This window comes from Melospiza melodia, chromosome 30 (genome assembly GCF_035770615.1).
Source record: "Melospiza melodia melodia isolate bMelMel2 chromosome 30, bMelMel2.pri, whole genome shotgun sequence".
NCBI lineage: Eukaryota > Metazoa > Chordata > Aves > Passeriformes > Passerellidae > Melospiza > Melospiza melodia.
The window spans coordinates 987200-1109095 of record NC_086223.1 but is presented as its reverse complement, the minus strand read 5'-3'; the positions used below and the strand labels follow the sequence as shown (position 1 = coordinate 1109095).

At 64.3% G+C, this 121896-nt stretch overlaps 8 protein-coding genes across 9 annotated transcripts; 4 read left to right on the top strand and 4 right to left on the bottom strand.

Annotated features, from left to right (window-relative positions):
- The first annotated feature begins 6641 nt into the window (after positions 1-6641).
- COL1A1 (collagen type I alpha 1 chain) lies at positions 6642-27179 on the top strand. The gene is made up of 47 exons (XM_063179053.1): positions 6642-6892; positions 8573-8767; positions 8890-8924; positions 9027-9062; positions 9879-9986; positions 10058-10126; positions 11246-11290; positions 11527-11580; positions 11753-11806; positions 11925-11978; positions 12086-12139; positions 12244-12297; positions 12398-12442; positions 12701-12754; positions 12860-12904; positions 13051-13104; positions 13311-13409; positions 13498-13542; positions 13625-13723; positions 13917-13970; positions 14062-14169; positions 14811-14864; positions 15051-15149; positions 15310-15363; positions 15455-15553; positions 15657-15710; positions 16519-16572; positions 16676-16729; positions 16836-16889; positions 17220-17264; positions 17355-17453; positions 17567-17674; positions 18713-18820; positions 18910-18963; positions 19092-19145; positions 19252-19359; positions 19457-19510; positions 19841-19894; positions 20598-20759; positions 20876-20983; positions 21079-21186; positions 21466-21519; positions 21620-21688; positions 23778-24060; positions 24749-24939; positions 25020-25262; positions 25333-27179. Exons 1-47 carry the CDS (start codon positions 6811-6813, stop codon positions 25477-25479), a joined length of 4014 nt encoding a protein of 1337 aa, XP_063035123.1. The 5' UTR covers positions 6642-6810; the 3' UTR covers positions 25480-27179.
- Positions 27180-29165: 1986 nt separating this feature from the next.
- Positions 29166-35604, bottom strand: SGCA (sarcoglycan alpha). Of its 2 annotated transcripts, none has more exons than XM_063179032.1 (9): positions 35537-35604; positions 34541-34690; positions 34322-34461; positions 33948-34020; positions 33626-33824; positions 32760-32922; positions 30938-31143; positions 30783-30809; positions 29166-29521 (listed from the first exon to the last, which is right to left on the bottom strand). In XM_063179032.1, the coding sequence occupies exons 1-9, from the start codon at positions 35574-35576 to the stop codon at positions 29338-29340; spliced, it is 1182 nt and encodes a 393-aa protein (XP_063035102.1). In that variant the 5' UTR covers positions 35577-35604; the 3' UTR covers positions 29166-29337. The 2 variants fall into 2 exon arrangements, with proteins under 2 accessions (XP_063035102.1, XP_063035103.1); XM_063179033.1 differs by having other exon boundaries at positions 30938-31137.
- A 1371-nt stretch (positions 35605-36975) lies between these two features.
- PPP1R9B (protein phosphatase 1 regulatory subunit 9B) lies at positions 36976-46941 on the top strand. Its single transcript, XM_063178995.1, has 10 exons — positions 36976-38247; positions 40814-40946; positions 41026-41146; positions 41228-41332; positions 42083-42218; positions 42308-42460; positions 42552-42605; positions 43339-43568; positions 44617-44713; positions 46813-46941. Exons 1-10 carry the CDS (start codon positions 36976-36978, stop codon positions 46864-46866), a joined length of 2355 nt encoding a protein of 784 aa, XP_063035065.1. The 3' UTR covers positions 46867-46941.
- A 2434-nt stretch (positions 46942-49375) lies between these two features.
- On the top strand, positions 49376-55731 carry SAMD14 (sterile alpha motif domain containing 14). Its single transcript, XM_063179030.1, has 10 exons — positions 49376-49458; positions 50215-50266; positions 51623-51780; positions 52341-52599; positions 52671-52758; positions 53464-53538; positions 53623-53773; positions 54249-54356; positions 54448-54603; positions 55328-55731. Exons 2-10 carry the CDS (start codon positions 50227-50229, stop codon positions 55484-55486), a joined length of 1194 nt encoding a protein of 397 aa, XP_063035100.1. The 5' UTR covers positions 49376-49458; positions 50215-50226; the 3' UTR covers positions 55487-55731.
- A 232-nt stretch (positions 55732-55963) lies between these two features.
- Positions 55964-62376, bottom strand: PDK2 (pyruvate dehydrogenase kinase 2). Its single transcript, XM_063179029.1, has 11 exons — positions 62219-62376; positions 61074-61215; positions 60205-60276; positions 59807-59991; positions 58837-58926; positions 58504-58581; positions 57852-57928; positions 57676-57774; positions 57481-57588; positions 56667-56780; positions 55964-56596 (listed from the first exon to the last, which is right to left on the bottom strand). Exons 1-11 carry the CDS (start codon positions 62334-62336, stop codon positions 56456-56458), a joined length of 1224 nt encoding a protein of 407 aa, XP_063035099.1. The 5' UTR covers positions 62337-62376; the 3' UTR covers positions 55964-56455.
- An 842-nt stretch (positions 62377-63218) lies between these two features.
- On the bottom strand, positions 63219-80564 carry ITGA3 (integrin subunit alpha 3). The gene is made up of 25 exons (XM_063178667.1): positions 80398-80564; positions 74557-74678; positions 74388-74470; positions 72723-72972; positions 72447-72533; positions 71382-71589; positions 70194-70387; positions 69868-69956; positions 69440-69576; positions 69259-69345; positions 69120-69187; positions 68904-69040; positions 68112-68258; positions 67934-68031; positions 67663-67828; positions 67517-67585; positions 67308-67387; positions 67140-67217; positions 66649-66751; positions 66297-66467; positions 66088-66201; positions 65861-65974; positions 65173-65271; positions 64955-65080; positions 63219-64064 (listed from the first exon to the last, which is right to left on the bottom strand). The coding sequence occupies exons 1-25, from the start codon at positions 80562-80564 to the stop codon at positions 63903-63905; spliced, it is 3156 nt and encodes a 1051-aa protein (XP_063034737.1). The 3' UTR covers positions 63219-63902.
- Positions 80565-83766: 3202 nt separating this feature from the next.
- Positions 83767-89274, top strand: DLX3 (distal-less homeobox 3). The gene is given in 4 exon segments (XM_063179042.1): positions 83767-83952; positions 83955-84122; positions 85126-85316; positions 88051-89274. Coding segments are annotated over 4 exon segments (831 nt in total). The 5' UTR covers positions 83767-83804; the 3' UTR covers positions 88375-89274.
- A 4259-nt stretch (positions 89275-93533) lies between these two features.
- Positions 93534-96497, bottom strand: DLX4 (distal-less homeobox 4). Its single transcript, XM_063179045.1, has 3 exons — positions 96236-96497; positions 94835-95028; positions 93534-93788 (listed from the first exon to the last, which is right to left on the bottom strand). Exons 1-3 carry the CDS (start codon positions 96495-96497, stop codon positions 93534-93536), a joined length of 711 nt encoding a protein of 236 aa, XP_063035115.1.
- Positions 96498-121896: the final 25399 nt, after the last annotated feature.

The following is a 121896-nucleotide window of genomic DNA, read 5'->3' as shown; positions in this document are numbered from 1 at the left end:
AGGTGGGGGGGGGGGGGGTGGGAGCAGCGAATTCTTCAATGAAACTGAAGAGGAGAAGGGGAAAAAAAAAAAAAAAGTAAAAAAAAAAAAATTAAAAAAAAAGGAATAGAAAGGGAAAAAAAAAAAAAAAAAAAAGGAGTCGGGAACGGAAAATGTTCGGCGTGGAGCTCTCGTCCCTCAGAGTTTCCATCCCGGAGCCCAGACTGGGGCCTGGCCCGGGCGGCTGCTCCCGGCCTGGGAACCCCCCGAGCCCCTGCACCCCCAAAAACTGCCCCGGACACCCCCAGCTCTGCAGTGAGGGGGTGCAGATGGGGAAGGAGCCCCCCAGGAGGGCCCAGCCCTGAATGAGGGGGTGCAGATGGGGAAGGAGGGCCCAGCCCTGAATGAGGGGGTGCAGAAGTGGGGGGACCCCAGGAAAGAGCCTGGCCTGAATGTGGGGTGGATGAGGGGGTGCAGATGGGGAAGGAGCCCCCCAAGAGGGCCCAGCCCGGGGCTGTGGCAGTTCAGGGGTTCAGAATGGGGGGGATCAGCTCCCCAAAAGGGAACCAGGTCTGGATGTGGGGGATGAGCCCCCCGTGGGGGTCCCAGCCCTGAATGAATGTGGGGGTTCAGGGGGGATGAGCCCCTCAGGAGGGGCCAGCCCTGAATATGGGGGTGCAGATGGGGGGAATGAGCCCCCCAAGGGGGTCCCAGCCCTGAGTGAGGGGTGCAGATGGGGGTGACCCCCAGCCCTGACTATGGGGGGAATGTGGTGGTGCAGAGTGGGAAATGAGACCCCCGGGGGGGGGGGGTCCAGGCCTGGATGAGGGGGTTCAGGGGGGATGAGCCCCCCAGGAAGATCCAGCCCTGAATGAGGGGTGCAGATGGGGGTGACCCCCAGCCCTGACTATGGGGGTGCAGAGTGGGCAATGAGCCCCTCAGAGGGGGTCCCAGCCCCTGCTCGGGGTCGCACCCCATCTCCCCACCCCATTGCACCCACCCTGGGTGGAGGCACCCCCGAGCACGACTGGGGGTCCCCGTTGGTGCCACAGCCCCCCCCCCCCCCCCCCACCGAGGGCGGCGTTGGCATCCCGGCGGCCAATTTAAGCAATTTGCCCTGGAAATAGCCGGGGAGTCGCGGCCGTGATTACGGGGTTCGGCCCTGCCGCCGCAATTGAGGGCGCCGAGGGCCGGAGGCCACCAGGAATAGCCGGGGCGGTGCCGCGCTGCGGCCGCCGCGGGGGAAACTGAGGCACGGCGCCGCCCACCGCGTCCCCACGGCACGGGGACAACGGGGGGGGGGGGGCGGCGGTGAACTGGGGGGGTCTCTTGGGGTTCTCGGTGCTGGGGACATGGCCGGGGTGGGGTCGGGCACCTGCGGGTCACACCTGGCGGGATATCACCGTCATCATCATCATCATCGCCACTAAGGGGGGGACGCACCGAGGGGTTTGGGGGGTCCTGTGGGTGCGGGATGGGGAACCCGGGCTCGGCAGCGGCTCCCGGGGCTGCCGAGGGAAGGGAGTGGGGGAGAGAGAAGGGAATTAATCCGATCCATGTGTCCGGGCTGCCGGGGGGAGCTAACCGGCTCCAGATGCCGCTGTCTGCTCCAGCTCCTCGGCAAACAAACCCCCGCCCTGCCCCGGACCCCCCGCACCCCCTTTTTGGGGGCTTCCCTCCCAAAACGAGTGGGGGGCTGCACCTCTTCATCCTCGCCCCTCACCCTCGGGGCACCCCGGACGTGGCCGCGGGATTTTTGGGGCAGCCAGAGACTTTTTGGGGCGCCCATAAACTTTTGGGGCACTCCCTGCATTTTTGGGCATCCCGCAACTTTTTGGCACGACTAAAATTTTTTTTTTTTTGGGGGGGGTGGATCCCCCAATTTTTGGGGTGGCCCCCAAGTTTTTGGGGTGACCCTTTTCTTTTTAGGGTGACTCTTTTCTTTTTGGGGTGACCCTTTTCTTTTTAGGGTGGTCTCCATGTTTTTGGGGCGCCGCTTTTCTTTTTGGGGTGGCCGCCTCCATTCTGTGGCCCTGTGGCCACACGCCCAGTTTGCACCAGTACAAACCAGTCTGGAACACACAGGAAAGGCTCTGGGGCTCCCCCAAAAGCTGAGGGGGGGATGAGTGTGACACCCCCATCCCCAAACACCCCAAAGAAGCTGGGGGGTCCCGGGTGGGAGCACCCAAACCCTGCAGGATCCCAGGCCTGAGCTCGGCATCTCCCATTCTGCTTCCGAGGATCCTAATGACTTTTCCAGCCTTTTTTTAATTTTTATTTTTTTTTTCATCTTCTCCTTCTTTATTATTTTTTTTTTCCCTTATTCAAAGTGGGAATTCTTCCCTTTTCCCAGCCCCCAACCCCTTGTCCTGCATTCCTGGGGCGGGCGGCCGGGGGTTGATGAGGTGGCATCATCCCGTCCTTCCCCCCCTTTTTTTTAATTCCCCTCCCTCTCCATATATACATAAAAAAAAAAAAAAAGGAAAGAAAAAAAAAACACCCAAGCCGATGACATTCTTTTCTTTTCTGTCATGCTGCAAAAATTAAAGACACATCTTCAACCTGGAGCCCGGCCAGGGCTTTTCGAGTCGCCGGGGCAGGATTGGAGGAGGCTTCGCTTGCAACGTGTCTTGGATGCTTGGAAACAGGGCTGGAGAAGGGATCTGGGGAATGGAGGAGGGATCTGGGGCTGGAAAAGGGATATGGGGCTGGTTATGGGGCTGGAGAATGGATATGGGGAATGGAGAAGGGATATGGGGCTGGAGAAGGGATATGGGGAATGGAGAATGGATATGAGGCTGGTTATGGGGCTGGAGAATGGATATGGGGAATGGAGAAGGGATATGGGGAATGGAGAAGGGATCTGGGGCTGGAAAAGGGATATGGGGCTGGTTATGGGGCTGGAGAATGGAAACAGAGGTGGAGAAGGGATCTGGGGCTGGAAAAGGGATATGGGGCTGCAGAATGGATATGAGGCTGGTTATGGGGCTGGATCTGGGGCTGGAGAATGGATATGGGGAATGGAGAATGGATCTGGGGCTGGAAAAGGTGTCTGGGGCTGGATATGGGGCTGCAGAATGGATCTGGAGAATGGAGAAGGGATCTTGGGCTGGAGAATGGATTTGAGGCTGGTTATGGGGCTGGAGAATGGATTTGAGGCTGATTATGGGGCTGGAGAATGGATATGGGGAATGGAGAAGGGATTTGGGGCTGGATCTGGGGCTGGAGAATGGATATGGGGAATGGAGAATGGACCTGGGGCTGGAAAAGGTGTCTGGGGCTGGATATGGGGCTGCAGAATGGATCTGGAGAATGGAGAAGGGATCTTGGGCTGGAGAAAGGATTTGGGGAATGGAGAATGGATATGGGGCTGGAGAATGATCTAGAGCTGGTTATGGGGCTGGAGAATGGATTTGGGGAATGGAGAAGGGATCTGGGGCTGGAGAATGGAAATGGGGCTGGTTATGGGGCTGGAGAAGGGATCTGGAGTTTGGGAATGGATCTGGGGCTGGGTTTGGGGACAGGGCTGTGACGCTGTAGTGGCCCCACAGACACGCGTGGGCACACGAGTGACCCCCACCCCGCCCCTCCCCCAGTGTGTTTTATTTAATATTGAAATTTAATGGCAGGGAAAAATAATGTCCAAATGGACGCAGGAGGGGAGGGGGGTGACGTGTCGTGTGTGCCCCCCTCCCCGTTATTTCATTGTTAAATTGAGCGGATTTGGGGCTTTTCTGAAGGAAAATCCAAGAATGTTCTGGCGGGAGATCCTGCTCTGATGAGGGGTCACTCTGCAGTGCTCCCAGTGCTCCCAGTATTCCCAGTATTCCATCGAGCCTCTGAATGGGCAGCACAGTGACAGGAGGGACTAGCAGAGTGTTCCCAGTATTCCCATTGTTCCCAGTACTCCCAGTATTCCCAGTGCTCCCAGTACTCCAATTATTCCCAGTGCTCCCAGTATTCCCAGTGTTCCCAGTATTCCCAGTGCTCCCAGTGCTCTCAGTATTCTCAGTGCTCCAGTATTCCAGTTATTCCCACTACTCCCATTACTCCCAGCATTCCCAGTGCTCCCAATACTCTATTCCCAGTATTCCCAGTACCCCCAGTGCTCTCAGTGTTCCCAGTACCCCCAGTGTTCCCAGTATTCCCAGTGCTCCCAGTGCTCTCAGTATTCCCAGTGCTCCAGTATTCCCGTTATTCCCATTACTCCCATTACTCCCAGTACTCCCAGTGTTCCCAGTGCTCCCAGTATTCCCAGTGCAGGCTGTGAGGGCTGAGCCCAGCTCTCCCAGCATTCCTGGAATTCCAATCCCGCTGCAAACCCTCGGGACAAACTCCCAGTGCTCCCAGTATTCCCAGTACCCCCATGAGCCTCCAGTCTCAGGGACAGAGTGGACAGAGGTTAAACACTCCCCAGTTTTCCCAGTTCTCCCAGTAACCAGTGGAACTCCAAGCTTTCCATGCCCTGGAGGGAGGGACAAGGGGAGGTGAGAAGGCCAAGCCCAGTGCTCCCAGTATCCCCAGTATTCTGAGATTTCAAACCTTCAGCATAGTGGGAGGAAGGGGACAAATGGAGTGTTCCGAGTGTTCCCAGTATTCCCAGTGTTCCCAGTGCTCCACTGAGCCCTCAAGCTCTCGGCACAGTGACAGTGGGGACAGAGCACTCCCAGCGCTCCCAACGCTCCCAGTGCTCCCAGTATCCCCAGTATTCTGACATTTCAAACCTTCAGCATGGTGGGAGGAAGGGGACAAATGGAATGAGCCCAGTGTTCCCAATGTTCCCAGTATTCCCAGTACTCCATTGAGCCCTCCCAGTATTCCCAGTGTTCCACCGATCCCTCAAGCCCTCAGCACAGTGACAGTGGGGACAAACGGAGCCCTCCCAGTGCTCCCAGTGTTCCCAGCATTCCAGGATTTCAAACCTTCAGCAGAGTGGGAGGAAGGGGACAAATGGAATGAGCCCAGTGTTCCCAGTATTCCCAGTATGCCCAGTGAGCCCCCAAGCTCTCGGCGCAGCGACAGTGGGGAGAGACAGAGCGCTCCCAGTGCTCCCAGTATCCCAACGAGCTTTCAAACCTCCAGCATAGTGGGAGGAGGGGGACAAATGGAATGGACCCAGTGTTCCCAGTATTCCCAGTGTCCCCAGTAACCCACTGAGCCCTCAAGCTCTCGGCGCAGTGACAGCGGAGACAAACAGAGCAATCCCAGTGCTCCCAGTATTCCCAGCATCCCAACGAGCTTCCAAACCTTTAGCATAGTGGGAGGAGGGGTACAAATGGAATGAGCCCTCCCAGTGCTCCCAGTACTCCATTGAGCCCTCCCAGTGCTCCCAGTGCTCCACTGAACCCTCAGGCTCTCAGTGCAGTGACAGTGGGGACAAACAGAGCGCTCCCAGCGCTCCCAGTATACTCCATTGAGCCCTCCCAGTGCTCCACTGAACCCTCAGGCTCTCAGTGCAGTGACAGTGGGGACAAACAGAGCGCTCCCAGCGCTCCCAGCGCTCCCAGTGCTTCCAGTATCCACAATCCCCCAGCCCCCCAGCACAGCACGGGGGTCTCCAGGGCCGCACCCCCCCTTTTCCCTGCCCCGTCCCCGTTTCCCAGCGCGTTCCCCAAACCCTCCCCGAGCCGAGCGGAGCGGAGCGGGAGCTCCCCCTCCCCCGGTGCCACATTGGCCGCGTCCCTCCCGCTCCTCTCCCTGCCGAGCTCCCGGCCCCGGCACAGGCGGGGATTTTTTTGGCGTGTAATTACACCCTCCCCAAATTGCACGGTAGGTTGTGGATCATTGTCCAGGAGCTTTTGCTTTTTCCAACCAACGTGGCTCCTTCAAATGTGGAAACGGCCGTGGAGCCGTGCCAGGGGGGGAGAGCAAGGGGAGCGAGCGCGGCGAGGGGAAGGAAGGGAAAAGAGGGAAAGAAAGGGCTGAAAACACAGAGTCGGTGGGTTTGGGGGTGGGGTTTGGGGTGTCCGTGCTTCTTGGAGGGGTTTCGGGGTTGGGGTCCCTCGGGGGATGGTCTTGGGGATCGTCCAAGGGATGCTCTGGGGACTGGTGGCCTTGGCCTTGCTCCGTGCTTGGTCCCACTGGAGAAGGGTCCCCAATGGGGCCCTGGATGGGTTTTGGGGTGCCCCAGCTCTGGGAGTGGCTGTTGGGGGGTCCCCGATGGGAGCCCTGGGTGTGTTTTGGGGTGCCCCAGCTCTGGGGGTGGGTGGCAGGGCCCTGGGTGTGTTTTGGGGTGCCCCAGCTCTGGGAGTGGCTGTTGGGGGGTCCCCGATGGGAGCCCTGGGTGTGTTTTGGGGTGCCCCAGCTGTGGGGATGGCAGGGCCCTGCTGACACTCCCAGCATCGCGTGGCACCGGGGTCCCCAAAGTGCCACGTGCCACATCGCCCGTCCCCACCCCGCCATGCCCGCAGACACCTCCGAGCGTGCAGAACCCCCCCAAAATCACAACCCCCCCGCACCCCAAACCCCCCCTAACCCCGACCCCGGCCGTGTGTGCGTGTGCCCGCCCGCGTGTGCGTGTGCCCGCCCGTGTTTGCGTGTGCGCGGCCACACGGCCCCAAGGGTGGGGTGGGGGGGTCAGGGGGTGCCCCCCGACTCGCTGGGTGCCTCTGATTGGCCGAGGGGCCCGTCCAGGAGCCGCTGCTCGCTCCGGGTCCCTCCTCCCCGCCGCCGCGCACCGTATAAAAGGGCCGGCGCACAAGTGGGCAAAGGGCAGTAGGAACTTTCTGCTGGGGTCTGGATTTGGAGCTCCAGGGTTGCGTCGGCCCCGTATGACCCCAAGCTAAGAACAAAAAAGAGACCCCAAAGAGTCTACATGTCTAATATTTAGACATGTTCAGCTTTGTGGATTCTCGGTCGCTGCTGTTGATAGCAGCGACTGTCCTACTCGCCCGCGGGCAAGGAGAGGAAGACAGTGAGTAGCGGGCGCTGGGTGATGCCCTCACCCCTCGGGACGCGGCTCTGGGGCTGGCACCGCCTCCGGGGGCACCCGGCCCGGCTGCCCTGGGCTGGGCGAGGAGCAGCTCGGGGTGGGCGTGCGGAGCGGAGAGAGGAATTGGGGGCGAAATAAGGAAAAGAGGGGGAAAAATGAGGAAAAAAATAGAGAAGAGGACCGGGGGGATTTGGGGTTGGGGGAAAAGGGGTTTAGGGGGCTCTGGGGGGTGAGGAGTCGGGGCGCCCTGCCAAGAGCGGGGAGGGAAGGAAGGGTGGAGAGGAGCCGGCGGGGAAGGAGGGAGACGGGACGAAGGGGAGGAGGAGGAGGAGGAGGAGGAGGCCGGGAAGGGAAAGGAAAGGGGGGAAAGAGCGCGGGAGAGACAAGAGGGGGGAGAAGAGGAGGGAGAGGGGGGGGCCCAGCCCCGGGATCTGCGAAAGCCATCAGGAAAGAATTAGAAAAGTCTCGGATGATTCATAAGCAAAATGTTTCGGCAGCCGGGGCAGCGGGGGCTGCCAGCGGCGCGGGCCGGGGGCACGGCCGGGGTCACCCCCCCGTGCCACGCCACGGCCGCCGTGCCCGCTGCCACCTGTGCCAGGGGCACTCGGGGGGACCCAGAGCGCCCAGCGCTTTTCGCCCATTTTTTTTTTCCTTTTTTGGTATTTTTTTGCCGTTTTTCTTAAATCCATTTTTAATTATTACTATTGTTTATTATTACTATCATCATTATGCATTCTGCACTGACAATGCCCATCCAGCATTTCCCATTCTCCATTCCCCATTCCCCGTCCTGCATTTCCCATTCTTCATTTTGCCTTCCCCATTCCCATTTCGCCTTTCTCTTTTTTTTTTTTCCTTCCCCAGAAGAATTTTGCAATTTCCATTTGCCTCTTTTTTTTAACATCCTTTTTTTTTTTTTTTACATTTTTTCCCTTTTTTTACATCATTTTCCCCCCCCTTTTTTTACATCCTGTTTTCCCCACGGTTTTTTTTACATCTTTTTTTTCCCTCTTTTTTTTTTTTTTTTACATCCTTTGCCCCCCCCTTTTTTTTTTTACATATTTTTTACGTTTTTTTTTTCTTTGCATTTTTTTGCCCCTTTTTTATTCTTTGCTTTTTTTTTTTTTTAATTTTTTTTAATTTTTTTTTTTAACATGGGGGGTGTTCCATGAGCTGACGCAGCCCCTCCCCACGCCAAGACCCTTCCCCACCGTGGGGCCACCCCCAGGCCTGGCCGCTCGCCCTTCCCTTCCCTCCCCTCCCTCTCCCCGCAGCCCCCGCCCGCCTCCGCTCCCCTTCCCGATCCCATCTGGCCCCATCCAGCCCCGTTCCGCCCGGATCCAATTTCACCCCAAACTCGGGGGCCCGCCCGTCCCGTCCCATCCGCGCCCCCCCAAACCCGCGGCTGCTGCCGGGGACCCCCCCACCCCATCACCCCATCCTCGGCGGGGTGTTTGCCTTGGCCCGGCCGGCCCGAGCGAGCGGCTGCGGGGATTTTTTTGTTTAAATTCCAGCCGATGTGGGAAGAGTTTATTGTGGAGCTTTTCCTGTGTCACCCGGCGCGCTGATGAGAACCAGATGAAGGGAGAAGCGCGGCGAGGGGGTGAGGGGAGCGGGGGGAGCTCCGGGCCGCCCCTCCTGACGCTTCCCGTCCCGTCGCAGTCCAAACCGGGAGCTGCATCCAGGATGGGCTCACGTACAACGACAAGGACGTGTGGAAGCCAGAACCGTGCCAGATCTGCGTCTGCGACAGCGGCAACATCCTGTGCGACGAGGTGATCTGCGAGGACACCTCCGACTGCCCCAACGCCGAGATCCCCTTCGGAGAGTGCTGCCCCATCTGTCCCGACACCGACGGTATCGCGACATCTGCCCCCCCCACCTCGGGGAGCGGCGGGCTCGGGGTCCCCCAGCCCGGGTTGTCTGGGTGTGGGGTGGGTGATGCTGAGCTGCTCTGAACCCCCTTTTTCCCCCCACAGCCTCCCCTGCCTACCCAGAAAATGCTGGAGTAGAGGTAAGGGCACCCCCCCAAAACGCAGCCCCACAAATTTAATCACAATCCCACCCCCGTATTTGGAGCCCCCCTTTTCTAACCTGTTCTGTCTCTGCTCCACAGGGTCCTAAAGGAGACCCCGGCCCCAAAGGAGACAGGGTGGGTGTGCGCCCCCCTCGGAGCCCCCTGCTCTGCAGGGACCCCAGTCCTGCTGGGTGTCCCCCCAATCCCATGGAGCTCACCCCAATCCCATGGAGCTCACCCCAATCCTGCTGGGGTCACCCCAATCCTACTGGGGTCACCCCAATCCTGCTGGGATTCACCTCAATCCCACTGGGCTCACCCTAATTCCCCACTGGGGGTCACCCCAATCCCCCACAGGGGCTCACCCCAGTCCTAATGGAGCTCACCCCAATCCCTCTGGGACTCACCCCGATCCTGCTGGGCTCACCCCGATCCTGCTGGCATCACTCTCATCCCACTGGGACTGCCCCCAATCCCCACTGGGGCTCACCCCAGTCCTGCTGGGGTTCACCCCAATCCCCCACAGAGGCTCATCCCCATCCCACAGGGGATCACCCCCATCCTGTTGGAGGTCACCCCATTTTCCCCCTGATCTCACCCCAATTTCCCCCTGGTCTCACCCCAATATCCCCCCGAGTCTCACCCCAATTTCCCCCTGATCTCACCCCGATTTCCCCCCAGTCTCACCCCAATTTCCCCCTGGGTCTCACCCCAATTTCCCCCCAGTCTCACCCCATTTCCCCCCAGTCTCACCCCAATTTCCCCCTGGGTCTCACCCCATTTTCCCCCCAGTCTCACCCCAATTTCCCCCTGATCTCACCCCATTTTCCCCCCGGGTCTCACCCCAATTTCCCCCCGGGTCTCACCCCAATTTCCCCCCGGGTCTCACCCCATTTTCCCCCCGGGTCTCACCCCAATTTCCCCCGGTCTCACGCTCTCTTCTCTCGGCAGGGACTGCCCGGCCCCCCCGGCAGAGATGGAATCCCCGGCCAGCCCGGCCTGCCCGGCCCCCCCGGCCCTCCCGGCCCCCCCCGGCCTCGGCGGGGTGAGTGTGGGGGGGTCCCTGGTGGCGCAGCCCCCCCTCCCCCGGGGGTCCCTGCCCCGCTCACCCCCCGCTCTCCCTCCCGCAGAACTTCGCTCCCCAGATGTCCTACGGATACGACGAGAAGGCCGGAGGCATGGCCGTGCCCGGGCCCATGGTGAGACATCGGGGACACTGGGGACATCAGGGACACTGGGGACATCGGGGACACTGGGGACATCGGGGACATCAGGGACACTGGGGACATCAGGGACATCAGGGACACCAGGGGCAGCTGGGCGAGGGGACAGGACAGGAGCGCTCCCTGTGCCGGTGATGTCACTGAGCACCTGGACACGGCAGGGATGGGGACAGGGATGGGGACAGGGATGGGTGACAGCAGAGACAGGGATGGGGACAAGGATGGGGACAGGGATGGGTGACAGCAGAGACAGGGATGGGGACAGGGATGGGGACAGTAGAGACAGGGATGGGGACAGGGATGGGGACAGGGATGGGGACAGGGATGGGGTGACAGCAGAGCCAGGGAATGTGTGGGGACAGGGACAGGGATGGGGACAAGGATGGGGTGACCACAGAGCCAGGGAATGTGTGGGGATTGGGACAGGGACAGAGTCAGGGACAGGGATGGGTGACAGCAGAGACAGGGATTGGAACAGGGACAGGGATGGGGACAGAGATGGGGTGACAGCAGAGACAGGGAATGTGTGGGGATTGGGACAGGGACAGAGTCAGGGACAGGTTGGTGATGGGGACAGGGATGGGGTGGCAATGGGGACAAGGAATGAGTGCAGGTGGGAACAGAGATGGACACGACGTTGGGGTGGCAGTGGGGACGGGCAATAGGGACAATGGCAATAGGGACAATGGGAACATGGCAATGGGGACAATGGGAACATGGCAATGGGGACATGGCAATAGGGGCAATGGGGACATGGCAAAAGGGGCAGGGATGGGGTGGCAATGGTGACAGGCCAAGGTCGGTGTTGGGGACAAGGAGCAGAGTGGGATAGGGTGGCAATGGGGACAGGGAGGGGGTGGCAATGGGATGGCTGGTGATGGGGACAGGGGATGGCTGGTGGTGAGGACAGGGGATGGCTGGTGATGGGGACAGGGGATGGCTGGTGGTGGGGACAGGGGATGGTCGGTGATAGGGACAGGGGATGGCTGGTGGTGGGGACAGGGGATGGCTGGTGGTGGGGACGGGGGATGGCTGGTGGTGGGGACAGGGCCAGGGTGACAAGGCACCTCTGCTGACACTTTCTCTTCTCCCCAGGGCCCAGCTGGTCCCCGTGGTCTCCCCGGCCCTCCCGGTGCTCCCGTGAGTGTCACCTCTTCCTTCCATTTGGGTTGGGGGACAAACAGCCCCCAGGGCCCCTCTGGGTGGTGGGGGGACAGGTCAGAGGGTGTCACACCCTTCGTGACAGCCACAGAAGCGCGTGGGGACACAGCCCTGGTGCCACCACACGGGGGGACACCACCGCTGCCACTGGGGGATCCAGGCCCAAACTCCTCACTTTCTGACCCATCTTTTCACCCTTTATTTTTTCTCCACAGGGTCCTCAAGGTTTCCAAGGTCCCCCTGGTGAACCTGGAGAGCCTGGTGCTTCTGTGAGTGCTGTCACCTGCTGATGTCCCCTGGGGATGGGGACACTGCCAGCCCTGGCTGTGGGGACACTGTCCCTGCTCTGGGATCCATGGCAGAGGGGTTGGCAGGGCCTGGCACTGCCTGTGGGTGACGGGGGGCAGCTGTCACCTGACCCCTGCCCTGCCTCTCTCCTAGGGTCCCATGGGCCCCCGAGGTCCCGCTGGCCCCCCTGGCAAGAACGGAGATGACGTAAGTGTCCTGTCCTTGGGGTCCCCCCCACTTTGGTGGCCCTGCCATCCCCCCCCCAAGGTGAGCAGGAGCTGCCTGGCTTGGGGACGTGCCACCACGGCCGTGTCCTTGTCCTCAGGGTGAAGCTGGCAAGCCTGGCCGCCCCGGAGAGCGGGGTCCCCCCGGCCCTCAGGTGAGACACACGGGGACACCCCCAGATGTCCCCCCGTTGGGGACAGGGCACTGTGGTGTGGGGACAGCCCCCCCAGCGCCTCCATCACCACCTCCTGTCTCCCCCAGGGTGCTCGGGGTCTGCCCGGAACCGCCGGCCTGCCAGGCATGAAGGGACACAGAGTGAGTCCCCTCCCCGTGCTGGTGACACTCAGGGGACAAAGGACCCCTGACTCCAAGCAGGGTCCCCTCCTGACCCCCCACCCCTTCTCTGTGCTGCCCTCCAGGGTTTCAGTGGTCTGGATGGTGCCAAGGGTGAGCCTGGACCTGCTGGCCCCAAGGTGAGGAGTGGTGGCAGCGTCACCGCTGTCCTGGCAATGTCACCGTGTCACTTCAGAGCAGCTCCCTCACGGTGTCCTTCCCTCCTTCCTTCCTCCCTAGGGAGAGCCCGGCAGCCCTGGAGAGAACGGAGCTCCTGGGCAGATGGTGAGTGCTGCACCGGGGGGGTCAGGGGGGTTCTGGCCAACAGGGGACAAGGATTGGGGTGACACCTGGTGGGGACACAGCTCCTCCTCAGGGATCCACAGGGAATGGGGTGGGAGGGCTTCAACCCCTTGGAAATGTCACAGCGGGGGCACAGGGATGGGAGGAGGCTCAGAAAGGGAGAAGCGTCCGTGCAGGTGACACAAACGTGTCCTGAACGTGTCCTGAACGTGTCCTGAACGTGTCCTTGTCCCCTCTCAGGGTCCTCGTGGTCTTCCCGGCGAGAGAGGCCGTCCCGGCCCGTCTGGCCCCGCTGTGAGTATCCGGGATGGGCAGGGCTGACACCCCTGCGCGGGCACGGGGCTCTGGAGGTCACCGGTGCCACCCGCGGCTGTCACTGACGCTGTCCCCTCTCCGCAGGGCGCTCGTGGCAATGACGGCGCTCCCGGCGCTGCCGGTCCCCCCGTGAGTACCCCCGACCCCACGGACCCTCCTGGGGAGGGGATCCCGCCCTGCTGCCCCATGGGGACCCTTGGCCGGGAGCCAGGGGGGCTCTGGGGGTCCCCTTGGGCTGGGATCCCCCTCTGAGCCGAGCCCTCTCTCCCCTTTAGGGTCCAACTGGTCCCGCTGGTCCCCCTGGCTTCCCCGGTGCCGCCGGTGCTAAGGTAGGGCCTGCCCGGTTCTGGGGGGCTGGGAGGGGCTGGGGGAGCGCTGGGCAGGGGAGGGGTCCTGGAGCATCCAGGCTGGCACCGCCTGGCACAGTGGCACCCGTGGGGACGTCCCCTGGGCGCCTGTCCCGGCTGTGTCGCCGCGGATGGAATCAGCCCCGGCGCTCACTGCTCTTCCTCCTCCTCCTCCTCTCCCTCCCCAGGGTGAGACCGGTCCCCAAGGAGCTCGTGGCAGCGAAGGTCCCCAGGGTGCTCGCGGTGAGCCCGGTCCCCCCGGCCCTGCTGGCGCCGCCGGTCCCGCCGTGAGTGACCCCCGCGGGCTCCCCTGTCCTTCGGCCTCGCGCGCCGCCAGCCCCGCCGTGACCCTCCTCTTCCTCCTTCTCTCCGCAGGGCAACCCCGGTGCTGACGGCCAACCCGGAGCCAAGGGCGCCACCGTGAGTGTCCCTCTCGCGTCCCCTCCCGCGCGGGGCAGGGAGGGCCGTGCCGCTCCCTCACGGCCCCGTGCGCCTCTTGCAGGGCGCTCCCGGCATCGCTGGCGCTCCCGGCTTCCCCGGTGCCCGCGGTCCCTCCGGCCCGCAGGGTCCCAGCGGCGCCCCCGGCCCCAAGGGTAACACCGTGAGTATCCCCGGGCTCCTCCGGGGGCTCCCCGCGGGCTGCGATCCCTTCCTGGAGCTGCCTCCGAGGTGTCCCCGGTCCGTGCCAGGCCCGGGTGGCACAGGGGGTGGCAGATGCCGCGCCCTTGTCCCCCCGAGGGTCCCTCTGCTCCTCGATCCGCCGTTAACCCTTTCCTCTCCTCTCTCCCCTGCAGGGCGAGCCCGGCGCTCCAGGCAACAAGGGTGACACCGGTGCCAAAGGCGAACCCGTGAGTGACCCCCCGATGTGTCCCTGGGGGCGCGGGCCCTGCTGGCCCCGACCCATCCCGGGGGTCTTCATCCCTCCGCGTCCTTCCCCAGGGTCCCGCTGGTGTCCAAGGTCCCCCCGGCCCCGCTGGAGAAGAAGGAAAGAGAGGAGCCCGTGGTGAGCCCGGCCCCGCTGGGCTGCCCGGCCCTGCTGGCGAGCGTGTGAGTAGCGACGTCCCTGTCCCCACCCTTACCATGTCTCTGTCCCTGTCCCCGTCCCCGCCATGTCCCCGTCCCCGTCCCCGCCATGTCCCTGTCCCCATCCCTGCCATGTCCCTGTCCCCATCCCTACCATGTCCCTGTCCCCACTCCTACCATGTCCCTGTCCCCACCCCTGCCATGTCCCTGTCCCCATCCCTGCCGTGTCCCCATCCCTGTCCCCATCCCTGCCATGTCCCTGTCCCCACCCTTACCATGTCCCTGTCCCCATCCCCGCCATGTCCCTGTCCCCACCCTTACCATGTCTCTGTCCTTGTCCCCATCCCTGCCGTGTTCCTGTCCCCGTCCCCGCCATGTCCCTGTCCCCACCCCTACCATGTCCCTGTCCCCATCCCTGCCATGTTCCCGTCCCCATCCCTGCCATGTCCCCGTCCCCATCCCCACCATGTCTCTGTCCCCACCCCTACCATGTCCCTGTCCCCACCCCCTGTGTCCAACGTGAACCCCCTGCGTGTTTGGGGACCCCGTGGTGCCACCCCCGGCCCCTTCATGCCGCTGCCGCTGGTGGCCATGTCCCTCCTCCCCTGGCCCCCCGATGTCCCCCCGTGTCCCCGCACTGACCCTGCCGTGTCCCCCTCACTCAGGGCGCTCCTGGCAGCCGCGGTTTCCCTGGCGCCGATGGCATCGCCGGTCCCAAGGTGGGTGTCCGCGTCCCTCTGTGGGACAAAGTGGCCTCAGCGTGGCCCTGGGGACTCTGCCCGCTGTCACCCGTGCCCGCACAGTGGCCGCGGCGGCTCCGAGTGGCCGCCACCCGCGGGGACACGGCTCTGTGCCGTCCCCGGGCGCTGTCCCTTCCCTGGGTCACCCCTGTCCCCCCTCCGCAGGGTCCCCCCGGCGAGCGCGGCTCCCCCGGCCCCGTCGGCCCCAAAGGATCTCCCGGTGAAGCTGGACGCCCCGGGGAACCCGGACTGCCCGGTGCCAAGGTGAGGTGGCACGGTGACACGGTGGCACGGTGGCACCGTGACCAGCACGGCCGCACGGCTGTCCCGCTCTCTGTGCCGGAGCCGCTCTCCAGGACGCTCCCGTTGTCCGGAGCATCCCCTGGCGGTGCTGAGCTCCTGACCCCGCTCCCGCTCCCCGCAGGGTCTCACTGGAAGCCCCGGCAGCCCCGGTCCCGACGGCAAGACCGGCCCTCCTGTAAGTTGTCCCCGCCGCTGTCCCCGCCGCTGTCCCCTCCCGCCCCGGCTCTCCAGGGCCCGGCTAAAGCAGCTCTGGCTCCTCCCGACAGGGTCCCGCTGGACAAGACGGGCGGCCCGGCCCCCCCGGCCCCCCCGGAGCCCGAGGCCAGGCCGGCGTGATGGGATTCCCCGGTCCCAAAGGTGCTGCGGTGAGTGCCACCCATCCCCGAGGCCGCCCTGCCCTCCGGGGACACACCTGGGACCTGTCCCCGTGCCCGGTGTCACCACGGGCTCATCCCGCTCTGGTTTTAGGGCGAACCCGGCAAACCCGGCGAGAGAGGAGCTCCCGGTCCCCCCGGAGCTGTGGTGAGTGTGGGGTGTCCGGGAGGGGGGTGACAAGGGAGGGTGAGAGGTGACAGAGAGGGTCACAGTGGGGTGGGGTGGCAGGGAGGGTGACAGGGAAGGTGACAGGGAGCATCACCCCATGATAGTGTGACAGGGAGGGTGACAGAGAGGGTCACAGTGGTGTGGGGTGGAAGGGAGGGTGACAAGGAGAGTGACAAGGAGCGTCACCCCATGACAGGGTGACAGAGAGGGTGACAAGGATCGTCACCCCATGACAGGGTGACAGAGAGGGTGACAAGGAGCATCACCCCATGACAGGGTGACAGAGAGGGTGACAAGGAGCATCACCCCATGACAGGGTGACAGAGAGGGCCGGCCTGGCACGGACCAGCTCGCTGGGGTGAAATGGGGTTGTGGGGTGTGAATGGGGTGGGAATGAGCTGTGAATGCGGGGTGAGGGCTCCGGCAGCCAGGGCAGGCTCCGGGGGGCCCGAGGCCGTGGCGGGATGAGGTGTTCAGGATCCCTGCCCGGTGTTTGGGATCCCTGCCCGGTGTTCGGGATCTCAGCCCGGTGTTTGGGATCCCTGCCCGGTGTTCGGGATCCCGGCCCGGTGTTAGGGATCCCGGCCCGGTGTTTGGGATCCCGGCCCGGTGTTCGGGATCCCGGCCCGGTGTTTGGGGTCCCGGCCCGGTGTTTGGGGTCCTGTCCCGGTGTTCGGGCTCCCGGCCCGGGCAGCTCTCCGCGGTGTCTCCCGGCCTTCGAAGGATCCCGCGGCCCCCGCCCAGGCTCTCGGCTCGCTCTGAGCTCCCTCCTCTCCCTCCTCCCCAGGGCCCCGCTGGCAAAGACGGTGAAACCGGTGCCCAAGGTCCCCCCGGCCCCACCGTGAGTATCCCCCGGCCCGCGGCCACCCCCGGCCACGCCCGGCCCCCGGCCCGGGGCCTCGGGAGCCACCGGCGCCCCTCCATGGCCGTGCTGTGTCCCCCAGGGTCCCGCTGGAGAACGAGGTGAACAAGGTCCCGCTGGTGCTCCCGGCTTCCAGGTGAGGGCTGTCCCCTCCCCGGCAGGGGGACGAAGCACCCAGAGCACGGGTGGCACTGCCATTGTCCCCTCCGTGGTGGCTCACGGCTCCTCTTCTTCCTCCCCAGGGTCTGCCCGGCCCCGCTGGTCCCCCTGGTGAGGCTGGCAAGCCTGGTGAGCAGGTGAGTGTGGGCACTGGGGACCCTCCTGTCCCCTCCCCATCGTCCCTGTCCCATCCCCATCGTCCCTGTCCCATCCCCATCGCCCCTGTCCTCTCCCCATCGCCCCTGTCCCATCCCCATCGTCCCTGTCCCCTCCCCATCGCCCCTGTCCCCATCACACTGGGGCTGCTGCTGCTGCTGGGGTCCCCCCAGGGCACCCCCAGGTGCTCCATGGCAGCAATGGGAGCGCCAGCCCTGCCCAGGGAATGAGGGACTCCTGGGCCACCCCCTCTGCCGGTCCCTGGTGCCACTCGTTCGCCTCTAACTTGTCACCCTGTCCCTCCCTCTCAGGGTGTGCCCGGAGACGCTGGAGCCCCCGGTCCCGCCGGTGCCAGGGTAAGCTGAACCCCCATCTGCCCCCAAGCCTGGGCACCCCAAAATGCCCCGCACAGCCCCTGATGGGCCTGCCCTGTGCCACCTCCCCAGGGTGAGAGAGGATTCCCCGGAGAGCGCGGTGTCCAAGGTCCCCCCGGTCCCCAAGGTCCCCGCGGCGCTAACGGCGCTCCCGGTAACGATGGTGCTAAGGTAGGTGCCAGCCGGGCGTGGCGCTGTGCCCGGCCCGTGGGGCACAGCCGGGGGGCGGCCGGGCTGGGTTTGCTGGGCCCGGATGTCGCTAATCCCCCTCTGCCTCCCCGCAGGGCGATGCTGGAGCTCCCGGAGCCCCCGGGAACCAGGGCCCCCCCGGTCTGCAGGGAATGCCCGGAGAGCGCGGTGCTGCCGGCCTGCCAGGCGCCAAGGGTGACAGAGTGCGTGTCCCCAGAGCCCTCGTGTGCCCAAAGCCTGCTGTGCCCCTCGGTGACCTGCTCCCCACCACCCCTGTGCCCCCTCAGCTTCCCCTTGGGGCTGGGTGTGCCCTGAGCTGAGGCCGGTGGGCAGCAGTGTCCTGGGCAAGGGATGCTCTGTGCCACTTCTGTCCCCATCCACTGGGGCAAGGGATGCTCTGTGCCACCTCTGTCCCCATCCCGTGGGGCAAGGGATGCTCTGTGCCACCTCTGTCCCCATCCACTGGGGCAGGGGATGCTCTGTGCCACCTCTGTCCCCATCCACTGGGGCAGGGGATGCTCTGTGCCACCTCTGTCCCCATATCGTGGGGCAGGGGATGCTCTGTGCCACCTCTGTCCCCATCCACTGGGGCAAGGGATGCTCTGTGCCACCTCTGTCCCCATCCATTGGGGCAGGGGATGCTCTGTGCCACCTCTGTCCCCATCCATTGGGGCAAGGGATGCTCTGTGCCACCTCTGTCCCCATATCGTGGGGCAGGGGATGCTCTGTGCCACCTCTGTCCCCATCCCTTGGAGCAGGGGATGCTCTGTGCCACCTCTGTCCCCATCCATTGGGGCAGGGGATGCTCTGTGCCACCTCTGTCCCCATCCCTTGGGGCAGGGGATGCTCTGTGCCACCTCTGTCCCCATTCCTTAGAGCAGGGGATGCTCTGTGCCACGTCTGTCCCCATCCACTGGGGCAGAAAATGCTCTGTGCCACCTCTGTCCCCATCCCTTGGGGCAGGGGATGCTCTGTGCCACCTCTGTCCCCATCCATTGGAGCAGGAAATGCTCTGTGCCACCTCTGTCCCCATCCCTTGGAGCAGGGGATGCTCTGTGCCACCTCTGTCCCCACCCCATGGGGACAATCCCTCTCTGAGAGCCCAGCTCTTGTGAGGAGGAGGAGGATGAGGATGGTCCCAGCCCATCCCAGGGAGGATGAAGAACCGGGGATGTCTCAGTGCAGAGAGGGGTGACCCCCCCAGGACCTGTCCCCGTAACTCCCCTTTGTCCCTCCCTCAGGGTGACCCCGGTCCCAAAGGTGCTGATGGTGCTCCTGGCAAGGACGGTCTCCGAGGCCTGACCGGTCCCATCGGCCCCCCCGGCCCTGCTGGTGCTCCTGGTGACAAGGTGGGGACATCCCGCAGGGACAGCCGTGTCCAGGCCCTCGCTGCCACCCCCTCTCCACAGCCCTGATCCCTTTCCTCTCTTGTCTCCAGGGTGAAGCCGGTCCCCCCGGCCCTGCTGGTCCCACTGGTGCCCGTGGTGCTCCCGTGAGTGTCCCCCACGCTCGGCGATGGCCCTGCCACTCCTCGGTGGCCCTGGTGGCCCCGGTGGCCCTGGTGGCCCTGGTGGCCGTGTCCCCATCCCGTCTCACGCCGTTCCCTCCCCTCTCCTGCAGGGTGACCGCGGCGAGCCCGGCCCTCCCGGTCCTGCTGGATTTGCTGGCCCCCCTGTAAGTGTGACAGACCACCCCCCCCAGCCCGGGGGTCCATGCTGCCCCCCCCAGGGTGGCTCTGAGCCCCCCGGGCTCACCCTGTCCCCGTGTCCCCCCCCCTCAGGGCGCTGACGGCCAGCCTGGTGCTAAAGGTGAAACTGGGGATGCTGGAGCCAAGGGTGACGCCGGTCCCCCCGGCCCTGCTGGCCCCACTGGTGCTCCTGGACCTGCTGTGAGTGCCCCCCCTGAGCCCCCCAGAGCCCGGGCTGCGGCCCCGCGGCTCAGCTCACCCCTCTCCTCCTCCTCTTCCTCCTCTTCCTCCCGCCCAGGGTGCTGTTGGTGCTCCCGGTCCCAAAGGTGCTCGCGGCAGCGCTGGACCCCCTGTGAGTACCGGTCCTGTGGGGAGTTTGGGGGCGTTGGGGGAGTTTGGGGGCACCCCCGGGGGTGGGAACAGCCCCGAGGGGCTTTAATTCTGCCTCTGCTCCCCCCACACCGTGGGGCACCCCCAGCCCTGCGCCCCCAAAACCTTCTGGGGATGGCACCAGAGTGGGGCGCTGCCTTTACAACACCCCTTTACAATTTGGGGGGTCGCCTTTACACCCCCCCGAATCAGCCCCCCGGGTGGGCTCTGCTCTGCCCACCAGCCCTGGGGTTCCCCTGGACCCCTGGCCCTCGGGGTCCAGCCCCACTGACGCAGCTCTGCTCCCTCCCAGGGTGCTACTGGTTTCCCTGGTGCTGCTGGAAGAGTTGGACCCCCCGGCCCCTCTGTGAGTACCCCTGGGGGGAGATGGGGGGCTGGGGATGGGGACAGGGGAGGGGACGAACTGGGGACAGGAGGTACTGGGGACATGGGGACGGGAGGCACTGGGGACACAGGGTAAGAGGCACTGGGGACATGGGGAGGGGAGGCACTGGGGACATGGTGACAGGAGGTGCTGGGGACAGGAGGGGTGGAGACAGGAGGCTCTGGAGACACAGGACATGAGGTACTGGGGACATGGGGACAGGAGCCACTGGGGACAGGAGCCACTGGGGAAATGGGGACAGGAAGCACTGGGGACATGGGGATAGGAAGCCCTGGGGACATGGGGACAGGAGGCAATGGGGTCAGGGGACAGGAGGCACTGGGGACATGGGGATGGGAAGCACTGGGGACATGGGACGAGAGGCAGTGGGGACAGGAGGCACTGGGGACATGGGGACAGGAGGCACTGGGGACATGGGGATGGGAAGCCCTGGGGACACAGGGTAAGAGGCACTGGGGACATGGGGATGGGAAGCACTGGGGACAGGAGGCACTGGGGACAGGGGACAGGAGGCGCTGGGGACATGGACGGGAGGCGCTGGGCACCGTCCCGGTGCTGCACGTGGCCGCCCTGTCCCACTTGGCCCCGGGACAGCCCTGGCCGCCCTTCAGCTGGCAGCGAGGGGGTCCCGGCCTGACGGCGCCGCCTCCCCCGCCCCGTGCAGGGTAACATCGGCCTGCCCGGCCCGCCCGGCCCCGCCGGCAAGGAGGGCGGCAAAGGACCCCGCGGTGAGACCGGCCCCGCCGGCCGCCCCGGAGAGCCGGGACCCGCCGGGCCCCCCGGTCCCCCCGGCGAGAAAGGAGCCCCCGGTGCTGACGGTCCCATCGTGAGTCCCCCCCTGCCCGGATCTCTGTGCTCGTCGCCGCCTCTCGCTGTCCCCTCCGCGGGGACGGGGAGGTGACACCGGGGCTGTCCCCGCTGAGGCGCCGTTTGTCCCCGCAGGGCGCTCCCGGCACTCCCGGACCCCAAGGTATCGCCGGCCAGCGCGGTGTGGTCGGTCTGCCCGGCCAGAGAGGCGAGCGAGGCTTCCCTGGGCTGCCCGGCCCCTCCGTGAGTATCGGGGGGCTCCGGGGACCCGCAGGCTCTGTCACCCCCCCGGGGTGGCTCTGTGACAGCGTCTGAGCCCCAGCTGTGTCCCCCCGCAGGGTGAACCCGGCAAACAAGGCCCCTCCGGCTCTCCCGGTGAGCGCGGCCCCCCCGGCCCCATGGGCCCCCCTGGCCTGGCTGGACCCCCTGGAGAAGCTGGACGTGAGGTGAGCACCCATGGTCACCGTGGGGCTGGGGGCACGGACCCCGTGCTGATGGGGGGCTGTGAGATCCCCCCCGTGCTGATGGGGGGCTGTGAGACCCCCCGGTGCTGAGGATGTGCTGATGGGGGGCTGTGAGATCCCCCCCGTGCTGAGGATGTGCTGATGGGGGGCTGTGAGACCCCCCGGTGCTGATGGGGGGCTGTGAGACCCCCCGGTGCTGATGGGGGGCGGTTGGACCTCCCGTGAGCCCCCCACCCTAACGAGGGTCTCTGCCCCCCATAGGGTGCCCCCGGTGCTGAAGGTGCCCCCGGCCGTGACGGTGCTGCTGGTCCCAAGGTGAGTGGGCTCTGAGGGGTGTGGGAGGGGTGATGGGGTTGTGCTGGCCCGCACTGACCTCTCCTCTTCCTCCTCTTCCTCCTCCTCCTCCTCCTCGCAGGGTGATCGTGGCGAGACCGGCCCCGCCGGCCCCCCTGGTGCTCCCGGTGCCCCCGGTGCCCCCGGCCCCGTCGGCCCTGCTGGCAAGAACGGAGATCGCGGTGAGACCGTAAGTGATGCTCTGCCCGGAGCCCCCTGGCACCCCCCGGCCCCAGGACACCCAGAAAGGACCCAGCTCTGGGGTCTGGCCCCGGGCTCAGCTCCTGATGCTGCTAGGAGCTTCCCTGGCAGGCAGAGGTGTCACCACCACCCTGCAATGGGTGATCTCAGAGGTGTCACCACCACCCTGCAATGGGTGATCTCAGAGGTGCCACCACCACCCTGCAATGGGTGATCTCAGAGGTGTCACCACCACCCTGCAATGGGTGATCTCAGAGGTGCCACCACCACCCTGCAATGGGTGATCTCAGAGGTGCCACCACCACCCTGCAATGGGTGACTTCAGAGGTGCCACCACCACCCTGCAAAGGGATTTCAGAGGTGCCACCACCACCCTGCAATGGGTGATCTCAGAGGTGCCACCACCACCCTGCAAAGGGATTTCAGAGGTGTCACCACCACCCTGCAATGGGTGATCTCAGAGATGCCACCACCACCCTGCAAAGGGATCTCAGAGGTGCCACCACCACCCTGCAAAGGGATCTCAGAGGTGTCACTGCCCCCTCGGGGTCCCCAAGCCTCTCAGGGTGGTTCTGCCCCAAGGCAGCAGCAGGAGGTGCAGGGTGCTCTAACCTGTCCCCTTCTCTCCTGTGCCAGGGTCCCCAAGGTCCCGCTGGCCCCCCTGGTCCTGCTGGTGCTCGTGGTCCTGCTGTAAGTGATGCTCTGCTCTGCTCCGTCCCCCTCGGTGCCTCTGTGTGCCCACAGGCGTGGGGACAGCGATTGGCCAGCGCTGCACTCAACTCATCTTCCTCCTCCTCTTCCTCCTCCTGCAGGGTCCCCAAGGTCCCCGTGGTGACAAAGGTGAAACCGGTGAACAGGGTGACAGAGGCATGAAGGGTCACAGAGGCTTCTCCGGTCTCCAGGGCCCACCTGGTCCTCCCGTAAGTCCTGCGGGGTGACGGTGACCCTGCCACACGTCCTGGGGACAGCACGGGCTGCTGATGTCACCTCTGATGTCACCTCTGATGTGGCCTCTTCTTCTTCCTCCTCCACTGCCGCAGGGCTCTCCTGGTGAACAAGGTCCTTCTGGTGCTTCTGGTCCCGCCGGTCCCCGAGTGAGTCCTGGGATGAGCTGTGACATCTGGACACGGCTGTGACACCGTGGGGAGGGCAGGGGGGTCCCCATGGGATTCCTGCAGGGTTTGGGGTCGGGGCTGGAGGCTCTGCCAGGTCCCCATGGCCATTGGGATTCCTGCAGGGTTTGGGGTATTGGTTGGAGGCTCTGCTGGGTCCCCATGGCCATTGGGATTCCTGTAGGGTTTGGGATATTGGTTGGAGGCTCTGCCAGGTCCCCATGGCCATTGGGATTCCTGCAGGGTTTGGGGTCGGGGCTGGAGGCTCTGCTGGGTCCCCACAGCCATTGGGATTCCTGCAGGGTTTGGGGTATTGGTTGGAGGCTCTGCTGGGTCCCCATGGCCATTGGGATTCCTGTAGGGTTTGGGATATTGGTTGGAGGCTCTGCCAGGTCCCCATGGCCATTGGGATTCCTGCAGGGTTTGGGGTCGGGGCTGGAGGCTCTGCTGGGTCCCCACAGCCATTGGGATTCCTGCAGGGTTTGGGGTATTGGTTGGAGGTTCTGCTGGGTCTCCACGGCCATTGGGATTCCTGCAGGGATTGGGGTTGGGGCTGGAGGCTCTGCCAGGTCCCCACGGCCATTGGGATTCCTGCAGGGTTTGGGATATTGGTTGGAGGCTCTGCTGGGTCCCCATGGCCATTGGGATTCCTGCAGGGTTTGGGGTCGGGGCTGGAGGCTCTGCCGGCTTTGCACCACCACGCTCACTCTTCTCTCCCACCCCACAGGGTCCCCCTGGCTCCGCTGGTGCTGCCGGCAAGGACGGTCTGAACGGGCTGCCCGGCCCCATCGGTCCCCCCGGCCCCCGCGGCCGCACCGGCGACGTCGGTCCCGTCGTACGTCCCGAACCCAACCGAACCCTCCCGTCGCCGCCCGCCTCCAGCGCCCGCTCTTCCGTCACCATCCTCCTCCTCTCCTCCTCCCGCAGGGTCCCCCCGGCCCCCCCGGGCCCCCCGGTCCTCCCGGCCCTCCCAGCGGCGGCTTCGACTTCAGCTTCCTGCCGCAGCCGCCCCAGGAGAAGGCGCACGACGGCGGCCGCTACTACCGGGCCGACGACGCCAACGTGATGCGCGACCGCGACCTGGAGGTGGACACCACCCTCAAGAGCCTGAGCCAGCAGATCGAGAACATCCGCAGCCCCGAGGGCACCCGCAAGAACCCCGCCCGCACCTGCCGTGACCTCAAGATGTGCCACGGCGACTGGAAGAGCGGTGGGTGTCCCCGCGGTCCCCTCCGGGCTGTCACTGCGTCCCCGTCCCCTCTGCTGCTCCTCAGCTCTGTCCTTCTGTCCTGTCTCTCCTGTGTGCCCTCCCCTCCATCCTCCTCCTGTCCCTCTCCTGTTTCTCCCCCTCTTCTTCCTCTTTTCCTGCTCCACCCCCAGCTCCCTCCTTTGCCTTCCTCACCTCCTTCCTCATCTCCCAGGGCCGCTCCTCATCCTCCTCCTTCCTCCCTTCATCCTCAGCATCCCCCAGCCCCTGTCCTCACCCATCCTTCCATCCTCTGCTCTTCACCTCCATTCTCCATCTCCTGTGGCTGTTCCTCATCCTCATCCTTCAGCCCTCCTGGCTCTTCCTCACCTGTTCTCTCCTGGATTCTCCTCACCTCCATTACCTGGTTGTTCCTCACCTGCTCCATCCCCCCTGGTTGTTCCTCACCTGTTCCATCCCCCCTGGTTGTTCCTCACCTGTTCCATCTCTCTGGCTGCTCCTCAGCTCCATTCTCCATCTCCTGGGGCTGTTCCTCACCTTCATCCTTCATCCCTGCTGGTTGTTCCTCTCCCCCATCTCCCTGGCTGTCCTTCCCCTGTTCCCTCACGGCTGTTCCTCCGTCCCATCCCCTGCCTGTCCCTGTCCCCACCACCCTCCCTGCCCCTCTGCTGACCTGTCTCTGTCCCCTCAGGCGAGTACTGGATCGACCCCAACCAAGGCTGCAACCTGGACGCCATCAAGGTCTTCTGCAACATGGAGACGGGCGAGACGTGCGTGTACCCGACGCAGGCGTCCGTCGCCCGCAAGAACTGGTACCTCAGCAAGAACCCCAAGGAGAAGAAACACGTCTGGTTCGGCGAGGCCATGAGCGACGGCTTCCAGGTGGGCTCGGGGGCCACCAGGGGGTGGAGGGGACGAGGAGCCCGGAAGGGTTCCGTTGTGACCGACGTCCCCTCGCGCAGTTCGAGTACGGCGGCGAGGGCTCCGACCCGGCCGACGTGGCCATCCAGCTGACCTTCCTGCGCCTCATGGCCACCGAGGCCTCGCAGAACGTCACCTACCACTGCAAGAACAGCGTGGCCTACATGGACCAGGCCAGCGGCAACCTGAAGAAGGCCTTGCTGCTGCAGGGCGCCAACGAGATCGAGATCCGCGCCGAGGGCAACAGCCGCTTCACCTACGGCGTCACCGAGGACGGCTGCACGGTGAGTGACGGGGATGGCGGTGGCGTCGGGGACACGCTGGGGACGGGGAGTGACCGCGGTGTCCCCACAGAGTCACACGGGCGCCTGGGGCAAGACAGTCATCGAGTACAAGACGACGAAGACCTCGCGCCTGCCCATCATCGATTTGGCTCCTATGGACGTCGGCGCTCCGGACCAGGAATTCGGCATCGACATCGGCCCCGTCTGCTTCTTGTAACCCCGGACGCCCCACGCGTGACAGGAGAGAGTAATAATAATAATGATAAAAATAATAATAAAAAAAACACCAAAAAAAAAAAAACCTGCCAAAAAAAAAAAAACCCAAAAAAAAAAAAAGGAGAAAATTTCACATGGACTTTTTTTGAATTTGTGTCGGTTTCTATCCAGCGTCTCTAAAACAACTCCGGTTGCGTTGCCGTAAGAGGAAAAACCTCAAAAACCCTCTCAAAAAAAAAAAAAAAAAAAAAAAAAAAAGCATTCAACCCCCCCTAAAAGATACTAAAAAAACCAAATAAATGACTTTTTCAAACAAAATCACCAGGAAGTGGGTTCGCTTGCTTGCCCCCCCTCATTCCTCAGCCCCGGAGATGGCAAAGCTCAGCTCCCCAAAGGGTCCCCGAGCCCCCCGGGACCCCCAGGCCCCCTCCCCGCCAGCCCCTTTGCTTCTTGCATCTCATTAGAATTTTAATTTTTGCTGCGAGGAAGATGTTGAACTCCTGGCTATAATTTGCTTTTTCTCCCTTGTTTTCCCTCTTTCTCTCCCCTCTCCTCTTTATTTTTTATTTGGATAATGCTGATTTTGAGTTCTCTCGATTTCCTTTTGTTCTGGTTATTTTTTATCGTGTTTTTTTTTTTTTCCTGTTTTGTTTTGTTTTGTCCGTTGTTTGTTGTTCATTTTATTTTTATTCAGGCAGCAAAACCAATTCACTCCCAAGCCACGGAGCAGCTCCGGCCCTGCGCTGACGCCCCTGTCCGGATGGCTACCTCACCACTCTCGGGGTGTTTCATTGTCTTTTTGAGTCTGAATTTTGGGGTTCTTTTTGTTTTTATTTAGCTTCGTTTGGAGCTTTTCAGCCGTGCCGGGACTTTCCTGCCAGGTTCAGAGCAAAGGTGCTAATTTCCCCCCATCATATTCCCCCCCTTTTTTCTCTTTGGTTGCTCTGTTGTTCTCTCATTTTGATTTTTCCTTTGGAGGTTTTTTTCCCTCGGGATTTTTATCCTGGTTTTTGGTTCGTTTTTTTTTTTTAATTATTATTTTTAAATATTCTCTTTAATTTTGGCCCCGGAACACCCAACCCCGGGACCGCCTGGTGCTACAACCTCCAAAGAGGTCTCAGCTTGCTCTGTTTTAATTCCCCTCTATTTTATGCTTTATTTCCCTCCTGTTTTTTGCTGCTCAGCTCCACTGGGGAATTTTCCAAAGGTGCTATTCCCTCCCCTCACCTCCACCTCCGACACCCCACCAGCAAATCCCGCAGAACAAGAGGCACCGAATTCCGAGGGAAAAAGGAATAAATCGATTTTCCAGGTCGAGCAGGTGGAACTTCAGCTCTGCTCTCATCTTCCAGCAGCTTTTTTCCATCCATCCATCCATCCATCCTTCCATCCATCATCCATCCATCCTTCCATCCATCATCCATCCATCCCTGCATCCTCCCCGGGCACGGAGGGCCACGAACCCACTCCCTTTGCCAAGCCCAGCTCTGGCATTTCCCCGGGTTTTGTACCTACTTTGTATAATGTATTATAATAATAACTAATTAATTAAGTAATTAATAATTTTAAAGCGGTTTGGGGGTTTTCTTAATTTTCTTTTTTTTTTTTTTTTTTTTTTTTCGAAAATGGATATTATTATTTTTATTTTTTTTTTTCTTTCTCTGACTGCTGAAATAAAGGCATGTGAAATGATCCAACCAACCTCGGGCTGCTCTCTGCTGCTCTCGGGGGGCTCGGGGGGGGTGTCCTGATGGGCGATGTTGGGAACTCCTCCTCCCCGATCCCGCTCTCGTCCCGTCCGATCCCGCTCTGCTCCCGGCGAGTTCTGCGCTCCGCTCCTTGCCCGTCCTCCCTCCTCCTCCTCCTCTTCCTCCTCCTCCTCCTGTCCCAGCCCCCCCAGCCCGGGATGGGGGGGGGGGAGGAAGGAAGGGGAGGGGGTTGGGATGGGCTGGGGGGGGCAGGGACCCTCACTGGGGAGGGGTCTGTGTCCCCAGATAGGGAGGGGAGGAAGGGCTGGGGACATTGAGGGGGCTCAGATCAGAGCGAGCCCTGAAAGGGAGAGCTGGGGAGGGGGTGGGCACAAAGAGACCCCCCCCCAAAATTGGGGCAGAGGGGTGAGGGGCTGGCCCGGTGTGGGGGTGCCCCGCTATGAGCCCATCCCTGCCCCTCAGTGCCCCCCATCCCTGCCCCTCATTGCCCCCCATCCCTGCCCCTCAGTGCCCCCCATCCCTGCCCATCACTGCCCCCCACTCCTGCCCCTCATCGCCCTCCATCTCTGCCCCCCATCCCTGCCCCTCATTGCCCCCCAACTCTGGCCTTCATTGCCCCCCACTCCTGCCCACCACTGCCCCCCATCCCTGCCCCTCATTGCCCCCATCCCTGCCCATCATTGCCCCCCATCCCTGCCCCTCGTTGCCCCCCAACTCTGGCCTTCATTGCCCCCCATCCCTGCCCCTCACTGCCCCCCATCTCTGCCCACCACTGCCCCCCACTCCTGCCCCTCATTGCCCCCCAACTCTGCCCCTCATTGCCCCCCAATCCTGCCCATCACTGCCCCCCATTCCTGCCCCTCAGTGCCCCCCATCCCTGCCCCTCACTGCCCCCCATCCCTGCCCCTCATTGCCCTCCACTCCTGCCCCTCATTGCCCCCCATCCCTGCCCCTCATTGCCCCCCATCCCTGCCCCTCATTGCCCCCCATCCCTGCCCCTCAGTGCCCCCCAATCCTGCCCCTCAGTGCCCCCCAATCCTGCCCCTCATCGCCCCCCATCCCTGCCCATCACTGCCCCCCATCCCTGCCCCTCATTGCCCCCCATCCCTGCCCCTCACTGCCCCCCATCCCTGCCCCTCACTGCCCCCCAATCCTGCCCCTCATCGCCCCCCACTCCTGCCCCTCATTGCCCCAAATCCTGCCCCTCACTGCCCCTCACTGCCCCCCATGCCTGCCCCTCAGTGCCCGGTCTGTGCCCCCTCCCCATGGCGGGGGGCTCGCCGGGACCCCCGGGGCCCGCAGTGCCGGCTCTGTCCCGCTCCATCAATGGCTCCCCTTGTTCCGCGGGGCCCCCGCGCGTTCCTCCCCCCCACCTGGCGCCGCCCCGGCCGGGGGGGCTCTCAAAGAGCCTCTTTCTTCCGCGGGGCTGAGCCGGGGGCACCCCCGGCGGCGGGGAGGGCTCCGAGCGGAGCGAGCGGAGCCTTCGGGGGCTGCGGGGCGACCCAGGCGGGCACGGACACCCAGGTGAGCCGGGGAGGGTTTGGGGGGGCCATGGCGGGGCTCTGGGAGGGTGTCCCCGCTTTGTCCGAGTCCCCGGCCCCATCCCTGTCCCCCCCTTTATCCCAATCCCCTTTTCCCCATCCCTCTCCCCTGTCTCCCCCTTTATCCCAATTCCCTCATTGCCCATCCCTGTCCCCACTTTATCCCAATCCCCTTTTCCCCATCCCGCTCCCCTGTGTCCCCCTTTATCCCAATTCCCGACCCCATTCCACTCCCCTGTACCCCCATTTATCCCAATCCCCGGCCCCATCCCTGTCCCCACCTTTATCCCAATCCCCTTTTCCCCATCCCTGTCCCCTGTCCCCCCATGGGGCCGGGGGGTCACTCAGAGCCACCCCGGCCCTTTCGGGGGTGGTTACGAGTTTCGGTGGCTGAGCACCCCCCAAACCTACCCCGTCAATAAAGCGAAACAGCCTCATTTCCTCACTGAAACTCAATTTATGCACCAAAATTCACCCCAAAGAGGGGACGCCCCAAACCCACAACTCCTCTTCCTCCTTACCGGGGTTTTACCCCCATAAACCCCGCCGGACACGCTGTCCCCATCTCTGTCGGTGTCCCCCGCTCGGTGTCCCCCGCTCGGGGTCCCCTCAGGGCGGCAGCAGCGGCGCTCGGGCGCTGCCCATGGGGTCGGAGCGCTGTCCCGTGCGGATGTTGAACATGGGCAGCGTGGAGAGCGGCCGGGCCACGTCCCGGGGCACGTCCCGCCTGCCGGCCATGAGCCGCAGCTCCCGCGTGTCGCCCGCGATGGAGCTGTGATGGAGCAGCTGCAGGCTGCGGGGACAGCGCGGCGTGGAGCTGGGGCTGCCAGCAAACCCCCCTCGGGAACCGCTTTTTGGGGTGTCTGTCCCGTCATGGGGTGAGCGTGGCGGGTGTGTGGGTGTGCGCCCCAAAATTGGGGTCTTCGCCCCAAAATGAGGGTGTGCACCCCGTCGGTGGGGGCTGCTCCTCGTCACTGGGGGCTGCTCACCCTTCAGTGGGGTCTGAATTATATTATTGGGGTCTGCCCCCCAAAATTAGGGTGTGCTCCCTGTCACGGGGGTCTGCTCACCCTTCAGTGGGGTCTGAATGATATTATTGGGATCTTCACCCCAAAATTAGGGTGTGCACCCCGTCACTGGGGTCTGCTCACCCTTCAGTGGGTCTGAATGATATTATTGGGATCTTCACCCCAAAATTAGGGTGTGCACCCCATCACTGGGGTCTGCTCACCCTTCAGTGGGGTCTGAATGCCGTTATTGGGATCTTCACCCCAAAAATCAGGGTGTGCTCCCTGTCACTGGGGTCAGCTCCCCATTACTGGGGGCTGCTCACCCTTCAGTGGGGTCTGAATGATATTATTGGGATCATCACCCCAAAATTATGGTGTGCTCCCTGTCACTGGGGTCTGCCCCCCATCACTGGGGTCTGCTCACCCTTCAGTGGGTCTGAATGCCGTTATTGGGGTCTGCCCCCCAAAAATTAGGTGTGCTCCCTGTCACTGGGGTCTGCTCACCCTTCAGTGGGGTCTGAATGACTTTATTGGGGTCTTCACCCCAAAATGAGAGTGTGAACCCCGTCACTGGGCGCTGCCCCCCATCACGGGGCTCTGCTCACCCTTCAGTGGGGTCTGAATGCAGTTATTGGTGTCTGCCCCCCAAAAGTGAGGGCTGAACCCCGTCATTGGAGTCTGTGTCGTTTCTGGGGTCTGCCCCTCATCTCTGGGGTCTCCTCCCTGCCCGGGGTCCCTCAGAGGCTGTCACAGAACTGAAGCGGCTCCTTGTGCCCCACCCCAGGCCTGAGAGGGGTTTTGGGGGGCCCGGAGGGGTGGGGAGGGCAGGAGGGGGCTGTAGCGGGTGTGGGGGGGGGACCTTTATGCTCCGTGGCACCCCCAAAAGAGTTGATTGTCCCCCCTTTTCCTGCCCAGCTCTGTCCCCACACTCGGCCATAAGAAACCTCCCACAACAGCCCCCCCAAAACAGCCCCCACAAAACAGCCGCCCCCAAAGCACCCCCAAAGCACCCCCCAGCACCCCCCCAGCTCAACCAGCACTCACTCAGACGTCTGCAAGTCCCGTTTTTCCCTACAAAGCAGAAGAAAAAGAGGAAAACCCCAATAATTATGGCGAGAAAGGCTCTCCCCACCCCCGGCTCATCCCGGGGGTCACAAGGGGCGGGGAGGGGACACCCGGGGGGGGGACCCCCGACTCACACTCCCTCCCGGCGGCAGCACATGAGGTGGCCCAGGAGCAGCGACAGCAGCGCGGCCACGGCCAGCGGCACCAGCATTGTCACCAGGAACGGGGACAGCAGCGCCCGGGCGGGGGCATCGCTGGGGGGCTCAAAGCCGGACCCCCCCTCCAGCACCCCCGGCCCCCAGAGCGGCCCCGGCGGGGAGGGGGTGGGAGACACCTGCAGCTGGGGGAGAGTGGGGGTCTGGGGGGGCTGGGGGGGCTGGGGACAGCGGGGGACATGGGGGACATGGGGGACATGGGGGACATGGGGGGCATGGGGGACATGGGGGAAATGGGGGAAATGGGGGAAATGGGGGACATGGGGGGCATGGGGGGATATGGGGGAAATGGGGGACATGGGGGACATGGGGGGACATGGGGGAAATGGGGGAAATGGGGGACATGGGGGACATGGGGGAAATGGGGGAAATGGGGGAAATGGGGGAAATGGGGGACATGGGGGAAATGGGGGAAATGGGGGAAATGGGGGACATGGGGGGCATGGGGGGATATGGGGGAAATGGGGGACATGGGGGACATGGGGGACATGGGGGAAATGGGAGGACATGGGGGACATGGGGGGACATGGGGGACATGGGGGAAATGGGGGACATGAGGGACATGGGGGATATGGGGGAAATGGGGGAAATGGGGGACATGGGGGAAATGGGGGAAATGGGGGACATGGGGGAAATGGGGGACATGGGGGGACATGGGGGACATGGGGGGATATGGGGGACATGGGGGGATATGGGGGAAATGGGGGGACATGGGGGAAATGGGGGGACATGGGGGGATATGGGGGAAATGGGGGACATGGGGGGACATAGGGGACATGGGGGAAATGGGGGACATGGGGGACATAGGGGACATGGGGGACATGGGGGACATGGGGGACATGGGGGGATATGGGGGGACATGGGGGACATGGGGGGACATGGGGGGATATGGGGGAAATGGGGGACATGGGGGACATGGGGGACATGGGGGGACATGGGGGGACATGGGGGGATATGGGGGAAATGGGGGACATGGGGGGATATGGGGGACATGGGGGGACATGGGGGGACATGGGGGGACATGGGGGGATATGGGGGGATATGGGGGGACATGGGGGACATGGGGGGATATGGGGGGATATGGGGGAAATGGGAGGACATGGGGGGATATGGAGGGACACAGGGAAACAAGGGGGAACATGAAGGGACACGGGACACGGGGGGACATGGGGAAAATGGGGGGACATGGGGGACATGGGGGCACACAGGGGACACCAGGGGACATGGGGGACGTGGGGGGGAAATGGGGGGACACAGGGGACATGGTGGGACATGGGGAGCAAGGGGGGACATGGAGGGACGCATGGGGACACAGGGGACACAGGGGGACATGGAGGAATATGAGGGGACATGGGGGGACATGGGGAGCAAGGGGGGACATGAAGGGACACAGGGGACACAGGGGGACGCAGGGGACATGAGGGAACACGGGGGACATGGAGGAACATGGGGAAACAAGGGGGAACATGGGGGGACACAGGGACACCAGGGGACACAGGGTGACACCAGGGGACATGGGGGGATACGGGGGGACTTGGGGGGATATGGGGGACACGGGGGACAGAGGGGGACACAAAGGGACTTGGGGGGACACAGGGGATACTGGGGAACATGGGGGACATGGGGGACACATGGGGGAACACGAGAGGACGGGGGGACACAGGGGACTTGGGGGAACACGGGTGACACCAAGGGACACAGGGGGACACAGGGGGACCCAGGGGGACCCAGGGGGTCTCACCAGGGTGAGGTTGCACCAGCGGATGGAGAAGTGGGGGGCGAAGGTGTCGTAGCAGGAGGCCAGGGGACGCTGGCCGCGGTGACAGCGGGCACGGCTCTGCGGGGACACGGCCGAGGCCAGGCACGGCGAGAAGGGGCTGTGGGAGCCCACCTGGACGTACACCCTGCGGGGCAGGGCACCCCAAAACCCACCACAGTGAGAAGGGGCTGTGGGAGCCCACCTGGACGTACACCCTGCACAGGAGGGCACCCCAAAACCCACCACGGTGAGAAAAGGGTAACCCCAAACCCCACCATGGTGACAAGGGGCTCTGGGAGCTGTGGGAGCCCACCTGGATGTTCACCCTGCATGACAGGGCACCCCAAACCCACCATGGTGAGAAGACCCCACCCCACAGGTGGGAGATGACCCCAAACCCCCTCATGGGCACCGAGTCCATCCCCATGACCCCCAGCCCTGCCCGTACCCCTCCTTGTGCCCCAAAGTTGACCCCAAACACCCTCAGGGGTGCCAAGTCCATCCCCATGACCCCAGCCCAGCCTGTACCCCTCCTTGCTGCCCAAAGCTGACCCCAAAACCCCGCAGGGATACCGAGTCCATCCCCCTGACCCCCATCCCAGCCCGTACCCCTCCTTGCTGCCCAAAGCTGACCCCAAACCCCTCATAGGCCCTGAGTACATCCCCATGACCCCATCCCTGCCCGTACCCCTCCTTGCGGCCCAAAGCTGACCCCAAACCCCCTCAGGGATGCCAAGTCCATCCCCTGACCCCCGGCCCTGCCCGTACCCTTCCTTGTGGCCCAAAGCTGACCCCAAACCCCTCATAGGCCCTGAGTCCATCCCCCTGACCCCCGGCCCTGCCCGTACCCCTCCTTGCGGCCCTCGATGGGCAGCGGGACGCGGCCGCCGCGGTCCAGGGCGGAGGTGACGTTGACCGCGTGCAGGTCCCCGCGCTCCCAGAGCCCGGCCGCGGCCTGCAGGAACAGCTCCCGCGCCGCCTCGGGCAGCAGCTCCTCCACGTCCCTGTCCCCCACCAGGAACTCGGCCTGGAACGGCGCCTCCCCGCCTGCGGGCACGGTGACACGCGTGGGGACGGTCTGTGGGGTGGCACCCGTGGGGTGGCACCCGTGGGGACGGCCTGCGGTCACCACGGAGCCATCCCGGGGGGTTTGGGGCGCTCGGGCCGTACCTGGAGCGGGGGTGACAACGATGACGAGGCGCTGCGACGCGGTGGCGAAGGTGTGGCGGTTGTAGGCCAGCACCTGAGGGACACAGGGGACACCTGGGGTGGGCCAGCTGCCGTCCTGCTTCAGCCCAGGACCCACGGGGCCTTTCCTGGGTACTGTGGGTGCCCAGCTCACACCTGGGCACTGTGGGGTTGTACCTGGATGCTGTGGGTGCCCAGCTCACACCTGGGCACTGTGGGGCTGTACCTGGATGCTGTGTGTGCCCAGTTCACACCTGGATGCTCTGTGTGCCCATACCTGGACGCTGTGTGTGCCCAGCCCGTACCTGGATGCTGTGTGTGCCCAGCCCGTACCTGGACGCTCTGTGTGCCCATACCTGGATGCTGTGAGTGCCCAGCTCCGGTGCCCCCGGGCAGCCGTACAGGAAGCCGGGTTGCCCGGGGCCCCGCTGGGCCAGGCGCAGCCACCGCGGCAGGTCCGGGTGTCCCCACAGGTGGGCACGGAACGTCACCGGGGCTGTGGGCACACGGGGATGGGTATGGGCACTGCCGGCGCCCCCCCTTTACCATGCCCAGCCCCCCGGCCCGGCCCTCACCATCGTCATCCTCGCTGCCGCTGAAGGCCTCCAGGAAGGGCTCCCGCTCCAGCTCGTGCACGAAGACGGCTCCGGTCTCGGCGGGGACGCGGAGCTCGGGGAGGACGTGGTGGTCGGGGACAGTGGCCAGGGACACCCCCAGGGCCAGGGCTGCGGCCACACGCGGGGCTGGAGCCAGGGCTGGGAGCGTGGCCCCTCCCTGCCTCAGTTTCCCCAGTGCCCACAGACCCTTGGCGCTCTCAGAGGGGCAGGAATGTGTCCCCACAATGCCTGGCGTCCCCTCAGTGCCAGGTGTCCCCACAGTGCCAGGTGTCCCCACAGGGCCAGGTGTCCCCAGGGCAGAGCAAGAGGATGTTTGGGGGCCATGGGGACAGGGATAGAATGAGGTCAGGGCTGGGACAGGGCAGGGAACAAGGACAAGATGGGGACAAGGGCGGGATGGGGACAAGGACGGGGACAAGGGCGGGATAGGGACAAGGACGGGGACAAGGATGGGGACAAGGACGGGGACAAGGATGGGATGGGGACAAGGATGGGATGGGGACAAGGGCGGGGACAAGGACGGGGACAAGGACGGGATTGGGACAAGGATGGGATGGGGACAAGGACGGGGACAAGGACAGGGACAAGGACAGGATAGGGATAAGGACGGGACGGGGACAAGGACGGGATTGGGACAAGGATGGGATTGGGACAAGGACGGGGACAAGGATGGGATGGGGACAAGGGCAGGATGGTGACAAGGACGGGATGGGCCCAGCACTTTCCCCAGCCCTGGCTGTCACACCGAGGTCCCACTCATTGTCCCCGCCATGTCCCACACCCCGCTGGCACAGGGACACGGTGGCTTTTTTTAGCTCTGGCACGTCCCAGCCCCGTCCCCCCCTGTCCTACCCCCTGCACCCGCCGTGTCCCCCCCAGTTTGGGGTGCCCCCATCCCCTCGGCCCCCCCAGGCCCTGCCGCGTCCCCCGGGGGGTGACAGGGCTGTCACTCGCCTGCCAGCGCCCAGAGCCGGAGCAGCTCGGGGCCCTCCATGTTCCGGCACCGGGAGCGGGGCCAGCGCTGATTGACGGGGCCAGCGGGGCCGGGGGGGCCCTCGGGGGGGTCCCACAGGGGACACCCCTCCGGTGCCACCTCTGTCACCGAGGCACGGCGCTCCGGGGCTGTCCCGTGTCCCCCCGAGGTGTCCCCAGGGCGGGCGGGCTGGTCCCGGTGCCACCGCTCGGGGGTGGCGATTTGGGGACACCTGGGGACAGCTGAGACCCCCCCGGCATGGCCACCAGCGGGACGGGAACACGCGTGTGCGCTGCGAGGGGACGGTGACACGAGAGTTGCGACGGGGGGGGTGACGGTGACAGGGACCTGGGGGGAGGGTCTGCCCCCTTGCCCTCAGGAATGCAGTGGGAGGACAAAAAATGCAAATAATCCCCCCAAAATATTCCCTGGTTGTGCAGAAACGGGGGGCATCGGCGTCCTGTGGGGACACTGGGGGGGCTTTGGCGTGGGGGGACCCGGGGAGGGGAGCAGGGGACAAGTGGGGGTGACAGGGGACACAGGGACGGGAGTGGGGACACGGGGACAGAGCCGGAAGGGACACTGGGACAGGATGGGGGACGGGGGTACAAACTGGGGGGGGACACGGGGATAAAGTGGGGAGGTGTGGGTACAAACTGGGGGGGGGATATGGGGACAGGATGGGGACAAACCTGAGGGGATGATGTGGGGACACAGGGACACGTCCGGGGGGTGGCTACAAATCTGGGGGGTGCAGGGACGAGACTGAGGGGACACGGGGACAGAGTTACGGGAGAGATGGACACAGAACTGAGGAGGGAGGGGGGGACAAGGGCACAGATCTGGGGAGGGGGACACGGGGACAGAACCGGAGGGCGACACGCGGGGACGGAAGCGGAGGGGGACACGCGGGGACAGAGGCGGGGGGTGGCAGCACGGCAGCTGCGGCGGGGGGGCCCCAGGCTGCACAGCGCCGTGCCGGGGGGGCCCCGCCGCAGGGAGGGGACCCCGGGGCGGGCGCGGGGAGCGCGGCGCAGCGTCCCCATGGCCGGGCTGCGGCGGCGGCGGCGGCGCTGAGGCCGAAGCGCGGCTGAGGAAGAGGAAGAGCGAGCGCTGCTCAGACCCAGAGGGCTCTGCGGGCAGCGGGGCGGGCAGAGCGCGGCGGCGGCGGCGGCGGCTCCATCACCGGCGCGCAGAAAGGGGAAGAGGAGGAGGAGGAGGAGCGGCGAGGAAGGAAGGCAGGAAGGCAGGCAGGAAGGAGCGGAGGGGCCCGCGGGATGGCCATGGCCTGACCGGGCCGGGGCAGCGCTGCCCCCCGGCACAGCCCCCCCGGCACAGCCCTCCGCCCATGGCGCGGTAGCGGGCGCGGGGCCCGGGGGCAGCGGCGGCGGTGGCGGCGAGCGATGCGGGCGCCGGGACCATGCTGAGGACCGAGGCCGGCGGGGCCGGGGGGGCCCCCTCGGCCGGGGGCGCGGCGGGGGCCGGGGGGCTGCGCAGCGCGTCCCCGCACCGGAACGCCTACGAGGCCAGCATCCAGGCCCTGGCGCCCACAAAGGAGGCCGACGGCGAGGACGGCAAGAAGAGCCGCGGGAAGAAGTATGGCTCCAACGTGCATCGGATCAAGAACATGTTCCTGCAGATGGGGACGGCGCCCGGCCCCGAGGGCGCCTGCGACCTGGCCAAGGCCAAGGAGAAGCCGGTGCGGCTCTCCCTGCCCCGAGCCGGCAGCCTGGGCGACGGCGTGGACCAGGGCAGCCTCCTCAAGCTGGGCACCAGCGTCTCGGAGCGCGTCAGCCGCTTCGACTCCAAGCCCGACAAACCCTTCTCGAAGCTGCAGGAGACCCGCAAGATCTTCGAGAGGAGCCCGCAGGAGAAGGCCACCAGCACCAAGCTGCTGCTGCGCAAGGAGCGCGCCGGCTTCCAGGACCGCAAGCTGGACGTGGTGGTGAGGTTCAACGGCAGCACCGAGTCCCTGGACAAGCTGGACGCCGACGCCGTGTCGCCCACCGTGAGCCAGCTCAGCGCCGTCTTCGAGAAGGCCGACCTGAGGAACAACCTGCACAAGGCGCAGGGCCGGGCGGCCGCGCCGCTGGGCGCCAAGGCGGTGCCCAAGCGGCCCAGGGTGTTCGCGCCCGGCACGCGGGGCGATGGCACCGGCGAGGGCACTGCCACCCCGGCCCGTGCCCGGCCGCCCGAGGAGGAGAAGGCGGCGGCGAAGAGCGGGCGGCCGGCGGAGAAGGAGGCGACGGCGCCGAGGGTGCAGGAGGTGTGCAAGATCAAGCCCGTGGAGGTGGAGGAGAGCGGAGAGGGCGAGGAGGAGGAGGAGGAGGCAGCGGCGGGTGGAGCGGTGCCCGCGGCCCAGCCGGCCAAGGGGGATGAAGGCCCCGCGGCCCCACGGCCGGACGGGGGCTCGGGAGTGACCGCGGGCGAGGAGGGCGTCAAGGGCGAGCGGGCGGAGGAGGGCGACGGCTCCGAGGAGGCCAAGAAGGAGGACTTCTCCGAGGCCGACCTGGTGGACATAAGTGCCTACAGCGGGCTCGGGGAGGACTCGGGGGGCAGCGGGCTGGAGGAGGAGGACGAGGCCGAAGGGCTGTACGAGCCCGAGTCGGGCTGCGTGGAGATCCCGGGGCTGTCCGAGGAAGAGGAGCCCGTGCCCAACCGCAAGATCCAGTTCAGCACGGCCCCCATCCAGGTGAGCCTGGCTGGGCAGGGAGGGAGGGCAGCCAGGGTCAGGGGTGCCAGGGTGATGGGTACCTCAGGATGAGGGGTACCCCAGGATGATGGATACCCAGGGTGTAAGGTACCAAGGTGAGGGGTACCCCAGGGTGATGGGTACCTCAGGATGAGGGGTACCAGGGTGATGGATACCCCAGGATGAGGGGTACTCCAGGGTGATGGGTACCTCAGGATGAGGGGTACCCCAGGGTGATGGGTACCTCAGGATGAGGGGTACCAGGGTGATGGATACCCCAGGATGAGGGGTACTCCAGGGTGATGGGTACCTCAGGATGAGGGGTACCCCAGGGTGATGGGCAGCCCAGCCTGGCTGTGTGACCCCCACACAATCACCCCTTTAGCAGGGATAGAAAAAGGGGCTGGGGGTCTGTGTCTCCATGCCCTGTGCCCCCCATGGGACAGGGCTTCCTGTCCCTGTCCCTGTCCCTGCGCTGGGGGAAGCAGGGCCTGGGCCTGGTTAATTAGCTGGTTAATGAGGGGCTGTGCCCGGAGCCCCCAGGCCTGCTGTGACAGTGACAGGTGGCACTGGGACCCAGCACAGCACCCAGTGCCACCGCCGTGCCGTGCCCAGGCTGGGCCCAAACCTCTCCATATTTTGGGTGGGGATGCCCGAAATGCCCCGGAATGGGGCTGGGGCATCCCTGGGGGCTCCTCCCTGCGCGGGGGTCCCTGGGGACACGGTGACAATGGCGGGGAGGGGGATGTGCTCGGTGCCCAGGACGGTTTGGGGAAGTGGAGGCAGAGGAGGAAGGGGAGGAAGGCAGGAAGGGAGGCAGAGGAGGAAGGGGAGGAAGGGAGGAAGGGGAAGTGCCTCGGCAGCGTGGCCGGGTGGGCGGCATCACCCCCTCCCTGCGGGGATCCTGCGGGCTCGGGGGTCCCCAGCCGGGATGGGGGGGGGGTAACGGGGCCGTGCAGCTCTTTGGGGGTGTCCCCTCCCTCCCGCCCGGGTCCCCCCGGCCGCAGCAGCAGCAGCAGCGGGCGCTTTGTGCCCGAGCCGGGTTATTTTTAGAGGCCGGCCTATATTCTGGCTCTGAGTCAGAGCGGGTGGGTGGCCCCACCTGGGACGGGGACAGGGGACAGACACTGCCGTGGCCCGGCTGGGGACACGGGGGGCTGCAGCAGGAGGGTGGCCCTGCTCCCGTGGGATGCGCCAGCCCAGCCCCGGGAAGGTGCCCTGGCTGGGGATGGGGGTTTGGGGATGCTCTGCTCACACCATAAATGGGGTTTTGGGGTGGAGGAGATTTTGGGATGCTCTGCTCACCCCATAAATGGGGATTTTGGGGTGGAGGAGGTTTTGGGATGCTCTGCTCACCCCATGGATGGGGGTTTGGGGATGCTCTGCTCACCCCGTAAATGGGGGTTTTGGGGTGGGGGAGGTTTTGGGATGCTCTGCTCATCCCATGGATGGGGATTTTGGGATAGAGGAGATTTTGGGGTGCTCTGCTCACCCCATAAATGGGGTTTTTGGGATGCTCTCTTCATCCCATGGATGGGGATTTTGGGGTGCTCTACTCACCCCATAAATGGGGTTTTTGGGGTGGAGGAGGTTTTGGGATGCTCTACTCATCCCATGGATGGAGATTTTGGGGTGCTCTGCTCACCCCACAGATGGAAATTTTGGGGTGCTCTACTCACCCCACGGATGGGGTTTTTGGGGTTCTCTGCTCACCCCACAGGTGGAGATTTTGGGGTGCTTTTCTCACCCCATGGATGAGGGTTTTGTGGTGCTTTTCTCACCCCATGGGTGGGGGTCTTTGCGGTGCTCAGCTCAACCCATTGATGGGATTTTTGGGGTGCCCTGCTCACCCCAAAGCCTCTCAGCTGTGAGGGGGCGCATGGGGATAGGTGGGGTGGACACCCAGGTGTTAGAGCACCCCAAGCCCCTGCCCGGGTAATGCTGAGCCCCCCAAACCCACTGTGGAGGGGAAGATGGGTGACATTGGGGACCCCCCCCAGCCCAGCACTGGGGGCACATTGCAGCCCCTTCCCCACTGCAGATCCCCCCCAGGACCCAGGGACAGGATGGGGGGCACAGCATGGGACCCCCCCAGGGATTTCCTGTGACCAGGGGGACATCCTGTCCCCTGCCCTGCTCCTCCCCGTCACCCCTGGGTGCCACACGGTGCATCCTGCTGGCCCATGGGTGTCACCAGCCTTTGTCCCCTGACACTGGGCCCTAATTCCCTTTGTGGCCAGGCTTTATCCCGTGCTGTGTGATCCCTAATCCCCTCCCTGGCGGCACCCAGGGGCTGGGGCCCCTCCAGGGACATCTGCCAGGCCTGGCCAGCCCCTCCCCACCGCCCACAGCCTGGCCACAGCAGCCTGGTGCCCATCCCAGCCCGGCCAGGGAGGCTTTGGGGCGTCCTGGCACCGTCCCCTGTCCCCGAGCCACCCTCACTCACCCCTTTGTCCTTCCCAGCTCCCCCCTGTCGCCATTTGGGGCTCTCCAGGGGCTCGGTTCCGTCCTGGGGGGCTCCTGTGGGGTGTTCCCCCCCCGGCTGAGCCCTCCCTGGTGCCCCCAGGTGTTCAGCACTTACTCCAACGAGGATTACGACCGCCGCAATGAGGACGTGGATCCCATGGCGGCCTCGGCCGAGTACGAGCTGGAGAAGAGGGTGGAGAGGCTCGACCTGTTCCCCGTGGAGCTGGAGAAAGGTGGGTGCCGCCGCCAGGGCCGTGCCCGGGGCAGCGCGGAGGTGCCAGCCCGGCGGGACACGGCTCTGTGTGCCCGCAGACTCGGAGGGGCTGGGCATCAGCATCATCGGGATGGGCGCCGGGGCCGACATGGGCCTCGAGAAGCTGGGGATCTTTGTCAAGACGGTGACGGAAGGAGGGGCGGCGCACCGGGACGGCAGGTACGGCTGCGGGCGGCGGGGCAGGGCTGCCAGGGCTGCCCCAGGGCCGGGCAGGGGCTGTGAGGGTGCCCTCGTCCCCAGGATCCAGGTGAACGACCTGATCGTGGAGGTGGATGGCACCAGCCTGGTGGGCGTCACGCAGAGCTTCGCCGCCTCCGTGCTCAGGAACACCAAGGGCAGGGTCAGGTACGAGCTGGGATCTGGGGGGGGTGGGCAGCCCTGAGAGCCCCCCCAGGCCGTGCTGAACCCCGGGATCCCTGCCCCACAGCCTGGCCCCACAGCCTGTCCCCATCGCCCCGCAAAGTGCCACCCTGGTGACCCCAAAGTGCTCCCAACTCATCCTCACCTCCCGAACACGCTGCTCCCGGGAGAGCTGCAGGGGTGTCCCCTGCAAGGGCGTCAAAGGTGTCCCCTGGGTGTCCCTCGTGACCCGTGGTGCCCCTGGGTGTCCCCTGGCTGTCCCCTGGGTGTCCCCTGGCTGTCCCCTGGGTGTCCCCCCTGACCCGTGGTGCCCCTGGGTGTCCCCTGGGTGTCCCCTGGGTGTCCCCTGGGTGTCCCCCCTGACCTGTGGTGCCCCTGGGTGTCCCCTGGGTGTCCCTCCTGACCTGTGGTGCCCCTGGGTGTCCCCCCTGACCTGTGGTGCCCCTGGGTGTCCCCTGGGTGTCCCCTGGGTGTCCCCTGGGTGTCCCTCCTGACCCATGGTGCCCCTGGGTGTCCCCCCTGACCTGGGGTGCCCCTGGGTGTCCCCTGGGTGTCCCCTGGGTGTCCCTCCTGACCCGTGGTGCCCCTGGGTGTCCCCTGGGTGACGCCTGGGTGGCCCCTGGGTGTCCCCTGGGTGTCCCCTGGGTGTCCCCCTGACCCGCGGTGCCCCTGGGTGTCCCCTGGGTGTCCCCTGGGTGTCCCCGGGGTATCCCCCTGACCCGCGGTGCCCCCCAGGTTCCTGATCGGGCGGGAGAAGCCGGGCGAGCAGAGCGAGGTGGCGCAGCTGATCCAGCAGACGCTGGAGCAGGAGCGGTGGCAGCGCGAGATGATGGAGCAGCGCTACACGCAGTACACCGAGGACGACGAGGAGGTCAGCGAGGGCACGGCGCTGCCCTGCGGGGCTGGGGGTGGCACGGTGGGCGCCCAGAGGTGCCAACGCCGCCCCTGTGCCCCCCCCAGACCGGGGAGTACGCCACGGACGAGGAGGAGGAGATGAGCCCCATGTTCCCCAGCGGGGAGATGGCCATCGAGGTGTTCGAGCTGGCCGAGAACGAGGACGCGCTGTCCCCCGTGGAGATGGACCCCGAGAAGCTGGTGCACAAGTTCAAGGAGGTGAGGAGGGGCTGGAGAGGGCAGGGGGTGCCTGCCCGGGGGGCTGTGCCCGCCCCGTGCCCACCCCGTGCCCACCCCGGCTCTCCCACAGCTCCAGATCAAACACGCCGTGACCGAGGCTGAGATCCAGCAGCTCAAGAGGAAGGTGAGGAGGGGTCCTGGATGCCCAAGGGTGGGGGGACACCCTGACAGCTGCCCTGGCACCCTGGATGTCCTTCTGCACCTGCCCTGCATGGGCCATGCCATGTCCTGCCTGTCACCTGGCTGTGCCATGTCGTACCATGCTGTGCCATGTCCCATCCCCATGGCTCCCATGGCTGTGCCATCTCCTGCCTGCCACCTGGCTGTGCATTGTCCTGCCTGTCATCTGGCTGTGCCATCTCCTGCCTGTCACCTGGCTGTGCCATGTCATGCCACGCCGCACCACGTCCCATCCCTGGCTGTCCCATGTCCCATCCCTGGCAGTGCCATGTCCCACCCCTGGCTGTCCCATGTCCCATCCCTGTCTGTGCCGTGTCCCACCCCACTCCCTGGCTGTGCCACGTCCCACCCCTGGCTGTCCCATGTCCCATCCCTGGCAGTGCCATGTCCCACCCCTGGCTGTCCCATGTCCCATCCCTGGCTGTGCCACGTCCCATCCCTGTCTGTGCCATGTCCTGCCTGTCCCCTGGCAGTGCCATGTCCCATCCCTTCTGTGCCGTGTCCCACCCTGTCCCCTGGCAGTGCCATGTCCCATCCCTGGCTGTGCCATGTCCCACCCTGTCCCCTGGCAGTGCCATGTCCCATCCCTGGCTGTCCCATGTCCCATCCCTGTCTGTGCCGTGTCCCACCCCGCTCCCTGGCAGTGCCACACGCCGTGGTGACCCCGCTGTCCCCAGCTGCAGTGCCTGGAGCAGGAGAAGGCGCGCTGGAGGGCCGAGAAGGCCCAGCTGGAGCAGAGCGTGGAGGAGAACAAGGAGCGCATGGAGAAGCTGGAGGGTTACTGGATGGAGGCCCAGAACCTGTGCCAGGCCGTGGACGAGCACCTCAAGGAGACCCAGGCCCAGTACCAGACCCTGGAGCGCAAGTACAGCAAGGCCAAGCGGCTCATCAAGGAGTACCAGCAGAAGTGAGGGCAGCTCCTGGTGTCCCCTCGGGAAGGGACCTGTCCCCAGGGTGTCCCATCCCTCCCGGGCAGCCCTGTCCCTGGGCACAGACTGGGGCACTGGGCTGAGCCATCCCTGGCCATGGGTCCATCCCTGGGCTGTGGATCCTGGATCCATCCTTGGCCATGGATCCATCCCTGTCCATGGGTCCATCCCTGGCTGTGAGTCCATCCCTGGGCTGTGGATCCTGGATCCATCCCTTGGCCATGGATCCATCCCTGGCTATGGGTCCATCCCTGGCCATGGGTCCATCCCTGGCTGTGAGTCCATCCCTGGCCATGAGTCCATCCCTGGCCATGGGTCCATCCCTGGCCATGAGTCCATCCCTTGGCCATGGGTCCATCCCTGGCCATGAGTCCATCCCTGGCCATGGGTCCATCCCTTGGCCATGGATCCATCCCTGGCCATGAGTCCATCCCTGGCCATGAGTCCATCCCTGGCTCTGAGTCCATCCCTGGCTCTGAGTCCATCCCTTGGCCATGGGTCCATCCCTGGACACCAGACCCTCCCCAGGCAGCTCCTGTCCCTGTGCCCTTGGTGTGGAGCCCTCGAGGGGCTCTGACCCCTCTGTGGCACCCTCTGTCCCTGGGCACAGACCATCCCTTGGGCAGGGACACCTCCCTGAGGTGCCAAACTCTCCCTGGCACCCTCTGTCCTTCCTTCTGGACCTTCCCTGGCCATGGGCTCACCCCTGGGGAACCAACTCCTTCCCCTTGACTCACACCCATCTCTGAGGTCCCAAATCCTCCCTGGGCACCCTTTGTCCATTGGCAGGGACCTTCCCCTTGGCACGGGTCCATCTTGGGAGCACCCTGGGACAGAGGATGAGCTTTGAGCCCAGCCCTTCCAGCGTCCCATGATCCATGGGGCACCAGCTCCTTCCTGACCACGGCCCATCCTCTGGGGGATCCCCAGACACCCCAACCCGCCCAGCAGGGTCCTGCCCCCGCCACCCAAACCCTGGGATGTGCCCTGGCTGGGGACGGGCACCCACGGCGCCAATCCCCACAGGGAGATCGAGTTCCTGAAGAAGGAGACGGCGCAGCGGCGGGTGCTGGAGGAGTCGGAGCTGGCGCACAAGGAGGAGATGGAGAAGCTGCAGGAGAAGGTGGGCACGGGGCGCCGGGACGCGGGATGTCCCTGACCCCCTGCCCGGCCGTGCCAGCGATGGATCCCGGGATCCGCTCGGGATCGGCCGCCAGACCCCAACGGGCGGCCCCGGAGCTCCGGACTGAGCCACGGATCCCACCCCGGACCGTGGGGGATCCGCTCCCACCGGACCCTGCTGCTCCCGCCGCTGCATTGCCCTGGATCTGCTGGGGATCTGCTGGGGATCTGCTGGGGATCTGCTGGGGATCTGCCGGGGATCTGCCGGAGATCTGCTCGGGATCTGCTGGGGATCTGCCAGGGATCTGCTCGGGATCTGCTGGGGATCTGCTCGGGATCTGCTGGGGATCTGCTGGGGATCTGCTCGGGATCTGCCGGGGATCTGCTGGGGATCTGCTCGGGTGTCCTGAGCCTCCTCCCGGGCCTGGATCCCGCTCTGGATCGCAGTGGATCTGCCTGAGCTCCAGCTCTGGGGCCTGACGTGCCCTGAGGGGCGAGAGGGATCTCCCCAGCAGTGGATCCCGGCTCGGCAGGGTCCTGGTGACCAGAACCGAGCCCGGAGGATCCACAGGGTGCCGGTGATGGGCACCGAGCGCGGGAGATCCCGGTGACCGGTGCTGAGCATGAGGGATCCCAAAGGATCCCGGTGACCGGAACCGAGCCCGGGGAATCCCAAAGGATCCCAGTGACCAGAACTGAGTGTGGGGCATCCTAAAGGATCCCGGTGACCAGAACTGAGCATGGGGAATCCTAAAGGGTCCCAGTGACCAGAACTGAGTGTGGGGGATCCTAAAGGATCCCGGTGACCAGAACTGAGTGTGGGGGATCCCACAGGATCCCGGTGACCAGAACTGAGTGTGGGGGATCCTAAAGGATCCCGGTGACCAGCGCTGAGTGTGGGGGATCCCAAAGGATCCCAGTGACCAGAACTGAGCATGGGGAATCCTAAAGGATCCCGGTGACCAGAACTGAGTGTGGGGAATCCTAAAGGGTCCCAGTGACCAGAACTGAGCATGGGGGATCCCAAAGGATCCTGGTGACCAGAACTGAGTGTGGGGGATCCCAAGGGATCCCGGTGACCAGAACTGAGCATGGGGAATCCTAAAGGATCCTGGTGACCAGAACTGAGTGTAGGGGATCCCAAGGGATCCTGGTGACCGGAACCAAGCACAGGGGATCCCAAGGGATCTCGGTGACCAGAACCAAGTGTGGAGGATCCAGGGGATCCCAGTGACTGGCACCGAGTGTGGGGGTCCCAGTGACCGGCACTGAGCCCAGGGGATCCCAAAAGATCCCAATGCCCGGTGCTGAGCACGGGGCCCGGCGCTCCCGTTGGGATCCCATGCTGGTCATGCTGGATCCCCCACGGGTCCTGCGGGGCAGAGCGGATCCCAAAGGATCCCAAAGGATCCCAAAGGATCCCGCCGGGGGGGTCACCGCGGAGGGGCCGGCCCTGCCCGGCCGGGGGGCACCAGGGCACAGCGGGGAGGTCCCCAACACCCAGCAGAGCCCCCCCACCACCACCACCACCACCACTCAGCCACCTCCATCACCCTCCAAAATGTCCCCTGGCATCCCACAGAGACTCACCCAGCACCTGCCTGCAGCCCCCTGCCCATCCCAGCCCATCCCCGTGTCCCCCGTGTGTCCCTCAGTCACCCCCGTGTGTCCCACAGTCACCTCTGTGTGTCCCCAATCACCCCAGTGTGTCCCCTCATCACCTCTGTGTGTCCCCAGTGTGTCCCCTGATCACCTCTGTGTGTCCCCTGTGTGTCCCCCAGTCACCCCCATGTGTCCCCAGTGTGTCCCCCAGTCACCCCCATGTGTCCCCAGTGTGTCCCCCAGTCACCCCCATGTGTCCCCCAGCCCCAGTGTCCCCAGTCTGCCCCCCACGTGTCCCTCATTCCCCCCTGTCCCCCACCTCCCATCTCTGTCCCCCTGGTGCCACCCCCCATGTCCCCCCCTTGTCCCATCTCCCTGTCCCCATGGCTGTGTCCCCTCCCCCCCCCGTGTCCCCTGTCCCCCTGCGTGTCCCCGTGTCCCCCCCAGCCCGGTGTGTGTCCCCCCCCGCTGAGACCTGTCCCCTTTGCTGTTTTTCAGATCTCCGAACTGGAGGCCAAGCTGCAGACTTTGAAAAATTCCAACCCGACCTAAACCACCCTCAAAAACCGCAGCGATCCTGGGGGGGGGCCCTCACACCCCCCCCTACCCCCGGCCCTGCCCCCCCCCGCCCCATCCCAGCCCTTCCCCGGGGGGAGGGGGGGGGGGGTGAGACCCCGCCAAGGCCTCCTGGTGCCCCCCACCCCCCTCGGGGGCACGGACGGGGGGTCCGGGGGTGGGGGGGGGACACCCCGCGTTCGTGTCTGTGTCCAGTGTGAGTCTCGTGGTGACGTGATGGACCCGCGGGGGGGACGCGGCCCCCCCCAGGCCTCCCCCTCCCCTCGACGTGACCCCCCCACCCCCCACCCCCGGACACAGCTGGCACACCGGGGGGGGGGCACACAGGACGATGCCCACCCCCAAATCCCCAACTAATGTGAGCCATGCTGGGGGGGACGCTGGGAGCCCCCCCAGACCCAGCTCCTCCTCTCGGGACTCGCCGCAGCACGGCCGGGGGGGTCTTTGCTCCGCACCCCCCCCCCACCACGGACTCGCCCCCAGCCCCACATCGAGGTGACCCCGGGACCGTCGCCATGGGGGGGGACCCCGAGTGTCCCCCCCGACCCCTCAGTGCCACCATCGCCGGGCAGGGGGCACCCCCGAGCCTTTGCCAAGCCCGCAGGGGATGGGGGGCACCAGCCCCACCGCCCCCCCGGGAATGGGGACACCCCCAGCCCCACCAACGCCCCCCCAGCCCGGGGCTTTCGCCTTCCCCGGGCGGGGGGCACACACGGGGGGAGGTCCCCTCTGGGGTGGGGGCGATGCTCCCCCCCTCACCTGTAAATAACCCCCCCCCCCAAAATCACGGCATTTCTCTGGGGCCGGGACACCCCCCAAGCTCCGGCCGCCCCCAGCCGGGCCGGGGGGGTCCCGCCCTTTGATTTTCATTTCTATTTTGCCCCCCACCCCCGCCCCCGAGTCTCCGACAGTAACTGGATGTGGGGGCAACTGGGAGCCAGAGCTGGTTATACTGGGAAGGGGAGGCGGGGGGGCCGCGTGGGGAGGGGGCGGGGGGGGCGGGGCCGGGGGGTCCGACTGGATTGGAACCACTTCGGGGAGGGGGGAGGGGGCTATTTAATGGGGGGGGGGTCCGGGGAGCGCGAGCCCCGGGGGGGGGCCGGGGTTATTTAATCTCACACGTGTACCTGTGGGTGTATATACTATATATAATGTACCTATGTAGCACCGCTCCCGCTCTCCGCGCCCGGCGCCGCCCCAGAAACGCGACCCCCCGCCCCAAAAACGAGACCCCCGCCCCATAAACGAGACCCCCGCCCCAAAAACGAGACCCCCGCCCCATAAACGAGACCCCCGCCCCATAAACGAGACCCTCACCCTATAAACGAGACCCTCGCCCCATAAACGAGACCCCCGCCCCATAAACGAGACCCCCGCCCCAAAAACGAGACCCCCGCCCCATAAACGAGACCCCCCCATAAACGAGACCCTCGCCCCATAAACGAGACCCCCCCCCATAAACGAGACCTTCACCCTATAAACGAGACCCTCGCCCCATAAACGAAACCCTCGCCCTATAAACGAGAACCCCCCATAAACGAGACCTCCGCCCCAAAAACGAGACCCCCCCATAAACGAGATCCCCGCCCCATAAACGAGACCCCCCCCCATAAACGAGACCCCCGCTCCATAAAAGAGACCCCCGCCCCATAAACGAGACCCCCGCCCCACAAATGCGGGCTCGGCCTCGCCCCCCGCCTCCTCCTGCCGGCGGATGGGCCTGGGGGGCACCGGGGGGCATCGGGGAGGCTGGGGGGGATGTGGGGAATTATTCAGGGTGGTAGGAAGGGGTGGGGGGCACGGGGGAGGGTGAGAAGCATTGGGGGATTGGGAAGGGTGGGGGGGAACTGGGAGGGTTGGGAAGGACTGGGAGTGATTTGGGGTGGTGGGAAGAAGTGGGGGGAAATGGGGAATGGGCAGGGTGGGGGACACTGGGGGGCACTGGGAGTGATTTGGGGTGGGGGCCAGAGGGGAATGGGCAGGGTGGGGGACACTGGGGGGCACTGGGAGGGTTGGGAAGGGCTGGGGGGCACTGGGGGAGCTGGGCACGCTGCGGGGGCGCACCGGGAGGATCCCCTGGGCCGGTGGGCACCGGGGGACACTCGGGGACACCGGGGACGATGGGGACGCTGGTGGCAGCGCTGTGGCCGTGCCCGTGTCCCGCCGGTCGCTGTCCCTTCAGCACCGACGCGCGTCCCTCCGTGCCCGGTGCGGCCGTGCCCTCGGTGCCCCCCGGCGCTGTCCGTTCAGCACCGGACTCGTGTTCGCGGTCCCCCGGGTCCCGGTGTGCCCATCCCCGGTGTCCGTTCAGCACCGGGCTCGTGTTCGCGGTCCCCCGGGTCCCGGTGTGCCCATCCCCGGTGTCCGTTCGGCCCCGGGCTCGTTCCGGGCGGGGCAGACCCCGCCCCCGCCGCCCCCGCCGTTTCCGGGTTCCTGTGCCCCCCCCGCGGCCCCCGGCCCGGCGGGGCGGCTCGGCAGCGCCCTCCGCTCCCACCGGCCCCGAGCCCGGCCCCGAGCCCGGCCCGGCGGGAGGCGAGCGGGGCCGAGCAGGATGCCCGAGGAGCGCGGGTGAGTGGGGAGGGGGGGATCGGGCAGGGCGTCACCCCCGGACAGCGGCCCCGGTAGAGCCCCGGTAGAGCCCCGGCAGAGCCCCGGAATAGACTCGGTAGAGCCCTGGTACAGCCTCGGTATAGTCACGGTACAGCCCCAGCCCCGGTACGGCCCCGGTACAGCCCCAGCCCCGGTACAGCCCCGGAACAGACTCGGTAGAGCCCCGGTACAGCCCCAGCCCCGGTACAGCCCCGGTATAGACTCGGTAGAGCCCCGGTACAGCCTCGGTATAGTCACGGTACAGCCCCAGCCCCGGTACAGCCACATCCCCGTTACGTTCCCGGTAGCTCCCGTCCCCCGGGACAGCCCCATCCCCTCGGTTCGATATTCCCGGTCCAGACTCATTCCCGGTCCGGCATTCCCTGTCCAGCCCCACCCAGGGACACCATTCCCGGTCCAGCCTCTCCCCCCCCGCCGGTACCGGCCCCTCCCGGGGCTGCTTCCCACCCCCCCGGTGCCTCCGAGTCCCGAGGAGCCCCCGCCCCGCCCGAGACTCCCCGAACACCGGGGCGGGGGGGTTTAACCCCTTCCCGGCCGCTCTGCAGCGGGGATCCCCAGCTCCCTTCGCATGGGAGGCACAGAGGGGCTGGTCCCTCCCCTGGTGTCCCCTCTGTCCCCAGCCCTGTCCCTCCCCTGGTGTCCCCTCTGTCCCTCCCTCTGATGTCTCCTCTGTCCCCAGCCCTGTCCCTCCCCTGATGTCCCCTCTGTCCCCAGCCCTGTCCCACCATGTCGGTCTCCAAGCTGCAGGACACGGACGAGGTTTTTGGTGAGTTCCTGTTCCAGGGGGGGCCTGGGGTGCAGAGCCCCCCTGGGGGTGCAGAGCCACCCGTGGGTCCCCACCCACCCTCAGTGTCCTCCTGTGTCCGGGCTTGGGGACAATGTGGGCTTGGGGACACGGGGATGTGCGTGGGGAAGGGGACATGGGGACACACACAGGGTGTGGGGTGACAAGGACATGGGGACATATCCAGGGCACTCAGGAATGGGGGTCGGGGGGCACAGGGGTGTGCAGGGGGTGACAGGGACCAGGGGACACAGGGACCTTGGATGGGGTTGGGGTGCAGGGTGGGGATATTGGGGGGATCCCGGTGGCACCTGGGCAAAGCGTGTCCCCCCTGGGTGACGGGGACACTCTGTCCTCAGGGTCACCCACTCCTCTGTCCCCGTGCTGGGCCATCTCTTTGAACACTTCTCTCTGTCCCCCTGTCCCCTGTCCCCCCCCAACGGGGTGCCCCATCCATGTCCCCAATGCTCCCCTCTCCTTGTGCCCCCTCCTGTCTTCCTGGGACTGCCCACCTGCCCTTTGGCTCTCCTGCCCTGTCCCTGTCCCTCTGTCCCTCTGTCCCTCTGTCCCCTCTCTGCTGGGCTGGCCTTCCCTGTCTGTCCACCTGCCTCCAACGCTTCCCTGTCCCTTTCTCCCTGCTCATCCCTCCCTCCATCTCCCATCTGTCTGTGCATGGATCCATCCATGGATCCATCCTTCCCTCCATCCATCATCCATCCATCCATTTGTCCATCCATCCATCCACCCATCCATCCATCCACCCATCCATCCATCCATCCATCCATCCATCCATCCATCCATCCATCCATCATCCATCCATCCATCCATCCACCCATCCATCATCCATCCATCCATCCATCAATCCATCCATCCATCCATCATCCATCCATCCATCCATCCATCCATCATCCATCCATCCATCCATCAATCCATCCATCCATCATCCATCCATCATCCATCCATCCATCCATCCATCCATCCATCCATCCATCCATCCATCATCCATCCATCCATCATCCATCATCCATCCATCCATCATCCATCCATCCATCCATCCATCCATCCATCCATCCATCATCCATCCATCCATCCATCAATCCATCCATCCATCCATCCATCCATCCATCCATCCATCCATCCATCATCCATCCATCCATCCATCCATCCATCCATCCACCCATCCATCCATCCATCATCCATCCATCATCCATCCATCCATCCATCCCTCCATGTCCACCCCCGCATTCCCACTCTCTCCCACCCCACGCCGTCCCGCTGTCTGTCCGTGTGTCCATCCGTCCGTCCGTCTCTCTGCCCCGGTGTCTCTGTCACGGGCAGATTTTACCGCTGTGGTTCCAGAGACGCCGCGTTTGGACAGCAGCCTGCACAAGGCCCGCGCCCGGCTCCTGGCCCGCGGCCGCCGCCAGCGGCCCTCGCGCTCCCGCCTGCGCGACAGCGCCAGCTCCACCGAGGGCGACGAGGGGCCCGAGGCCGCGGTGAGACGGGACAGGGGCTGGGGACACTGGGGACACTGGGGACACTGGGGCTGGGGGGTCACAGGGGCTGGGGACACCAGGGATGGACTCAGGGGGCAAGGAGCTGGGGGGTCACAGGCATTGGGGACACATGGTCTGGGGGGTCACAGGGGCTGGGGACACCAGGGACAGTGTCAGAGGACACCAGGTCTGGGGGGTCACAGGGATTGGGGACACCAGGGATAGACTCAGGGGACATCAAGGGCTGGGGGGGTCACAGGGATTGGGGGCCTCAAGGATGGACTTGAGGGACAGCAGGGCTGGGAGTGTCAGGGATTGGGGACACCAGGGATGGCCTCAGGGGACACCAGGGCTCGGGGGCACAGGGACTGGGGCCATCAGGGATGGACTTGGGGGACATCAAGGACTGGAGATGTCACAGAGATTGGGGACACCAGGCATCCCAGGGACAGGCCTGGGGGCACCACGGGCACCAAGGATGGGTTGGAGGATGCCATGTTTGGGGGCAGGGAAGGTGGTCTGGGGGACATGGGCTCTGACCCCTGGCCGTGCCCCCGCAGGGCACCGAGGGTGAGGGCAGCCCCCCGGCCCCCTCGCCCTTCTCCCGCACCGACGGCTTCTCCTTCGAGCCGGGGGTGGCACGGCCGGGCCTGGGGGACCCCCCGGCCCCCACGCCCCCCCTCAGCCGCTACCGGCCCCTCACCAACACCCCGTCCCAGGAGGGGCTCTCGGGGCCCCCCGCACCCCAGTCCTGCCCCAGCTCCGACAGCTCCCCTGGCTTCGCCCGCCGCCACCCCCGGCCCCGGCAGCACAGCGAAGGTGAGACCCCCCCCAGACCCTGGGGACACCTGGGGGGGACAGAGGGTGACAGCCCGGTGCCACCCCTGCAGATGACAGCCGGGACATGAGCCCCCCCTCTCCTGCCAGCCCGACCGTGGGGCTCGATAAGAAAACAAGGAGGAAATTCTTGGATTTGGGGTGAGAGCTCAGCCTGGGCAGGGGGGAGGGACAGGGATGGATGGATGGATGGATGGATGGATGGATGGATGGATGGATGGATGGATGGATGGATGGATGGATGGATGGATGGATGGATGATGGATGGATGATGGATGGATGGATGGATGGATGGATGGATGGATGGATGGATGGATGATGGATGGATGATGGATGGATGATGGATGGATGGATGGATGGATGGATGGATGGATGGATGGATGGATGGATGGATGGATGATGGATGGATGATGGATGGATGATGGATGGATGGATGGATGGATGGATGATGGATGGATGGATGATGGATGGATGGATGGATGGATGGATGGACGAATCCATGGATGGATGGATGGATGGATGGATGGACGGACAGATCCATGGATGGATGGATGATGGATGGATGGATGGATGGATGGATGGATGGATGGATGGATGGATGATGGATGGATGATGGATGGATGGATGGATGGATGGATGGATGGATGATGGATGGATGATGGATGGATGGATGGATGGATGGATGGATGATGGATGGATGGATGGATGGATGGATGGATGGATGGATGGATGGACAGATCCATGGATGGATGGATGGATCCATGGATGGATGACGGATGGATGGACAGACAGAAAGACAGAGGGGGTCCTGGAGCCCCAGCCATCAGGTCACACCCCTGTCCCCAGGGTGACCCTGCGCCGGGCATCCTCTGGGAAGAGCCGCAAGGAGAAGAGCAGCAACCGCCTGTCCATGGGCAGCAGGTGAGGGACTGCCCCGGGACAGGGGGACACGCGGGGACACCTGGGGACAGCCTGGGGACAGCCCTGACCCTGCTGTGTCCCCAGGGATGTGTCAGAGGGCCCCGGCCGCCCCTCGGGCTCCCCATTCCTGCCCTTCTCCTGGTTCTCGGACAGCGCCCGGGGCTCGCCCGGCCCCGCGTCCCCCGCGGGCTCCCCCCGGCACGAGGGGCTCAGCCCCCCCAAATCCGCCTCACAGGTGAGCCCTGACATGGGGACGGGCCCGGGGACCCCATGGGCTCTGAGAGAGGGGGTGACACCAGCTCTGGGGACAGAGCCAAAGCCCCATGGGGTTAGGGAGAGGACTCGAAGCCCCACAGGGCCAGGGGGGCTTTGTGGGGGTGTCAGAGCCCTGCAGAGTCAGGACAGGAATTGGGGTGTCCAAAAGCATTTAGGGTTGGGGTGGCTTTAGGGGAGTCAACGCTTTGAGGGGGCTGGCAGCCAACTGGGGGCTGTGGGGTGCCTCTGGGGTGGCTCTGGGTGTCACTGGGGGGCTCTGGGGTGGCTCTGAGGACCACTGGGGGCTGTGGGGTTGCTCTGGGTGTCACTGGGGTGGCTCTGGGGGCAGTGGGGTGGCTCTGGGTGTCACCAGGGTGGCTCAGGTGTCACTGGGGCGGCTCTGGAGGTTGCTGGGGTGGCTCTGGGGTCCCATCCCTGCTCCCCCCGCTGCCCAGGACTCGGAGCTGAGCGAGGACTCGCCCCCATCCAGCGCCAGCCCGCGCCTGCCGGGCCCCCCCAAGTGCTCGTACCCGTACCACACGCTGTCGCAGTCCTCGGACGAGGTGAGAGCGGCGCGGGGGGCGCGGGGGGCGCGGGGCCGGGGCTGTGCCCACCCCGGTGGCCCGGGGACCCCCGGCTGACCCCCGTGCGCAGCTGCTGGAGGAGCCGGCGGGCGCGGCCGCGGGCTGGACGTGCGGCCAGGTGGGGCAGTGGCTGCAGAGCCTGGGCCTGGAGCGCTACGTGCGGGAATTCGCCGAGCGCGGCGTGGACGGGCCCCGCCTGCTGCTCCTCGATGGGGCCAAGCTCAAGGTGCGGGGCCGGGGGGGCTCCAGGGACCCCGAAAGATGGAGGGAGAGAGGCTCAGGGTGCTCCGGGGGGGGATTGTGTGGGGCAGGAAGGGCTGGGAGGGGTCGGGGTGTGCCAGGGGCAGGAAGGGCTGAGAGGGTTTGGGGTTCCCCATTTCCATGGGGCAGGAAGGGCTGGGAGGGTTCTAGGTGCTCCAGGGGCAGGAAGGGCTGGGAAGGTTTGGGGTTCCCCATTTCCATTGGGCAGGAAGGTCTGGGATGGGTCGGGGTGCCCCAATTCCGTGGGGCAGGAAGGGCTGGGAGGGTTCTGGGTACCCCAAAGGGGAATCCCGTGGGGCAGGAAGGTCTGGGATGGGTCAGGGTGCCCCAAACTGGGTTTCCATGGGTTTCCCCAAACCCCATTGTCCGAGTTGGCCTTTCCATGGGTCGGGATGCCCGGACAGCCCAAGGGACGATCCCAAGGGAGGCACGGGCGGTTCTGGGCACCCCAAGGGAGGCATGGGCTGTTCTGGGCACCCCAAGGGAGGCACAGGCGGTTCTGGGCACCCCAAGGGAGGCACGGGCGTTGTGGGCACCCCAAGGGAGGCACGGGCGGTTCTGGGGATCCCAAGGGAGGCACGGGCGTTGTGGGCACCCCAAGGGAGGCACGGGCGTTGTGGGCACCCCAAGGAGCCGCTGTCCGGGGAGGCTCCGTGCCGGGGTGCCCGTGCCAGCCCGCGGTGCCGCAGGCGCTGGGCGTGGGCAGCTCGCAGGACCGCGCGGTGCTCAAGCGGCGGCTGAAGGAGCTGAGCGCGGCGGCCGAGCGGGAGCGCAAGGCCCGGGACAAGGCGGACAAGCAGCGCGACAAGCACAAGAAAAAGGCGGAGCAGGAGCAGCGGCGGAGCTGAAACCCGGGGGGTCCCGCACCCCATCCCCACCCAGAGCCCCCCGGGACACACGCGGGGCACGGCCAAGGGACACCGGCCCGGCCCCTTTGGGGATGCAGAGGGCACTGGGACACCCCCAGCCCGTCCTGTCACCCCCCTGTCACCACCCCGAGGGGTCCCGGCCCCTCCCCACCCGCACCCCTGGCACAGGAGGGGACAGGGCACAGCCCGAGCCCCCCTCACACACGGGAACCCCCAAATGGGGGGCAGGGAGTGAACCCCGCCCCCCCCACAGCCCCCAAGGCGGCCCCCCGAGGCCACCCCAGGAAATAAAAGGGTATCAAGGGCCAGTGCAAACTGGAGTGACCGGTGTCACCTGACTGGGGGCCCAGAGCAGCTCCCCCTGTCCCCAGGTGCCACCGCGGGACTGAAGGCTCAGCCCCCTCCCAAGGCTGGAGGGGGGAAACTGAGGCACCAGGACCCCAAACACCACAGGGGTTCAGTCAACATCCAATTTACTGACAGTGGGGAGGGGTCTGGGGGAATTTGGGGAATGGGAGGGGGGCTGAACAGGTCACAGCAAGTGGGGGGGTGGGGACAGCTCAGTAGTGCAATCAGAGAGGGGGAGCAGGGACAGGAACATGGGGAGGGAGGGAGGCAGGGAGGGGGGCTCAGGTCCCCCCTCCCCATTACAGCTGTGGCTGCAGGGAAGTGCTGCTGGTCCTACTGGGACAGGAGCAGTCCCTTGCTGGGATGGGGGCACCCCTGGGGCAGGTGGGAGCTCTGGGGGGCAGTGAGGGAACAACAGGCACTGCTCCAACCCCCCCAGCCCCATCCCTAAGTGCCACCAAGGCGGGGACACCAGGACACACCCACATCCCACACTCCCCAGGAGCCCAACGAACCGGGATGCCAACCACCCCAGGGCACTCAGGGACTCCTCGTGGGTGCAGCTGAGGGGTCCCCGTGCCCGGGGGTCCCCGGGTGGGCTCAGGGCACGCGGTAGGTGGAGGTGTTCTTGGGCTCGGTGCTGGGCACGCACCAGTCCCCGCCCTCCTGGCTGGCCTGGTAGTGCCGCCACGCCGACTTGTTGTACACGGGCAGCCGCTCCACCGAGTCCGTGGACAGCGCCTGGGGGGCACGGGGGGCTCAGCGAGGGTCCCGAGCGCCCCCCGGGGGCAGTCCGGGGACAGGCACCCACCTTCAGGTAGATGACGGCGTCGGTGCCGAAGCCCTCCATGGAGAAGAGCTGCAGGTCCCCCTGGAAGTACTTGGCGTAGAGGCGGGAGATGGGCAGCCCGTAGCCAAAGCCGGCCTGGGGGGGACAGGGAATTGGGGTGAGGGGGTCCCCAAGGGCTGGGGGAGCACCCACAGAGCACCCCCGGCCTCCCCACAGTGCCCCAGGAGTGTCACTGGCCCTGCCAACGGGCATGGTGGCATTGTCAAAGGGCTCCAGAATGGCCACAGGGGCACCCTGCCAGGCCAAAGTGTTCCTATGCCACCCTAGAGGATCCCACTGCCACCCCAAAGTGTCCCCATGACACTCCAAAGGATCCCACTGCCACCCCTAAGTGTCCCCATGCCACCCTGAAGTGTTCCCATGGCACCATAAAGGTTCCCACTGCCACCTCCAAGTGTCCCCATTCCACCCTGAAGGGTCACCATGCCACCCCAAAGGTTCCCTCATCACATCCAAGCCCACCAAAGCGTCCCTGTGACACTTCCAAGCACCCCCACACGACCAAATGTCGCCAAAAGGTGCCAGGCCAAGCCCAAACCTCCCAGTGCCACTCCAGCCCACCCCAATCCCCCACCCCAAAACACTGCCAGGCCACTCCAGCCACCCCCAAACCTCCCCATGTCACCCCCAAAGCACCTCCTGTTGCTCCAGGTCCCCAAACAATCCCCAAGCCACTCCAGCCCCCTCAAACGCCCCCAATCCCCCTCAGCTTCATCCCCCTTTCCCTCTCCCCCTCCCCACGAAGCCCCCCCATCCCTGGGGGGGGGTCACGTACCAGGGGGGCCCCCCCGGAGCCCAGCTGGGGGGTGGGGGCTGTCGAGTACATGTAGCTGAAGAGCCGCTCGATCTTCCTCAGGGGCACCCCCATGCCCCTGTCGCTCATCTGGGGACACCAGAGACGGTGACAACCACATCCCTGTGCCCCCTCCCCACACTGTGCCATCCCCCAGGGTGGGCAGGGGTCCCTCACCCGGATGGACAGGTCCTCCTGGCCCAGGGCCACCATCACCCTGACGGCCGGCAGCCGGGGGCTGTTCTCGTGGCTCTCCACCGTGGCTCTCATGGCATTCTGGGGACACAGAGCCCCAGGGTGGGGTCAGGGGGTCCCCCAGAGCCCCCCCAGACTCCCCCAAAGGGCTGGGCTACCTTGAAGAGCTCGAAGAGCATGTGGTACAGGTGGGACGGGACGTAGACGATGCTCACGGGCTGCTCCGCGTTGCAGGCTGGGCGAGGGGGACATTGGGATTGGTGGGGACAATCCTGACCCCAAACCTGCCCCAGCCCTAAATGGGTCACCCGAGAACCCCCCACCACAGGGACCCTCAAACCTAGATAAGCCAAGTATGCCCCAAGCCTAAAGGAGCTGAGAACTCCTGGAATGGGGACCCTCACCCCAGAATGAGCCACATAAAAATCCCCCTGCCCCAGGGTCGCCAGCCCTAAAGGAGGCACCTGAGAAACCCCAACCCTAAAGGAGGCACCTGAGAAACCCCAGCCCTAAAGGAGGCACCTGAAAGCCCCCAACCCTAAAGGAGGCACCTGAGAACCCCCAACCCTAAAGGAGGCACCTGAGAGCCCCCAACCCCAAAGGAGGCACCTGAGAACCCCCAACCCTAAAGGAGGCACCTGAGAGCCCCCAACCCCAAAGGAGGCACCTAAAAGCCCCCAGCCCCAAAGGAGGCACCTGAAAGCCCCCAACCCCAAAGGAGCCACCCATGAGCTGCCCAGGCCCCCACTGTCCCCTCACTGTCACTGTCCCCTCACTGTCACTGTCCCCTCAGCCCCACTGTCCCCTCACCGTTGACCTCCTCGATCTCCAGCTCAGGTGAGGCCATGTAGTATTTGTCACACAGCAGCTTGGCCATGTTGTAGGCATCTGGCAAAGGGGGGCACAGAGGGCTCAGCACCCCCAGGACCAACAGGGGCAGCCTTTGGGGTCCCCCCACCCCCAAACACTCCCCGTTCCTGGGGTCTCCTGCAGCGACTGCACAGCTCAGGGGACAGTGTGGCTGAGGTCACCCCAAACCTGTGACACGAGTGGTGCCGGGGGGGGCCTTTCAAGCACCCCCCAGCCCCAAACTGCCCCCAGTGCTGTGGGGTGGGACCCCAGACCCCCCCAGACCCCACCAACCTCTCACCACGTTGGCCACGTTGCAGTGGGGGTCGATGCTCCCGATGTGTTTGGGGTGCGCGGGGTTGGTGCTGCCATCGAAGAGCAGGGCTGGGGAGGGGACAACGAGCTGGGGACACGCCAGGGACACCCCCAGGGCACCCAGGGGCTGTGGGGGGAAACATCTGACACCGGGGAGATGCCCAACCAAGACAGGATCCCTGGGGTTAGTGGGGACCCTCAGGATGGACCCTTGGGGTTGGTGAGGACGCTCAGGACAGATCCCTGGAGTTGGCGGGGACCTTCAGGATGCACCCCTGGAGCTGGTGGGGACATTCTGGGGACACCCAGTGGTGATGGGGACCTTCAGGACAGACTCCTGGGGTTAGGAGGGGACCCTCTGAGCGGGGACAACCTTGGGGAGCTCCCTGGGGCTGGGAGGACCCTTGGGAGAGACCCCTGGGGTTGGTGGAGACCCTCAGCGTTGATGGGGACCATCAGGATGGACTCCTAGGACTGGTGGGGACCCTCAGGACAGATCCCTGGGGCTGGTGGGGACCCCTAGGGTTGGTGGGGACCCTTAGCACAGACCCCTGGGGTTGATGGGGACCCTCAGGACAGATCCCTGGGGTTGGGGAGATCCCTGGGGTTGGTGGGGACCCTCATGACAGACCCCTGGGGTTGATGGGGACCCTCATGACAGACCCCTGGGGTTGGTGGGGACCCTCATGACAGACCCCTGGGGTTGGGGGGATCCCTGGGGTTGGTGGGGACCCTCATGAGAGACCCCTGGGGTTGGTGGGGACCCTCATGACAGACCCCTGGGGTTGGTGGGGACCGTCAGGACAGACCCCTGGGGTTGGGGGGACCCCTGGGGTTGGTGGGGACCCTCAGGACAGACCCCTGGGGTTGGTGGGGACGCTCAGCACAGACCCCTGGGGACACTCGGGGGTTCAGGACCCCCCAGGGCAGGCAGCCCCCAGCCCCTCACTGTGCTGGTTGAGGAGCATGCGGATGGAGATGCGGCTCAGGTAGAAGCGGTCCAGGAAGTACTGGATGTTCTGGTTGGACACGGGATCGTCCCCGTACGTCTCCTTGTACTCGATCACCCCCTGGGCCATGGTGGGGACAACGTCGTTGTGCCGGTTCCGGATCGTCACCAGCGCGTTGGTGAACCTGGGGACAGCGACAGGGCCAGCGCTGGGGACACCGCTCCGGGCACAGCCGCGATCCAGGCCGGGATTCCCCGCGAGCCGGGGGCGCTGGAAAACCCGGAGTGGCTCCGCCGGCACCGGAGTGGGGGTGCTTGGGGCGGCCCTGGGTGACACCAGCGCGGCTCAGGGAGGAGGTGACACCCCGGGAATGGGGACAAGGACACTCCTGACTCACTGTCTCAGCGTGGCTTGGTCCTCGGGGTCCCTGTCGTGGAATTCCATGATGTCCAGCAGGCTCTGCACGTACCTGGGGGGACACCCACAGTTGGCACCCCAAACTGAGAGGACAGCCCAGGTGACACCACACAGGGCCAGGGGTCAGCACCCCTCAGGCCAGGCCCCCACCCCAAAATCTGCTGCACCAGGGATCACTGTCCCACTGCATTGCTGGCACCTGGGGACAGCTGGGGACACGGCCCCTGTGATGGGGTTGGGGCTGTGATGGGGGTGGCACAGCCAGACCCCCCTGGCATGGCCTGACCCCCTGGCACGGCCAGATCCTGCTGGCAGCAGCCCAGGACACTGGACAAACAACGTGTCACGTGGTGGCCAAGAGAAGGGTCACACTGCTGGCACTGCCACGGGGACATGGCACTTAAAGGGACACTCAGACCCACTCAGGACAGGGACATGCTGTGGCCTGGCCCATTCGGGGAGCAGGTGACACTGGTGTCTCCCCTGCTTGCTGGGGACACCCCTCTGGCACGGGAGTGGACTGTGTCACCCAAGGGGTGGCACCAGCTGGGGAGTGCCCTGCCTGTCACCCCTCCCTGTGTCCCTCCCATGCCAGCAGGGGAGGACAGCTGGTGACAGCTGTGGGACACACGGTGAGGTGACATCAGAACCCTCGGAGGTGGTGACAGCAGCTGCGGCAGCAACAGGAGCTGTGCAGGGGACCCAGGAGGGTGACAACAAGGGGACCCGTGGCAGTGGGACCCCAGGTGAGTGAGGGGACCCGTGGCAGTGGTGGCACCCCCAGCAGCATGTCCCAGTGCCAGCAGCCCCATGGCAGTGTCCCCGTGTCCCCTCAGGTGCCACGCTGACCAGCTCTGCACCAGCTGCACGGAGGGCGTGCGCAGCACCCGGTCCGGGAGCAGGTTGATCTCCTTCATGATGTTGGAGAGGCGCACGGGCAGCTCCTGGCGCAGGAAGGCGAACGAGGTCTTCTCACAGGCATTGCTGGAGCCTGGGGACACACAGGGACACGGGGGGGACACGGGTGAGACCCCCAGAGCCACCCCCTGGCAGCGGGGACAGGGGACAGCAGCGGGTCCTGCTCGGTTAGGGAGGGTGTGAAGGGTTTGGGGACACTGGGGGGGGACAGGGAGGGCTGAGGGAGGGGACAGGGCTCAGCCCACTGGGTGGGCAACCCAGAACAGCCCAAACTGGGCTGGGAGACCCCCGAGTGCAGCTGGGAGGGGAGAAGGAGCTGGGCCAGCACCAGGACCAGAGCAGGCCCAAGGGTGCCCAGGGACACAGAGAGGGGTCCCCAAGCAGGAGCTGTGCAGGGGGGGCACAGCTGAACCCAAAGGCCGGGAGGGGCAGATCCCTGGGGACCAGGGACACTGGGATGGAGTTGGGGGGACCCCGAGTGCAGCCCCAAACCCCTGTCTGGGAGCAGGGCCAGGCTGGGTGACAGCCATGGGGTGACATCCCCATCCCTGGGGACACTGGGGGGTCCCAGCTGCCCACCTGTGGGGGCCAGGCAGGTGCAGGGCCGGGGGTCCTTCACAGTGGGGCTGTCAGGATGTGCCCAAATGAGGGGGTCTGGGGCGCACAGGGGACACCCCCAAAAGCGGCCGATGAGGAAACCACGTTCCAACCCCACTTATTCACCCGGGGGGTGCCGTTAAATCCCCTCACCCCAATAACAACGGGATATTTGCGGGGTCAGGGTTACCCACACACCCACTGAGGGGGGGCAGCCCCCACAGCCCCCAGATTTACGGGGTGGGGAGGGGAGAAACTCCCTGGGGAGGGGGTCAGGGCTTACCGGGGGGGTGTGGGAGGGAATTCCTGGGAAAGGGGCTCGGGAATTCCCGGGGGTACCCACGGAGCTCCCTCCCCAAGCACCGCCCCCACACCGGTGTCCCCGCCGAGGGGGGGGCTGAGGGGACACGAGGGGTGTCCCCGTGCCGGAGCAGGGTGGGGGTCCCGGGGCTGGGCCGGGGGGGGTTTCCTTTATTTACCGAAGTCCAGAAACTGCTTCATGGAGAGCGGCGACGGCGAGAACTTGCTGAAGTGCTCGATGTAGGTGGGGACGCCGGCCAGCGCCGCGCGCTTCCCGAGGCACCGCAGCAGCCTCATGGCGCCGCTGTCCCCTCGGCGTCCCCTCGGTGTCCCCTCAGAGCCCCCTCAGGGTCCCCTCAGAGCCCCCCGAGCCCCCGGGCCCGGACACGGCCCCGCCCCCGCCGCGCCGCGCGCAAACAACACACCCGCCGTCAATCAACGAACCGCACCCAATCAGCGTCCGTTATACAGCAAACCCCGCCCCTCCCCGTGCCAATCCGGCTTCAACGCTCGGCACGCCCCGCTGTCAATCACCGCGAGCCACGCCTCTCGCGGAAGTTATGCCGCACGCCCCGCTGTCAATCACCTCGAGCCACGCCCCTCAGGGAAGTTAATGCTGCCCGCCCCGCTGTCAATCACCTCGCTCCTCTCGGCCAATCAGCGTCCTCTCTGCTTTAGGCCCCGCCCCTCCCGGGCTAACCCCGCCCCTCGCTGACGCACCGGCGCTAATTTGCATAACCGGGGCTCCCATCATCCCCTGGGGGGTCCCAGACCCCTTTCTGGGGCGTTTTGGGGCAATTTGAGCCTTTCCCGAAGGTTTTGGGGGGCTCTGAGCCCACCCCAAGCCCAGCATTACCCTCCCATCACCTCCTGTTCCGCGGATACATCATCTCCCCCCCCAAATCCCAGCCCACCGCCCCATCCCGGCAGCCACGGCGCGGAGGGGACCACGGAGGGGACACGAGGTTACAAATCCCAGAGCGAGCCTTTATTGGGCCCCGGCGAGGAAGGGAGAGGGGGTTTGGGGGCCGGCTGGGGGGCTGGGGGCGCGGGACCCCCTCCCCAGGCAACCCCGGTACCGACCGGGCGCCGGGACTCGACACCGAAACACCGAATCACGGAATAATTTAACCCCGCGGGGCGGGACAGCGACCCCCGGGGCAGGGATGGGATGGGATGGGATGGGATGGGGGGGACACGGCCTGAAGCGCTGCACACCCCCCCCCCCCAAAAAGGCAAAGCTGCGAGAACAGCAGGAGGGGTCTGGGGTCGGCAGGGGAGGGGAGACCCCCATGGGGTTAGAGGGGGGAGACCCCAGTGGGGTTTGGGGTGAGGATGGGGAGACATCCATGGTGTCTGAGGTTTGAAGGGGGAGGAGACCCCCGCGAGGATTGGGGTGAGGAGGGGGTGCAGGAGGCAATGAGCTCCTCCAGCCCCCCCCAGATAAAGCAGAGAGGTCCCGCACCCATTGCCGAGCGTGTCCCGGCCTGCAGGGAGGTGTCCCCATGGGCCGGGACGTGTCCCAGAGAGTTTGGGGACAAGGGACAAAGGCACAGGGAGGTGGCGAGCGGAGTGTCTGCGAGGCGGGGCGGGGGGGAAGGCACTCGGTGAGGCCAGCAGCACTTGGGGGACAGCGAGGCGGGGCACATTTGGGGGGTCACCCCCCACAAGCGTGCAAGGCACGGGCGTGCAAGAGCCCCCCGGGAGAACCGGAACCCCCCGGGAGAACCGGGAGGGGCTGCGGGAGCCAAGGGCGGCGGCGGCCGCGTCCGAGGCTCGGGGCAGGGGCAGGGGCAGGCAGGGATGGATGCGCTTGTGCAAAGTCAGAGCCCCCCTGGCGGGGACCCGGGAGGGGACAGGGGGTCAGTAGTACTTGTCCGGCTCCTGCCACTTGGTCACCCAGAGCTTCTTGCGGCGGCGGCGGGGCAGGAGCCCCCCGGGCTGGTAGCGCTGCTCCTGCCGGATCCGCACCGCGTGGTACTTGGGCATGATCCGGTAGTAGCGGGTCCGCTGGAAGAAGTCGCACTGCGAGGGAGGGGACACAGAGGGGACAGCGCGTCAGGGAGGGGACAGAGAGGGTCGGGGACAGGCACAGAGAGCCCCGAGGCGGCGAAGAGCAGAGCAAAGGGAGCGGCGATCCTGGAGCCCGCCGAGCCCTGCGGGACAGAGGAAGAGGAGAGGAGGCTGAAGAGGAGGAAGGTGCCGCCGCAGCCCGGCCCCACGGGGCATTACCAGGCGGGGCCCGCGGCGCTCGGGGGGGGCACGGGGGGCGCCCCCCGTTAGTAGTCGTCCGTGAGCCGCTCGGTTTCCGACGGCTGGATCCTCATCTCCGCCTTCTGCCCCTTGGCCTCGTACATGGCCCGGGTGTTGGCCCGCCGGAAGAACCCGCACTGCAGGGAAGGGGACAGGGTCAGGGGGTCGGGACGGCGGCCGGGGGGGTCCCGGGCACCCCCCTGCAGGTGGGGGGAGCGGGGAAAGGGGGGTGCCCCACAGGGATGCTGCGGGGTGGGGGGTCCTGCAGACCCCTCCTGGGTAAAAGAGAGGGTTCAAGAAGCTGGGGGTGCCCCCAGGGGGCTCTGGGGGTCCCCCAATCCCTGCAGCACAGCCACAGGGAAGGAGGTCTGCACCTCCTGCAGGAGGTCCCCTGCACCCAAAACACGTTGGGAATGACTCCGCTCCTCTTCCTCATCTCTCTCCAGGCAGGAATCTTCCAGCCAGGGATGGCACCACCCACCTGGGGGACACCTGCCGCCCTCGGGGGGCACCTTCCAGCCGAGGGGACAATCCAGCCACGAGTCCCTCGTGTCCCTCGCCAGGCAGGGAGGAGGCGGCCACGGGTGACACGAGCCCGTCGGGTCTCAGCGCAGCTCCTGCACCCCCTCCACCCTGGGAAGGGGATTTGGGACCCCCCTCACCTTCCAGAGGAGGAGGATGATGAGCCCCAGCAGCAGCAGCCCGGCTGCCACGGACACCAGCACCAGCCAGAGCGCGATCTCGGCCGGCTGCTCCTCCTGCAGCTCCGAGTCCACGTCCACGGAGAACTGCAGGGTGGGAAGGGGCTGGTTGGGGCTGGGGGCTCCAGCGGCCCCAGTCCCGCCCATTGTGCCCCGGTGAGGGCTCTGGTGAGGCTCACCCGCACCGTGTGGTTCCTCATGGTGATGGTGGGCACCTGAGAGCGCAGGAACAGCGTGGCCGTGCCCGTCACCTTGACACGGTCAAAGTCACGGAACTCCTGGGGACAGGGACAGGGATGGGCATGGGACACACACAGGACAACACAGGGATGAGGGAGGGGACATGGATGAGGAGGACATGGATGATGGGGACATGGATGATGATGGAGACATGGATGATGGGGACATGGATGATGGGGACATGGAGGATGATGGGGACATGGATGACAAGGACATGGATGATGATGGAGACACAGATGATGATGGAGACATGGATGATGGGGACATGGATGATGGGGACATGGATGACAAGGACATGGATGATGATGGAGACATGGATGATGGGGACACGGATGATGGGGACACGGATGATGATGCAGACATGGATGATGGAGAAATGAATGACAGGGACATGGAGGATGATGGCGACATGGATGATGGGTAACATGAATGATGATGGAGACACAGATGATGGTGGAGACTTGGATTATGAGGACACGGATGATGATGGAGACAAATGACGGAGACACAGATGGAGCAGGGACACAGGTGACAGCAGGGACACACAGAAGTGGCAGCCAGCTCCTGGCAGACTCAGAGCCCTGTTTAACACCCGCAGGGCTCAGGCAGCCCCTGGGTGGCACTGACCTCGATGAAGGTGCTGTTCCAGACGCGGGCGCGCAGGCTGAAGCTGGAGGGGAGCTGCGTGTGCAGCAGGGGACACTCGAGCCACACGCAGCGCGCCGTGCCCGCCGAGCAGCTCTGGGGACACACACGGGGCTCAGGGGGCCCCAAGCACCGCCCTGGTGCCAGGGAGGAGCAGGGACAGCGCCCCGGATGGGATGGGGGATGCTCCACCCAACCCCACTCCTTACCAGCACGGCCTCGGAGCGCGGGCGCCGGCCGGTGGCCAAGGTGACCGGGGGCTCCCCCGCCTCGGGGGGCTCCAGCTCCCGCCGCCGCCGGGATGGAGCCTGCTCCTGCAGGAGCTGAGGGGGGAACGAGACCATCAGAGCCATGTCAGGGGGCTGAGGAACCCCCGTGGTGGGACAGGGACACGGCCCTGAGGGCACTGGGGACTCACGGTGAGGTTGAGGGGGTTGAGGAGCCCCCCGGGAGGGTGACACGTGTCGTTGCCGTTCACCAGGATCTCGGTGGGGTACAGGAGCCATTTGCCGTTGGGGATCTCGTAGGGCCACTCGAAGCCCAGCAGGATGGTGCCCAGCGTGCCCAGGGACTCGCCTTTGGTGGTCACCTGTGGGAGGTGGGCCCGGTATTCCCAAACCCGCCTCTCTCCCGCGTTCCCAAATCCTCCTTCCTCCGGCATTGCCGAATCCACTTCCCTCCCGCGTTCCCAAATCCACTTCCCTCCCGTGTTCCCAAATCCACTTCCCTCCCGCGTTCCCGAATCCGCCTCCCTCCGGCACCCAGCTCACCTGGAAGTCGAAGGTGAGGGGGCTGCCCACGTCCTGCTCCTGTTTCATGGCCGACTCGCCCACCACGGCCCCGCTGAAGTAGGACTGGATGTGGGACGAAGCTCTGGGAACGGGATGGGGCACGGGAACGGCGTGAGGGACACGGAGGACATCCCATTGGGGACATCCCATTGTCCCCTGTCCCCTCCCGGGATACGGAGGGCTGGCACGGCCAGACTCAGGTGGGGCAATGGAGGGGACACAGAGAGGGCAGAAAGGACACACAGAGGGGTGCAGGGGACACACAGAGGGGTGCAGGGGACACAAAGAGGGTGCAGGGGACACACAGAGGGGTGCAGGGGACACAAAGAGGGGTGCAGGGGACACACAGAGAGAGTGGAAGGGACACACAGAGGGGTACAGGGGACACCGAGGGGTGCAGGGGACACAAAGAGGGTGCAGGGGACACCGAGGGGTGCAGGGGACACACAGAGGGTGCAGGGGACACTCACATGCTCAGCGAGGACTGGATGCTGTAATCCACCAGCAGCTTGGCCAGCACGGGCTGCAGATCCCCCTGCGTGCTCTGCCTGCCGGGGCACCGGGATGGGGGCACCGGGATGGGCACCTCCCGGTCCCACCGGGCCCGTCCCCGCCCCCGGCCCGCCCCTCGCACTCACGTGGACAGGTCCAGCCACACCTCCACCTCCCGCGTGTCCAGCATGATCCCGATGGCCTCGAAGGTGATGGTCAGCTCTGCCTGCATGGGGCGGGGGGCACGGGGAGCAGCTCAGCCCTGCGGAGCCCCCCAGGAAGGGCCGGGGGGTGGCTGGGGGGTGGCTGGGGGCGGCTGGGGGGTGGCTGGGGGCGGCTGGGGGGCGGCTCTCACCCTCTGGTTCCTCTTGAAGGGGTTTCCCAGCTCGCACAGCACCGTGTCCCCAAAGGTGCAGGCTCCGCTCTGGGGGGGGACAGGAGGGTCAGGAGCCCCCTCAGGAGCACCCGGCGGGACCCGGGGCCCCGGGGCGCCCCCCGTACCGGGCGCACGGAGGAGGGCAGCAGGCTGGGGGGCACGGTGACGTTCAGCAGGGCCTCGTGGGCGTCCTCGCCGTTCCAGGGCGCCGAGGGCACGTTGGTGATGTTGATGCTCAGGTGCAGCTTGCGCACGTCCCGGCTGTACTGCAGCACCTGGGTGCCGTTCACCCTGCACGGGGACAGCGGCGTCAGCGTCACCGTGGCACGGGGACACCCCTGGGGGATGAGGGGACACCCCCACGGGGCCAGGGGACACGCAGGGCCCCGCCGTCACCTGGGCAGAGGCTGGTTCTGCTCGGTGACGAAGCTGCTCCGCAGCTGGAGGTTGCTGTAGCACTGGTTGTCGGAGCCACATTCCTTCTGGAACTCGATCTGCAGGGACAGGGATGTCCCCTGAGCCCCTGCCACGCTGGTGGCACCCAAGAGGGTGCCCCCATCCCTGCCTGGCACACCTTGGTCTCGTTCTCGTGGGACTGGTCCTGGTTGAGCACGGGGAAGGCGTCCAGGGAGTGAGGGCCCAGCTGGAAGGTTCTGGGCCTCTCCAGCAGGGAGTAGTTCATGGAGAGCACGATGGGGTGCAACTTGTCCTGGACGTTGTCCTGTGGGGTGGGATTTGTGTGACCCCAAACTCAGCTCCAGCCATGGCTGGGGAACCCCTCTGCTGCTGGGAGCCCAGGGAGAGACCCCAGAGATGATCACAGGGATGGAGGGATGGATGATGGATGGATGGATGATGGATGGATGGATGGATGGATGGATGGATGGATGGATGGATGGATGGATGGATGATGGATGGATGGATGATGGATGGATGGATGGATGGATGGATGGATGGATGGATGATGGATGGATGGATGGATGATGGATGGATGGATGGATGGATGGATGGATGGATGGATGGATGGATGGATGATGGATGGATGATGGATGGATGGATGGATGGATGGATGGATGGATGGATGATGGATGGATGGATGATGGATGGATGGATGGATGATGGATGGATGGATGGATGGATGGATGATGGATGGATGGATGATGGATGGATGATGGATGGATGATGGATGGATGGATGGATGGATGGATGGATGGATGGATGGATGATGGATGGATGATGGATGGATGGATGGATGGATGGATGGATGGATGGATGGATGGATGGATGGATGATGGATGGATGGATGGATGATGGATGGATGGAAGAAGGGATGGATGGAGGCAAGGATGGAGGCAAGGATGCTCACCAGCAGCAGGAGCTCCTGGGTCTGGCAGCGCGTGTCAGGCATGGAGAAGTCCCCGGTGTAGGTGGCCGATTGGGACCCCGAGAACCTGACCCTGGGTGGGTGCCGGTCCTTGTCGGCCTCCAGCGTGTACTGCAGGGCTGGGGGACAGCACAAGTTATCCAACACCCCCACAACGTGTGCCCATGTCCCCGTGTCCCCCCAGCACCCCCCACTCACTGATCCTCTCGCTGTAGTTGGGGTCCCCCGCGCTCTGGTTGTAGGAGAAGCACAGGGTCACCGTCATGCTGGGGGGACAAAGGGGCTGTCAGCCGAGCCAGGGGTGCCACCAGCAGCCACGGGGACACCGGGGACTCACCAGGACTTGGGCGTGCACTGGGCAGGGTCCACCTTGCTGGGGGTCACCGTGAAGGTCTTGTCCAGGATGTTGATCACGGGCCGGGCTCTGGGCAGGGATTGGGGCTGGCTGAGCCCCCCGGCTCTGTGCCCACCCCAGGGATGGCAGGGGGGACACCTGTCCCCTGTCCCCATTGCTGTACCTGAGCAGGACCACTCGCTCGCTCAGGCTGCCCACCAGCAGGTCCGGGTAGGAATTCCCGTCCATGTCCAGGCCCCCGCTCAGCGAGTACCCGAAGGTTTTGATCCTGGTGGGGCCCAGCTCTGCCCCGCTGATCACCTGCATTGGGGGGCAGGGGGGTCTCACACAGTGCCCTGCAGTGGGGGGGGGGGTCTCAGGGCTGGTCCTGGGGAGGGGTCCAGGCCCTGGGGAGGGGTCCAGGCCCTGGGGAGGGGTCCAGGTCCTGGGGAGGATTCAGGCCCTGGGGAGGGATGCAGGCCCTGGGGAGGGGTCCAGGCCCTGGGGAGGGGTCCAGGTCCTGGGGAGGATTCAGGCCCTGGGGAGGGATGCAGGTCCTGGGGAGGGGTCCAGGTCCTGGCCTGCTCAGGGCTCCCCGGGGCTGTTTGTTACCTGCCGGGGCCGGTCCTGCAGCCCCTCGGCGCTGCTGTGGTAGATGTAAACCTTGCCAGGCCCCTCAAAAGGAGCCCCCACGGCAATATCTGGGGGGGACAAGAGCAGGGTCAGCCCCCCAGGGCCCTCCCAAACTCCATCTCCAGCCCTGGCCACGTCTGGGGTCCCCCCTTCCCGCGAGACCTCACAAACTCAGGACAGGCAGAAGGAATAATGGGATAACCGGGATCTCCAACCTATCCCAAATCTCCTCCTCTTCACCCCAAACATCTCCAGAGACCCCCCCCAGGCCCCCTCCTTTCCTGAGCCCCCCACAAGGTGCTCACCCTGGAAGCCGTCCTGGTTGATGTCCCCGATGCTGGCCAGGGCAAAGCCGAAGCCGGAGTAGCTGGGCCCGGTGAGGACCAGGCTGGGGAGCTGCTGGAAGCCCCCAGCCTCGTTCATGTACACGAACACGGCGCCCCCCACCTCCTGCTTCCTCTCAAAGTAGTAGGGGGCGCCCACCACCAGGTCCTGCCACCTGTGGGGACGGCAGCGGGGTGCTCGGGGTGGGGCTGTGACACGGCCCCCACCTCACACGCCTGGAGTGGGGGGGACACCCCAGAGGTGTGAAAATGGGACTGCCCCCAAAAAACCTCCCCAGCCCAGAGATGGGACCCACAGCGGAGCGGCTCCAGGTGAGACCCCCAACCCTGGGGGCTGCAGGGTGCTCCAGGTGAGACCTCCACCCTCAGGAGCTGCAGGGTGCTGCAGGTGAGACCCTCACTCATGGTAACTGTGGGGTCCAAGCCCACCTGAGCTTCAGGACACCGTAAGTAAGATCCCCTACCCTCAGGAGCTGTGGGATATCCCAAGTGAGACCCCCACCCCTGGGAGCTGCAGGATGTCCCAGGTGAGACCCTCACCCCTGGGAACTTTGGGGTCCAAGACCACCTGAGTTTCAGGACACCCTAAGCAGGACCCCCCACCCCCAGGAGCGGACAGACCCAGCCCAGGTGAGTCCCAGGTGAGCCCCAGGTGAGCCCCAGGTGACCTCTGGGCAGCCTCAGGTGAGCCCTAGGTGAGCCCAGGTGACCTTTGGGAAGCCCCAGGTGAGCCCAGGTGACCTTTGGGAAGCCCCAGGTGAGCCCAGGTGAGCCCCAGGTGACCTTTGGGAAACCCAAGGTGAGCCCAGGTGAGCCCAGGTGACCTCTGGGAAGCCCCAGGTGAGCCCAGGTGACCTTTGGGAAGCCCCAGGTGAGCCCAGGTGACCTCTGGGAAGCCCCAGGTGAGTCCAGGTGACCTTTGGGAAGCCCCAGGTGAGCCCAGGTGAGCCCCAGGTGACTTTTGGGAAGCCCCAAGTGAGCCCAGGTGAGCCCAGGTGAGCCCAGGTGACCTTTGGGAAGCCCCAGGTGAGCCCCAGGTGAGCCCAGGTGACCTTTGGGCAGCCCCAGGTGATCCCCAGGTGATCCCCAGGTGATCCCCAGGTGAGCCCAGGTGACCCCGCCCCGCAGCCGGGGCTCGCAGCCCCTCACCCGTCGCTGTTGAGGTCGGCCAGGGCGAGGGCGCTGCCGAAGTAGGAGCCGACCTGCGGCCCCGGGAGCAGCAGGCTGCGGTTCAGCGCCTGCCGGGCCCCGAGGCTCAGCAGCAGCACGGCGCCCGTGTGCCGGTACCGCGGCGCGCCCGTCACCAGCGTCACCGCGTCCCCCTGCAGCACCGCGCCGCGCACCTCGGCCGTGTACCCTGCGGGGAGCGCGTCAGGCAGGGGGGAACGGGACCCCCGGGACCCCCGAGATCCCCTCGTGTGCTCCCCGGGACCCCCGCACCGTGCAAAGCCCACCCCGGGACCCCCGTACCGTGCAAAGCCCACCCTGGGCCCGGGGATCTCGGGGGGAGCGCTGGGAACGGCTCACACCCTCCCTAAGTGTCCCTGATTGTCCCAGAGTGCTCCTAAGTGTCCTCAAGTGTTCCCAAGTGTCCCTGATTGTCCCCAAGTGTTCCCAAGTGTCCCTGATTGTCCCCAAATGCCCCCTAAGTGTTCCCGAGTGTCCCTGAGTGTTCCCGAGTGTCTCTAAGTGTTCGTGAGTGTCCCCAAGTGTCCCCGAGTGATCCCAAGGGTCCCCGAGTGCTCCCAAGTGTCCCTGAGTGTCCCCGGGTGTTCCCAAGTGTCCCTAAGTTGTTCCCAAGTGTTCCCGAGTGCTCCCAAGGGTCCCTGAGTGTCCCTAAGTGCTCCCAAGTGTCCCCCAAGTGCTCCCAAGTGTCCCTGAGTGTCCCCGAGTGCTCCCAAGTGTTCCCGAGTATCCCTGAGCGTCCCCAAGTGCTCCCGAGCATTCCCAAGTGTCCCTAAGTGTCCCCAAGTGTCCCTAAGTGTCGCTAAGTGTCACTAAGTGTCCCCAAGTGTCCCTCACGCCTTCAAAACTCACAGCCCCCAAAGCTCCTCCTCACCCCATCTTCTCCCTCCGTGTCACCCCAATGTCACCGCCGTCCCCCCAGTCTCACTACCCCAGGGGGGTCTTCGAGCCTCCCTGAGCCCCCCCACCCCTTTAGCACCCATCCTCCTCCTCCTCCTCGCCCCACACCCCCCGGGGCTCCCCCCACACCTATGTAGGAGTTGCCGTTGTCCTTGGTCTTGGGGTAGGAGAAGTCGTGCAGGTCCCACGTCTCCCTCTGCAGTATGTAATCGGTGCCTGGGGAGGGGAGGGGGTCACACTCAGCACTGGGGGGTCCCACGGGGACACGGGCACCGTGGGCACCTCGGGAACAGGGTGCCATGGGGGTCCCATAGGGGCAGGAAGCGTTCCCAAAGGGAGCCCCCGTGAGAAGGGGTGCCCAGAGGGGTGACCCCAGGGGTGGCAGGTCCCCCCCCGTCCCCTCACCCTGCCAGTTGTAGGCACCCGGCGCCCCGAAGTAGATGATGTTGGCGCCGAAGCCGGCGCTGGTGCCCATCTGGCACATGCCAGTCTCTTCGATGTCGGTGTTGGCGTTGCACATCTCGTTGTGGTACGTCTGCCACTCGTCCCCCAGGTCCAGGCGCAGGTCATTGCCGCGGACGTAGCACTGGCCGACCATGCGGCGCTGGGCCTCGGCCCCCGACCACAGCACCCGCGTGTAGCGGTGGGCACACGCCTGGGGACACGGACAGGGACAGATCAGGGACAGCCAGGGACAGACAGGGACAGACAGGGACAGACAGGGACAGCCACAGCACCCGCGTGTAGCGGTGGGCACACGCCTGGGGACAGGGACAGGGACAGGGACAGCTCAGGGACAGACAGGGACAGACAGGGACAGACAGGGACAGCCACAGCACCCGCGTGTAGCAGTGGGCACACGCCTGGGCACAGGGACAGGGACAGCTCAGGGACAGATCAGGGACAGACAGGGACAGCCAGGGACAGCCACAGCACCCGCGTGTAGCGGTGGGCACGCGCCTGGGGACAGTGGGGACAGACAGGGGACAGCTCAGGGATGGACAGGGACAGATCAGGGACAGACAGGGACAGCCACAGCACCCGCGTGTAGCGGTGGGCACACGCCTGGGCACAGGGACAGGGACAGATCAGGGATGGACAGGGACAGACACAGCACCCGCGTGTAGCGGTGGGCACACGCCTGGGCACAGGGACAGGGACAGCTCAGGGACAGCCAGGGACAGACAGGGACAGCCCAGGGACTGACCACAGCACCCGCGTGTAGCGGTGGGCACACGCCTGGGGACAGGGACAGGGACAGCTCAGGGACAGACAGGGACAGCTCAGGGATGGACAGGGACAGACAGGGGACAGCCCAGGGACAGACAGGGACAGCCCAGGGCAGAGGCCTGGGGACAGTGGGGACACTGTGGTTCAGGGGACACCCCAAAGGTGTGGAGACACCCCAAGGGCGTGTGTGTGTAAAGAACCAGGATCTGGGTGTGCAAGGAACTGGGTGTGCAAGGAAGTGGTATCTGGGTGTGCAAGGATCTGGGAGTGCAAGGATCTGGGTGTGCAGAGATCTGGGGTCTGGGTGTGCAAAGATCTGGGAGTGCAAGGACCTGGGTGTGCAAGGATCTGGGATCTGGGTGTGCAGGGATCTGGGTGTGCAAGGACCTGGGATCTGGGTGTGCAAGGATCTGGGCATGCAAGGACCTGGGATCTGGGTGTGCAGGGATCTGTCTGTACAAGGATCTGGGATCTGGGTGTGCAAGGACCTGGGATCTGGGAGTGCAAGGATCTGGGATCTGGGTGTGCAGGGATCTGGGTGTGCAAGGACCTGGGATCTGGGTGTGCAGGGATCTGGGGTCTGGGTGTGCAGGGATCTGGGATCTGGGTGTGCAGGGATCTGGGTGTGCAAGGACCTGGGATCTGGGAGTGCAAGGATCTGGGATCTGGGTGTGCAGGGATCTGGGTGTGCAAGGACCTGGGATCTGGTTGTGCAGGGATCTGGGAGTGCAGGGATCTGGGTGTGCAAGGACCTGGGACCTGGGATCTGGGTGTGCAGGGATCTGGGTGTGCAAGGACCTGGGATCTGGGTGTGCAAAGCCCCACGCTGCCCCCACTCACCAGGACCCTCCCCGGGGGCTGCTGCTGGCTGGCCACTGTCACCCCCAGCCACATGTCCTCGATGATGGCCTTGTCCGGCTCATCTGCGGGGGAACAGCCGGCCTGAGAGGGGGTCCCCCCTCCTGGGGGGGGTCTGGGGTGGTCACACACCCCGGGGGGGGTCACCCACCCTTGAGCTCGATGGGCAGGCGCTGGCAGTCGCGGGTGGTGGCACTCAGGGGACAGGCGTACACGGCGCCCGTCCGCGTCCCGTTCACCGGCTCCGCGGCCTGGGGGGCCCCCACCAGCAGCCTGGGGGGCACAGAGGGGGCAGTGGGCGGCTGATGGGGGGGCAGGTGCGACCCCCAAACCCCCCCAACTCATTGTGGGGTGCCCTGGGGAGGGGACGCTTGGGGGACATCGGAGCTGCTTTCCCTGAGATTGTCATACCCTGACACCCCCAAATAACAGGGGCAGAGCTGGAGGGGGACACAGGGACCCCAAACGGCCTCAGGGACAGACTGACGGAGTCATTGCCCCCCCCCACTCCTTCCCAGACCCCATCCCATGGCTGAGCCCCCATCCCCGTGCATGGCGGTGGGAAGAGGGGTCACAGGGACCCCCCAAATATCAGTGACCCCCAAACCTCAGTGACCCCCAAACCTCGCTGCGCTGGGGGGAAAACAAAGCCCCGGGGAGGCCCCGTCCCTGTAAACACCCGCGGCCCTTCCCGGGCGGGCTTTGATCCCTCCGCAGCCCCGGCAGCTGCGGCGTGTCCGGCCCGACAGCGACAGCGCCGAGCGGCCGTGCCAGGGAATGCGGGACCGGGAACAGAGAACGTGGGACGGGGAGTGCGGGACCGGGAACAGAGAACGTGGGACGGGGAATGAGGGACGGGAATGGGGGACCGGGAACAGAGAACGTGGGACGGGGAGTGCGGGACCGGGAACAGAGAACGTGGGACCGGGAATGCGGGACCGGGAACAGAGAACGTGGGACGGGGAGTGCGGGACCGGGAACAGAGAACGTGGGACCGGGAACAGAGAACGTGGGACCGGGAATGCCGGACCAGGAACAGAGAACGTGGGACGGGGAATGCGGGACCGGGAACGAGGGACGGGGAATGCGGGACCGGGAACAGAGAACGTGGGACGGGGAATGCGGGACGGGGACTGCGGGACCGGGAATGCGGGACGGGGAACGGGGAATGAGGGACCGGGAATGCGGGACGGGGAATGCGGGACCGGGAATGCGGGACGGGGAATGAGGGACCGGGAATGCGGGACGGGGAGTGCGGGACCGGGAATGCGGGACGGGGAACGGGGAATGAGGGATGGGAATGCGGGACGGGGAACGGGGAATGAGGGACCGGGAACGAGGGACGGGGACACAGCCCCGGGAGCGGGGACAGCAGCTGGGACCAACACCCCTCATCTGACATGGACACCCCTCATGCGGGACAGACACCCCTCACCCTGGACAGACACCCCTCGGTCCAGACGGGCTCGGCCAGCACAGGGCTGGCAGCACCTCCCAGGGGTGACCTCCCCGAGGGAGGGCAGTACCACGGGGGACAGTGACATTCCAGCCCCTCCAGGCGATGCTGAAGGGACCCCCCACCCCAAAGGAAGATACCGGGGACCCCAAGCAAGGCCCCTGGGCCCGGCAGGGGCACTGGCACGGCCGCAGGGCTCCGGAAGGTCCAGCCTTTCCGCAGGGAAGTCCTCCGGGAGCGCCGGGACAATGCGTGGAGGTGGCCGGGCTGGGGGAGGAAGTGCCGCCCTCGGGCAGGCAGGGGACAGGGACAGGGACACGGCACCCAGGACATGGCACACAGGACACGGAGGGGACACAACACCCAGGACACAGAGAGGACATGGAGGGGACACGGGGGGGACACGGCACCCAGGACATGGAGAGGACATGGAGGGGACTCAGAACCCAGGACATGACACCCAGGACATGGAGGGGACACGGCACACAGGACACAGAGGGGACATGGCACCCAGGATGTGACACCCAGGACTTGGAGAGGACATGGAATCCAGGACACGGCACACAGGACACAGAGGGGACATGGCACCCAGGATGTGACACCCAGGACTTGGAGAGGACATGGAATCCAGGACACGGCACACAGAACACAGAGGGGACACGGCACCCAGGACACGAAGGGCACAATGGCATCCAGAGCTGCTCACGGGGCACTGCTGTACCGAGCTGGCCCGTCCTCAGCAGGGCCACCAGCGAGGACAGGCCCGATCGCGCTGTCCCCATCCCAACACCAGCGAGGACAGGCCCGATCGCGCTGTCCCCGCGGCAGCGCCCGCGGGCAGGGAGTGCCGGGAAGCCGAGCCGAAGCCGAGCCGAAGCCGAGCAGAAGCCGAGCAATGCGGGCCCGGCAGCGCGGGCACGTCCGGGCGGGCCGGGCGCTGACTCAAAGCCCAGGCGCAGGAGGAATGCGGGGCCCCGGGCAGCCCCCGCCCCGGCACGCCGGGACCCCCCCGGGCCGCTGAGTCAGCCCCGGGCGGCAGGTGGGGGGGGTTGGCACCGCTGGGGGGTCCGGGGGGGGCTGCTCCCCGCAGGAATGCCAGCATGGGGGGGCAGGAGAGCGGGAAAGGGAAGGGAGTGAGGGGGGGATGGCTCCTGGTGATGCCAGCTCGGCACAAAGGAATCTGCACGGGGGGGCGCAAGGGGCACCATTGTCCCTCTCACCTGGGGGAAGTGACTCAGGGCGGCTGCCGTGACTCAGAGCTGGGGGGGTCCTGCCCGCACACCCCGAACCCCAGCGGGACCCCCCCAGGCTCCCCCGGTGGTCCCGGCCCGGGCAGACCCCGCGGTGCCGGGGGCGGGAGCCCACCCAGGGCAGGCAGCTCCGGCACGCCGCTGCCTCCGGGCAAGATTCCCGGCACGGCACGGCACGGCACGGCACGGCAGCCCACCCGCAGCTCTGTGCGCTCCTGGCACAGGGGGAGTGCGGGACGCGGGGCCCTCCCGAGCACGGGGCTGCCCCGGGGGAGCGGAGCTGGGGTTCGGGGGGGCCGGGACCGGTTTGTGGCGCCGGTCCCACTGGGCCGGGGCTGGGCTGAGACGGTCAAAGAGCGGCACGAGGGGGAGGCCGGGACGGGAGGGACGCAGGAATGCGAGGCCGTGCTCCGTCCTAATCCGCCCTGGATGGGAGCGGGGGGGCTCCCTGCCAGCGCTGGCTCAGCAGGGAGCGGGGGCTGGGGGGGGTCCGGCCAGCAGCACCCCAAAGTGCGGCCCCCATGTGGGGTGGGAGAGGCGAGGGTGGCAGAGAATCCCACCCGGACACCCCAGCGTGGAACAGGGGGGGTCGTGCACCCCCCAACCCAGAGCCCCCTCCCCAGGGAGCAGCTGGGCAGCGAGGGGGGCTCCTCATCCATCTCCCACCGCGGGGAGGAGCAGGCGGGGGGGACCCGACCCGGCCCCGGTTCCTCCCCAGTTCACCAGGGGGGTCCCCGGGCACGCAAATCCAGCGGGGCCCCTCTGGGAAGGAGCCGGGAGAGAAGGGAAACAGCTCCTGGATGGATGGATGGATGGATGGATGGATGGATGGATGGATGGATGGATGGATGGATGGATGGATGGATGGATGGATGGATGGCCCCACATCCGTCCCCCTGCTCCTGCCGAGCAGCCGCAGCCCCGCAGGACCCCGGCGGACTCGGGCCAAGGCAGGGGGAGCTCAGCCAGCTCCAGCAGCCGCAAAAGCGCGGCCGGGGGCAGGGAAAGCCGGGAACGCGGCCAGCAGAGCGCTCTCCTCCTCAGCAGCCAGCTGGAACCGGGAGAGACCCCCGAGCCCCGGCACAGCCTCAGCTCCCACCGGGGGGGGGGCACATGTCGGTGCTGCCGCCCCTCCGGCCGCACATTTTGGGGGCGTGGGGGCGGTTTGAGCTTTCCTGGAGCGGATCTGCCGTGCCTCAGTTTCCCCAAACGCCGCCGGGCCGGACCGAGCCCAGGCGGCTCCGGTGGGAGCGGCCGGACGCGGGCGGCGCGGGGGGAGCTCGGTTATCTCGGGAGCGCTGATAAGAGCCCCGCTCCCAGCCCGCGCTCACCTGGCCGGGGAGGGGCGAGCAAACAAACCAACCCGGGCACGGGCACAAACAAACCCGGCGGGGATCGGCGGGGCGCAGCCGGGGGGGCTCCGCTGAATGCGGGCAATTCGGCAGCGCCGCCGCTGCCCCGGAGCATCCCTCGGTGCCGACAGCCCGAGCTGCAGGCAGCCCCCCAAAACAGAGCCCGGGACAGAACGGGGCATGACGGCGGCAGGAAATGTCCCCTTCCTGTCCCCACCCTGCACCTGTGCGAGCAGAGGGCACCGCAGCCTCCACCCGGTACCGGGGCGCGGCTCCGGGGACCCCCCCAGCGCCGGTCCCGCCACCCCGAACCGGAGCACCCCGAGGACGGAGGGAGAGAGCCCCGCGCTGCCCACGGGAACGGGCGGCGGAGGCTCCCGGGGACCGGGAATGCCCGGGGGGGTTCTGGCTCCGGAGCCGGGGCCGCGCTGGGACACGCTGGGACACGCAGGTGCGGGGGTGGCGCGTCCCTGTCACAGCCCCCCCAAACCCCCCGGGGCCGTTGTGGGCGGACACGAACGGATCCGTCCCGGTGCCGCCCGCCACCCCCGCCCGGTGCCGCCGGAGCGGGCAGGGCTCGGCCGCGGGGGGAACCCGGGTGTCCCCCGGGGCAGGGCAGGGGGTCCCGCACCCCCCGAGCCCCGCAGGGAACGGCTCCGCTCCTCCCGCACGGGAGCGGCCGCCGCTCCTCATCCCCCGGGCCCGAATGCATCCCTGGAATGCGGAGCGGCACATGCCTGCACCGGCAGCTGCTGCCGCTGCCCCGGGAAAACCGGGATCCCGGGGGGCTCCAAGGGACCCCCGGGGGGCTCCAAGGACCCTCCCGCAGCCCGGAGAGCCGCGGGAAGGGGATCCAGCAGAAAAGCGTGCCCTTGGGCGGGACACCGCCAGCCCGGCCCTGCGGCGGAGCCGGCACCGGCACGGACGGGAATTCCCGCCCGGGAGGGACCGGGAACGGGAGCGGGAACGGGAGCGGGGACAAGGGGGGACACAGCGGGGGACGGCACGGGCACTGCTCCGCCTGAAAAGCGCTTTTGTTGGGGCTTAGCCCGGCCGGCAGCAGGAACCACAGCCCAACAGGTTCCGGGCACGGGGCCCCGCCGGCACCGGCACCGGCGGCTCGGGGGGCACCGGGGGCGCCGCCACCGCCCCGCTGAGGGCGGGCGCCGGCCGGGACCGCTCCGGTGCGGAGGGATCCCCCAAAGAGGGGCTCCGAGCGCGCCCGGGGGGATACGGGGGGGTCCCCATGCTGCTGCCAGCCCCGCCCGGTGTTACCGGGAATGAGGAGGGGGCTCGGGGTGGGACCCCGCCAATAGCGGGGTGCGGAAAAGCCACGAGGAGGGGATCCCCCCTCAGATGGGCTGTGGGACCCCCCCGCGCCCACCCCCCATACCCGGACCCCCCACCCCCCTCCAGGTGCCCCCCGCCCCCACAGCGGCGGCGCGGGTCCGGGACTTCGCCCTGACACAGAACAGAGACCCCCCCCCAACAGGGACCCCTCCCACCCTGGGCACCCCCAGCACCCCCGGGGCACCCTCCGTGCCACAGGGACCCCACCCCACGTGGGACCCCCATCCCAAGGGGGGCTCCTCACCCCCTCAGGGTACATCCCCCGCTCTGCCCCGCCCCAATGAGACCCCTCCCCACCCCGTGGCGACCCCGACCCTAACGGGGACCGCTCCCAACGCCACCGCCCCCACGGGGGACCCCCCCTTCACGGGGCCGCCCGCAGGCAAAGCGCTGTCTCACCCTCCTCCTCCTCACGGGGGTCCCAAGCACCGGAGACCCCCCCGATCCTCCCGGGGACCCCCGCACCCCACGGGAGACCCCTCCCCGTCATTCCCCGTCCCACTCCCCCCCCTCTCGGGTGAATCTCCCCCTGTGGCTCTCCCGCAGCGCTCGGGGCTCGCCCCCCGCCCCCCGGCCGCGCTCACAGGCTCCGCTCCCGCCGCTCCGTGTCCCGGTGCAGCGCTACCGAGAAGCCGAACAGGGCTCCGCCGGGGCCCTCCTTGAGCACCGGGAAGGTGCGGTCCAGGTTGAAGGCGGCGGCGGCGCCGAGCAGCACCGGGCCGAGCCCGAGCAGCAGCCCCGGCAGGGCCATGTCCCGCACCGGCCGCCGTACCCGCCGTGAGCCCCACCGGGCCCGGTGCGCGAGGGGGCGGGGCCGGGCGGGGCCGGGCCGGGGCGGGGCCGCTTCCGGACACGCCCCTTAAAGGGACCGCGCACCGCTCTGCGCACCGCGGGTACCTGCGAGCGCAGGTGTGCGGGGAGGGACGGGCGGGCGCACCTGGGGCGGCTGTGGGACCCCCGAGGGGGGATCGCGACCCCCAGACCCCGCCCCGTGCCGGGCCACGCCCTCTGCCACACCCTCCGTGTGCCCCCCCACGGCAGCACCGTCGCGGCTGTCACCGTCCCGACCCCGGCAGAGGTCACCGGGAGTCACCGCGCCGCTCCCACCGTGCCGGGAAATCCGGCTGGGGGGGCTGCAGGATGTCCTGTGCTGCGTCCCCCGCCCCGTGTCCCCGCGCCCCCGCGCCGTGTCACCGGCCCTGGAAAGAGTGACGGCAGCAGGGACACCGCGGGCAGCGCAGCTGGCACTGCACGGGGACCTCCCTGTGCTCATCCTTGTCCCCATCCCCTGTCCCCTCCCCTGTCCCCATCCCGTGTCCCATCCCCTGTCCCCATCCCGTGTCCCCATCCCTTGTCCCAATCTCTTGTCTCGTGTCCCCATCCCCTGTCCCCATCCCTGTCCCCTGTCCCCATCCCCTGTCCCCATCCCGTGTCCCCATCCCTGTCCCCATCCCTGTCCCCTGTCCCATCCCCTGTCCCCACGCCGGCCCCGCCCCTCGCGCCCCCGGTGACACCGATGACGTCACCGCGCGGTGTCATTGCCCCCGAAGGCCACGAGGTGACGCCATTGACCCAAAGATGCTCGGTGGGGCTGGGGGGGGTTGGAGGCTCACCAGGGGCACCCCCAGCCCTGTGGGGGACACTCGGGGGGTCCTGACCGGACCCTGTGCCCAGCCCTGCCCGTGGGGTCCCTCCAGAGACCCCCGGGTGTCCCAGGACAGCGATTTGGGGTGCCCCAGCCCCCCAAACCGCCCCCCAGCCCCTCCCCACCCCGGAGCTCCCGCATTTGGGGTTCCGCAGGAGCCGGCCCGGCCCGGCAGCCCCAGAGCTCCCAGTCCCAGACTGGTCCGGGACTGGCCGGACCCGCTCCCCCTCCAGCCCGGCTCCCCCGCTGCCCTCCCCGGCCTCCAGCTCCACAACCGGCTTTTCCTGCCGCGGCTGCCGCTCCCGGCGGGGGCCGGCCCTGGCGACAGCGCGGCTGGAGGGCGACAGCCAGGCTGGGGACCTGCGGATGGCCCAGCGGCTCCCGGGGACCCTGGGAACCTCCCAGGGAATCCCGGCGCGGCTCCCAGGGCTGGGCTGGGCTGCTCCCAGACACTTCTGTCCCCCCGGAATGAATTCCTGGAATCCCCGGCCACAATTCCCACGTGGGAAATGAGACCGCGCTGTTCCCTCGACTCCGGGGTCACTCTTGGCCTCCTGCAGAGCCTCCTGCTCCCCTTGGGCATTCAACGCTCCTCTCTTTATTTCTGCCAATCTGTTTCTATTATTTCCATTCCTTTCTATTTCTATTATTTCTATTTCTGTCCTTTTCCTGTTCTCGCTGTTACTCCTATTCCTATTTATTCCTATTCCTACTTCTAATCCTTTTCCTACTCATATTCCTGTCCTTCCTCCTATGTGTTCTTATTCCTCTTCTTATGCATTCCTATTGCTGTTTATCCACGCTCCATTCTTATTCCCATTCCTATTTATTCTTATTTATTCCTATTTGTATACCTATCCTAATATTATTCTTATTCCCGTTCCTATTTATTCTCATTCCTATTTATTCCTATTTGTATTCCTATCCTATTATTATTTTTATTCCGGTTCCCATTCCTGTTACCGTTCTCATTCCCATTCCCCTCTTCCCATTCCTGCTCCTTTCCCTTCCCACATTTTTCTCCCTCTTCCCCCGCGTTTCTGACGGTACCGGGACTCGAACCGCGGTCCAGACGGTTCCGGCGATGCCGGGACTCGAACCCGCGGCTCAGTGGTTCCGGCGGTGCCGGGATTCGAACCCGCGGTTCCGGCGGTGCCGGGACTCGAACCCGCGGTCCCCGGGGCGCGGTGCAGTTCCCGCCGTGGCCGCCAGGCGGAGCCGTTGCCCCGCGCGGCGGGACGGGCCGGGGGGCCCGGGGGGCACCGCGGGGACAATGCGGGGAGGGGGGGACACCACACACAGGGGACAGGAGGGGACACACGGAGGACAGGAGGGGACAGCCCTACCGGGTCACGGACCCTGCGCCCCCCAGCACCCCTGTTCCTGTCAGGGGAAGTTCCTGCCCACAGCAGCAGAGACCCCTCCGCAAAAACAACAGCCTCACTTGCAAAGCCTCCCCTCTCCAGGTGCCCCCCGGACAGCCCTGCTGGTGGCCGGGGGCGGATCAGGGCTGGCCCGGAACCTCCGGCTGGGTCACGCTGCTGAAGGCCCTTGGGGCGGCAGAGGGGTCACGGCTCTGAGTGGGGATGGGAGAGGGGCACAGAGCCCCGGAGGTGTCCCCCCAAAATCAGCGCTTGTCACTGCTCCGAGGTGCCCCCAGCGCGAGGGGAGCGCGGCAGGGTTGGGGGTACGGGAGGATCCTCGGGGGGCTCTGTCTGGGGGTGGTGTTGGACTGGGGGACGCCGCTGGGAGAAGGTGGGAGCAGGGGAGAAGTGGGAGGCCACAAACAAGCCCCTAAAGCACGGATCCATCCCAGCCCCAAACCCCATCCCCCCTTCCCTGCCCCACATCAAACACCCTCCAAAAGTCCCAAAGTCCCCTTGTAAACAGCCCCATCCTGCCCCACTCAGTGTCCCCTGTGTCCCCAGGACCCCCCTCCTGCAGACAGGACCCCGCACACTTTATTTACCCCCTCACCCTCCTTCACCCACTCTTTGTTGTTTCTTGAGAGACAGAGAGGAAAAAAAAAAAAAAAAAAAAAAAGAAGAAGAGAGAAAAAAAAAAAAAAAACCCACACAGGAGGAGGCAGGAGCCTATTTTGCCTCCCAGGCAATATTTCTGGAGCCAATCGGAATGCGCACCCACCCTGCCCTGCTCCCTAATTAAAGGCTTTAAGCAGGCGGCCGGGGCCGGAGGTTTGGGCACAGTGTCTCGGTGGCTCCTCGGAGGCAGCAGCAGCAGCAGCAGCAGCAGCCCCAGCCCCAATCCCAGCTCGGGGCGCTCCAGGCCGCCAGGTTGGGGGGTCCCCGGCGCGGGCCCGCAGCCGCCCCCTCCCCGCTGCCCGCCATGAGCGGCTCTTTCGATAAGAAGCTCTCCAGCATCCTGACGGACCTCTCGGGCTCGCTGAGCTGCCATGCAGCCTCCAAGGACTCTCCCACCCTGCCCGAGTCCTCGGTCACCGACCTGGGCTACTACACGGGCCAGCACGACTTCTACCCGGCCAGTCGTACGGGCAGCCCGTGGGCCACTACCCCTACCCGCAGTTCAACCTCAACGGCATCGGGGCCGCGGGCACCTACTCGCCCAAATCCGAGTATTCCTACAGCCCCTCGTACCGCCAGTACGGGCACTTCAGGGAGCAGCAGCTCCCGGCGCAGGAGGCAGGTACGGACAGACGGACGGACAGGGGGGACCGGGGACGGGGCGGCCCCGCTGCTCCCGGGGCGCTCCGGAGGGGCCCCGGTGCGGTTTGAACCCTGGGATTTGTGCGGGTTAAACCCTGGGATTTGTGGGGGTTAAACCCTGGGATTTGTGGGGTTTTATCCTGGGATTTGTGGGGTTTTATCCTGGGCTTTTGGGGGTTTTAACCCCGGGATTTGTGGGGTTTTACCCCGCGAAATCTGTGGAGTTTTACCCCCGATCTTTGTGGGGTTTAAACCCCTCGAACTTTGTGGGGTTTTAACCCCTGGGATTTGTGGGGTTTTACCCCCCGAGCTTTGTGGGGTTTTACCCCCTCCCCCGATCCTTGTAGGGTCTCACACCTCGGGCTCTGTGGGGTTTTACACCCTGGGATTTGTGGGGTTTTAAACCCCGGGATTTGTGGGGTTTTACACCCTGGGATTTGTGGGGTTTTAACCCCCCGATCTTAGCGGGATTTTACCCCCCGAGATCTATGGGGCTTTACCCCTCCCCCGATCTTTCTGGGGTTTTACACCCTGGCCTTTGTGGGGTTTAAACTCCCTGAACTTTCTGGGGTTTTACCCCTTGGGCTTTGCGGGGTTTTAACCCTGGAGCTTTGCGGCGTTTTACCCCTCAGAGTGTCCCCAGTTCGTGGGGTTTTAACACCCCGCTTTTCGTGGGTTTTAACCCCGAGGTCTTTATGGGGTTGTGCCCCTCCGGGTGTCCCCGCTTTGGGGACAGGGACCCCCTCCGGGTGTCCCCGCTTTGGGGACAAGGTCCTGCTGGCGGCTCCGCCGTTCCCGCGGGGACGCACCGGGACCGATCCGGGCTGGATGCAGAGTCCGGGACACGTCCCGGGGGTCTCCCAGAGGTTGTAGGGGCAGGGGATGGGGCGATGCCAGCACCCCGAGCGGGGTGACAGCGAGCTGGGGACGGGGGGACACCGAGCCCCGGGAGCCCTTCACGCCTCACCCGCGCCCTCCCGCAGTGTCCGTGAAGGAGGAGCCGGAGCCCGAGGTGCGGATGGTCAACGGGAAGCCCAAGAAGATCCGCAAGCCCCGCACCATCTACTCCAGCTACCAGCTGGCCGCCCTGCAGCGCCGCTTCCAGAAGGCGCAGTACCTGGCACTGCCCGAGCGCGCCGAGCTGGCGGCACAGCTGGGGCTCACCCAGACCCAGGTGAGGATGAACCCCCCTTCCCGACACCCCAAATCCCCTTCCCGATACCCCAAATCCCCTTCCCGATACCCCAAATCCCCTTCCCGATACCCCAAATCCCCTCCCCGACACACCAAATTCACCCCCGACAGCGCAAATCTCCCCCCGACACCCCAAATCCCCTCCCCGACACCCCAAATCCCCTCTGTAAATGCTGGATTTGGGACGGGCTCGGCTCATCACAGGGATGGAGCTCCCCCCTTGCTGGGATTTGTGGGGTACCCGGGTGGGATTCCCCCATTGGAAGGAAAGCTGGAGAGGCAGCACAGGGAGAGGGGACCCCAGGCGTGCCCCACTCGGCAGTTTTGGGGTTCATCCCGCTCCATTCTGGAGCCGGCCCCATCCCAGAGCTCCCTGCTGGGTTTGGGGTTTGGGGCTGGTCCTGCCTGGCACCTGTGCCAGTCCCGGGTCAGGGCGCGCCCGCTGTCCCAGGAATGTGGGGCACCGAGTCCTGCTCGGGACGGGGCTCTCGGGACACCCCATCCCCACAGCGGCTCCTGGCCCCAAATCCTGCCGGAACAGGCACCCGAGGCTCCCTGCCTGCCCAGACCTCCCGAGGTTCCCCTGCCCCGTCCCGCTCGGTTCGTGCAGGCAGGAGGGATTTGGGGACCGGTTCCACGCCCGTGTCCCCAGCGCTGGGGTGGCCCTGCAGGCTGGACTGGAAGAGCCGGGACGTGCGGGAAGGGCTTCTCCTCCTCCTCCTCCTCCTCCTCCTCCCGCGAGCCGCCCGCCTTCCAACCAAACCCTCCTGGGCTTCTTGGGGTCCCAAATCCTCCCCTTGGCTCTGTGGGGACAGCGGGGACAGCGCAGCCCGCGACTCCCCCGCGCCCCATCGCGGTGCCCTCCCTGCCCCGGGGCCGGCGCCGGCGCCCTTGTGCCGCCCTTGGCCTTCCTCCTCCTCCTCCTCCTCCTCCTCCTCCCTTGGGCGATGAAGCAATCGGGGCCACTCGGCAAAGGGCTGACGGAGCGCGTCACCCGCTCCCAGAGGGACATCCTGTTTGGGTGACAAGCGGCGCCACCCCCGCCCCTCGCCCAGGGCGTCCAGCGCCGCCTCGCCCAGCGCGGGGACGCTCCCGACGCCCGGCGAGTGGCGTGACGGGCTCCTCGTGACGCCCGTGTCCCCAGAGGGGGCTCGGTGACACCCCAGAGGGGGCACGTGGGGGCTGTGCCCAGAGCACGGGCTGTGCCTGTCCAGGAAATGTCACTGTCCATGGAATGTCCGTGCCCCTGTCCATGAGTGTGTGTCCATGTCCATGGAGTGTCCATGGTGTGCCCATGTCCATGATGTGTCCATGGATGTCCATGGTATGTCCATGGTGTGTCCATGTCCATGATGTGTCCATGGATGTTCATGGTGCGTCCATAGTGTGTCCCTGGATGTCCATGGTGTGCCCATGTCCATGGTGTGCCCATGGTGTGCCCATGTCCATGGTGTGCCCATGGTGTGCCCATGGATGTCCATGGTGTGTCCATGGATGTCCATGGTGTGCCCATGGTGTGCCCATGGATGTCCATGGTGTGTCCGTGTCCATGGTGTGTCCATGATGTGTCCATGGAGTGTCCATGATGTGTCCATGGTGTGTCCATGGATATCCATGGTGTGTCCATGGATGTCCATGGTGTGCCCATGTCCCTGTCCATGGATGTCCATGGTGTGTCCATGGTGTGTCCATGGATGTCCATGGTGTGTCCATGGATGTCCATGGATATCCATGGTGTGTCCATGGATGTCCATGGTGTGCCCATGTCCATGGTGTGTCCACGTTCTCCGTGACACTCACACCAAGGGTGACATCCCATGTGTCCCATGACACCCCTGTCCCCAGGAGTTTCCTGCCATGCACCGTGTGGGGTCCCCATGATGTCCCTTCCCGTGGCGCCCCATGTGCCACCTGTGTCCCTTGTCCCTTCCTACATGCCAGAGTGTGCCCGGGGTCACTCTGATCCCCATGTCCCTTCCCGTGTCCCTGGGGTCACCCTGACCCCCATGTCCCTTCCCGTGTCCCTGGGGTCACCCTGACCCCCATGTCCCGGGCTGGTTCCAGTGCCCAGGCAATCCCCTGTGACCCCAATATCCCTTCCTGTATTTCTGGGCTGCCCACGACCCCCATGTCCAGTGTCCCTACGATCCCAACCACGCCATCCCTGTCCCCTCCCCTCTCCCCCATCCCTCTCATTCCCTTCCCAGCTCTCTGATCCTTTTCCCTGTCCCCATCCCATCCCTCCCGTTCTTCTGTCATGTCCTGACCCTTTTCCCTGTTCCTATCCCATTTCTGTGCCAGGTCCTGACCCTTTTTCCTGTACCCATACTTCCCATTCCCTTCCCACCTCTCTGACCCTTTTCCCTGTCCCCATCCCACCCTCCTGCTCCCTTCCCACCTCTCTGACCCCATCCCACCCTCCCATTCCCTTTCTGGGGCTTTTCCTTGTCCCCATCCCACCATCCTGCTCCCTTCCCACCTCTCTGACCCTTTTCCCTGTCCCCATCCCATCCCTCCCATTCTTCTGTCAGGTCCCGACCCTTTTCCCTGTCCCCATCCCATCCCTCCCATTTCTGTGCCAGGTCCCGACCCTTTTCCCTGTACCCCATCCCACCTTCTCACTCCCTTCCCATCTCTCTGACCCTTTTCCCTGTCCCCATCCCACCTTCTCACTCCCTTCCCACCTCTCTGACCCTTTCCCCTCCTCCCCGCAGGTGAAGATCTGGTTCCAGAACCGGCGCTCCAAGTTCAAGAAGCTCTACAAGAACGGCGAGGTGCCCCTGGAGCACAGCCCCAACAACAGCGACTCCATGGCCTGCAACTCCCCTCCGTCGCCGGTGTGGGACAGCCCCGGCGCCGCCCGGACCCCGCTGCCGCAGCCGCTGCCCTACAGCTCCTCCCCGGCCTTCCTGGATGAGCACAACCCCTGGTACCACCCCCAGAGCCTCAGCGGCCCCCACGGACCCCCGCAGGCCCAGGCGGCGCCCCCGATGCACCACCCGTCCCCCGGGCCCCCCAGCACGGGCGCCGTGTACTGACCGCGGGCGCAGAGACGCTGCACAACTCCTTGGCCTCCTTTTTTTTGATCCCCCTCATCCCCGTGGTTTGGTTTTTGTCTCCTGATTTGTCCTGAAAAAAAACACCAAAAAAAACCCCCCAAAAAAACAGCCACAAACCAAAGGAGAAGCACCCCTAGAAATGCTCCGCTCATCATCTCAGGACCCAAAGCTGCAAAGCCTCCGCTGCCGGCGCAGGAAAATCCTTCAAGACTTTTGAATTTCTGAATTTTTCCATCACCTCCTTCTCCACTCCTCGCCGGAGCTTTGCCTGTCGCGGTGACCCCGCCGGGCCGGAGGAGCCGTGTCACCACTGTCGCGACAGAGCCACAGGGGCGTGTCTGTGGCCAGCGGAGCGGGAGCTGCTTGGCCCCAGCTCCGGAATCGCTTTTGGGGCTCACGGACCCCCCCACCCCAGCCGGAATCACCCGGGACCGTGCTCAGACCAGAAGGTGGTGATTTAAAATTAAATAAAAAAATTGTGTAGCGGGTGTGTGTGTGGGGGGGGGTGTGGGGAGGGAAATATTTTAATATTTAAGCAGTTCAGGAATGGGTTTAAGTTATTGTTCGAAGAGAAAAACTCGTGTTCGTCTCCGTTTTCTGGCTGTGCCTCTGGCTGTGGGTAAAGGAACGGCGAAAATGCCTCTTTTTTTAAGGAAATCGACGACTTATTTTAAAGGAAAAAAAATAACCGAGCTCTTTCCTATTTTTTAAGAGAATAACGCTATTTTTTTAAGCAGAAAGTGCCGTTTTAAGGAGTGTTCATAGTGTTGTACAGTCCCGGGGATTTATTTATGTTGCCTTCTATAAATAGGGGTGTTTTGGGGGGAAAAAAAGGGAGTGTACATAAGGTTCGTTTGTATAAAGTTGTTCCAAACCAAACTGGTTTCGGTCTGGTTTCTTTTTTTTTTTTTTGTCTATAATTTTTCTTTTTTTTCCTAAGGAAAATCCCCCCCTGTTGATGGGAACCCCCCTCGGGGGTCCCTGAGTGTCCTTTGCTCCATCCCCAGGGACCCAGAGCCAGGCTGGAAATGTTCATTAATAAAAATTCTGAATTCAAAGCTCCAAATTCCGCTTTTCCCCCGGTTTCTGGAGGGTTTTGGGGAGCAGCGTTTGGGGTTTTTCCACCTTTGGGAAACGCGGATTTAAACCCCATTTTTGGGGACAGCTGCGCACGGGGTGGCACCGGGTGGTGTTGCCTCACCCCAAACCCCATTTTGTCCTGCTGACAGGGAATTTGGGGCAGGAAAATGAAATTTTTTTTCCCGGTTTTCAAAGCATTCCCCAAACGGCCGCGGGATCCTGGTGCTTCTTACTGGGACCGGCGATCTCCCAGCCCGCTGTGCCCCTGTGTCCCTTTTGGGGACACCGAGGTGGGGACAGCCAAGCCCTCAAAGTCCCCAAAATCGCGTGGGATTCTCACATTCCCTGCGGGTTTGGGGCGCGCCCCAGGAGCCCCAGAGGGGTGTCCGGGCTGTGGTGGCCCTGTCCTGCTGTCCCCAATGTCCCCCTCGCTGTGTCACGGCTGTGGGGTCTCCATCACCCCCGACGGCCGCGGGACCCCAAACCCCGCTCGGTTCCACTGGGGAGGCTCAGTGTCCCCAAATGTGTCCCCAAATGCGTCCCCAAATGTGTCCCCAACGTGTCCCCACTCAGGGACAAGCTCCCACCTCGCCCCCAAATCCCCCCACAAGCCTCAGCCCCAAATCCCCGTTCCAATCCCATGGGAGGAGGAACCAGAGCCCGGAGCTCCAACCGGCGCTTCGGAGGTTTCGGTTTAGTTTTCATCTATTTAATTTTTTAAATTTAACCTTTTTTTTTTTTTTTTTTTTTTTTTTTCTCATTTAGAGGAGGGAAAAAAAAGAAATCCCCAGGAAGGCGTTGGGTTACATAGCCAGGGTTATGTAAATCCCGGGTGCCACGCTGCCCACGGCCGGGCGAGAGCGGCCGGGCGAGAGCGGCGCTCCCAGCGCTGCCTGCACACCGCGGGAACGGCCGGGACAGACCGGGGGATCCGGGACAAACCCGGGAACACCCGGGACAAACATCGGGAGGGTCCGGGACAAACCTTGGGGGACTGCGGGACAAACCCGGGGGGCTCCGGGACAAACCTGGGAACACCCTGGACAAACCTTGGGGGGCTGCGGGACAAACCTGGGGGGACCTGGGACAAACCCGGGAACACACGCAACAAACATCGGGAGGGTCCGGGACAAACCTTGGGGGACTGCGGGACAAACCTGGGGGGATCTGGGACAAACGCGGGAACGCCCAGGACAGACCGGGGGGGATCCAGGATAAACCTGGGGAGCTCTGGGACAAACATTGGGAGGGTCCAGGACAGACCTGAGGGGATCCAGGACAAACCTGGGGAGCACAGGGACAAATCTGGGGGGATCCGGGACAAACCCGGGAACGCCTGGGACAGACCTGGGGGGATCCAGGATAAACCTGGGGAGCACAGGGACAAACCTGGGGGGATCCGGGACAGACCTGGGGAGCTCCGGGACAAACGTGGGGAGCACAGGGACAAACCTGGGGGGATCCGGGACAAAACTGGGGAGGTCACAATGCCAGGTGTGACAGTGACAGGGGTGACAGCACAGGTGTGGCAGTGCCAGGTGTGACAGCACAGGTGTGACAGTGCCAGGTGTGCCAGTCCCGGGGTGGCAGTGCCAGGTGTGACAGTACCAGGGGTGACAGTGCCAGGTGTGACAGTGCCAGGTGTGACAGCACAGGTGAGACAGTGCCAGGTGTGACAGTGCCAGGTGTGACACCACAGGTGAGGCAGTGCCAGGTGTGCCAGTCCCGGGCTGGCAGTGCCCGTGCCCCGCTGTCCCCCCGGGCCCAGCAGAGCCCTCCCAGCGCGCTCCCGGCTCCTGCCCCGTTGCGACACCCGCAGCCCTTGCGTCACCCGGTGCCAGCCCCGGCAGCGGGGGCAGCGCCCGCCCACGGCCCGGCCCGACAGCCCCAGCCCTGGAGCCGGGCCCGGCCCAGCCTCGGCTCACCGGAGCCACGCGGGAGCCACGGGGAACCGGGAGAGCCCCGAACACGGGACAGCATTGCCACTTCAGGGGATCCGTCCCTGTCACCTCAGCGCCGGCCCTTGGGGGGTCTGTCCCCGTCACCCCGGGGTGTCCTGACGGGCACAGGGAGGTGACACGGCCACCCAAAGCCACCCCATTCCCTAAATCCTCACTGGGGAGGGTGGGCTCCATCCTCCGGGAAAATCCCACTGGGAGCGTCACCCACCACGGGCTGGCCATGGGCTCCATGGCCCTGTGGGGACAGCTGGGGACACCCAGGCCATGGGGTCAGCACCCTGGGGACACCCAGGTCATGGGATCTGCACCCTGGGGACACCCAGGCCAGGGGATCAGCACCCTGGGGACACCCATCCTGTGGGATCTGCACCCTGGGGACACCCATCCCGTGGGATCAGCACCCTGGGGACACCTAGGCCACGGGATCAGCACCCTGGGGACACCTAGGCCATGGGATCTGCACCCTGGGGACACCCATCCCGTGGGATCAGCACCCCAGAGCCCTCAGCTGAGGGAGCAGAGCTCCCAGGAACAGGGACAGGGGTGTCCCCAGTGCCACCAGCCCTGGACAGGCTCCCATTTCCATCCCAGCCCTGATCCCTGCCCTTGATCCTGACTCCTCAGGTGGGATCTGGGGATAACCCTGGCCCTGAAGGTGCAAAAAGGTGCAAAAAGGGGCAAAAAGGGGCAAAAGGAGAGCAGTTCCTGGGGAGGGGGCAAGAATGGGCCCTTGGAGCAGGGGATCACAGAGTGGGAATATTGGGAACCAGGATTGTGGGGTGGGAATTTCGGGAACCAGGATCAGAGCGGGGATATCGGGGGCCAGGATCACGGGTGGGAATTTCTGGATCAGGGTCACGGAATGGGAATATCAAGAACCAGGATCACGGAATGGGAATATCAGGAGTCAGGATCGTGGAATAGGAATATCAGGAACCAGGATCATGGAATGGGAATTTCAGGAGTCAGGATCACAGAGTGGGAATATCAGCGGTCAGCATCATGGAATGGGAATATCAAGAACCAGGATCACGGAATGGCAATATCAGGAGCCAGGATCATGGAGTGGGAGTTTCAGGAAGCAGGATAATGGAATGGCAATATCAGGAACCAGGATTGGAGGTGCAGGGGAGCAGGAGCTGCTGCCCCTCAGCCAGGGGAGCCCCAGCGGGGTCTGGCCCCCACCTCAGGCACAAACACGGAGCAGGGCTGGGAAAAGGGGGAAATAACCACGTGGAGAGGCAGGGAAACGACAAGGGTTTATTTCCAGCCGGGTTCTGGCCTCTGGAAGCACAAAGCCAAACCCACCCTGTCCCAAACACCCTCCTGGCCCCTGTGGGGTCACCGGGCAGGGACCTGGGCTCAGCTGGGGTGCCCAGCCTGGCCCGTGTCCCCCTGCCCTCCCAATGCCAGCCCTGCTCGGGGAGACAGCTCTGACAGCTCCAAACTGCCCCAAAATCCCCGCAGGAGGGGCTGGGAGTGCCTCATGAGCCCCCAACCCACAGTTCCTGCAACTGGGCTCCATTTCGGGCAGATGTTGGGGGGACACAGCCCCAGCCCCAACCCTGCACCCCCAGCCCCCCTGGCTGCTTCCCCAGGGGCTGGGGAGCCTGAGGCTCTGGATGGAAGGGTCTCCCCCAAAGCAGGGGCGCCCCAAAGTGCACAGGGGCAGAACCCACCGATGCTCAGCCTGTTTATAAACGGGGCACAACCAAAACCCACAGAGTTCATAAATAAATCCAGGCCGGGGGGGGCCGGGACTCCTCAACCCCTCCTGGGGTCCCCCTGCCCCTCCTGGGGTCCCCCTGCCCCCTGTCCGTGACGGGGGGGACCCTGGGCCGAGTCCTGTCCCGCTGGGATGGCGCGGGGTCACCGCAGAGTGTGACAGAGCAGGACATCCCCGCGTCCTGCCCGTCCTTGTCACCTTCCTCCTCCTCTTCCTCCTCCTCCATTCGGGCTTCGCTGGGCTCTCAGTCCCGCGGGGGGCAGCGGCAGAGCGTCCCCCCGGTGTCCCTCGATGTCCCCCGGTGTCCCTCGATGTCCCTCGGTGTCCCTCGCTGTCCCTCCGGACGCGGTGGCGCTGGAGCGGCGGCAGTGTCACATCATGGGGGCCCTGGGGATGGCGTCCTGCGGCTGGGGCTGGTACCAGGCCCCGAAGGTGCTGAGGAAGCCCCCGGGGGGCAGCGGGGGCCCCTTGGCGGGCGCGGGGAGGTCCCAGAGCGGGGGCAGCCCCGGGGAGCAGGGGGACAGGGTGGGGACACCGAGCGGGGTCTGCTCCCCCTCGGCGCCACCCGGGCCCTGCTTCAGGATCTTCTTGTACTTGGAGCGCTTGTTCTGGAACCAGATCTTCACCTGCGGGCACAGACAGGGGGTGAGGGGGAGGAAGGGGCCGACACCCCTGAACCCCCCGCGTTTAACCATCACAGACCCCCCGGGCCCCCGGCCCCATTCCCGCGGGGTCTGGGGCACGGAGCAGGGTGGGACCCCGACCCTTGACAAGGCACCTCCGTGGCGGGGGGAGATGCCGGGGAGAGGCCCCGGGAGCGCCCCCGGGTCCCCGCCGGGAGCCGGTGCCGGGGCTGGGCCGGGCCCTGCTCATTCCTCCCGCGGTCCCCCCCGCGCTGCCGGCAGGTTCCCACTTGTCTCCTCTTCCCCGGCTTTATGAGCTCGCTTCGCCCCTGGCTCCGGGGCTGCACCGCTGCCGCCTGCCTGTCTCTCCCCATCGCCTTCAAAAACCCACTCGCCCCGTCCCGCGGCCCGGGGCCGCCCAGCGCCGGGCACGGCCGGGCCGCCAGCCAGGCTCCGGGGCTGGGAAAGTCCCGCTGCCGCTGGGAGGTGCGGCCAGGGGCGCCCCGAACCCGAGCCCTGCGGGCCCACCGGCGCCAGCTGCCCCGCCGCGGCACGGCTCGGCTCGGCTCGCTTCCAGCCGGGCACGGCGCCCGCCCCGGTGGGCGCACGGAGCGGCCCGGTGTGTGCATGGAGCGTCCCGGTGGGCACACAGTGCAGGCCGGTGGGCACACAGCGTGTCCGGGTGGGCACACAGCGTGTCCGGGTGGGCACACAGCGTGTCCTGGTGGGCACACAGTGGGTCCCGGTGGGCACACAGCGCATCCCGGTGGGCACACAGTGCAGGCCGGTGGGCACACAGTGGGTCCCGGTGGGCATGGCCGGCCCCGGTGGGCACACGGCGCATCCCGGTGGGCACACAGTGCATCCCGGTGGGCGCAAGGAGCAGCCCGGTGGGCATGGCCGGCCCCGGTGGGCACATGGAGTGTCCCGGTGTGCACACAGCGGGTCCCGGTGGGCACACAGCGCATCCCGGTGGGCACACAGTGCATCCCGGTGGGCACGGCCGGCCCCGGTGGGCACCCGGTGTCGGTACCGGCCCCGGGCCGTACCTGGGTCTGGGTGAGCCCCAGCTGTGCCGCCAGCTCGGCGCGCTCGGGCAGTGCCAGGTACTGCGTCTGCTGGAAGCGCTGGTTCAGCGCCTGCAGCTGCGCGCTCGAGTAGATGGTGCGGGGCTTGCGCAGCTTCTTCCCCTTCCCGCCGAGCCGCGGGTCCCCGCCGGACACGGCCGGAGGCTTCTCGGCCTCTGCGGAGGGGAGAGAGGAGCCACGGGCCGTCAGATACTAGAAGAGGCTAAAAAACCACTCTAAACCACCCCAAAACCACCCCAAACCACTCCAAAATCATCCCAAACCACCCCAAACTACCTCAATCTATTCCAAACCACCCCAAAGTATCCCAAACCATCCCAGACCATCCCAAACCACCCCAAAGCTGCCCCAAATCATCCCCGTGGCTACCAGCGGGTGTCTGTGGAAGGGAGGGAGATCAGTGGGGGGAGCTGCTCCTCTCTGGTGTTTAAGCAAAAGGAGAGGAGGAGGAGGAGGAGGAGGAAGATGGGAGCGCTCAGGCAATGCCACCATCCAGGTCTGGCAGAGCGTGGGACACGGGCCTCGGCCTGTGCCCTCTGGGGGGGCCATGAGGAGCCCCCCGGGGATGGAGGGGCACCAGGATGGACCCCCCGGACCCCGCAGCGAGCCCAGCCCGGCCCGGCCCCGGAGGGCTTCCGACGGCTCCATCCCGGCCCCATCCCGGTTCCATCCCGGCTCCATCCCGGCCCCATCCCGGCCCCATCCCGGCTCCATCCCGGCCCCATCCCGGCCCCATCCCGGTTCCATCCCGGTTCCATCCCGGTTCCATCCCGGCCCCATCCCGGTTCCATCCCAGCTCCATCCCGGCTGTCCCGGCTCCATCCCGGCCCCATCCCGGTTCCATCCCGGTTCCATCCCGGCCCCATCCCGGCTCCATCCCGGTTCCATCCCGGTTCCATCCCGGTTCCATCCCGGTTCCATCCCGGCTCCATCCCGGCCCCATCCCGGCTCCATCCCGGTTCCATCCCGGTTCCATCCCGGTTCCATCCCGGTTCCATCCCGGCTCCATCCCGGCCCCATCCCGGTTCCATCCCGGTTCCATCCCGGTTCCATCCCGGCCCCATCCCGGCTCCATCCCGGTTCCATCCCGGCCCCATCCCGGCTCCATCCCGGCTCCATCCCGGTTCCATCCCGGCTCCATCCCGGCCCCATCCCGGCTCCATCCCGGCTCCATCCCGTCTCCATCCCGGTTCCATCCCGGCCCCATCCCGGCTCCATCCCGGCTCCATCCCTGTTCCATCCCGGTTCCATCCCGGCTGTCCCGGCCCCATCCCAGCTCCATCCCGTCTCCATCCCGGCTCTCCCGGCCCGAGGGTGCCCGGGGCGGGTCCGCGCCCCCCTTGCCCCCCGTGCCCCCCTTACCTGTGTCCTGCAGCCTGGCCCCGGGGGCCGGGCCGTGCGGGGCGCTGGGGGGCCCATAGGGAAGGTAGGGACCCCCGTGGGGCGGCGGGGCAGCAGCGCCGGGGTACGGGAAGGGCCCGGGGCGGCCGTAGGAGGAGAAGGGCGGGGGGTCGTGCTGGGGGGGGCCGTGCAGGGGGTAATGCTGGGGGGCCCCGAGCTCCAGGAACGCGGCTTTGGAGGGGTCGGAGCCCAGCAGGGTCTCGGCCATCGAGCTCATGGTCATGGTCCGGCCGGGCCGGGCCGGGCAGTGCCCGGAGCCCCCGAGGCACAGCCGAGCCGGGCCGAGCCGAGCCGAGCCCCCGCCGCCCCCCGACGGCTCCGGCAGCCGCGGCCCCGGGGATGCCCCGAACGCCCCGCCCAGCCCCGCCCCCGCAGTGACGTCACGCGCGGGGGCACCCCCTTCACCCCGTGCCCACCCCCCCCGTGTGCGGGACCCCCTTTGAGGCCACCCCCCCTTTGTGTCACCGGGACCCCTCCCTGGGCTTGGGGACACCCTGACACCCCTTCGGTGTCCCCCCGGTGTCCCCGGGGCTGGGGGTGACCCTCGGGCAGGGATTTGGGGGCGTGGGGGGGTCACCCCCTCTCAGGGACCCCCGGGGGACACGGGGGCGGCTCTGGGGACGGGGGGACACGGCGGGGGTGCCAGGCCGGGGTGGCACCTCCCGAGCCACCCCCGGTGCCCCTTCCCTGTCACCCGGTGACAGCGGAGGTCGCGGGCCGGGGGGGGTGGCTTTGGGGACAGCGGGGTGACGCTGCGGGCAGGCAGCGCCGTCCCCCTGCCAGGGCGGCAGGAACGGCCCCGCGGGAGCGGTGACGGCGGCAGGGACGGTCCCCTGTCCCCAGCGCTCCCTCCGGCCGCTCCCGGCCGCGTCCCCGTGCGGCCCCGGCTCGGAGGCAGCGCTCCGGTGTGAACGACCCAGCCCCGGGACTCGCCCGCGCTCGGGGACAGCCCGGCCTCACCCTCCGCTGCTGCCCCGTGTCCCCCGCGCAGCCCTGGTGGCACCCGGGGCCATGGCTGTGTCCCTGCCTGTCCCTGTCCCTGTCCCTGTCCCTGTCCCTGTCCCTGTCCCTGTCCCTGCCTGTCCCTGTCCCTGTCCCTGTCCCTGTCCCTGTCCCTGTCCCTGTCCCTGTCCCTGTCCCTGTCCCAGCTGTGCCCGCCGTGACCCCCAGGGACCAGGCGGGCTCCAAACCCCACAACGGCCTCAGACTGGGGTACGGGGCGAACCCTCGGGAGGCCACAAAACTCAGGTGACCAACAGGGGATGTCCCCAAGGCCAACCAGGCCAAAGGGGGGGGGCGGAGGAGAACTCCAGAGGAGAATTCCAGAGGAGAATTCCAGATGTTTGCAGCCCTGGCCCAGGCGGCAGCGAGGGCGAGGAGCAGAGGGCAGGGAAGGGCAGGGAAGCTCAGGGAAGGCAAGGGAAGCTCAGGGAAGCTCAGGGAGCTCAGGGAAGCTCAGGGAGCTCAGGGAAGGCAATGGAAGCTCAGGGAAGCTCAGGGAAGGCAATGGAAGCTCAGGGAAGCTCAGGGAAGGCAATGGAAGCTCAGGGAAGCTCAGGGAAGCTCGGGGAAGCTCAGGAAGCTCAGGGAAGCTCAGGGAAGCTCAGGAAGCTCAGGGAAGGCAAGGGAAGCTCAGAGAAGCTCAGGAAGCTCAGGAAGCTCAGGAAGCTCAGGGAAGTTCAAGGAGCTCAGAGAAGCTCAGGGAGCTCAGGGAAGGCAATGGAAGCTCAGGGAAGCTCAGGGAAGCTCAGGGAAGCTCAGGAAGCTCAGGGAAGGCAAGGGAAAGCAAGGGAAGCTCAGAGAAGCTCAGGAAGCTCAGGAAGCTCAGGAAGCTCAGGAAGCTCAGGGAAGCTCAGGGAAGTTCAAGGAGCTCAGAGAAGCTCAGGAAGCTCAGGGAAAGCAAGGGAAGCTCAGGGAGCTCAGGGAAAGCAAGGGAAGCTCAGGGAAGGCAAGGGAAGCTCCCCTGATCTGCCTTTATCCCGCTCCACACTTTCCCCGGTGACTCAGCCCCAGCGGCTGCGGGGCGGGTGCCGGCTTGCCGGGATCAGCTCCCGCCGGCCCCGCTCCCTCCCGGCTCCTCACCCGGCGCTGGGGGGCACAAAGGGGGTGCTGGGCCGGGGTGGCATCCCCCTCCACGTGGGGGATCCAATAGATGTCCCAGAGATGGACCCGGGGGGACACAGGCCCCGTCCCCAGCCCCTCGTGCTTTCGCACCCCTGAGCTGAGAGGTAGGTGGGAGAAATACCCATAATTAATAAAAGTGCCCCAAAATGTCCAGCCAAAAGCAGGGAACCGAGGCTCCTGTGCCAGGCGCTGCAGGACGGTGTCCCCAGGGCTGTTTGGGGACAAGATGGCAGGAGCAGGGGGGACACCCAGGGGTCCATTCCCTGCTGGGGTGAAGGGACACAGCTGGGTTCCAGCAGGGGTGGGAGGAGGGATGGGACCCCTCCCCATCCCATCCCATTGATCCCATTGATCCCGTCCCATCCCAGTGATCCCATCGATCCCGTCCCATCCCATTGATCCCATTGTTCCCATTGATCCCATTGATCCCATTGATCCCAATCCCACCCCATTGATCCCATTGATCCCATCCCATCCCATTGATCCCAATCCCATCCCATTGATCCCATCCCATCCCATCCCATCCCATTGATCCCAATCCCATCCCATTGATCCCATTGATCCCAATGCCACCCCATTGATCCCTTTGATTCCATCCCATCCCATCCCATCCCACCCCATCCCATCCCATCCCATCCCATCCCATCCCATCCCATCCCATCCCATCCCATCCCACCCCATCCCATCCCATCCCATCCCATCCCACCCCATCCCATCCCATCCCATCCCATCCCATCCAATTTAGGGATCTCCAGGGGGGACCCACGAGAAAGGGCAGCCCAGGGGAAGTCCAGGGGAACAGTGGTGACACCATCCTCATCCTCCTCATCCTCCTCATCCCCTGGGTCGGGGCTCTGAAGGTGCCAATCTCAGCCCCAGGGTGGGTTGGGGACAAGGGCAGGGGACAGGCGAGCGCCACCGGCTCCAAACCCCTTCGGGAGCAGGGATAAAACTCCTGCTCCGACCCCCGGGCAGTGCAGAGCCCCCGCTCACACCGGGGCTGAGTTTGGGAGCGTTCCAGCCCAGCTGTGGGCACGGGGCACGGCCGGCTCGGGTGCCAGCCCGGTGGGTGTCAGCAGGGGCTGCCAGGCCGTCGGAGCGCGGTTTGGGCTCGGAGCTGCCAAGACAAACACATCGACTCAATCCGCGCTGAATTAACAAAATAAATCACGGCGGCGCTCGGAGCCAAGGCCGAGCCTCGGTGGCGGGGCGGAAGGTGCCGGCACACGCCGGGACACGCGGGGATAACGCGGCCACCGGGCCGGGGATGCCCCCGAGAGCCGCGGGATGCCGATCCGGCCGGGCACAGCCGCGCTGTTGCCGTCCCGATGAAAGCAGCGAGGATTAAAGGGGAAGGCAGGGATGGGCGTGCGAGCAGGGGGGGCCGGGAGCGCGTGTGCCAGGTAACCAACCCCAAAGATCCCCCGAGATAAAGGGAGATCCCAGCAGCTGTAATTAGGCTGCAGATAGAGCGGCGCGGGGAAAGCCTGGAGCCAGGAGCAGGAATTCTGGGTTAATGGCAGCCCAAGGAGAAGTTAATAACAAGCCCAGCGGAGTGGGAGCAGACAGCCTGGCGTCTGCCCTCCCACACGCCCGCGCTGCCACCGCCGAGCAGCCGCGCTATCGCAGCCGGGAATGGTCCCGGGGCGCCCGGGCAGACGCTGCAGCTCCAGCTGGGCTCCCCCCGGGCGGGCCCCCCGGCTTTTGGGGCGTCTCGGCACCGGGAGAAGCCGGGCAGGGTGAGGGGATGGAGGGGAGCATCCCCTGGCAGCGGGGGACGTGCAGGGACGGGGCCGGCCCTGCCCCGGCCAGCCGGGTTTGTGCCCCTGGATGGCACCGAACACCCCCCGAGCACCCAGGGACTGCTGCCCCCGCCCCGAATGGCGTCCGGAGGTGACCCGATGGCGCAGAGGTGGCCCCAGGGGACACAGCGCGTGGGAGGTGACAGCGATGTCACAGCAGGGGCTGGACACTCGCACAGGGACGCGAGGGAAAGCAAAGCTCGCGCTGATTCCTTCCCCACCCTCTTTATTTTCAAAGCTCCGACAAGGCCAAGGATTTGAAATTTTTCTGCCAAAAGAGGCTCAAAAAGCGGCCGCAGAACCTGGATGGGCTGGGGAAGGTGAACCCCGGTTTGCACCAGGAGCTCTGCTCCCCATTCCCAGCGGGTCTGCAGCGCCATAAATCCCCACCCAGGGGTGCAAATCAGCATTTCCCCACCAGCACAACCCCACGGCCGCGGCCAGAACCCCACAGCGCCCGGGGTCCCTCCCCTGCCCAGCCCTGCTCGGAGCTGGGATGGAACCACAGAGATGCGACCAAAACCTCAAACCCAGCGCTGCTCCCCTCCCTCTCCCCCTCCCAGAGCCGATATTTTGCTTCAGAACCTCCAAATCTTTTCCAGGACGCCGATCCGGGTTTGATTTTCCCGGGGACTGGAAAGCAAAGGCATCAAAAGGGACCCGGGGGAAACAACAGCGAGAAATGGCCTGGGGGGAAACCACCCCTGGAATTCCATCCCTGCTGCGATGGGTGGATCAATGGATGGAGAAGTGGGGAGAATTCCTAAATTCCTGTTTGGAGAGGAGCAAATGGGGCTTTGCCGACACATAAAGGCGGAGGTGACAATTCTGTCATTCCCCATCATTCCCGGCCATTCCCGGCCATTCCTGGCTGTTCCATTCCCGGCCAATGGGGCCGAGGCCCAGCCCCGGGGGAGTCTCTCCCCATCCCGGCCAAATCTCCTCCAAATCTCAACTCCCAAATCCCAAATCTCAATTCCCCAATCCCAAATCTCAATTCCCCAATCCCAAATCTCAGTTCCCCAACCCGAAATTTCAATTCCCCAATGCCAAATCTCAATTCCCCAATCCCAAATATCAGATCCCCAACCCAAAATCTCAACTCCCAAATCCCAAATCTCAATTCCCAAATCCCAAATCTTAATTCCCCAACCCGAAATTTCAATTCTCCAATGCCAAATCTCAACTCCCAAACCCCAAATCTCAATTCCCCAATTCCAAATCTCAATTCCCCAATCCCAAATCTCAATTCCCCAATCCCAAATCTCAATTCCCCAACCCCAAATCTCAATCCCCAATGCCAGGACCCCCTCCTGCCCCCATCCAGGCTCAGCCCCGTGTGGTCACCGCTGTCCCCAGCCAGGCCCTGTGGCTTTGGGGAGATCCTAATCAGTGCCCCCACACTCTCGTTAATTAACAGAGGGACAATTAGCGGCGCAGGAAATTGTTCCTCTCCTCGTGCCGTTTCTGGTTTTTTGGCTGGGGTTTTTCAGTGCCGGGCACGAGGAACTCTCGGAGCCTCTGGGGCCGAATTCCCGAGCTCCGGCGGAGATCCCGGGTGGGATTTGCCCCGGAGAGGAGCGGGGAGGGGACAGAGCCCGGATCCGGGGCTGGGAGCGCCCCGGAGCTCATCGTGGGCTGTCCCTGCTGCAGAGGGGAGGGGGACAGGGACAGGGATGGGACAGGGACAGGGATGGGGACAGGGATGGGACAGGGATGGGGACAGGGATGGGACAGGGACAGGGATGGGGACAGGGACAGGGATGGGACAGGGATGGGACAGGGATGGGACAGGGACAGGGATGGGGATGGGACAGGGATAGAACAGGATAGGGATGGGACAGGGACAGGGATGGGACAGGGATGGGACAGGGACAGGGATGGGACAGGGACAGGGATGGGACAGGGACAGGGACAGGGATGGGGACAGGGATGGGACAGGGACTGGGATGGGGACAGGGATGGGGACAGGGATGGGACAGGGACAGGGACTGGGATGGGGACAGGGATGGGGACAGGGATGGGACAGGGACTGGGATGGGGACAGGGATGGGGACAGGGATGGGACAGGGACAGGGACTGGGATGGGGACAGGGATGGGGACAGGGATGGGACAGGGACTGGGATGGGGACAGGGATGGGGACAGGGATGGGGACAGGGATGGGACAGGGACAGGGACAGGGATGGGACAGGGACAGGGACAGGGACTGGGATGGGACAGGGACAGGGACAGGGACTGGGACAGGGATGGGGACAGGGACAGGGACTGGGACAGGGATGGGGACAGGGATGGGACAGGGACAGGGACGGGGAGGAGCGCTCGTTCCCCTCAGATCCCGCACGGGACAAGCTCGGGAAAGCCCCTGGCCTGCGTGGTGGCACTGCCAGGGCTGGCACGGTGGCACTGCCAGGGCTGGCACGGTGGCACTGCCAGGGATGGCATAGTGACATTGCCACGGCCAGCATGGTGGCACTGCCATGGCTCACAGCGCGACATCAGGAGCTCGCAGCCAGCACAGGGCCACCCCCACACCCAGGTCCCCCCTCTCTCCGGCCGGTGACAGCCGTGTCCCCGACGCCCGCAGGCACCGAGCAGAGCCGGGCCCCGGGGCCAGCCCGGGCCGGTCGGGGCAGCGTCACCGCCGTGTCCCCACGCCCCGGCTGGCAGGGGCTCATTAGCGGCGGTGACAATCCCGCGCGGGGCATTTCCATCCCGGGCAGGCCGGCAGGGCGGAGGGAAGGGAGGGACGGACGGACGGACGGACGGACGGGGCCGGTGTCATTACGGTGCCATTAAGAGGCGCCCAGGAGTCTTCCGCTGCCACCCTGACGGCTCCTGGGTGCCCAAGCGCCCCCGGGCACGGCCGGGAGGGCTCAGGGGACCTGCCCGGAGGGACGCGACATCCCCGGGGCGCTGCGGCACCGGGACACCGGCCGGTCCCGCATCCCCGGCACCACCCGCAGCGCCTGACGGCTTTTCTGCTTTTCTGGCAGGGGTGACCCCACAACAGCTCCAGAGCATTCCCCGGTGGGGCCAGAGTCCCCACAGTGTGTCCCAGTCACCCAGGGCAGGGTGTCCCCTGTGTCTGTCCCCGTCCCTGTCCCGTGTCCCGTGTCCAGTGTCCCTGTCCCTGTCCCTGTCCCTGTCCCCGTTCCCTGGTTGAGCTCAGCTCCAGCTGTGGATGCGGCAGGACCCAGTGCCCTCTTTCCATCTTTTCCATCCCCTTTCCATCTTTTCCATTCCCTTTCCATCTTTTCCATCCCCTTTCCATCTTTTCCATCCCCTTTCCATCTTTTCCAATCCCTTTTCATCTTTTCCAATCCCTTTCCATCTTTTCCATCCCCTTTCAATCTTTTCCAATCCCTTTCCATCTTTTCCATCCCATTTCCATTTTTTCCATCCCCTCTCCATCTTTTCCATCCCCTTTCCATCTTTTCCATCCCCTTTCCATCTTTTCCATCCCCTTTCCATATTTTCCATCCCCTTTCCATCTTTTTCATTCGTTTTCCATCTTTTCCATCCCCTTTCCATCTTTTCCATCCCCTTTCCATCTTTTCCATCTTTTCCAATCCCATTTCCATCTTTTCCATTCGTTTTCCATCTTTTCCAATCCCTTTCCATCTTTTCCATCCCCTTTCCATCTTTTCCAATCCCTTTCCATCTTTTTCATCCCCTTTCCATCTTTTCCATTCCCTTTCCATCTTTTCCATCCCCTTTCCATCTTTTCCATCTTTTCCAATCCCATTTCCATCTTTTCCATCTTTTCCAATCCCATTTCCATCTTTTCCATCCCCTTTCCATCTTTTCCATTCCCTTTCCATCTTTTCCATTCCCTTTCCATCTTTTCCCCTGGCTCTGCTTTTCCCCCCCGCATCCTCCCCGTGAGTAATCGGGAGCAGCCGCTCCCGGCGGCTCCGGGGCCACCCGAGGCCATCCCGGGCAGCAGCAGCAGCAGCAGGAGGAGGAGGAGGGTGAGGAGGAAGGATTATCTCCCGTTCCATCACTGGAAATCATTCCCCATCGTGTTTAGGTGTTTATTTTCATCCCCGCAAGGCCTCGGAGGAGCAGCAGCTCCTGCGCCCTGCAGGAGCGGGGCAGGGCCCGCAGCGCCCCCGGGGCTCGGGGACACCGGCACGGAGCCCCCGCATTCCCGGGCCGGGCAGGATCCTGCCGCAGCCCCGGGGGCGGAAGGAGGAGCTTGGCTCGCAGCGGGGCCACCTCAGCTGCCAGGGCTTGGTCACCGAGCGCCACCGGCTCCATGGGACCTGACGGGCCGGATTCCTGCCAGGACATCTTCCCTGCCAGGCCTGGAGATCAAAGGCGATGGGACAGGGACGTGTGAGCGCCGCTCACGTGGGGCTGGGGCTGGCCCCGAGCCGGTTCTGTCCCGGTTCCACCGGCCGGGGCAGAGGGGCAGGGCCGGGAATGCTGCAGGGAGAGCAGCCCCCTCTGCAGCCTGCCCCACATCCCCATCCTCATCCTCATCTTCATCCCCATCCTCATCTTCATCCTCATCCCATCCCATCCCATCCCATCCCATCCCATCCCATCCCATCCCATCCCATCCCATCCCATCCCATCCCATCCCATCCCATCCCATCCCATCCCCATCTCCTCCCTCCCAAACCAAACCAGGCCGTTCCTGATGCCCCAAAAGGAAAATTCCTGCTCCAAATCCACCGTGGGAGGAGTCGGGTCATCCCCAGCCAGCCCCATCCCTGTCCCCGTCCCTGTACCTGTCCCTGGAGCCATCCCAACACCAATTCCTGCAGAATTTGCTCCCCAATTTGGGGTTTTCCCAGTCCCAGAGGGAATCGTGCTTTGCCACGTTTTGTTCTGGACAGGTTTTGTTCTGGACAGACGGACAGACGGACAGGGATCCCTGCCCCATCCAGGAGAGCATGACCCGGGATTCCTGCAGCCCCCGACCCTGTAGGAAGTGGTTTGGGGATTTTGGGGAACAGCTCCTGCCTGGCCCAGCCAGCCCTGAGCATTCCTCCCTTTATCCTCATTCCCTTTTCCGAATCCCCACTCTTCCCGCCATCCCAAAGCCTCTCCACATTTTCACAGCTTTTCCCGCAGAGCCCGTGGGGCCGATTCCCGCGCCACTTCCAGGGACCGACGCGGGGATTGACCCTCCCCGCCTCCTTTTGGAGCTCTCCCAGCTGCCCCGCGCCTCCTGCCCGCTCCCAGCCCACATCCCGGCCCGCATTCCTCACTCCCGAGTCACCTGCTCCGGCAGGTGCCGGCCCCATCCCGGTTTCTCCCAGGAAAACACCCACAGAAGGCGGCGCCGGCCCCTGCCCGTCCCTCCCCGCCCAGGAGCGGCCCCGCTCCCCTCCCGGGCCGGGCTGTGGGAGCGGATGCAACTCCCGGAGCTCTGCCCAGGATCCTTATCTGCCGCAGGGAGAGAGGAAGTGCAGCAGATTGGAATCTGGAGCTGGAAATCGGCTCGGGATCTGCACCAGCCCACACGGCCTCCTGGCCTGCCGGGATCCTCCCTGGATCCTGCAGGGTTCTCTGCTGGCCCGGCCCGGAGGTGCCAGGAGCCCTCCTGGAATCCTGGAACTGAGAATCCGGGAGTGGTTTGGGTTGGAAGGACCTGAAATGGCACCCGGCTCCATCCAGGGACACCTCCCACGGTCCCAGGCTGGCCTGGGACATCCCAGGGGTCCAGGGACAGCTCTGGGAATTCCATCCCAGCCCCTCCTCACCATGCCAGGGAACAATTCCCAGTTCCCAATCTCCCATCCATCGCTGCCCTCTGGCAGTGGGAGCCATTCCCTGGGTGCTGTCCCTCCATCCCAAATCCATTCCTAGGTCCTGTCCTTCCTCCCTGCCTCCTGTCCCTCCATCCCAAATCCATTTCCCGGCTCCTGTCCCTCCATCCCAAATCCATTCCCTGGGTGCCATCCCTCCATCCCAAATCCATTCCCTGCCTCCTGTCCCTATATCCCAAATCCATTCCCTGCCTCCTGTCCCTATATCCCAAATCCATTCCCTGGGTGCCATCCCTCCATCCCAAATCCATTCCCTGCCTCCTGTCCCTCCATCCCAAATCCATTCCCTGCCTCCTGTCCCTCCATCCCAAATCCATTCCCTGCCTCCTGTCCCTCCATCCCTCATCCCCCGCCCCTCTCCATCTCTCTGGAGCCCCTTTAGGGTCTCTGAGCTCTCCCTGGACCTTTCCCTTCTCCAGGAGAACATTCCCGGCTCTCCCAGCCCGGCTCCACATCCATCCCCACCTTCCTCTGTCCCTCCAGCCACATCTGGGGACCCCAAACCCCCCGGAATGGAAATGCCCCATGCCTGGGGAGCAGCCCCGCATTCCCTGAGCCGGGACAGAGCCGGGACAGAGCCCCGGGCTGGCAGGGCCGAGCCGCCCGGGTGATTAACGCCGGCAGCTGCCGGGGACGCTCCCGGAGCCTTTGAAGCGCGGCTCGGGCAGCGCTGGGAGCCCGGAGCCGCTCTGGGGCCGGAGCGGAGCCCGGAGAGGGAAGGGAGGGAGGAAAAGTGGGAGAAGCCTCAACCTGAGCGTTGTCCAACTCGTCCCGAGGGACTGCGAGCGATGCCTCCGGTGGGGAGCCGGGATAATGAATGAAACCGGGGATGCTGCAGAAATTTAATTTGGTTTAATTAAAAAAATGTAAAAAAAAAAAAAAAAAAAAAAAAGGCAAAGAAAAAGCCGGTGAGAAGAAAGGATCGGGAAAGGATTGTAGGATTGTCCCAAGGGAAGGTTCCCTTGGGATTTGGGATGTGCTCCAGGCTGGGCCCTGTTCCCTCTGCTCATCCCGGGGAGCAGCGGGATTCCATCCCCGGGGATTTGGGGGTACAGGAGGGAGGATCAGATCCCGACACTGCTGGGGCCGAGGGGAAGGACAGGGATGGGGTCGGCAGGAGGAATTCAGGTGTCTCGAAATAAATCCAGGGAATGGGATGAATCTGTGGGATGGGATGAATCAGGATGGGACAAATCCATGGGGTGGGATAAATCCATGAGATGGGATAAATCAGGATGGGATAAATCAGAAGGATGGGACAAATCAGGATGGGACAAATCCATGGGGTGGGATAAATCCATGAGATGGGGTAAATCGGGATGGGATGAACCCATAGGATGGGATAAATCCATGGAATGGGATAAATCAGGATGGAATAAATCCATGAGATGGGGTAAATCAGGATGGGATGAATCCATGGAATGGGATAAATCAGGATGGAATAAATCCATAGGATGGGATAAATCGGGATGGGATGAACCCATAGGATGGGATAAATCAGGATGGGATAAATCAGGATGGGATAAATCAGGATGGGATGGGACAAATCAGGATGGGATGAATCCATGGGATGGGATAAATCTGGATGGGATAACTCCATGGGATGGGATAAATCAGGATGGAATAAATCCATAGGATGGGATAAATCAGGATGGGATAAATCAGGATGGGATAAATCAGGATGGAATAAATCCATAGGATGGGATAAATCAGGATGGGATGAATCCATGGGATGGGATGAATGCATGGGATAAATCCGGATGGGATAAATCCATAGGATGGGATAAATCCAGATGGGATAAATCCATGGGATGGGATAAATCAGGATGGGATAAATCCGGATGGGATAAATCCATGGGATGGGATAAATCAGGATGGGATAAATCCATAGGATGGGATAAATCAGGATGGGATGAATCCATGAGATGGGATAAATCCATGGAATGGGGTAAATCCATGGGATGGGATAAATCAGGATGGGATAAGCCTACAGGATGGGATAAATCCGGGTGGGATGAAGGGATGTGGTCGGAAGCCTGCAGGGACTCAGGTCACCCCTCGTGGTGGCAGCCAGTCCCTGCCGTCCCTTTTCCCAGCCCCAAGCTGCTTTCCCAGGCTCCCTCATCCTCCGAGGATTCGGGGTGGTTGGAGCCGAAGGGTTTCCTGTTGGCTCCTTTTGCTGTGGTTGGGTTTAATTTGGTTACAAACGTTTGTCCCAACAGGAGAAATCACGGGAAAACACAGACAAACTTCAGCTTGTGCTGGAAAAAACCTCCCGGGGCTCCTGCAGCACCCCGGGATTTTTCCAGAGGGTGGGATCAGCTCTGCGGGCAGGGGAGGGGGGCACTGGGGGCACAAATTTGGGAAAACAAATTCCCAGCCCTCCGAGCCCCTGCCCAGCTCCAGTCTGGAGCCTTTGTGGTTCCACCAAGTCCCGAGCTCCGGAGGATTTGGGGGTAGGATCCCCAGGGATTTGGGAGCAGGATCCCCAGGGATTTGGGAGCAGGATCCCAAGGGATTTGGGAACAGCATCCTAAGGGATTTGGGAGCAGGATCCCCAGGGATTTGGGGCAGGATCCCCAGGGATTTGGGAGCAGCATCCTAAGGGATTTGGGAGGAGTATCCCAAGAGATTTGGGAGGAGTATCCCAAGGGATTTGGGAGGAGGATCCCCAGGGATTTGGGGACAGGATCCCAAGGGATTCTTGGGCCCGGGAGGAAGCCGAGAGAGCCGGGAGCCCCGGGATGGTCCATGGGGACACCGAGTGTCACCTGTTCCCCCCTCCGGTCACCCTGGCACCGCCGGGAGCTGCTGAACCGCGGCACCAGGAGGGACCAAAGCGCTCCCGGGAGGTTCCCGAAGCTCCTTCCAAGCAGGAATTCCAGCATCCCGCTCTTATGTAACAGCAGGGCCGGGTCTATTGATTTATCACGGCCGGTGATTCCAAGCTCCAGCAGCTCCCTCTACGGGCTGGGAGCACCGCGAGGTGACTCAGCCTTTGGGATTGCTGCTCCTCTCCTCATGGCTTGGGATTGCTCCTCTGCAATGGCTTGGGATTGTTCCTCCCCCATGGTTTGGGATTGTTCCTGTCCCCTGGTTTGGGATTGTTCCTGTCCCATTTTTTGGGATTGTTCCTGTCCCATGGTTTGGGATTGTTCCTGTCCCCATGGTTTGGGATTGTTCCTGTCCCCTGGTTTGGGATTGTTCCTGTCCCATGGTTTGGGATTGTTCCTCCCCCATGGTTTGGGATTGTTCCTCCCCCATGGTTTGGGATTGTTCCTGTCCCATGCTTTGGGATTGTTCCTCCCCACCATTTGGGATCCCTGCTCCTTCCCTCACCCGCTCTGTCCATCCCCATCCTTGGGCGCCCCGTGCAGCACAAACCCAGCCCCCAAATCCCCCGGGGGCTCCAAGGCCGGCACCTGCGCGGGCTGAACCCCACAAACCTGGGGCGGTGACGCCGCCCCCGAGGCCGAGGGACATCCACGCTCCTGGAATTCCTCACCCACAACAACAACAGCGCGTCACGGAGCGGGAGCAGCGCCGGGAGAGGCGGCTCCGGCTGTGCCCGAGCGCCGCGGGCCAGGGCGGGGCGGCCGCGGGGCTCCGGCCCCGCTTTCCTGTTTGCCTTTCCCGGGGCCGGGATGGGAGGATGGGAGGATGGGAGCAGCGTCCCGGGACACGCGGGGCATCAAAGGGACCCGGCCGGGCCGGCAGACCCGGGAATTGCGGGGTGTCCTGGCGCGGCACGGCACGGCTGGAGAAAAACACGGGGGAAGGGATTCCCTCGGCTCCAGAAAACAGGGATGACCTCCAGAAAACAGGAATGATGAGGGGATGCTAAAGCTCTGCCACGGGCAGGGACAATTCCACCAGCCCAGGCTGCTCCGGGCCTGTCCGACCTGACCCGGGACAATTCCGCTGCAGAGATCCCATCACAAAAATACAAAAATTATTAAACTGGACATAAATGTCCCAAAAAAGCTTTTCCTCTGGAATTCTGACTGTTCCACAAGCAGGGGAATACGACAAGAGACAGGCAGCAGTGCCCGGTTGCTGGATCCAGATCTGAGGGCTCTCTGTGGCTTTCCATGGATCTGGAAAGTGTTTGAAGGATCTGGAAAGTGTTTTAGGGATCCCCAAGTGTTTTATGGATCTGGAAAGTATTTTAGGGATTTCCAAGTGTTTTAGGGATCCCCAAGTGTTTTATGCATCCCCATGTATTTTATCACCCCTGGGAACCGGGACTGCTCTGGATGCTTCCATTGGTGCCAATCCATGGATCAATTCCCCTGGGAGAACCCTGCTCTTCCTCCTCCTCCTCCTCCTCTTCCTCCTCCCCAATGGCCCTGGACACTTTTCCAGAGAAGAAAGTGAAATCAATCAGACTGCAGGGTTTGGAACAGCTCATCCTGCCCCATCCCATTTCCCTCTTTCCCAGGCTCTTCCCTAATTGCTGCATTTTCCATAATCACCACGGCTCTGGGAGAGAATCCCCAGGGAACGAGGCCGTGCAGGGAGCAGGGATCCCCCAGGCTGGGACACCCTGACCTTCCCCTGTCCCCTCCTGGGAGCCCCTGGGGCATTACTGACACCGGGATAAACCCTGGAATTGCTGGGATGGGAGAGGATTTTAAAACTCATCTCATTTCACAGAGGGTGCCTTCCATGGGGCCCACGAGGAGCAAACCCTCGTGGTAAAATCCTGTGTGGATAAACCCCAAACAGATAAATCCCATATAGATAAACCTCACATGCAAAAATCCCATATAGATAAATCCTGAGTGGAAAAATCTTGCACGGATAAATCCCATATGGATAAACCTCACATAGAGAAATCCCACCTGGATCGATCCTGCGTGGATGAATCCCACATAGATAAATCCCACATGGACAAATCCTGCATGGATAAACCCCACATGGATGAATCCCATACAGATAAATCCCACACGGATGAATCTCACATGGAAAAATCCTGTGTGGACAGATTCCACGTGGATAAATCCCACGTGGATGAATCTGCTGGGTTCGGGAGCAGCTGGATTTGCTGGGATTGGCTCTGGGGGCAGGAAATGGGATATCCCTGGAGCAGGGACCGGGATGCTTCTGGAGCAGATTCCCAGCTGGGAACGGGATGTTCCTGGAGCAGGGAATGGGATATTCCTGGAGCAGGGAACAGGATATCCCCAGAGCAGGGAATGGGATATTCCCGGAGCAGATTCCTGACTGGGAATGGGATGTTCCTGGAGCAGGGAATGGGATGCTCCCAGCTGGGACAGGACCACCAGGGAATGGGATGTTCCCAGAGCAGATTCCTGGATCAGGGAATAGGACATTCCCAGAGCAGATTCCCGGCTGGGAATGGGATGTTCCCGGAGCAGGCAATGGGATATTCCCGGAGCAGGGAATTAGACATTCCCAGAGCAGATTTCTGGCAGGGAATGGGATGTTCCCAGAGCAGGGAATTGGACATTCCCAGAGCAGGCAATGGGATATTCCCAGAGCAGGGAATTGGATATTCCTGGAGCAGATTCCCAGCTGGGAATGGGATGCTCCTGGAGCAGGGAATTGGACATTCCCGGAGCAGGCAATGGGATGTTCCCGGAGCAGGGAATTGGACATTCCCAGAGCAGGCAATGGGATGTTCCTGGAGCAGGGAATTGGACATTCCCAGAGCAGGCAATGGGATGTTCCCAGAGCAGGGAATTGGACATTCCCAGAGCAGGCAATGGGATGCTCCTGGAGCAGGGAATTGGACATTCCCGGAGCAGGCAATGGGATGCTCCTGGAGCAGGGAATTGGACATTCCCAGAGCAGATTCCCAGCTGGGAATGGGATGTTCCCGGAGCAGGGAATTGGACATTCCCAGAGCAGGCAATGGGATGTTCCTGGAGCAGGGAATTGGATATTCCTGGAGCAGATTCCCAGCTGGGAATGGGATGCTCCTGGAGCAGGGAATTGGACATTCCCGGAGCAGGCAATGGGATGTTCCCAGAGCAGGGAATTGGACATTCCCAGAGCAGGCAATGGGATGCTCCCGGAGCAGGGAATTGGACATTCCCAGCTGGCAATGGGATGTTCCCGGAGCAGGGAATTGGACATTCCCAGAGCAGGCAATGGGATGTTCCCGGAGCAGGGAATTGGACATTCCCGGAGCAGATTCCCGGCCGAGCCGGTCCCGGAGCCTCCTCGGGAGCTGGAAGTGGCTCTGGAGCCGCTGGGCTCAGCGATCCCGGGCTGTCACACCCGGCCCGGGCTGTCACACCCTCCGTAACTCATCGGGAGGGAGAGAGGGAGGGCGGCGGCAGCAACGGGGCAGTTGAGCAATCCCAGCTGGTTCCTTTTGGGAAGAGTTTCAGCATTTGGAAATTTCTGACTCTTTCGGAAAGAAAACAACAACAGCAACCCCCAAAAAATAATAATTTTTTAAAAAAAGATGTTGGCGTTTCCCAAAAATCCAAAGCTGGATAAACAGCAAGGGCAAATCCCTGTCCTGTGCCAAGTACAGAGCCAGGGCTGGCACAGGATTTTATTGGATTTATTCCACCAAATCCTGGCCCAAACTCTGGGCTGGTTCCTTCTGTTCCATAAATTTTCCTTTCTGGAATGATTTCTTCCCAAAAGTCAGACGGGTTTGAAAAATATTTTCTTTTCAGCTTCTCAGCCATTCCTCATTTTATTTTTTATTTTCTCTTTGGCATGGGGATGTTCTCACGGGCAGCTCCAGAGCTGCCTGAACCCTGGTGGTTTTCCACAGGTTTTGGGCAATTCCTGAGGAACCTTTTCCCACCTGGAGATAAACTGTGCAGCCGAGGGCAGGATGAACACTGAGCACTCCAGGAACTGCCTTCTCCAACCCCGGGACAACCAGAAATGCTGGGATCAGCGTTTCCAGCAGAAATGGAGGAGAATTCCCTGGGTCTGACTCCCTAAGGATCTCCCTTAAATTAATTTTGGGGGGTTGTTGTTGTTGTTTTCTTTCTGAAAGGGAATTTTTAAACCCCTGATGGAGGAGGAGCCCTGGGAGGGACCTGCAGGGCAGGGAAGGGGCTGGAACATCCCTGGGATCAAAGGGAATTGTCCTGATCAGGGTGAGGAGAGGCCCAGCCCAGGGAGGCAGCACAGGAAGGAGGAGGTTTGGGGAAATGGGAAATCCATGGATTTAGGTGGGAATGGAGACGGTTCCCAATCAGCTTTAACGTGTGTGGGAATCGCCACGAACAGAGGTTCCAGCAGGGAATGTCCATCCCTGGCTCCCCAGTCCCACCCCGACCCTCTCAGAGGGGCTGAGCCCCACAGGGACGGTGGATGAAGGGAGGTTTGGGGTCTTTGGGAGCAGCACAACCCCTCCTGTCCAGCTGGGAAACGTCCCTGGGACATTCCCAACATTGGGATCAGCCTCGCTGAGCTCAGGGCCAGGGCAGAGCCCGGCGTGCAGAGCAGGAGAAGCTTTTTGAGGAACAGCAGGACAAGCCGGGAGCTGCGAGGCCGAGAGAGCCCAGGGCTGTGGGGATGAGCTCAGCGGGGCTGGAAAAATCCCAAACTCCCCGGAGAGCGTGCAGGGCTCGTCCCAACCCTGCTGGGAGGAGCGGGAACGGATCCCAAATCCCAAACCCAAAAAATCCCAAACCCCAGATCCTCAAAATCCCAATTCCCAAATCCCAAACCCCAAATGCCAAATGTCAAACCCCAGATTCCAAATCCCAAAATTCCAAATCCCAAAATTCCAAATCCCATATCCCAAACCCCAAATCCCTCTGGGGGCTTCCAGGGCCACCCCACCCTGCCTGGGCCACATTGCACAGGGCCAGGTGGCACTGCCACCACTGTCACTGCCACAGGTGTCACGGTCACAGTGTCACTGCAAAGGTGTCATGGCGCAGATGCCACTGCCACCATTGCCACTGCCCAGATGTCACTGCCCAGATGTCACTGCCCAGGTGTCACTGCCATAGGTGTCAGTACCCAGGTGTCAGTGCCACCATTGTCACTGCCACAGGTGTCACTGCCACTATTGCCACTGCTGCCATTGTCACTGCAAAGGTGTCCCTGCCCAGGTGTCACTGCCATAGGTGTCAGTACCGAGGTGTCAGTGCCACCATTGTCACTGCCACAGGTGTCACTGCAAAGGTGTCCCTGCCACGGGTGTCCCTGCCCAGGTGTCAGTGCCACCATTGCCACTGCTGCCATTGTCACTGTCACCATTGTCACTGCGAAGGTGGTGCTGCCATGGTGTCACTGCCACGGGTGTCCCTGCCCAGGTGTCACTGCCATAGGTGTCAGTACCGAGGTGTCACTGCCACTATTGCCACTGCCGCCATTGTCACTGCAAAGGCGTCCCTGCCACGGGTGTCCCTGCCCAGGTGTCCCTGCCCAGGTGTCCCTGCCCAGGTGTCCCTGCCACCACCGCCCCATCCTGTGCCCAACGAGTTCCTGATGCAATTCCCGATGGATCCGCGGCATTCCTGGGCACCGAGTCAGCACCGGGAGCTGCTGGGTGAGGAGTGCGGGGAGCAGGGCCGGATCCACAACATCCTCCCCCTCCTCCTCCTCCTCCTCCTCCTCTGCTCATCCTGCTGCTCCTCCCAGCAGAAAGGGAGCCAGCATTGGGAGAAGGGCCCTGGGTTCAGAATCCTTGGAAAACCCAGAGGTTGCTGCTGCCCACACCTGGCGCAGGGGCAGGGATCCGCATTTGGCCTCTCTGAGTGGAGCAGAGGAATTGGGGGAATCAGGGAATGGGGAAATTGGGAAATCACCTTGGGTTCATCACACAGGATCCCAGAGGGTTTGGGAGAGGGGCAGAGACTCCCTGGGGTCAGAACATGGAGCATCAGAACCTGGATCTGGTCCTGCTCCATCCCACAGAAACCGCAGCAGTGCAGCCCCGGGAGAGCCTCTGCCCAAGGACCCAATCCAATCGATGTTGGCTTAATTAGGTACAAATTAATCTCATTAATCAGCCGTTAATCACAGCGCCCTGCACGGGGATCCCGATCCAGCTGCAGCGCCCAAATCCCTGCCTGGGGGTGCTGGGGACTCACCCCGGGGATTTTCCAGCCCAATTTCAGCCCTGTGACCATGAGGAGCCTCCCCTAGGCCGGCCCGGGGCCCTCAGCTCCCTCTGCAGCTCCCACAAAAACACGAACCAGCCTGGGAGGTGCCAGCTGCCACCTGGACAAACCTGCTCCCCTCTCCTGAAAATCTGGTCCCCACAGAGCCATCCCGAGCAGCTGCCACCCATCCTGAGCCCGCAGAGTGCCCAGGGATCCCTCCTTCAAATCCACCCCAAAAACCCCCAAAAGCCGCTCTGGGGTGGCTGATAAGGGCTGTGGGAACGCCCTTATCAGGGGAGCTCTGGGCATGGGGATGCTGTGGGGACAGAGGAGCTGCAGCTCCAGCCCGGCCAGTCCTGGTGAGTCCTGAGGTTTCCTTGGGTTCTGTCCCTGTCAGCTCCTGGATCCGTGCCCTGGTGGGATGGCAGAGGCTCAGGGGATGGCAAAGGCTCCTCCTGGCTCACCCAGAACCAGTGGAGAATGGCAAAGTTTCCACCTGGAGAGCCAGGGGATGGCAAAGGCTCCTCCCAGGCCATCCAGAGCCAAAGGTTCCCCCTGGGCCATCCAGAACAGGCGATGGCAAAGGTTCCTTCTGGGCCACCTTCAGGAGATGGCAAAGGCTCCACCCAGAGCCAGGGGATGGCAAAGGTTCCTCCTGGGTCACTGAGAACCAGGGCAGGGCAAAGGCTTCTTGTGGAGAGCCAGGAGATGGCAAAGGTTCCTCCTGGGTCACTGAGAACCAGGGGATGGCAAAGGCTTCTTGTGGAGAGCCAGGGAATGGCAGAGGTTCCTCCTGGGTCACTGAGAACCAGGGCATGGCAAAGGCTCCTCTTGGAGTCAGGGAATGGCAAAGGTTCCTCCTGGGTCACTCAGAGCCAAAGGTTCCTCCTGGGCCAGGAGATGGCAAAGGTTCCTCCTGGGTCACCATGAACCAGGGGATGGCAAAGGCTTCATGTGGAGAGCCAGGGAATGGCAAAGGTTCCTCCTGGGTCACCATGAACCAGGGGATGGCAAAGGCTTCTTGTGGAGAGCCAGGGAATGGCAAAGGTTCCTCCTGGGTCACTGAGAACCAGGGCAGGGCAAAGGCTCCTCTTGGAGTCAGGGAATGGCAAAGGTTCCTCCTGGGTCACCATGAACCAGGGGATGGAGAAGGTTCCTCTTGGTGTCAGGGACTTGCAAATGTTCCTCCTGGGCCACCCAGAGCCAAAGGTTCCTCCTGGGTCACCCAGAGCCAAAGGTTCCTCCTGGGCCATCCTCACCCAGGACAGTCACAGCCCCGGGAAAGGCTCTGCTGGGCCAACCCGAGGGACAAGGACAGGGATGGAGCTGGCAGGGAGTTTTCCTGGAGAGCAGGAAAAACAAACGGGAGAGAAATCAAATCCTGGAGTGGTTTGGGTGGGAAGGGACCTCTGAAGGCACCCAGGACATCCCCAGGCAAGGAGTGAGAGGGGTCTGGGATAATTCCAGGCTGGGATCCCTGGGATGGACGGGAAAGCTCCAAGGAGCACCCTCGGGTTGGGATCCCCGTCTGCCCCTGCAATCTCTGATTTTGTTGTTATTTTCCTGCTTTCTGGGTTTTTTTTTTTTTTTTTTTTTAGTTCAACTCCTTCCCTTTCCAGGTTCTGCCGGGCCAAGGTGGAATTTTGGGAAGGAGGAGGAATTCCCATCAATCCCACGGAAAAAGGGAGCGGGGTCTGGGTCACATCTCCGCTTCCACGAGCAGGAAAATCCTGATGGAATCCTGAATTTTACCAGGGAAATCACAACCCCCTTCCCACCAGGGCTGGGGGCAGAACATCCAGGGACTGTGGGAGCAGCAGGGCCGGGAATGGGATCTTAATTAGGGTTAATTAAAGGTTGCCTTGTCCAGGGCGAGGGAGACCCTGTGTGGAGAGCGGGAGCAGCACAGGCCCCGCGGGTCCGGCTGGGGAGCACACCTGGAATGTTCAGAGATCCCAAAATTCTTGGAAAAAATCTTGGAAAAATCAAAAAAAAAAAAATTATTTTTTTAGGGGAGTGAAATTTCTGCTTAAACCTCGCCTGATTCTGGGTTTAATCAAACTGAACCCAGATTTATTCTCTACAATTGAATTTTTTTTCTGTTTTGGATTTCTTATTAAAGGACGGGAATGGGAGAGTGGGAACAGCAAAGAGGTTTTATCGGGGATAAAATATTTGGCTTCAACTAAAAAGACAAAGGTGAATTTCATTGTGTTTCTGGATTTTAAATAAAAAAAATGGGTTTTTTTGCGAAGAAGGTAATTTTGAACTAAGGCTAAAGAAGATTTTGGGTGCAAGGAAGAGCCTGGAAAAGCACCAAAAACCCCCAATTCTTTCTCACCTCCCACCCAAAATTAATATTTATTTTGGGGAAGGAGAAAAAGGGAGATTCCCACAAGGAGAGGAAACCAAACCCCAGAGAGACAAAACCCCGGGAATTCAACCCAACTTTGGGGCCCTTTGTCCTCCCAGCCCCGGGGCTGCTCTGTCCCCTGGGAATTCCCAATTCCCGCAGTTTTTGGGGCAGATCCGGCGTTTTTAACCCTTTTGTGCCCGGCCCCGGGGCAGGTCCGGCCCGGTGACATCGGGGACAGCCGGAGCCTCCCCGGTGACACCGATGCCATCCCTGACCTATTTCCCTCGGGAATGCCGGGACAGCCTCGCCTGGCTCTGACCGGGACAACTCCAGAAATCCCGGGAAAAAAGGGGTCAGGGGCCAGCAGGGCCTGGAACGGGATCCAGATTCCCGGGAAATTCACACTAAATTCACAATAAATCCCTTGTAAATTGCCACTAAATTCACACTAAATTGCTTGTAAATTCCCACTAAATTCCCACTAAATTCAATCTAAATTCCCATTAAATTCCCACTAAATTCCCTGTAAATTCATAATAAATTCCCACTAAATTGCCTGTAAATTCCCATTAAATTCCCACTAAATTCACAATTAATTCACAATAAATTCCCACCAAATTCCTTGCAAATTCACAGTAAATTCCCACCAAATTCCCACAAAATTCCCATTAAATTCAATCTAAATTGCCTGTAAATTCACAGTAAATTCCCACTAAATTCCCTGTAAATTCCCACTAAATTCCCACTAAATTCACAATAAGTTGCTGTAAATTGCCTGTAAATTCACACTTAATTCACATTAAATTCCCTGTAAATGCCCACTAAATTCCCAGTAAACTCTTAGTAAAATCCCACTAAAATTTCCTGTAAATTCCCTGTAAATGCCCACTAAATTCCCAGTAAACTCTTAGTAAAATCCCACTAAAATTTCCTGTAAATTCCCACTAAATGCCCAGTCAATTCTCAGTCAATAAACACCAGCAGCAGGATCAGGACAGGAATCAAGAGGGAAAAGCAGGAATTGCCTGAAACAATCCCAAGCCTTTTCCAGGTTTTGGTGTTGGTGAAACCAGAATTCCTTGCAGGAGAACAAGCCCAGAACAAACCCGGCATTGCTGAGGCCCTGGGCTCTGCCCCATCCCAGCGCTGATGTTAAATAAACTCTGGAATTATCTGACACCGTCATTATTGGCAGATAATTGCCCGGAACAGTCGTACAAGGAATCCTAATCCCGGACACAAAATCCTTCCTGAACGGTGCCAGGTCACGGCAGGGCCCCAGGAAAACCAAATCCTTTCCTGCCCTGCACGTTGAGGAACTCCAAACCCAGATTTCCCTGGAAAATATTGGGGAAAATCAGGGAATTCCACCCCAGGGAGGATAAATTTTATTCCCACTTCACGAACAGCCTCCAAACCTGGGTTTCTCTGGAAAATCTGGGTGAAATTCAGGATATTCTGCTACGGGGAGGATAAATTCTGTTCCTGCATCCCAAGGGAGGGACCCTGGGGACCGGGGACAGCTCTGAGCTCCCGGGGGTGAATGCAGAGCCCCGAATCCTGGGAATTTGGCCCTCAAATCCTGGGAATTTTGCCCTCAAATTCCGGGAATTTCACCCTCGAATCCCGGAGATTTCGCCCTCAAATCCCGGGAATTTGGCCCTCGAATCCTGGGAATTTCACCCTGAAATCCTGGGAATTTTGCCCTCAAATTCCGGGGATTTTACCCTCGAATCCCAGAGATTTCGCCCTTGAATTCTGGGGATTTCACCCTCGAATCCCGGGAATTCGGCCCTCCCAGGGGCTGTGTCAGCAGCAGGACGAGTCCTGGCGTGAGGTGACAGCGCCGTGTCCCCGTGACATCAGCGCGGGCCCACGGAGCCGGTCCTGCCACGTGTGCCCGCGTTGCGCCAGCGCCCCGCGGGGGCACCGGGCACGCCCGGGCACGGGGGGTGGCACCGGGCACGGCTCTGCCCCGCTCCAGCCCGGGATTCCCTCCCCGAACCCCGGGCATGCCCCTGGGGGACAAAGGGAAATTCACCCCAAAAGGCTCAGGGGTCCCCCCGGGGGTCTGATCACATCTTTGCGCTCTTCGTCCTTGGTTGTGATGGAAATCGTGATGGAAATTCCTGGGAATTTCCTGGGATTCGGCTCCTGAACCCGCTCCCCATCCCCCTGAAGGTCCCTTTGTGGTGGCCCCACCTGGCCCGGCCCCGATTGTCCCGGGACACTCCCGGGGTCACCCGGGTCACCGGGGCGGGCGCAGGGGGCGGCCCCGGCCAGGTGAGGTTTCGGGGCCGCCTTTGATGCCAAATTCCGGAATTCCAGCCCGGCTCTGCCAGGATGCTCCCCCGGGTTCCTCTCTTTAATTATTTTTTACCTTTCTTTGTTAATTACCCAATTGTGGGAGGCCCTGCTGGGAGCAGGAGCTGGGCATCGCTGTCACCCTCCTGGGCCGCGTCACCACCCCCGGTGTCCTTTTGGCTCCTTTTGCTGCAAAATTCCAAGTTTTCCATTAATTTATGGATTTTAAGTCCTCCTAGCTTGGGATGGGGTTTTGGGGCGTCCTGTGTGGGGGCCAGGGTGGGTCTGTGGGGTCATTCCCAGCTCGGGGTGGGATTTTGGGGTATTCCCTGAGCATTTTGGGAATGCTCGGGGAATGGGCTGGGGATGGGATGGGAATGCTCAGGGAATGGGCTGGGAATGGGATGGGAATGGGATGGGAATGGACTGGGAATGGGCTGGGAATGGACTGGGAATGGGATGGGAATGGGCTGGGAATACTCAGGGAATGGGCTGGGAATGCTCTGGAAATGCTCAGGGACTGCTCTGGGGATGCTCAGGCCCCTTTTCCAGCGACCTGAGCTGGGAATTTCCAGGACGGGGCTGGAATTCCGCAGGCTGGGTCGGAATTCCAGCCTGTCCCTCGTGTCCCCGAGCCTGAGCACGGAATGACGGAAATTTCCAGAGAGAAGCCACAAAGGTCCATGAAAAATCCCAAATCCCAACATTCCTGGGCCGGGAGAGGCAGAACTGGGCTGGGAGAGGAAGAACAGGGACAAGGGGAGGCAGAACCGGGGGAGGCAGAACCGGGCTGGGCCAGGAAGAACCGGGACAAGGAGAGGCAGAACCGGGCCGGGGGAGGCAGAACCGGGACAAGGAGAGGCAGAACCGGGACAAGGAGAGGCAGAACCGGGCCAGGGAGAGGCAGAACCGGGCCAGGGGAGGCAGAACCGGGACAAGGAGAGGCAGAACCGGGCCAGGGAGAGGCAGAACCGGGCCAGGGGAGGCAGAACCGGGACAAGGAGAGGCAGAACCGGGCCAGGGAGAGGCAGAACCGGGCCAGGGGAGGCAGAACCGGGACAAGGAGAGGCAGAACCGGGCCAGGGAGAGGCAGAACCGGGCCAGGGGAGGCAGAACCGGGCCGGGAAAGGCAGAACCGGGCCAGGGAGAGGCAGAACCGGGCCAGGCTGGGCAGAACTGAACCGGGCCGGGGGAAGAACCGGGCTGGGCCAGGAAGAACCGGGACAAGGAGAGGCAGAACCGGGCTGGGGGAGGCAGAACCGGGCTGGGGGGAGGCAGAGCCGCCTTTAATCCCGCAGCAGCAGCAGCAGCAGCAGCAGTGGCGGCAGCGCGGGGCTCCGGCGCTGAGTGTGTAGCCCTGGGACAGGCGCGATGCCTTTGATTTCTTGGCAGGTTTGGGGTGGGAGGATTTCATCAGAAAGCACGGGAGGCTCCAGTCCTGCCCTGGAACAGCCTCCGGACATTCTGGCCACGGCAGCAGCCAAGGGAGGCACCGCCTGCTCCAGGAGTTTCAAGGAAGCTTTGCCGGGCCGGGAGCTTTGCCCAGCTTGCAGAATCCTTGGCTCCAGCCGGATCCTCCATCCAGGCAGGGCCCGCGAGGTTCCCGCAGGTAAATTCTGCCTCCCTGCCCCCTCCCGGGACGCAGCAGGAGCCTGCACGTCCCGGGAAGTGCGGTCGCCACCCAGATTTCCAGGATGGAGCCTCAGCTCCACCACGAGGAGCACAAACAGCCGGGAGAGCGCTGGATCGGGGCCCTGGCACGGAGCAACGCCAGAAGGGGAATTTCTGGTTGGGGCAGGGAGCTGGGGATGCACCAGGCAGGGATCCTCGGGGTCTTTCGCCTTTCCACAGGGTCAGAATGTCCCAGCAGGGTGGGACCCGCAGGAATTGAGCTCCCAGCAGTGAACCAGAGCAGCTCCTGCAGCCCAGGCTGGATCCAGGCAGGAAAACGCCCTGGCCTGAGTCCCACGGGGATGGAGCTTCACGTGTCGGGATCCGGGCGAAGCTTCCCCGCTCGTGCCCCCGCGCTGACTCAGAGCTCCCTCAGTGCCTGCTCCCCAGCCCCTCCGGAATCCTCAGCATCCTCGGGGAGCCACCGGCGCCTGCGGGCTGCTCAGGGCGCCCCAACATTCTTGGGGTTCCCCTTTCCGAGGGAAAATGTCCCGTGCTGGGCGCTGCAATGGGGACTGGGCCGTGGGAAG

Bases quoted from the DNA above. Each gene is read 5' to 3' on its own strand.
- ITGA3 (XM_063178667.1), bottom strand. From the start codon at position 80,564: ATGGCCCTGCCGGGGCTGCTGCTCGGGCTCGGCCCGGTGCTGCTCGGC. The intron at 74,679-80,397 runs GTGAGCGCGGCC...TGTGCCCCCCAG, and splicing joins GAGCGGCGGGAGCGGAGCCT to GCTGCTGGTGGGGGCCCCCC. The intron at 68,032-68,111 runs GTGTGCCAGGCA...CTGTCCCTGCAG, and splicing joins CCCACGAGAACGAGACCAAG to ATCGAGTTCCAGAAGGAATG.
- SAMD14 (XM_063179030.1), top strand. From the start codon at position 50,227: ATGTCGGTCTCCAAGCTGCAGGACACGGACGAGGTTTTTG. The intron at 51,781-52,340 runs GTGAGACGGGAC...GTGCCCCCGCAG, and splicing joins ACGAGGGGCCCGAGGCCGCG to GGCACCGAGGGTGAGGGCAG. The intron at 53,539-53,622 runs GTGAGGGACTGC...CTGTGTCCCCAG, and splicing joins CGCCTGTCCATGGGCAGCAG to GGATGTGTCAGAGGGCCCCG.
- PDK2 (XM_063179029.1), bottom strand. From the start codon at position 62,336: ATGAGGCTGCTGCGGTGCCTCGGGAAGCGCGCGGCGCTGGCCGGCGTC. The intron at 61,216-62,218 runs GTAAATAAAGGA...GTGTGTCCCCAG, and splicing joins GAAGCAGTTTCTGGACTTCG to GCTCCAGCAATGCCTGTGAG. The intron at 59,992-60,204 runs GTGAGTCAGGAG...CGCTGTCCCCAG, and splicing joins GACCAAGCCACGCTGAGACA to GTTCACCAACGCGCTGGTGA.
- PPP1R9B (XM_063178995.1), top strand. From the start codon at position 36,976: ATGCTGAGGACCGAGGCCGGCGGGGCCGGGGGGGCCCCCTCGGCCGGG. The intron at 41,147-41,227 runs GTACGGCTGCGG...CCTCGTCCCCAG, and splicing joins GCGGCGCACCGGGACGGCAG to GATCCAGGTGAACGACCTGA. The intron at 43,569-44,616 runs GTGAGGGCAGCT...CAATCCCCACAG, and splicing joins ATCAAGGAGTACCAGCAGAA to GGAGATCGAGTTCCTGAAGA.
- DLX4 (XM_063179045.1), bottom strand. From the start codon at position 96,497: ATGACCATGAGCTCGATGGCCGAGACCCTGCTGGGCTCCGACCCCTCC. The intron at 95,029-96,235 runs GTAAGGGGGGCA...TCCCCTCCGCAG, and splicing joins GGCCAGGCTGCAGGACACAG to AGGCCGAGAAGCCTCCGGCC. The intron at 93,789-94,834 runs GTACGGCCCGGG...CTGTGCCCGCAG, and splicing joins TGGGGCTCACCCAGACCCAG to GTGAAGATCTGGTTCCAGAA.
- SGCA (XM_063179032.1), bottom strand. From the start codon at position 35,576: ATGGAGGGCCCCGAGCTGCTCCGGCTCTGGGCGCTGGCAG. The intron at 34,021-34,321 runs GTATGGGCACAC...TGTGTCCCTCAG, and splicing joins TGGGCACTCACAGCATCCAG to GTGCTGGCCTACAACCGCCA. The intron at 29,522-30,782 runs GTGAGTGCTGGT...CTGTCCCCGCAG, and splicing joins CGGGACTTGCAGACGTCTGA to CCTGCAGCTGCTCCATCACA.
- COL1A1 (XM_063179053.1), top strand. From the start codon at position 6,811: ATGTTCAGCTTTGTGGATTCTCGGTCGCTGCTGTTGATAGCAGCGACT. The intron at 16,890-17,219 runs GTGAGTGTGGGC...CCTCCCTCTCAG, and splicing joins CTGGCAAGCCTGGTGAGCAG to GGTGTGCCCGGAGACGCTGG. The intron at 17,675-18,712 runs GTGCGTGTCCCC...TCCCTCCCTCAG, and splicing joins CAGGCGCCAAGGGTGACAGA to GGTGACCCCGGTCCCAAAGG.